We start from the raw sequence: 144,179 nt of genomic DNA, 5'->3' as shown, positions 1-144,179 counted from the left end.
CAGAAAGTTGTCCTAAGACATTGATGGTTGAAGCATCTCTCTTTCGCCTGCCTAGGTGTTTGAAACACTTTTCCTTAACCAGTTTGTTGTATATTGGCACATCCTTGATGGCTTGGAGAAGTGGTATTTTCACACACAACTGCTTGAGCTCTCCCAGAAGCTCATCCTCCTCTGGGTTGGGTTGTGTGGTGGCTGTTAGTCTCTCAGGAAAGGGTGGAATAGCCTTTGGTTCACTTTCCTGTTTGTCTTCCTCGTCCTCTGGGGGAGGAGGTTGGCGATCCGGAAGAGTCTTTCCAGATCGAATATTGATCTCCTAGATCTCCACAGCATAGATAGGGCATGATGTTTCCCGAGTGTATACCTGCTGGGCCTGTCTATTGTTGGGGTTCAGGTTCGGTTGAGCAAGCATTTGAGGTTGCCTTGGAGGAGCAGGAGGTAATGGTTGAGGTTGAACCAGTGGTGGAGGCAAAATGGCGGGAGGAGTGTTGTACTGGGGCCTCCACCCCAACTGAGGTGCATTCCATTGAGGCTGTTGTTGGGCATGTGAGTGATATGAATGAGTAGTGGGCTGAGTAGGGTACTGAGGTGGATAAGACCATGGAGGAGGCATAGACCAGGAAGGATGAGCAGGGGAACCCCAGGAAGGCATAGGAGTCGATTGGTTGGGGCGGTAATAGGCTTGGGGTGCCCCTTGCATCCCCTGCTGGTAAGGTCTAGGTCCTTGTGGCCTCCTTTGGTTGAGGAAATAGAGAGGTTCAGTGGGGGCTTCTGTCCCTTGGTACATGGCTTTGAGCCCAGGTAAGGTTGGACATTGATTTGTGGGATGGTCCTCCTCACAAACGAAGCACACTTCAACCGAATGCAATGGGCATTCGTTCTTAGGGTTTCTCCTTGTACATCTAGGGCAGAAGATAGCCAAGGCCCTCTCAGCTTCTTCCTTCTTCTGCTGGATCCTGAATGTGTCAAGTTGCATGGAAATGGTCTGTCTCACCTCACTCTTAAGATCTTCTAATTGATTTGCAAACTCATGCTTGGAGAAGGGAATACCAGCTGAGAGAAGGTTTCCTCTACCTCATTTCCGGGCTGCCCTAGAGTGGTTTCTAAACATAGTTTTGATGTCCTCATAAGGCAGTTGGTAAATATCTCCCCCAGCTAACATGTGAAGGGTATCTAAGAGGTCTTCAGGGACTCCTCGGAGCAGGACCAACTTGAGGGATTCAGGGTCAAGTGTGCACCTGGCCCGTTTATAGCTAAGTTGGAACCTCTCCTCATAATCCTCTAAGGACTCATCATTTCCCATGGTCATCCGAAAGATTTCTCCCTTGGTTTCCTTGGACCTACAGTAGTCCCGATACTTGGTATTGAAAGCTTGCTGCATCTGAGCCCAAGTGGTGATACTATTCCCAGGTAAGCCCATGAACCAGCGTAATGCTTCATCCTTAAGAGTTGAAGGGAAGAGTTTCAGCTTCTGCTCATCTTCAGTATATTCATAGGTTCGACAAAGGACAACAAACTCAAACAGGAAGGTATCAGGATCTTCAGTAGTCAGTCCATGGAAGTGACGTAGAGCGGAGGGACTAATGTTTTTCATTTTCATGTCTCCATTGGTTTCTCGGATGGGGAAGGCACCTTCTATTCTCTCATCTTCTCCTCTATTGTCAGCCATAGCTTCAGATGGGATGGTCTCTAATTATTCTTCTGCTATAGGATCTTCGTATATCTCGGGAGGTTCACCTATAGGTTCTTTTGGATCACTGTCACCGAAGAAGAGAGAAGGGTGACTCAGTGATGTGGTGGGGGTGTTGGGTAAGAATTTGCCTGTTTTATCTCGATTCCTACGAGGCATGAAATGGAAAGACTTTTTTTTTATTGCTTTTGTTTTTTTCTTTGGTACCTGCAAAACTGAAACAGATTGATCTACAACTAACTATCTTGCTGAAATAAAAATGCAGAATTGAAATGAAAGCAGGAAAGAACTAATCTACTTTGCTCAAATGGAATTGCAGGAATGGAAATGCTAGTCTATGCTTGCAGAATTGAAATGCTAATCTATGCTTGCAAAATTGAAATTGCGGAATTGAAATGCTAATCTATGAAAGCAGGAAATGTCTATGCTACCTTTGCAGAATGGAAATGAAATAAACTACTTGGCAGAAGGCGAGAGTAGGAAAATAGAAGAAAAGCAACAATTACTAATACTCTGACGCTTCACCGGCAACGGCGCCAAAAAGATGGTGGGCTCCAGTATTGTAGCAATAATGCTACAACTCCTGGAGCTTCCTTCTCTAATTTTATCAACCCGGTAGTTCGTAACAAACTTGGAAGCGACGGTGCTGTATGCACAAGTACTAGCTCTTGTCGCAGCTGTCACTTGGTCAGCTGGCACAAGTCCACTAGGGCTCAAGCCAACTTCTATATGTTCTCAGAAGAAGCTTTTTAAGTGATGAACGAAAGCTATCTCAAAGGAAATTAACCTACTTTGCAAGAATGAACTGAAAGCCAACAAAGCATGGAAACCCTAGTAAACCCTAATCTGACCAGCTTAATCCTTATGATGCAATGGTGGGAATGCAACTTATAAAAATGATGCCATTACTTCTAGCGAGATGAGATGCATGAGTTTAAACTACTTTCATCTGAAGAGAACATGTTTTTTGATTTTTTCTCAAGTGGTTGGAGTTATTGTGACTATGCTCCTTACTGGGTCTTGACTGTGCAGGGGTAGTTCAAGGGGAGGAAGGCTTGGAAAAGGTCAGGAGGACTCTGAGAGGTTCCAGGGGATCCCTAACATCATTCCACAGAAGCTCACAACGTTCAGGTGCCTGGCAACCGTGTTTGCAAACTTCTACAGGATGTCTGCAGGGGATCCTACAGGAAACTCGGGATTTCTACAGGAAGTCTGCTATCTTCTATAGGATGTTCTGCAGTCGGAGTTTTGGGTGATGGAGGAGTGAATGAGCTGTATGGGTGGATAGGTAGGACGAGAGGGGAGCTTGTGATGGCCTATGGACAAAGAGATGACATGGATAAGGGGTGTGTCAAGCTGGTTGGTCGATAGAAGGGTAGAGGCAAATGGAAGGCCGAAAAGATAAAACAACGTGGATAACAGAAGAGATGGTGGAAAAATGATCTAACTGGGAGGTAAGGAGATAGCTTAGGCACGGCTGAGAAGGATAAGGATGTGATAGAGTGGTGTTGCGCAGTGTAAATGGAACAAATCACCTCTGTCTTGCACAAAACCGAGAATTCATCAACCTATTTTAACTGTTGTATTAAAAAACCAAAGAACAGCGATGTGAGGTAAGAGAGAAATCGTGCATGGTGCTGAAACAAGGAGTTATTGCTCAAGATCTAAATGCATGGACACTTCTACCAATGGAAATATGACTTTAAAGCTTGCATGAACATGTAAGACTGCGCTTTTTGGTGGTTGGCACGGCCTACACTCCCAATCTCTAAACAGAGGTGGAAGTGAGTGTACGATCAACCTTTTCTTGGAACTCTGATGATTTCTAATCCTCCTATTCGAATCTAAACTGCTAAAAGCATTTTATCCATAAGACTAACCTACTCAATCACATCAAGAAATTCAAATCAGCAGACTGTGTTTTCCAAATGCATGTCAAGGCAAAGAAACGAAATGCTGAAAGGAAAGACAAGTAACAATACAAAGAAAGGAGGCCTATTGCTCTCAGGTTGGGCCCAAACCTGAGAGCTATAGCTCCTCTAAGAACTCAGAATTGAACTCAAATCTGCCTGCCTTTTATTAAAAGATCATAATCACAAGTCTAACAACATGCCAAAAATGGCTTACAAAGAGCAAAACAGAGCTATAGCTTGTGATTCAAAATCTGCAACAAAGGTTCAAAAGTCTCCATCGAAGGCTACAGCCTCAATATTTATACATTATGAGGGCCAAGTTGGCCTCCTAGATTAGTGGGGCTTGGATGTCCAACTAAAGGTAAACTGCTGTTCCTATAGAATCCGTTGGCTGCCTTCTAGCTCAGTGGTGATAGCTGTTGGAGCTCAGAGTTGGGGTGGAGATCACGAGGAAGGTCATTCAAGGCTGTGGACAACCTTCCTATAAACCCGCAATGCCACCTTGGTTGTCTCCTTGCCTCCATCTGAGTGGTCTTTGCTCCATTTAATGTCAAAAAACCTGAAATAAACGTGTATTAGCCACATAGGCATAATGACTGCCCTCCTTCCTACAAATAACATGAATATACTAAGAAATGATGCATAAGTGATAAAAAATGAAGGGTTGAGCAAGGTAAGTAGGCCAAATGAGCCCAAAATGTTACCAAAATTTGGGGCTCATCAGCTATCAGGTGGATGGAATGATGGTTCATATACGAGATCAAGTGAAAGACTCGACTGGGATTTTACGAGATCTAATCAAAGACTCGACTTAGAACTTGGGACCTTGTTTCATTTTTTAATGAGCTTAACACAAGACAAGGAACTCTGCTCAGAGACCCTTGTTTCATTTTTTAACGAGGTTGACACAAGACGAGGAAATGTCCTCATACCCTTTGTTTTATTTTTTAATGAGGTTGACACAAGACCAAGAACTATCCTCATGGACCTGTTTCATTTTTTAACGAGGTTGACATAGTAAAATAACTATCCTCATATCCTTGGTTTCATTTTTTAACGAGGTAGACACGAGACAAGGAACTATCCTCATGGGAGTTGTTTCATTTTTTAATGCGGTTGACACAGTAAAAGAACTATCCTCATGGAAGTTGTTCCATTTTTTAATGAGGTTGACACAGTAAAAGAACTATCCTCATATCCTTGGTTTCATTTTTTAATGAGGTTGACACAAGACAAGGAACTATCCTCATGCCCTTGGTTTCATTTTTTAATGAGGTTGACACAAGACAAGGAACTATCCTCATATTCCTCATTTCATTTTTTAACGAGGTTGACACAAGACAAGGAACTATCCTCATCGAGTTGTTTCATTTTTCAATGAGGTTGACACAGCAAAAGAACTATCCTCATGGACCTATTTCATTTTTTAACAAGGTTGACATAGTAAAAGAACTATCCTCATATTCCTTGTTTCATTTTTTAACGAGGTTGACACAAGACAAGGAACTATCCTCATGGGAACTGTTTCATTTTTTAATGAGATTGACACAGTAAAAGAACTATCCTCATATTCCTTTATCACAACTCGTAAGAGGTCATGAAGGAGAGATATGGTTCCAATGCCCCTAGTACATGATGTACAACATCATTGAATTGATCGTCAGTTGATGTAGGTATGGAACGGGTTACCACATAATTGACCCATGGCGGGGATGATACCATTGGTACAAATGGACCATTTAGGGAAGATGGTTGACTGGAAGCCATATTTGGACCGGGAAATGAAAGCTGGTCAACAGTGACAATTCTACCTTCATGCGGGAAACAAGAGTGTTGAAACAATAGCTCTGATGTCATAAACATAGTCACACCCAAGAAGTAAATTGTAATCTAAAGGGCCTGGGACTATCATCACATTCAGATAAATGATTTTTCCTCCCAAAGTAATAGGTAACTGAGGGAGGATCCCTAATGGTTGATTGGTTCTTATGTTAAAAGCCAACTGATTTTGGGTAATAGGCATAAGCGACAGTGAACCGAGCACTTTCCAAGAAGTTGAGGAAAGGATACTCATAGATGCACCTTCATCTATAATAGTGCTAGATACAATCATATTACAAACCTGTACTATGATCTGGAAAGGCACATAAGAAAGAAGATGGAATCCTGCCAGTCGATTCCAATCAAAGGAAGTGACTAGACTACTTAAAGGCAACACCGCAAGAACGTTAAGGTATAATTAACCCCTCGAGTTAAGAGGGCAGGAGGATTTTCCGCCTGTCTTGATGGAACAGGAAGGTTGCCCCCAAGCTCAATGGAATTTGAATAAACAAAAAGAACCTGAGTGGTATCATACTCAATCTCTTCAGGAAAGGTACGATTAACTGAAGGTGAAGTCGGGTCAACTATTACCTCAACCTGTTGATTTGGGTCGGGTATAGACTCATAGGATTCACTTTCAAAGAGAGTGGGTTTGACTGACAGTTGATTTGAGTCAATAAATTCATCAACTAGTGAAGGATTAAGGGAAAGTTTCCTATAACCATATGGAAGTTGTTGCGGTGAAGTAGGATGGTTATCCAACACTTTTTTGGCTTCATCTAGATAGGGACAAACGTGAATGGGGTGATTTCCTTCACATAACCTATAGGGAAACTTACCTTTACCCTTCTTTCCACAAACTTTACTACCACTGGCACTAGTTGATGTTGTATCACCAACATGAACTCCAGAAGTTGATGACACAGGACGATGTGAACGAGAAGACCATTCTTCTAAAATCTGTGGAATATCAGGACAATTTCGAAGAAGATGGTCTCCCATGCAAAGTTTGCATGGATATCGAACTTTGTGAGGCTTGATGGATGGTTTCTCATCAGATGTTGCATTCAAAGAAATTGTTGCTTGGTTGCCCCTCTACTAAATTTGCTTCTTCTTCCCTTTATTCTTCTTCTTAGCCACCTACTCACTAGTACCAATACTTTCACCAGGTGAAGTGGAAGAAGGGGAGGAAGAAACAACCGAGGACAAAGGCAAAGTGTCAACTTTAGGATCAACTGGAGGTTGATTTTTTCTAGTTGGAGGAGTACTCGATTGTAGAGAAATCACAACATTTTGAACCAAGGAGGTTGAAAACAACCATACTGGCAAGCCAATGGTAAATCCCATAAGGGACAATGTAGCCATATAAGGAGCACCAATATTTCTGAAAGGAGGAAAAGGAATAGGATTCCCATCAAAAGGAATTTCTTGATCTGTGGACACTGGATTTGTTGCCATATGTTTCAACCTAAGATCAACTAAGGAGTGAGCATGGAGGATGTTATCTTTGGTCAATTAATTTTATTTTAATCAAAGTAACATAACAAAACAAAAGAGGGATAATCTAGGCAAAAGGGTTACCAAGCAACTGTCAAATGCAGAATACCTCCTGGCAAACTAGGAAGTATAGGTAGGCAATCTCCCCGAATGTCGTGTTAGGTGTATCACAGCGTACAAGGTAGCCGACTCAATTACCTAAGGATGGATAGCAACCTAGTGTTGTTCTCCCATATATACCCGAAAGTATGTGGAGGCCCAATCCGTATAAGCACTATCTAATGCAAAATGGCACAGTGAGAGCATTCCCATATACTTTGCATACTGTAACACTGCCCTATATACCCGAAGGTACGTGGATGAGCTACGATATACTCACGTATGTGGAATGAGGTATCACACTCGAGATGTATTGTAGATAAGTTAGCGATAGCTGCTTTGTTTTATGACACCAAAACACCTCTCTAGCCTAGACATCTAAATGTTTTTCATTAAGTGGCAATGCTCCATTAGATAAATTCAAATAAATTTTAAGTTGAACTTCTTTATAATTTGCCTTTCAAGGTTCACCACGTGATGTGTGTTTGCAATTCCTAAAATGCAACTAATATGATAAGCATTATTTTCATTCAATTTAGCAATGAAAACCTTAGCTAGTAGGGATAGAGCAATGAGATCTTTGACAAAGAGCAAAGAGCACATCTAATGAAATTTCCCTAACTATTCCTTTCAAACATTCACAAACTACAATATGAACGATGAAAGTTTTTCTTTTCAAATCCCTTAATGTTATGATGAACAAAATGGAAATATGCACATACAATCAATCAATCTTTAATAAGAATGAAGACTTTGATGACAGTTCTGTTTCGAAGGAAAAAAAGACTTTACGACACTTTATTTCGAACAAATATTAATCAACTATATTATTGCTTTGATTATGGATTGATAATGACAAAGAAAACATTTAGGAAACATTAATCAACCAAGTCAAAGTAGGGCTAACAAAGGAGATAAAAAACTTGTTTTCTAAGACATAACATTCATTGATCAATCAGCAAACAAACAAATAGAGAAAAGTTGGCACAAAACACTTTCCAAAGGTGGGAAACTGATCCTAGGAGGATCAACACAGCCTAGAGTGGGAGAGAGTGCACTTCAGAGCACTGTCCCTAAGCCAGGAGTGCTCTGCAACGCAATGTGTCCCTCACAAGCCTGCGCTGGTGATGAGCCCCAAATTTGGTAACATTTTGGGCTCATTTGGCCTAACTACCCTTGTTCAATCCTTCATTTTTCATAACTTATGCATTATTTTTTAGTATGTTTATGTCATTTGTACGAATAAGGGTAGTCACTATTCCTAGGTGGCTAACACGTGCTCATTTCAAGATTTTTTGACACATGTTGGAGCAAACCGAGCAGACATGGGCTAGGAGACAGCCAAGCTTGGGTTGAGGATTCATAGGAGGGTTTTCTATGGCATTAAATAGCCTCCCTCGGGATCTTCACCCCCAACTCCGAGCTCCAAAGGCCACCAACACAGGATCTAGAAGGAAACCAAACAGATTTCTTGGAAGGAGCTGTTCACTCATAGTTTGGGCAGCCAAGTCCCATAGATTTAGGAGGCTAGCTAGGGCCTCGTAGTGTATAAATGTTAAGGCCTCAGCCTTCGAAAAGGACTTTTGAAAAACTCTTGCATATTCTGCACTACGTGCTGCTAGCTCTGTTTTGTTCTTTTGTAGCCATTATTGGCATAACTCTTGACTTATGATTATTTTTTGATAATGGGAAGCAGTCAGATTTGATATCAGCTCTGAGTTTTTTTATAGGAGCCATAGCTCTCGGGGTTGGGCCCAACCTGAGAGCCTAGGGCCTCCTTATTTGTATTGTTATCTTTCCTTTCAGCACTGTGATTTTTCTTTTATGCATTTGAAACGAAGTTTGTTGAGCTAGATTTAGTTGCGTTGGTTAAGTAGGTCATTGTTGAGGAATAGAATTGCTTCAGATGTGTAGAATAGATTGATAAGATAAGAATTGATAAAAGCTCCAGAAAAGGGTTGCCTGCACTCTCAGTTTCACCTCTCCCTTATTGGATCAGGGGCTGGAATTGTGGAACCAGTGCTACTCAACAAAAACACTAGTTTGCTTGACCATGCAATCTTTGGTGTAATGTTTCATTTGTAGAAGTTAGTCATGCGTTCAGACCTTTTTAGATGTTTCTTTGATCAAGTGTTGTACATGGTTCTCTTTGGAAATAAAGCTGCTGTTCATTTGTTTCATTGACAGTTCGGATAGACTAGCTAGGATTTTGATTGTATGCAGGATTTGGTTGATTCAGTTAAGTACACACCGTGCAGGGCACATCCATCTTTCTCTCATCCACCTAAGCTTCGTCCAGGCCATCTGCTCCATCTCCTAGTTAGCTTTCTCATCTCACAACTACTCTTCTGTCCACGTAACCCTACCTGCTTACTCTTCCATTGCCTTAGCTTTCCTTAAGTCAGGTTAGCTTTCCACATCCTCTCATCACTTCATCCATCAGTCACTGGGTCCTCTCAGACCCCTACCCTAACTCCCTATCCACTCATGCACCCTCTTTCACTCACCCATCCTCCAAAATCCAATGTTAGAACATGCTGTAGAAATTTCTGAACATCCTGTAGAAATCCCTGAAACATCCTGTAGAACCCCTGCAGACTTCCTGTAGAAGCTCACAAGTGAGGTTGCTGGATAGCCAAACTTGGTGAAATTCTCTAGAAGGGCGTTAGGGACACCTTAGACCTTATCTGCACCTTCCCAACCTTCTCCAAGCATTTCCCTCTCTTGATCCACCCCTACACAGTGAAAAGCCAGTCAAAAGCACATGTATGATAATTCTGATAACTTAATAATCAAAAATACAAAAATATGTGTTCTTCAGACAGAGATAGCATAGACATGTGCATTTTACCTTTGTAGAAGTAATGGCATCTGTTTCAATAGTTTGCATCTTCTCCTTTGCATCAATAGGACTAGCTGGTAGAATTAGGGTTTGCTAGGGTTTATGTTACTCTTTGGTCTTCAGTTTCTTTCTGCAAGTAGATCAGCTTCCTTTGAGTTAGCTTCCATCCATCAGGTACAAAGCTTCTTCTAAGAGCTCATAGAAGTTGGCTTAAGCCCCTAGCGGACTTGTGCCAGCTAACCAAGTGACAGCTGCGGCAAGAGCTAGTACTTGTGCATACAGCACCGTCGCTTCCAAGTTTGTTACGAACTATCGGGTTGATAAGAGTAAAGAAGGGAGTCCCAGGAGTTGCAGCATTATTGCTGCAATACTGGAGCCCACCATCTTTTTGGCGCCGTTGCCGGGGAAGCGTCAGAGTATTGGTGATTGTTGCTTTTCTTCTATCTTCCTACACTCGCCTTCTACTAAATAGTTTATTTCATTTCCATTCTGCAATTTCATTTCCGCAAAAGTAAAATAGATATTTCCTGCTTTCATAGATTAGCATTTTAATTCTGCAATTTCAATTCTGCAAGCGTAGATTAGCAATCTCAATTCTACAAGCGTAGACTAGCAATTTCAATTCTGCAAGCGTAGACTAGCAATTTCAATTCTGCAAGCGTAGACTAGCATTTCGTCCCTGCAATTTCATTTGAGCAACGTAGCTTATTTCTTTCCTGTTTTCATTTCAATTCCGCATCTTCATTTCAGCAAGATAGCTAGTTGCAGTTCAATCTACTTTAGTTTTGCAGGTACAAGCAGAAAAAACAAAAAGCAATCAAAGCCTTTCCATTTCATGCCTTGTAGGAACAGAGATAAAACCGGTAAATTCTTACCCAACACCCCCACCACTTCACTGAGTCACCCTTCTCTCTTCTTTGGTGACAGTGATCCAAAAGAACCTATAGGCGAGCCTCCTGAGATATACGAAGATCCTATACTAGACGAAGAGTTAGAAACCACTCCACCTGAAGCCATGGCTGAAGATGGAAGAGAAGATGAGAGAATAGAAGGTGCCTTTCCCATCCGAGAGACCAATGGAGACATGAAAATGAAAAACATAAGCCCCTCCGCTTTAGCTCACTTCCATGGATTGACTACTGAAGACCCTGATACCTTCTTGTTTGAGTTTCTTGTCCTTTGTCGAACCTATGACTATACAGAAGATGAGCAAAAACTGAAACTCTTTCCCTCTACCCTCAAGGATGCAGCGTTACGTTGGTTCATGGGATTACCTGGAAACAGTATCACCACTTGTGCTCAGATGCAGCAAGCTTTCAATACCAAATATCGGGACTACTGTAGGTCTAAGGAAGCCAAGGGAGAGATCTTTCGGATGACCATGGGAAATGATGAGTCTTTAGAAGATTATGAGGAAAGATTCCAACTGAGCTATAAACGGGCCAGGTGCACACTCAACCTTGAATATCTCAAGTTGGTCCTACTTCAAGGAGTCCCTAAAGACCTTCTAGATACCCTTCACATGCTAGCTGGAGGAGACATCTACCAACTACCTTACGAGGATATAAAGATTGTGTTTAGAAACCACTCTAGGGTAGCCCGGAAAAGAGGTAGGGGAAACACCCTTTCAGCTAGTGCTACTTTCTCCAAGCATGAGTTTGTTAATCAGCTGGAGGACCTCAAAAGTGAGGTAAGACAGACCATTGCCATGCAACTTGATACATTCCAGATCCAGCAAAATAAAGAGGAAGCTGAGAGGGCATTGGCCATCTTCTGTCCTAGGTGTACAAGGAAGCACCCTAAGAACAAGTGTCCCTTACACTCGGTAGAGGTATGTCTTCGTTTGTGAGGAGGACCACCCCACGAACCAATGCCCAACCTTACCTGGGTTTAAGGCCATGTACCAAGGAACTGAGGCACCCACTGAACCTCTCTACTTCCTCAACCAAAGAAGGCCGCATGGACCTAGACCTTACCAGCAGGGGATGCAAGGGACATCCCAAGCCTATTATAGCCCCAACCAATCTGCTCTTATGCCTTCTTGGGGGCCCCCTGCTCATCCTCCCTGGTCTATGCATCCTCCATGGTCTTACCCACCTCAATACCATACTCAACCCACTACTCATTCATTTCACTCACATGTCCAGCCACAGCCTCAGTGGAATGCACCTCAACCGGGGTGGAGGCCCCAGTACAACACTCCTCCCGCCATTTTGCCTCCACCACCAGCTCAACCACAACCATTACCTCCTGCTCCTCCAAGACAACCCCAAATTCCTCCTCAACCGAACCTGAATCCCAACAACCGACAGGCCCAGCAGGTATATACCGGGGAAACAACCTGCCCTACCTATGCTGTGGAGATCTAGGAGATCAACCTGCGATCCGGGAAGACTCTTCCAGATCGCCAACCTCCTCCCCTAGAGGACGAGGAAGATAAACAGGAAAGTGACCCCAAGACCACTCCACCCTTTCCTGAGAGACTAACAGTAACCACACAACCCGACCCAGAGGAGAATGAGCTTCTGGGAGAACTCAAACAGTTGTGTGTGAGAATACCACTTCTCCAAGCCATCAAAGATGTACCGATATACAACAAACTGGTTAAGGAAAAGTGTTTCAGGCACCCAGGCAGGCGAAAAAGAGATGCCTCCACCATCAATGTCGTAGGACAACTGTCTGATCTTATGTTGGGGCAAGTAATCTGTCCAAAGTACTTGGATCCTGGGAGTCCTGTAGTTGATGTCCACATAAATGGCACCATCATACCCCACACTTTGATTGATTTAGGGGCTGCCATTAATGTGATGACCAGGGATACCATGCTCAAACTCAACCTTCAGGGTTCCTTAAGGAAGACCTCGATGGTCCTGTAGTTGGCAGATCGCTCCACCGTGACTCCCGAAGGGATTGTGGAGGATGTCTTGGTCTCTGTTGACTCTTGGGAGTATCCTGTAGATTTCCTGGTTCTTCAGCCAAAGGCAAAGCTTACTGGATACCCCCTTATTTTTGGAAGACCTTGGTTAGCCACTACGGATGCTTACATAAGTTACTGAGCAGGAAACATGACCATCAAAAATGGTCCTATGTCCAAGCAGCTAGTCCTATACCCTCCTGCCCAACCTCTATTAGGGCATGACCTACCACTTTGGTTGGAAGAAGGAGAAGAGGATGAGGTGTACTCTGCACCCTTGTGCACCTTAGAAACCACCAGGGGAGGTCCTCAAACTGAGGATGATTTGATTGAGACCTTGATTCAGAATCCGCCTCCCAGTGCATTGTCCTTAGAGAAACTGGTGGAAGATACTCAAGCCAGCACCTTAGTGGACCTTTGTGTGACCGATCCACTCTCTCCCAGAGTCAAAAATATGGAGTTTGGCCCCGAGAGAACGTTAAAGATCAGCTCCTCCCTATCTCCTTCCCAGGAAAAGGAGTTGTATAGTCTGTTGGCTAGTCATCTAGATGCTTTCACTTGGAGCTATAAGGAGATGAAAGGAGTCCACCCTTCGATCTGTACCCATCACATCTACATCAAAGAAGATTGTAAATCGGTCAGGCAACCTCAGAGGAGAATGAATCCAGCCCTTAAGGACATTGTCAAAGAAGAACTACAAAAATTGTTGGATGCAAGATTCATCTACCCCATCTCGGATAGCGAGTGGGTGTCCCCTCTGGTGTTGGTACCCAAGAAAAATGGAAAGTGGAGAATCTGTGTGGACTACCGAGAACTGAACAAAGCCACCAAGAAAGACCACTTTCCTCTGCCTTTCATAGATCAAGTGCTGGATGGACTGGCAGGGAAGAAGTTTTTCTCTTTCCTAGATGGGTTCAGCGGGTATAACCAGATCCAAATCAGCTCGGAAGACCAAGATAAGACCACCTTCACTTGTCGTTGGGGTACCTTTGCTTACCGAGTCCTTCCCTTTGGGCTATGCAATGCTCCTGCCACTTTCCAAAGAGCAGTATTGAGCATATTTTCTGAGCTGGTCCATGATTCGGTGGAAATCTATATGGATGACTTCACTCCCTATGGGTCCAACTTCCAAGAAGCATTTTCCAATCTGGGAAAATTCCTAACCAAGTGCATTGAGATGAACCTGTCCCTTAGTCCTGAAAAATGTGAATTCTTAATGACTGAAGGGACCGTGCTAGGACATACCATTTCTCGCCAAGGATTGCAGGTGGATCCTAATAAAATTGCTCTCATCAAGAAGGTTCCACCTCCTCAGAAAGTAAGAGATGTTCGGAGTTTCCTAGGCTTAGCAGGATATTATAGAAGATTTATTAAAGACTTCAGTAAGCTAGCCTCGCCACTGTTTGGCCTCTTAGCAAAAGATGTTGAGTTCAAATGGACGGACGACTGCCAAAGGGCTCTGAATGAATTAAAGGATAAGTTGGTGTCCGCCCTGATATTAAGAGGTCCAAACTGGGCCCTACCTTTCCACATCCACACTGATGCCTCGAACAAAGCCATAGGGGCAGCCTTAGGACAGGTTGAACAAAAACTCCCATATGCCATATACTTTGTCAGCAAAAACTTATCCAAGGCAGAACTGAACTATACTGTAACTGAGAAAGAGTTCTTGGCCATGGTCCATGCCCTGAACAAGTTCCGACACTACATCAATGGCTATCAAACATTTGTACATACTGATCATGCTGCAATTAGATATTTAATGAATAAACCAGATGTGAATGCTTGTATTGTTAGATGGTTACTTCTGTTGCAGCAGTTTGATTTGACTATCGTTGACAAACCAGGTAAAGAAAATGTTGTTGCTGACTTCTTGTCTAGACTGGATTTGCCTGCAGGAAGATGGAACAGTAGACGACCAGATGCCAGATGAACATCTGTTTGCTATCTCAGTACTCTCCCCATGGTTTGCTGATATAGCAAACTATTTGGTATCAGCATAATTCCCTTCGCATCTATCTTTCAAAGAGAAAAGCATAATTGTAAGAAAGAGTGCCTCATTCACTTGGATCGGGGGAAACTAGTTCAAACTTGGCCCCGATCAGATCTTAAGGCGTTGTGTAAGGGAGGAGGAAGTCTTTGACATCCTCCTAACCTGTCATGACGGGCCTTGTGGAGGACATTTTGCAGCCAAGAGGACTGCCTTCAAAATTCTACAGGCAGGCTACTATTGGCCCATGCTTCATCAAGATGTCAAGAGATATATCAGCCAATGTGACCGATGCCAAAGGATGGGGAAGCCAACCCCAAGGGACGAAATGCCTCTCCAATCTCAAGTGACTCTTGAACCAGTTGAGAAGTGGGGCATGGATTTTGTGGGTCCTATCAATCCTCCTTCAAGGCAAAGGTCTTACATCATTGTGTGCACAGACTATCTGACAAAGTGGGCGGAAACCAAGGCAATCAGAGTAGCGACAGAAGAGAAGGTGGCTGAGTTTTTAAGAGAAAACATCTTCTACAAATTTGGCTGCCCAAGAGAGCTAGTCACCGATCAAGGAAGCCAGTTCACCTCCAACTTAATTGAAGATTTGCTTGCTCATCACAAGATCAAGCATAGGACTTCCACCCCCTATCATCCTCAAGCAAATGGGCAGGTGGAAGTCACCAATAGAGCATTAGAAGGGATTTTGACTAAGGTGGTGAGCAGCAGTAGAAAGGATTGGGCAGATCGCCTGGTTGAGGCCACCTAGGCTTACAACACCACTTGGAAGACCACAACCGGTTTCACACCTTATGAACTGGTCTATGGGAAGAGAGCTTTGTTGTCAATTGAGTTCGAGTACAACACATTGAGGATGGCAGCTCAGCTGGACCTAGATCTCAGCCATGCCCAACAAGAAAGGTTATTGCAGCTGAATGGGCTAGATTAACACTAAATGCAGGCCCTTCTCCACTCAGAAGTGGTTCAACTTCAGAGGAAGATATGGCATGACCAGCACCTCAATGACAAGCAATTCCAACCGGGAGATTGGGCGCTGCTGTATGATTCCAGACACAAGGATTTCAAGGGGAAGCTGAGGACAATATGGCTAGGACCATATGCAGTGGAGAAGTGTAATGATAATGGGTACGTTCTTATCCGGACCATCGATGAGGAAGCCATCCCCATGCTCGTCAATGGGCATCGACTGAAGATCTACAGGAAACCTCTTTCGAGGCAAGAGTTCATCAAAACTGTGGAAAAATCAGTGTTGGTCATAGAGAAGGGTTCTTCCTCTGTTTTGGGCATACCCTGAGCATTCAAAAAAAAAAATCATAATAAAAAGATCCTTGGGTGAAAACCTTTCTGAGGCTCCCAAGGTAGATGGTAGGGGTGAAAACCTCATTGAGGCACCCCTGTTGTCTCTCTAAAAAAATCGGAATAAAAACAAAAAGACCCTTGGGTGAAAACCTCTCTGACGCACCCAAGGCAGATAGTAGGGGTGAAAACCTCATTGAGGCGCCCCTGCTGTCTCCTCAAAAAAAAAAAAAAGAAAGAGAAAAGAAAAAAAACAAGGAAAAGAAAAAAGAAAAAAGGAGGCAGAAACAGAAAAACAGGCTCAAGCTCTGGAAATTAATGTAGGTTGCAGGTATTCCATGCAGGAAAGGAGGCCTCTCAACTCAAGGACAAGGGTCCCTACCATGCTACCACGTGACCTCGCCAGCACTCCCTCCAGAAACACTCATCTCTTCCAAGGTTTGGGCAAGATGTGGTCATAGTTCAGCCTCCTACAAGAAGTTTTGTATTTCTATAGGAAACTTCCTGTAGAATCTTGGGACGGGCCAGGACCGACTGTGTAGAAGAATTTGAAGCCCGAAGTCCAATAAGGAGGCATGCAACCAATGTTTTTCTCCATCACCCACTGCTGTCGCCTCCTTCCACCACCATTGCTGCCATACGATCGAAATACCTGCATAGTCAAACCAGAACGTTGGAGTGTTAGAAGAAATCATTTTCAAATGAAAAATAAAGCATGCAGAGGCCACTGCGATACCTGTCAAGGCAATTCGAGGACCCTGCAAACGTGAACGTGACTCCACCGTTTCGGCATGCACCCGAGGAGGAGAAATAGCTACAGGATGTCCTACAGGAATCTTGTAGCAGTTGATCCGGCTAGAGCACACGCCATGAAGATACCTGAAACTCATGAGCCGGCGCATGCACCATCCACAGCCAGGCAACCGGTCTCATAACCAGCAGCAGTCAGTGAAAAGGAGCTCCCGTGCCTGTGCACGAAGCGGCAGCAAGCAGATCCGTCACCCTCGTCCTGAAGCATGAGAAAAATAACGTCACGACTGCACAGGTAAGTGCCTCACCCTGTTTCATCAAATTACATGAACAATGCTCTAAAATGTGTGTAAATATGAAAATGAATGGGTTGAGCAAGTCGGGTAGCCATTCAACTGGCCACCACAACCAGACCGACGGCCTCGTCCGATCCAAAAAGCTTTGGGTGTGTCGATGAGACAGGAAATGGACACATGGGAAGAGTCCAGTCGGAGAGAAGCGGCAATCTAACAGGAGTGGCAACGGTAGATATGCAGGGAATGATTCGGCGGTCAGTCAGACATGCATCGGAATGATCACAGGTGACGTCGGCCAACGGGCCGATAGGGACAGCTCATCCCCACGCCATGAGTTCCGCAGAGATTCAAATCTACTGGCTAGATCGCGTATGGCGCACTACACTCATTTATTCCCAACCGCTTTGCAGCTGAGTACACATCTGCAATTTCCTGAAGGTTGATACTCCGAGTTCTCGGCCTATTCAAATGTCCTGTTGTTGCATAGAAGGCCTAGAACCACTGAAGCGCTCCCCAGAACCCGTGCACGACTTCTACAGGAAGCTCAACGTTATGGAGGAAATTAAATTGTTCACGTCAAAGGTGGCAATTCTGGAACGAGGTAAGCCTGAACATAGTCCTCCCATGCAATTGGTTCGAAAGGTGGTGAAGTCGACATATCAAAGGGGTAGAAAACCGTAAATTACAGTCTGTGCATGAATTTGCAAGTGTCTTCTTATTTCTGCATGAGAATTGTCGTCGTAGTGTGTATGCGGGATTTTCTACAGGGTTTGGTTCATAATTGAGCCACTGTCAAGGCTCACCTGTAGACAGTCATGAATTTATAAACTGTGTGCATGATAGAGGCATAACTCTGCGCTCTGTCTAAGGAAATCCCAAAGATCCATCTTTTTATACGCGCCAGCCAGCTCAGGCCAACACAGCAAGCTTTTACCATGCTGGGTGGGTTCATCAGGAAAGAGCCTACAGACTCAAAGAAGCTACGGGAAACCCCTGAGGTGGTAGACCTGTTTTCTCGTGCACGGTGGATGTCATTCTGTGACAAGCTTCAAGGTCACGATGACGAGGTTGCAGAAGAATTCCTGCGATCCTTGCAGCCAAAGTCCAAAACGTTGGCTGTTGTCAACTTCAGAGGTTTGACCCTCAGACTCACCCCACAGTTCATTAGCAGGGTCACTGATCTACCGATGGGGGTACCTTGGGATAAGGAGGAGAGAAAACTGGGCCAGAAGGCTAAGAAGGAATTCTTTTTGCTGGAGGAGCAATTCTCAGAAGACAAGAATGGAGTGCGAAGAACCAGCCTACAGCCGTTCTAGAGTGAGGTCGGCCTCCAAATTATGAAGTATATCACGTGCGAGGGGCGATTCAGCATCATGTATGGATACCATTTTCGGCTACTCACAGAACTTAGGCACCAAATGGACCTACCCTCAGAGAAAAAGTTGAGCATCCCTTACTTCCTCCTACAGTCCATGACTGAGTGTGCCACTAAATTGAGAGAGGGGACGCCAGATCAGATAGCCCATCATGGGCTCATTAAGCTCCTCGTGGAAGATGCACTTCACACGTATACCGTCCCTCTCTCCTGGGAAACCTTCCGAAATTTGACTAAGGATGATGACATCCGAGTGTTGGCTGAGGAGCTCACCTCCTCCAGTAGCGAGGAGAAGGAACCAATTCAAACAGAGAAGAAAGAGAAAGGCCAAGAAACCATGGCCAAAGCACCAAAGAAAGAGCACAAGGGAAAACAAGAGGAAAAACAAGCTGCCAAAACAGAGGGTGACAAAACCACATTAACCCCTAGGGAGAAACGACTACAGAGCAGGGTGGAAAGGACTGAAAAAGTCCATGTCAGTGAGGGCACCTCTAAGGCAGCCTCAGCAAAATTGAAAGAAAAAGCACCCTCAGCCAAGCAGGCTAAAACGATGCCATCTGTTTCTATAGGAAAATTGAAAACGGCTTCTACAGGAAGCCAGAAATCAGCCACTACAGGGCTTTCTACAGGAAGTCCTGAGAAAAGAACACAGAAGGAGAAGATGGCCGAAATTCTTGCTCGGGAGGCAGCAGCTGTGCTGGCCACCCTAAGTACCTCTCCCAAGCCAAAGGAGAAACGCAAAAGGGAGACTCCTCTATATTTCAAAGCGAGGAGAAGTGTAAGAATTAAAACCGGCAGGCCCCAACCTCCATCTAAAGACCCAATTACCATCGAAGACACCCCTACCTCGCCAAAGGAGAAGTCCCCCTCCAAAGTATCAGTCACTTATGAGTAGGGGAGCCCCAAGACAAGTACTTGGAGGGAGAGAATGGAAAGGTCAGCTTCAAAAACCCCTCTACAGGATGCTGAAGCAGTTCTACAGGAAACATTACCCAGGCTCAAGGAGACCGAAAGAATGGAGGGGGAGGCAGCTACATCACCACAAAGGGAAGAAGAGGTAGAACAAATTATGGAGCCTAGCCCCCAGCTCAGCTTGAGCTCTTATTATAACTTTTTGGAGGCTGGGAAAATTATTCCACAAAAATTCAGAGTGCCGCTTTTCTTTGCGCTGGAGGAAGAACGAGTGAGGACCCACACATGGATGAGGATAGCTAAATCCAAAGGAGTAGCAGATATAGGTCGCTTGGAGGAAAAACTCAAGGAGGCTAGAAGGGAATTAGCTATGGCCAAACACGTGGGAAACTGCCAGCGAGTATTTCTACGGGAAGAGAATGAGAAGCTCAAACTGCAGCTACAGGAACAGAGGAAAGAAAGGGGCACAACATCAGAGGACACTATAGCAGAACCTCAAGGCAAAGAAGGAATGCAAGCTGGTCCTGAGGAACTAAACCAGCATCTACAGGAAAGGGAATTACAAGCAAACATAGAGATACAAGCTCTCAAATAGCAGTTGCAAGAAAAAGAAGCACAATTGGCCTGCATGGCCAGTTGGGCTATGGGTGCTATACAATGTAGGCAGCCGGCCAAATCTTATGGCCTATACCTACGGGACCAGTGGATATAATTCCAGATTAATTCATTATCGCAGAGGGGTATCTCCCAGATCCAAAACCCCCAGCATTTCACAGATTTATGCAACAACAGCTCCTCAGCTATCAGAGTTCTACCTTCATAATTTGGCCCTTCCCAATGTAACTTCATGGGATCCCAACACAGTTGTGGGAGATATGTAGCTAATGGCATTTACCTCATGGTTAAACCACGAAGAAAAGAGAGCGACAGAGGTCAATGATGTTATGAACCGGGAGTTACATGAACCACTGTTAATCAGAGCAGAGCCAGGGGACCCCACTGCATTGATATCTGCCCACCAACACCTAACAACCAACCCTCAGGCTTTACTAAAATACATGGATCAGCAGGCTCAGGCTATAGCACATTTCGAGGATATGGAGCGACTATTAGGACAATTGTGTTCATGCTTGCACCCGGAGGTGGAACGCATTGTCCCATAGCCTCAAAATCAAGGAGTACCACACTCCAACTAGAATGAGGGAGGGCCTAGTACGGGTACATCTCTACAAGAAGTCCATGCAGAACCTCCAGGCCAGCTGGATCGGCCTCAAGCTAAGCCCACCTTTACTTTTGGGATTGGTAGAAGGCAGCACAGAAAAAGAAGAGTGTAAGCAATGGGAGGAGGTGGAAAGGAAGGCCGGGTTCCATGACAGTGAGGAGGATACTACTTCAGAAGCCTGGGATGTGAGAGTGGCAGTTAAAGCAATGAAGGACGAGGAGATGGATTAGTTGCTCAGGGATGAGCAATCATTTTAGCAGGGGGGTGATGATGAGACCCAAATTTGGTAACTTTTTTGGCTCATTTGGCCTAACTACCCTTGTTCAATCCTTCATTTTTCATAACTTATGCATTATTTTTTAGTATGTTTATGTCATTTGTACGAATAAGGGTAGTCACTATTCCTAGGTGGCTAACACGTGCTCATTTCAGGATTTTTTGACACATGTTGGAGCAAAACCGAGCAGACATGGGCTAGGAGACAGCCAAGCTTGGGTTGAGGATTCGTAGGAGGGTTGTCTATGGCATTAAATAGCCTCCCTCGGGATCTTCACCCCCAACTCCGAGCTCCAAAGGCCACCAACACCAGATCTAGAAGGCAGCCAAATAGATTTCTTGGAAGGAGCTGTTCACTCACAGTTTGGGCAGCCAAGTCCCATAGATTTAGGAGGCTAGCTAGGGCCTCGTAGTGTATAAATGTTAAGGCCTCAGCCTTTGAAAAGGACTTTGAAAAACTCTTGCATATATGCACTACGTGCTGCTAGCTCTGTTTTGTTCTTTTGTAGCCATTATTGGCATAACTCTTGACTTATGATTATTTTTTGATAATGGGAAGCAGTCAGATTTGATATCAGCTCTGAGTTTTTTTATAGGAGCCATAGCTCTCGGGGTTGGGCCCAATCTGAGAGCCTAGGGCCTCCTTATTTGTATTGTTATCTTTCCTTTCAGCACTGTGATTTTTCTTTTATGCATTTGAAACGAAGTTTGTTGAGCTAGATTTAGTTGCGTTGGTTAAGTAGGTCATTATTGAGGAATAGAATTGCTTCAGATGTGTAGAATAGATTGATAAGATAAGAATTGATAAAAGCTCCAGAAAAGGGTTGCCTGCACTCTCAGTTTCACCTCTCCCTTATTGGATTAGGGGCTGGAATTGTGGAACCAACGCTACTCAACAAAAACACAAGTTTGCTTGACCATGCAATCTTTGGTGTAAAGTTTCATTTGTAGAAGTTAGTCATGCGTTCAGACCTTTTTAGATGTTTCTTTGATCAAGTGCTGTACATGGTTCTCTTTGGAAATAAAGCTTCTATTCATTTGTTTCGTTGACAGTTCGGATAGACTAGCTAGGATTTTGATTGTATGCAGGATTTGGTTGATTCAGTTAAGTACACACCGTGCAGGGCACATCCATCTTTCTCTCATCCACCTAAGCTTCGTCCAGGCCAGCTGCTCCATCTCCTAGTTAGCTTTCTCATCTCACAACTACTCTTCTGTCCACGTAACCCTACCTGCTTGCTCTTCCATTGCCTTAGCCTTCCTTAAGTCAGGTTAGCTTTCCACATCCTCTCATCACTTCATCCATCAGTCACTGGGTCCTCTCAGACCCCTACCCTACCTCCCTACCCACTCATGCATCCTCTTTCACTCACCCATCCTCCAAAATCCAAGGTTAGAACATCCTGTAGAAATTTCTGAACATCCTGTAGAAATCCCTGAAACATCCTGTAGAACCCCTGCAGACTTCCTGTAGAAGCTCACAAGTGAGGTTGCTGGATAGCCAAACTTGGTGAAATTCTCTGGAAGGGTGTTAGGGACACCTTAGACCTTCTCTGCACCTTCCCAACCTTCTCCAAGCATTTCCCTCTCTTGATCCACCCCTGCACAGTGAAAAGCCAGTCAAAAGCACATGTATGATAATTCTGATAACTTAATCAAAAATACAAAAAGATGTGTTCTTCAGACAGAGATAGCATAGGCATGTGCATTTTACCTTTGTAGAAGTAATGGCATCTTTTTCAATAGTTTGCATCTTCTCCTTTGCATCAGTAGGACTAGCTGGTAGAATTAGGGTTTGCTAGGGTTTATGTTACTCTTTGGTCTTCAGTTTCTTTCTGCAAGTAGATCAGCTTCCTTTGAGTTAGCTTCCATCCATCAGGTACAAAGCTTCTTCTAAGAGCTCATAGAAGTTGGCTGAAGCCCCTAGCGGACTTGTGCCAGCTGACCAAGTGACAGCTGTGGCAAGAGCTAGTACTTGTGCATACAGCACCTTCGCTTCCAAGTTTGTTACGAACTACCAGGTTGATAAGAGTAAAGAAGGGAGTCCCAGGAGTTGTAGCATTATTGCTGCAATACTGGAGCCCACCAGCTGGTAATAGTAAGCCATTTCAAGAGGCAATTTGACATAGTTTTGACCAATTTTTCAATGTAAATAGCTGAATTACAATCTATGAATACAAATAAGGTCTACAAGGATGTCTTAGGGGGTGGAAAAGCTACTAGAAAAGAGGATCTTCCCTAGCTGAGTCACCAATTTGTTTTGGAGAATTTGCTATCTACGGATAAATACTAATTCCCTAGATAAGTAGCTATATCTAAAACAATAGTTTAAAGTGTTTTAGACTTTTCCTATAAGCAATAGATAATATGAGAGGATAAGAAGACCTACTTGGATTACCGCTTTCCTCTCATCTCCCTTGTATCGATCCTATCACTCCTTCCCGTACTCAATACGCTTGAGAAGTACCCTGTAAGCACAACAAAAAACAAAGAACCGATCAAAGCACATAATCTATTGATTATAAGTGAAGGGAATCAGATATAATTCACACATATATGCATTATGAAACAATACAAACATATGGGAAAAAGGTTCAAACACTTTATTAGATAGAAGAAGGAATTACAACCGTTGGTATATGATTCAAAGCCATTCCTCCAGCTTGGATCCCATCCACATCAAATCAAAAGCATGACAAACTTGTAGCATTACAATACTTGCTTCAAAGCCAAATCTCATAGCAGTATTATCTCCTTACATTTCAACATAATCTAGCCCTTGATCACTTAGACGAGTGGTCAATTTATAGGAAGATGAAGGAGGTCTTGTCATAAATGGTGGCATTGAATGGCCTTCCATACTTAGAATTAGTTCCATGGAGGAATGGATGAGAGGATAGGATGCACCTTAACTCATTCCTCATCCATTTTTGAGCTCATAGGAGTTGATAAGTGAGGGAACCTTCTAGATGACTCCAAAAGATAAGAATATTCCCCAAACCTTATGTGAATTTCGCTCATTCTCGCCCAACACAGGTGAAAGGAAGCCTAAGTGCTCTGTAGAGCACCCTGGTAGTGGACTCAACTGCTCTGCAGCACACCTTTACAAGGGCTTACCTGTGCTGGTCCCTCTAGAGGCTATTTCAGGATTTCTTCAAGTCATGAAACTGTCTGGGAAGGATGCATTCAAAGGGGTGACTTGTTTACGGCATGAAGCAACTAAAATTAGGGTTTGATGAGCCCTAAAACATTGATCTAGATGTTGGGAATTGCTGTGCCCAAATGGATCTGTAACAACTGCCCTCTAAAGCATGAAGTCGGAAAAATGCCAATGTCGAATGAAATGCTTTGTGATGTGATGAGGAGGTATTAAAGTGGAAGGTGACCTGCATCAATTACAATACATATATCATGATATTTGATTTTACATGAATTGGTGAGGGATGGCATACCCATGCTCAGCTTATAAACTTTCATTACATGTACATAAACAGTCGTCTACAGACATAGACCCATGATCAAAATGACCATCAATGTAAATCCATTGTACATATGATTTAGTACTCCTAAAACTGCAGCCCAGATGGATGAAACTAGATTCGGGATCTTCTATCTCATTCAATTGTTCACTCAAGTATGAGTCTAACCATGTGAATATGTGATCTGAAGTCAAACATGGGAAGACACCATCTGATTACCAACCAATGATGTAAGCTGTTAACAAATGCGAGAGAAATCACCGATAATGATAATGATCCTCAAGGTACTGCAGTACATTCTTCATGGTGTGAATGGATGATTTGATGTCGAACACCATACAAAGTCTTTCAGTCGAAGGCCATTGATGTATGCCTATCACCGGAAGTGAGAAACCTGCCATTGATGCATGCAAGCCTCAAGGTACTGAAAGGGTGTTTCTAAGTCAACTTCTTGGATAATGTGCTGATGTCGACAAGAAGCAACTCGTCGCAGGAGGGCCTTGACGTATCCCACATCAACGACAGGAAATGAGTGTAGTGATTTTAGATATGGAATTTGACTAACGACACAAGGTTCAGGAATGGCAGTCATGAAAATGAAGGTTTGTGATATTGCAAAGGATGGATTTTGACTGAATGACTTCTCTTGAACATGTCAGCGACACTGGAATGAATTGGTAGCATTGAACCAAACAAAGTGATGGATGGTATGATAGACCAACGGTGTGATAACCATCAAGCTAATAACCCAACTCAAATAGTCATGGTGATGGAGTGAAAGTATCATGTTCAAGAGCGACCTGCTACCATAAAGTGGTTTTCCCCTTTTTCCCATTTTCCCCAATCATTGCTGACTAGTACCTCTTTATTTTTATCAAGCTTTAGGAGGATAACATATGCTTGTTGTATAATTTCACCCTTTAGGTGAATCCATCACTATTTGATGTTTTAACGAGTCTAGCGAAGGTGAAACTCGATCTTGTCTAGATGGACAAGTTTGTCGCTATTTGATGTTTTAACGAGTTTAACAACAAAGATAAATCAATCATTTTCATGTTTAGAGAGTTTGAAAATGAACAAAAAGAAAACTCCACAAGTTCTTTTTCATAAATTAATCTCTCAACCTCAAAAAGGAGTAAAATAATACAAGAGAGATGTCGTTTCCAATCTGTTAACGAGCTAGAAAAGACAAGCGCTTGGCAATATTTTCATGTTTAAAGAGTCTGAAATGAGCTTAAAGAGGACTCCACTTTGAGGAACGAGTGGTGTCTAGGGTAGCAAATAGTTCTGGTGATGTTGGAACTTCTCAAAACATGTTGATTTATGTGAAGAGGCTAGCTAATAAGACCACTCATTGCAATTGTTCCTCAAAAAGGGTAAAACAACCAAGTGAAAGCATATGATCGGCCAAAGGGATGGTGGCGATGGGATTAAAACAACCAAGGCTCATCTGATGAAAGAGATTGATAGAATGGCAATCATGAGGGTGAAATGGAGATGGGTTCATTTTTATGCAAGCTTGAACCATAGGGAACTATGCTTGGATTCAGTTTCATATTTACCCAAGCTTAAAACAAAAAGCTATGCTTGGATTTAGTTTTATTTTTACACAAGCTTAAAACGAAGAAATATGCTTCAGATTGGTTCACATGCCCCGAGCATGGTGAAAGGGAGAGTCTCCTGTAACCAGATGGAAGTCGCTGCGGTGAAGCAGGATAGTTATCCAATACCTTTTTGGCTTCGTCTAGATAGGGAAAAAGGTGAATGGGGTGATTCCCTTCACATAACCTATATGGAAACTTAACTTTACCACTAGATGCATGCCCCCCAAGTTTTATTACATTCACCTAAGTAGACTACTCATGGCTATCAGGTGGATGGAATGAAGGTTCATATATGAGATCAAGTGAAATACTCGACTGGGATTTTACGAGATCTAATCAAAGACTCAACTTGGAACTTGGGACCTTGTTTCATTTTTTAATGAGATTAACACAAGACAAGGAACTCTGCTCAGAGACCCTTGTTTCATTTTTTAACGAGGTTGACACAAGATGAGGAACTATCCTCGTACACTTTGTTTTATTTTTTAATGAGGTTGACACAAGACTAGGAACTGTACTCATGGACCTGTTTCATTTTTTAACAAGGTTGACATAGTAAAATAACTATACTCATATCCTTGGTTTCATTTTTTAACGAGGTTGACACAAGACAAGGAACTATCGTCATGGAGCTGTTTGTTTTTTAAATGAGGTTGACACAGTAAAAGAACTATCCTCATGAAAGCTGTTTCATTTTTTAATGAGGTTGACACAGTAAAAGAACTATCCTCATATCCTTGGTTTCATTTTTTAACAAGGTTGACACAAGACAAGGAACTATCCTCATGCCCTTGGTTTCATTTTTAACGAGGTTGACACAAGACAAGGAACTATCCTCATATTCCTTGCTTCATTTTTTAACGAGGTTGACACAATAAAAGAACTACCCTCATATCCTTGTTTTCATTTTTTAATGAGGTTGGCACAGTAAAATAACTATCCTCATGGACCTGTTTCATTTTTTAACGAAGTTGACACAGTAAAAGAACTATCCTCATATTCCTTGTTTCATTTTTTAACGAGGTCGACACAAGACAAGGAACTATCCTCATGGGAGTTGTTTCATTTTTTAATGAGGTTGACACAGTAAAAGAACTATCCTAATATTCCTTTATCACAACTCGTAATAGGTCATGAAGGAGAAATCTGGTTCCAATGCCCCTAGTACATGATGTACAACATCAATGAATTCATCATCAGTTGATGTAGGTATGGAATGGGTTGCCACATAATTGACCTGTGGCGGGGATGATACCATTGGTACAAATGGACCATTTAGGGAAGATGGTTGACTAGAAGCCGTATTTGGACCGGGAAATGGAAGTTGGTCAACAGTGAAAATTCTTCCTTCATGCAGGAAACAAATCACTCGAAAGAGTGTTGAAACAATAGCTCCGATGTCATAAACATAGTCACACCCAAGAAGTAAATTGTAATCTAAAGGGCCTGGGACTACCATCACATTTAGATAAATGGTTTTTCCTCCCAGAGTAATAGATAACTGAGGGAGGATCCCTAATGGTTGACTGGTTCTTCTGTTAAAAGCCAATAGATTCTAGGTAACAGGCATAAGCGGCAGTGAACTGAGTGGTTGCCAAGCAGTTGAGGAAAGGATACTCATATATGCACCTTCATATATAATAGTTCCAGATACAATAATATTACAAAATTGTATTATGATCTGGAAAGGCACATAATAAGGAAGACGGAATCCTTCCAGTCGATTCCAATCAAAGGAAGTGACTAGACAACTTGGAGGGGGTACTGTAAGAACGGGAGAATTAACCCCTTGAGTTACGAGGGTGGGAGGATTTTTCTCCTGTCTTGATGGAATATGAGGGTTGCCCCCAAGCTCATTAGAATCTGAAGAAACAAAAATAACTTGAATGGTATCATACTCACTCTCTTCAAGAAAGGTACAATTAACTGAAGGTGAAATCGGGTCAACTATTACCTCGAACTGTTAATTTGGGTTGGGTATAGACTCATAGGATTCACTTTCAGAGGGAGTGGGTTTGACTGACAACTGATCTGAGGTAGTCAATTCATCAACCAGTGAAGGATTAAGGGAGAGTCTCTTGTAACTACATGGAAGTCGTTTTAGTGAAGTAGGATGGTTATCCAACACTTTTTTGGCTTCATCGAGATAGGGACAAAGGTGAATGGGGTGATTTCCTTCACATAACCTACAGGGAAACTTAACTTTACCCTTGTTTCCATAAACTTTACTACCACTAGTTAATGGGGTGTCAACAGCATGATCTCTAGAAGTTGATGACACGGGACGATGTGAACGAGAAGACCATTCTTCTAAGATCTGTGGAATATCAGGACAATTTCGAAGAATATGGTCTCCTGCACAAAGTTTGCATGGATGTCTAACTTTGTGAGGCTTGATTGACTTTTCTCATTAGATGTTGCATTCAAAGCAATTGTTGCTTGGTTTCCCCTCTACTGAATTTTCTTCTTATTCTTCTTCTTCCCTTTCTTCTTCTTCTTAGTGTTATAGCTCCAAATCTCACTCTTATGGTTTGTGATGCTGTACTCATGGCCTAGGGCAACCCCTCCTTCCAGACCTGGTCCTAAAATTTAAAAAACAGTGTTTTATCCCTTATACGCGACATTGCCCTGAGACAAATGTGTGTATACGTGGGTCTGTGTATATCCAACCCGCGTATATGTATTAAAACACTTAAAAAAATATAAAATTCCTTATTTTCGGGCGGAGATCGCGGGTTTTACCTGCTGATCACCTGTTAGTGCCCGTGGCCCAACTATTCCCAACCAAATCCCAACTAAAAAACTACTTTGGGAGAGGTATAAAAAGACCTCAAAGGGAAGGCCTAAAGGAGGAGAGAAGAGAGAGAAAGGTTATTATGCTGAGATTTTTCCCCTGACCAGGTCTGAAGTCCCTTGTGCCTTCTGCACTTCCCCCATTTGTCCAGGAAACCTTTGTTTCCTTGTGTGTTGATGTTCATCCACCATTTATGACATCATGGAGAGAGTCATGGAAGGAGTTTGTTAAAGGCTTGAGGCTGGAACGGATCCGGAAGGAAGCTTTTCTTGGAGCCTGCTGAAGGTGATTCAGGTGAAAATATTCCTTTTTATGTACTTTATTTGTCTATAATAAAAGAAACACATGTCTTGGTTCCCGAAATGAATCTTCTTTATGTTAATGATAGTCATGTTTAGAATTCATATGTAAATGGTTGTTTGGATTTCATAACTAACTACCTTTATTTATAACATGAAGATGGTTTCTTTATAAGGTTTTGTCCATATACTGTTGTGTTCTTTGAATTGGTTGTTTTGCAGGACAAAAGAGAAGAAGGGAACTCCAAGAAGGGTTTGGACCCTAAAGGCCTTCTCAAACGTAGGACCTAAGGTATGTCCCCTTTACAATAGAATTTGCTTATAATAGCATAATCGCTGAGTGAATGTGTGCTTCTTTGAATAGACAACTTTTAGTCTGCTAGGGTTTCAACCCAAAAAGCCCTAGGGAAACATTTCCCTCCATCAGAATTGGCGACTCCACTGGGGACAACACTTTTGTTGTTCCTAGTTTGGGTGTTTTTCAAGCCAATCAGGGCTCAGCTACCTGTTTGTTTGTTGTTGCTGTCTGGTCTGTTTTTGAACTTTAAGTTTTGCTAATTTCTTCAGTTTGTTTTTTATTTTTCTTGAAACCTTTTATATACGCTGTTTTTCTTAGTTACAGAGGCGTATGTATGCATGTTGCTTTAAGTGAACCTGCGTATACGCAGGTTTCCTTAGTTACAGTAATGTATACACGCATTCTGTACATAAGTACAGTCGTGTATATCTTGCAATTTTCAAGATTTGTAAATCATTTTGTCTCTGAAGGTCTGTCTAGTAGTTTGAGTCAGTCTGAAACAGTCATTTTCCAGTACCAGTTATTTGTTTTACAATGAGCATCTTGTTCCGAATTCTCTCTGAGTATAAGAAGTATTTGTCTTGTTTTTTGTTGATTGCAAGCGTCATCGTTTTTGCTAAAGCACACAAGATTTCTTGCTAGGAATCTTGGCTTCTCTGATTCATCAGGGTAAGAAGATTGATCTCAATCTTTGTGTTAACCTTGATTTTGGTGACTTTTTGTTTGCTTGACAAAACCGCTTTTTGTGACCATCCACTTCTTTGTTTCATGAAAAGTTGTTGATTGACACTTTCTTGGAATTTGTCTTTTTGATCTTTTTGGTTTTCATTGCCAAAGCTTTCATTGTTGCTTTTGATTGTTAAGAGCACTTTTAAACACATTTATTTTTGTTGAGTTTTCATCCGTTGTGTGGTGTCAACTTGCAAAAGTGTTTGATTGCCTATTCTTCAATCACAAGTTTCAGTGTTGTTGAGAGCATTTTTTGAAAAGACTCTTTTGTTGTTGCTTTTGAAGAAAATCTTTTGAAAAACTTAGTTTTGCTTTCTTGAACTTGGTTTTCATTTGGTTTCCTTTTAGTGAGTGAAAGTGCTTTATGTTTGTCTTAGAACTTGTTTTTAGTGTTTAGATGAAATGAATAGTAGCATCTCATATTCCATCTAGACATTTTAAGTAGCAAGATAAAGATTGATAAGCAAGCAACTTTCATTTTTTGTTTTTAGAGTAGTTTTAAAATCTTGCGTCCGCATATATTTGTTGCATTAGGATAGATTTGCATACCTTTTTAGGCATACATAGAGTTGTTAACTTTTTTGAGTGTGAAGCGTGAATTAACGAAAAGAAAAGAAAAATTTGTTTTATTAGGAGTTCCTCTGAACCCTATAGAAATTGCTCTTCATCGAAAAAAGAAAAAGTGCATGTGCATGTAGTTAAGTTTTTATTAATTTTTTTTGTGTCAAAAAGCACCACTAGTTTCACTTCCGTTACCTTGTGACTTAAAGAACAACCTATTTTAAAATCAAGCGCTAACTAAAATTCACTAGAACTTTTTGTTTTAGTCAGTTACACTAACAAGTTTAGGATTTTAGGGCCTTGGATTAGGCGAGTGGAGAGTTAACTCTCCAAGGCCATATAAACGTCAAATGTAGGAGTCTGAATAACGAGAGAAAATCCAATAGCGTTAGGAAGACTAGGAAAGCTCCGGATCTGGGAGTTAAGCATGAGGGTCTGTGAAGACAGGGAACAGAGATACCCCCTCTCCTACTTGTCCGAACTTACCTCACGACTGTTCCGCCTGGATTCTGCGACGAGTTGGTATCCATAGTTGCTACTCCTAGGGATCTACACAGGTGGCTGCGGAGGGGAATCCCGTGGCACCTGAGGTTGACGTTGCATCACTCTCGACAGTACTATTGGAGGGCACCCTTGCGAAGCTTGGGGGCTTGCACCGATGCAGGCTGTTGTTAGGAGGTCAGTGTAACTTCCTCTGATACCTTCGCTGATACGACTAGGCCCTCATCATCCCAGACTATCTTCGGAAGGCCCCTTAATTTCACTTTCTTGTATTTTGGTATCCGGTCTTAATCACTCGGAGTGGAAATACTTGGAAGTTGTTTGACTGGCTGTATCTTTAGGGACTTTATAGTATGTGCTCTGTGCTCTTAGTTGGCCTAGCTTTCAATTTTTTGAGTCTTTAGTTAGATCATAACAGAAAATTCAAAGTGGCTGACCGATCTCCCAGACGGTCTCAAAGACTTCGTGGTCTTTCACCACCAAGTTTAGAGCCTTCTCCTAGAAGGCGCAGAGGTAATACTACCGGTGGGTTCCATCCCACGGCGGTTGACATATCGGGGATTGATCCTCCTCTCGGGGGCATTAGTGTTCAAGCAAGGCCTGGCACTTCTGAACAAGAGAGGGATACTCCAATCCTTTCTTGAGTTCTCTTTCAAGTGGAGAATAACATAGAGGTAGAAGAACTCTCAGAGTCATTAGCGGCTCCAAATTCTCCACTACCATCTAGTCATCCAGACGTATTACAATACGTTGGGACTCCAATGCATAGACTGTCAAGTCCAGGTTACGCTACGCGCTTACCATCGATGACCACTACTGGAAGCATGGCTTCTACAAGTGCTACGACTATGCAAACTCCAACATCGGTGCAAGGAGGAGGAACGATTTCCATCTCCTCTGCTTCCTTGTTTGGATCTTTTGCTAGCACATCTTTAGTTGGGTCTACCTCCATTCCGTCCACGAGTGGAAATGCCCAAACCAATGCTTTTGGTACTAGATTCTTCCCATTTGGCACCCACTCACAGGGTGTTCCATCGGTTCCGTTTAGTGCCGCTACGTCCATGATCGGCAGATCGGCTTCATTCCAGGGTTTTCCTTTCGGAAGTGGTCATATACCACATTCCAATCTGACAATAGGATCCATGCCTTTTTCTTCTGTAGGACAAAGCAGCAATCCTTTCCAAGGTTGGAATAACCCTGGGGTTAGTGGCGCGGGAACTAGGAATCCGTTTATCGGCCAACAAGGGAATAGGCCATACTCCACGGTTAGTTCGTTTCAAAGTATTCCTCCCCTAGCTTCGGCTTGGAATCCTTATTAGGGGTTATCAACCCCTTATAATCCTTTAGGAGGAAACTTTGTTGGTTATGGAGGTTTTGCGGCCAGAGTTGGTCAAACTCCGAATTTTGCTGGATCACAAGGCTTGCCTTTTGGTTCAGCCGGTTCTATGGGTTACTTCGGGCAGCCTGGTGCCTCCCAAAATCCAGGAAAATCTTTTCAGCACTTTGGGAGTTTTGCCCAGTCTGGGTGGAATCCCCAAGGTCCTCCTAGGCTTCCGTTTCTGGCAACGTTGAACTTGCCAGATCTCACTAAGTTAACAAATGACCCAATCAAATACAATCTGGCCTGGCCTCTGGTCCCAACCAAACTCCCTTCGGACATTCCAAAATTCGAAGGGAAGAGCGGTGAAGACCCAGGTGACCATGTAACCACATTCCATTTGTGGTGCTCATCTAATTCCCTTATCGATGACTCGATTAGGTTGAGACTCTTTCAGTGCACCTTGACTGGTAATGCGGCCAAATGGTATATAGAGTTGCCAGGGGGCAGCGTTACATCTTTCGCTAACTTAGCCAATATTTTCTTAAATCATTTCCAGTTGCCTGTCCATTATGATGCCGAAACTGAACTTCTGGCCACTTTTCGTTAGGATAAGGCAACTCACATTTCTGACCATATTCAGGAATGGAGACGGAGAAAGAGGCTCATTAAAGCCGAAATCCCTCCGGAGTACTGTCTCGAGTGGTTTTTGAAATCTTTACAACCCGAGATCTCCAAGGATGTCTCCATGTCTAGGGTCTATTCTGAGGAGAAAGCCATTTTTAGGGCCCAACAATTAGAATTGATCTACTCTCAGTCTGGGATCCTACAAAATACTTGCCAGATGCTCCTAGGTCTAAGGTTGACGTAGCTAAGTTGAAGCCAGGTCCGCACGCAGATGGTATCGTTGGGTCAGTAGACACAACTACCGTGAAATTGTTGAATCAATTGCAACAGTTGTCCTTACAAATTGCTTCTAACAACCAAGTCACATCGTCTAATCCCTCAGCTTCCCAAACTTCTTCAATTAATGCCGTCCAATCTGATAACCCCAAAGGAAATCAAAATTCCAATGGGAAAAAGAAAGGACGAGGTAAGAAAAAGAACCAGGATGGGAAGCCTAATGCAAATAAATACGGCAACAACGCTGGTGGTGGTAGAAATGAGTCGAGAAAGAAAGTCAAGTTTCCATGCAAGTTATGCAGTGGAGACCATTTAACTCATCTCTGCCCCAAGATTCAAGACGCTCAGCGCTTGTTAGGGCAACAAGGGACTTCTAGTTCTCAAGCTATCTTAACCAACCCATTTCCCCAAGGGCAGCAACTTCTTGCTGGCACGAGTTCAAATCCTGGTACCTCCGCAGGGGGCAACCAGTAAGGGGACAAGTCATCAAACGTTTTCATGATGGGTTCTCACGCTAATGTGACCACACGGTCATGCGATTATGGTGAAGGTGAAACTTCCAAGGGTAAATCAGTTCCTGAAACTAACAACCCACTTCATATTGAGCGACCTTCTGTTGAGACTATACCTCGAGTACCGAAAGGTTCTGCAAAACGTGCGACTATCAACCCTAATATTAGGGCAGCCTAGAATTACTCCATTGTCAAGGATCTGGCTCAGAGTCCATGTGTTATGTCCGCTTTAGAGGTTCTTCAGTCGTGTCCTACTCAACGAAGTGCCTTGCTATCGGCAATGGGGGCAGTGAATCCAAGTAATTCTTTAGCTTTCACTTTTGATATGAATAATGTCAAAAAGAGACTTCCTCATCACATGGCTTTCCAGATAAAGTCTACCTACTAGAAAATGAATATTTTTTGGATGGTTATAGATGAGGGAGCTTCCACATGTGTCATGTCTATGTCATGCTGGAAGGCCATTGGATCACCGTCGGTTATTCCTTCACCCACCCTATTGATAGCATTTGATGGTCATTCTCATAGGCCATACGGGATTATCTCGGCCTTTCCTATATGTGTTGGAGGAAAGGTCGTTAATATTGAAGTAGAGGTCATAGATGCTAACCTAGACTATAATCATCTCTTAGGAAGGAACTGGGTATACGAAATGGATGCTGTTGTTTCGACTCTATTTCGTGTCATTTGCTTTCCTCATGAGGGGAAAATCGTTAAGGTTGATCAATTGGAGTATTGTCCAGTCGATCCTCAAGCAAGCTCTGACTCTACTATTCTTTTAGTGGGTAACCCCTGTCCACCTACTGAGAGTCTAGGAGTCGGGATGTACTCTTCATTGATGGGTACGTTTAATCTTCCCCCTCCTATAGCTGGGATAGATACAATTTCATCCTCCAAGGACCCTTTACGGAGAGACCCTTTACGGAGAGAGTTTGTTCAAACTCCTTATTCTTTGAAACCTGGAACCTTAGCTTCATCTGCGACCACATCAGGTGACGACAAGGTGGGTGGAATAGAATCTCTTATATCTGCAGTAGAGCTTAGATGTGAGTCTATCGATAACTCTGTAGATAACCATTCTACTTCTTCCTCTAGGAAGGAGATAGACGGTGATGTGGCTCATTTTCAGACCCTCGATTCCACCTCTGCATTGGATTGCTCGGATATTGTTTTTCCGTCGGATGAAGCGATATTCGAAGAAATGACGGTTGTAGATCGACCTTTGGAAGATTTACATCGTTGGTCACACTTTCATTCCCCTGTGCATGAAGTCGAATCTCGGTCCTCCAGTTCGACTAGTGATGTTTGTACGGTCCCTTTGGCTCCAACACATTCATTTGCCGAAGGGAGTATATTGATTGGTTCGATTGTCATACCTATAAACATCCCTAGGAGTAAGTTGGCGGAGCCTCCTGACGGGCTTCACCCAAAGAAGTACTTTGCTTAGTTTTGGCCAGGAAATGGCTTCTTTGTACTTTATGTATATTTGTACATATATCGTCAAGAGTTTTCTGATATCAGCACTTTTTGGTCTATTGTGGTAGGTGTTGATGGATGATTTGGTCTATTTGGGGTTCGCTGATGGTGCTAGTCGGCACACTCGGAATCTCGCTTCTGCAGCTTGGGTACTCTATTATCCAACTGGTCAATTGATGGCATCAAGAGGCGTGTGTATCGGTCCCGCTTCAAACAATATGGCCGAGTATACTTCCGTTATTAATTTATTATCCAAGGCAATCTCTCATGGGATCGACTCGTTGGTAGTATATCTTGATTCTCAATTGATAGTGTCTCAATTAAATAACATTTATCGGGTACGGGATCCATCTTTATATCGCCAGTATTTAAGGGTGAGGTTGTTGCAAAGATCATTTACTTATATTAATTATTTGCATATTCCAAGATCTCATAATTGGTTAGCTGATTCTATCGCTAATCAGGCATTAGATTGGCACATCAATCATTCATCATAATAAAATCAAGCATCAAAAAGTCAAACTGTATATATATATATATATATATATATATATATATATATATATATATCATAAAGCATCTCGAGTGTACATATGTGTGTCCAAAAATATACAAAATTTGGGACTCAAATGCCCATAATCATGTCCGGCATATCTAATGCCTCGGCTCAGGATGAGCGTCTAAGTATGTAACTATCGCATTGGCCACACGCCGAAAAGTGCGAACCCAGTCACGTGGCATGCCAACCACATGACGCTGCATATCCTCAGGAAGGTCCTCTATGGCGGCCATCGGGACTCGGCAGCTCAGCCTCGCCAAGTGTCGCTGGACGTTGTTTAGAGTCCGTTCTGTATCCGCAGCCGCCTCTTCGGCTCCTCGGCCGCACCGTCCATGCCGTGGGAACCCATCTGGTCGTACCGGCCCAATGTCTGGAACATGATCATCATATCAGTCATTTGAATCTCATCAAAAATATTTTTCAAAATGCATCATTATATTTGAAAAATCTAAAAAAAATCATAAAATCAAAAAATTCTTACCAATCTCGCCCCATGCTACGTTCGGTGGTAACACTAGATCAGGATCTCCTCGGAAATCCAGCCCAGCATAGGGGTAGTCATCCACGGCGATGATCTGTTGATCCCACCAGGTGAAGAAATCATCGTCGAAGGCAGTCCTTGGGACCTCCCCACCCCCCAGACGTTTCATCAGATCGGCCCACTGGCCCATGCATGGATCGCGTGGGGTGCTGATGGAAACTACTACCCTGGGGCGGAGTGCGGGAACCTTCTCGAAAAAGAAAGTACACAGGATAGTCCCATATCCAAAGTTCTTGGTCTGTCCCCTCTTGATAGAAGTGAGCTGGCTCTTCATGTTGGCCAGGAGAGGAGTACACCAGTCGAACACAATAGTGAGACAGTCAACTACCACGCTCATGATGACCCATGATGCCTGATGCAGAGAGGATGATCCGTTCACTCGAGCTATGGTGAACAAGATTATCCTAAGGGACAAACTCACCACATGTGTGATGGAAATCTGGCTCCCAACCTTCTTGGGATGTCTCGGGCAGTATATCTGTACATAGTCCTCTATCGTGAGGCTACCCTGTGTCTTGCCCCGAGAATGTACTACCTCTCCCCTTTGGGAAAGGCCCGTGATAAAATAGATATCCTCCACTTCTACCCTGAGCGACATCTGATCGATCATAAAGGATTCCTCCTCGACGTCCCAATAATCAATGAGCATCTCAAGCAGACGCGTGTTCACTTTCATATTTGGCAGTTTGAAAAATTTAAGCAAACCGCATACCCGTAGGGCATCTAATGCTTCAGGACTGTTCATAACTTCATTATCTATCATTGCGTGCTCTCTTTCACGCCACGTGATAGGCATCCTGAGAAAAAATCGATTTAAAACTGTTAGTTTTTGTTTAAAAATGGTTCGCGGCGTATATGCGGGTCCCTGTGAACACAGTCGTGTATAGGGCCCGCGTGTACGCGGGTTCAATATTACCAACCCGCGTATATGCCGCGAGGAAATTTTTGACAAAAGTTCAACGGTGAAACATCAATCAATAATCTTAAAACCTGTCACAATCAATTACAAGCTAAGTATAAGAGTTACCTGGAGGTCTTTGATGAATTTGAACGGTTGAATCTGGCTATGGGAAGTTTGCTCCTTTTGCTCCAAATCCTTTGCTCTCAAACTCAAATGGTAAAAATGGTGAGTCCAAAATGCTTTTTATAAGTTTTGAAAATGTAAAATTTTTTCAAAATTTTATTTTGTTTGGCCTCATGTGACTTTTAACTTGGGAGCTTGGAATGTCGAGAATGGTTTGTTTTTCAGGACATTTTGGACGTTTTTCAGTTTCGAGATGGCTCCATGACTATTGACCCGTCATGGCAGGTATCGTTTTCTTACTAGCATATAGGTTAGGGACACCATTTTTCCGTTGCATTATGCATACTAGCCTCCATTTGCTGATACATCTGCCATAGGGTCGATCCCATCATGTTATGGTTCGTAAGCCATCTTCACTCGCCGATTCTTTAAATCATGACACAATGGTAGAGCCATCCTTTACATGGGCATCATAGTTAGCACCTCACTGACATTTGTTGCCCATGCTGCTCCATTGAGTAGGCACAGGAGTCCTCTGTAGTCCTGCCATGACTTATGCATTGAAGACTCATTCCTCTTAGCTTCTCCGCTTTGTTCTAGCCTTATACCCTAGAGGCTCCTTTGTGTTGAGTTGTACTACTGCATTGCATGTTGACCACTTGCACCTTTTGGCCTAGATCCGGCTTCACTTGGACTCGTGTTTAAGCCAACTTTTGACCATGACGACTGCAAAATCAATCTTGCATACCTTTGACTTCTGCAGCTTGACACACCTTGACCCGTGGAAGGAACACACCTTTGAGTGTCACTGACCAGTTTTCACCTCCCTACATTGAGCATAGGAATGTTCCATTCCCAAGAACTAGATCATCTGTTTCACCAACACTCGTTCTTTCCACTGTAGCATAGCATTCTTTTATTCTTTTTCTAGCTTAACAGAAAAAGACAAAAAAACTAAATATTCCAAAAAGAGCGGGAACGGGACAGTATTTCCATTTATTGTTGGCAGCTAGAGTTAGTCGTGTCACCTTTGAACAAAGCACTCAAAACAAAGTCTCCTCCGCATGGGTGGGATTTAATTTGACTTAGGTATGCCATAACCTTGTTATTGAGTCAGTTCTCCCCCGATTGGTTATCTCTTCCAATCATATGGAGGGTTCGTTTGTGCCTCCTGCATGGCGAACTTATACAGAGTCATCATATGCTGCCACATAGTCACATTGAGTAGTGCTTTTGTTCAAGGGAAGTTAGCCTAAGTCGGCCTCTCTGCGGTGTCTCTTGACTCATTTTTTAGTCGGCCATCCCTGGTTGTCAGTGTCCTGTCTATCATCACATCAGCTATATTGGTCCTTTACTCGTGCTGGTTTGAGAAGGTCCCCATTGACTTCTCGCTGGCAGGTCTTGTCCTTATCGACGACGACACCTTGCTCTGAGGATAGGCCTAGAGCTGCACCTTGGCCCTATTTTCATTATTGATAGGTCACCTTGTGCTCAGCATCGATCAGTATTATGGGTCTTTGACTGAGTGGTTTCCCTTGTGTTCGACATCAGCTTACATTATCACACATTGGGATTCGTGCAGTACCTTGGTTTCCATTTGACCCTATTGGTGGATACCTCGCCTCTGTGTTAGCTTTCATTATTGGTTGGTTCATAGGGTTTCTGTCGTGCGCTAGCCACATCTTGTGTATGCTGGAAACGTACTTTGGTTGGGTTACTACATCTTTTTCGTCCGATTCCTTCCACATTATTGGCCTACGGGTTACACTCGCGCTAGATTGATGAAGGATGCCTTAATGCCTTCCTTCTAGCAGATCTTTCCCTATCGACTCCGACTCAATGCTCTGGGGCAAAGATCTAGAGTCCATTTGGTAGTACCTTGGGGTTTTCAGTCATTAGTGGCAGATCCTTCGCTATCGAGAGTGGGAAACCATAATTGTCTCCTGATCGATAGATTCTTATAGGTGTTCGACTCCAGTTCATCTATTCACACTTGTTAGATTGTATTGGGTACCTTGATGCTCATTATCATTATCGGTGAGTAGTCTCGCGTTTGTTAACGGTATACATCAATGACCGGTAATCAAACGATTTCTCACATAGTCGACTTCAGATCATTTATTCCCATGGTGTAGAAATGTACCACAGCGGTAGGTGAAGACCTCAGGTTGTATCAGCATTCATTGGTTCACTTGACAGTTGCTCCTGTTGCTGCTAGTTGATACCACTCCACTTTATATGTTGCAGTCAGTCATGGGGACATTCTATATGCTGGCACCTGAGTTTGCAGTGTAGTACTGTCCTATTCCATCATGTTCAGTTGGTACCTTTTGGGATCAGTCTTTGATATCAGTGATCCGTTGCATCTTTCAGCATCATTGACAGTCTTATATGTGATATTCAGACATGTACTTGTTCATTATGATCAGATGATCCATTATGTATCTTTCAGTCATTTATACTTGTATACTTAGTGGATCTCTTGTACTTGATATGCAGACATGCTTTACCTTTTACGAGCATGGGTATGCTCGCCTCAGACAGTGTTTCTTTCTGATCTCCTTTGGTGGCTTGGCAGGCTGAATTCTGGTGAAGTCCTCCTCGGTTTTTGACAGACTTCCTTTCCATGTACTCGCATAATATATTTCGGCCATCATGTACCCCTTCTGACCTCATATATTAGGGGGCATCTATTATAGCTCCAAATCTCACTCTTATGGTTTTTGATGCTGTACTCATGGCCTAGGGCAACCCCTCCTTCCAGACCTAGTCCTAAAATTTAAAAAACAGTGTTTTATCCCTTATACGTGACATTGCCCTGAGTTAAATGCATGTATACGCGGGTCTGTGTATATCCAACCCGTGTATATGCATTAAAACACTTAAAAAAATACAAAATTCCTTATTTTCGGGCGGAGATCGCAGGTTTTACCTGCTGATCACCTGTTAGTGCCCGTGGCCCAACTGTTCCCAACCAACTCCCAACTAAAAACTACTTTGGGAGAGGTATAAAAAGACCTCAAAGGGAAGGCCTAAAGGAGGAGAGAAGAGAGAGAAAGGTTATTATGCTGAGATTTTTCCCCTGACCAGGTCTGAAGTCCCTTGTGCCTTCTGCACTTCCCCCATTTGTCTAGGAAACCTTTGTTTCCTTGTGTGTTGATGTTCATCCACCATTTATGACATCATGGAGAGAGTCATGGAAGGAGTTTGTTAAAGGCTTGAGGCTGGAACGGATCCGGAAGGAAGCTTTTCTTGGAGCCTGCTGAAGGTGATTCAGGTGAAAATATTTCTTTTTATGTACTTTATTTGCCTATAATAAAAGAAACACATGTCTTGGTTCCCGAAATGAATCTTCTTTATGTTAATGATAGTCATGTTTAGAATTCATATGTAAATGGTTGTTTGGATTTCATAACTAACTACCTTTATTTATAACATGAAGATGGTTTCTTTATAAGGTTTTTTCCATATACTACTGTGTTCTTTGAATTGGTTGTTTGGCAGGACAAAAGAGAAGAAGGGAACTCCAAGAAGGTTTTGGACCCTAAAGGCCTTCTCAAACGTAGGACCTAAGGTACATCCCCTTTACAATAGTATTTGCTTATAATAGCATAATGGCTGAGTGAATGTGTGCTTCTTTGAATAGACAACTTTCAGTCTGCTAGGGTTTCAACCCAAAAATCCCTAGGGGAACATTTCCCTCCATCACTTAGCCACCTAGTTACTAGTACCAATACTTTCACCAGGTGAAGAGGAAGAAGGGGAGGAAGAAATAACTGAGGAAGAAGGAAACGGGTCAACTTTAGGATCAACTGGAGGTTGATTTTGTTTAGTTGGAGGAGTACTCGATTGTAGAGAAATCACGACATTTTGAACCAAGGAGGTTGAAAACAACCATACTGGAAAGCCAATGGTAAATCCCAAAAGGGACAATGTAGCCATATAAGGAGGACCAACATTTTCGAAAGGAGGAAAAGGACTAGGATTCCAATCATAAGGAATTCCTTGATCTGTGGAATCCAGATTTATCACCATATGTTTCAACCTAAGATCAACTAAGGACCGAGTGTGGAGGATGTTATCGACAGTCAATTTATTTTATTTTATTCAAAGTAACATAACAAAACAAAAGAGGGATAATCTAGGCAAAAGGTTTACCAAGCAACTGTGAACTGCAGAATACCTCCTGGCGAACCAAGAAGTACGGGCAGGCAATCTCCCCGAATGTTGTGTTCGGTGTATCATAGTGTACAAGGCAGCTGATTCGATTACCTAAGGATGGATAGCAACCTAGTGTTTTCCTCCTATATATACCTGAAAGTATGTGGATGCCCAATCCATATAAGTGTTGTCTAATGAAAAACCGCACAGTGAGAGCATTCCCATATACTTTACGTACTGTAATGTTGCCCTATATACCCAAAGGTATGTGGATGAGCTATGATATACTCACATACATGGAATGAGGTATCACACTCGGGATGTATTGCAGACAAGTTAGTGACAACTGCTTTTTTTTACGACACCGGAACACATCTCTAGCCTAGACCTCTAAATGTTTTTCATTAAGTGACAATGCTCCATTAGAGAAATTCATATAAATTTTAAGTTGATATTCTTTATAATTTTCCTTTCAAGGTTCACCACATGATGTATGTTTCCAATTCCTAAAATGCAACTAATATGATAAGCATTATTTTCATTCAATTTAATAATGAAAACCTTAGCTAGTAGGGATAGAGCACTCAGATCTTTGACAAAGAGCAAAGAGCACATCTAATGCAAGTTCCTTAGCTATTCCTTTCAAGCATTCACAAACTACAATATGAACGATGTAAGTTTTTCTTTTCAAATCCCTAAGTGTTATGATGAACAAAAAGGAAATATGCACATACAATCAATCAAGTTTCGAAGGAAAAGAAGTCTTTACGACACTTTCTTTCGAACAAAGATTAATCAACTATATTCTAATTTTAATTATGGATTGATAATGACAAAGAAAACATTTAAGAAACATTAATCAACCAAGTCAAAGTAGGGATGGAAAAGGAGATAAAAAACTTGTTTTCTGAGACATAACATTTATTGATCAATCAACAAACAAACAAACAGAGAAATTTGGCACAAAACACTTTCCAAAGGTGGGAAACTAATCCTAGGAGGATCAGCACAGCCCAGAGTGGGAGACAGTGTGCTTCAGAGCACTATCCCTAAGCCAGGGGTGCTCTGCAATGCACTGTGTCCCTCACAAGCCTGCGCTGGTGACAGTAAGCCATTTCAAAAGGCAATTTGACATAGTTTTGACCAATTTTTCAATGTAAAGAGTTGAATTACAATCTATGAACAAAAATAAGGTCTACAAGGATGTCTTAGGAGGTGGATAAGCTACTAGAAGAGAGGATCTTCCCCAGCAGAGTTGCCAATTTGTTTTGGAGAATTTGGTATCTACGGATAAATACTAATTCCCTAGATAAGTAGTTGTATCTAGAACAATAGTTTAAAGTGTTTTAGACTTTTCCTATAAGAAATAGATAAGATGAGAAGATAAGAAGACCTACTTGGAGTACCTCTTTCCTCTCATCTCCCTTGTATCGATCCTGTCACTCCTTCTCGTACTTAATACACTTGAGAAGTACCCTGTAAACACAATAGAAAACAAAGAACCAATCAAAGCACATGATCTATTGAATATAAGTGAAAGGAATCAGATACAATTCACACATATAAGGATTATTTAACAATAAAAACATATGGGAAAAAGGTTCAAACACTTTATTAGATAGAGGAATGAATTACAACCATTGGTGTCTGATTCAAAGCCATTCCTCCAGCTTGGATCCCATCCACATCACATCAAAAGCATGACAAACTTGTAGCATTACAACACTTGCTTCAAAGCCAAATATCATAGCACTATTATCTCCTTATAATTCAACATAATCTAGCCCCTGATCACTTAGATGAGTGGTAAATTTATAGGAATATGAAGGAGGTTTTGTCGTAAATGGTGGCATTGAATGGCCTTCCATACTTAGAATTAGTTCCATGGAGGAAGGGATGAGAGGATAGGATGCACCTTAACTCATTCCTCATCCATTTTCTAGCTCTTAGGAGTTGATAAGTGAGGGAACCTTCTAGATGACTCCAAAAGATAAGAATATTCCCAAAACCCTATGTGAATTTTGCTCATTCTCGCCCAGCGCAGGTGAAAGGAAGCCTAACTGCTCTGCAGAGCATCCTGGCAGTGGACTCAACTGCTCTGCAGTGCACCCTTACAAGGGCTTACCTATGCTGGTCCCTCTAAAGGCTATTTCTGGATGTCTTCAAGTCATGAAACTTTCTGGTAAGGAGGCATTCAAAGGGTTGACTTGTTTAGGGCATGAAGCAACTGAAATTAGGGTTTGATGAGCCCTAAAACACTGATCTAGATGTTGGCAATTGATGTGTCCAAATGGATCTGTAACAAGGTATCTTTAATATCATCAAAGGAAGCTTGCGCAAGCTGATCCCAATGGAAGGGTATCCCCTTTTTCAAAAGACATGTAAAACCTTTAGCCATTTCAGTGTAATTGGGAATGAACCTCCTCAGAAATTTAGCCTTCCCTTGGAGTCTTTGTAACTGTAAAAGATTTGAAGGTGTAGGCAAATCAAGAATTGCCTAAGCCTTTAGTGGATCAAGTCAAATTCCGTTTCTAGACACTACGAATCTAATCAATCGATGAGAAACAACGTAAAACACACATTTGTGTGGATTGAGTCGTATCTTGTAGTGTCGGCACCGTAAAAATATTGCTCTCAAATGTTGCGGGTTATCAGTCTTCTTTTGTGAATGACCAGGTAAATCGTCAAGGTAAGGTTGAACAATTTGCTTGATGTCATGGAAGGCATAGTTCATTGCCCTCTAGAATGTGGCCCTTGCATTTTTCAAACCGAAAGGGAGTTTCCTGTAAGCGAATGAGCCCCATGGAGAAATAAAATTTGTTTTGGATTGGTCCTATGGGCGGATATTGATTTGATTGTAACTGGAAAAACCATCCATAAATGAGAAAATTTCGCATCAGTCACATTCATCAATTATCTGGTTTATAAAAGGAGTAGGATAATTGTCTTTTGGACAGGCCTGATTTACATCCCTATAATCGACGCACACTCGAATTTCCCCTTGTTTTTTCATGACAGGAACAATGTTGGAAACCCAGTCAGTAAGAGGCATAGGGTAAATGAAACTAGCATGCAAAAGCTTTTCAACTTGTGCTTTAATGGCAGTGGTTTTCTTTGGATGAATGGTCAAAGATGCTGTCATACTAGTTTGACATCAAGATACATTTTGATTTCATGTTCAACAATACCAGAGTCTATACCAGGATCTCCTCGTATGACCATGCAAATATATCTCGAAATTCACGAAGAGAGTATGGTAATTATCAAGTTCTGATGGAGAACAATATTTGCTGACATGAATGTTTTCTACAACATTAGGTTTGGTTGAAATATTAGTAGAAATTGTTTCTTCAATATTTGACAGGTTTCGTTGGGAATCTACTGTATCTATGAAAACAAAATTCAAAAGGAAATCAACAACTGAAAGGTGGTTAAGTTCATTTGAATAATCTTCAATGTCATCTGGAAGATGGGAACGATGATGATAATCTTCCCAAGGTTCTTCTCCTATCATCATTTATTGGACGATTCCTTCATCTGTAGAAAATATATGTGAAAAAGGATCTGAAGAAGTACCATATTCTAACGAACAGTCTACCCATACAATTGGTGAAAGTGGATTTGGGTTTGCCGCACAAGCCAAAAAAATTGATTTCTATGCAAGCTCAATTAGGCTTAGCGGCGTAACTTCAATATTACTATCAACTTTAGAATTGTTGGTAATCCTCCTTAAATCAGATGAGGTGGAGGAAATCATGTTGCAAGTCTCTACTCTTGCCACTTCCGCCAAATCAGATGGTGACGATAGCATAAAAGTACCCATTAGGGAAGGATCTTTAAAGAGACCTACACCAACATTTTGAAGTGATAGTGGGGGTTCGTGTACCAACAGAATGCTTCCAGTAGCCTGAGAACTAGATGCAAAGAAGGCAAGCTGATCGATAATTGTGATTCCACCTTTATGAGGGAATGCAATCGTACAAAAGTACGTGGAAACCATAGCAGCCATAGCATATACCCATGGCCTTCCCAGTAAAATGTTGTAGTCAAGGGGTCCATCAACTACCTTAACTTCAACAGTAATTGTTTTTCCCCCTACCTCAGGCGTATATGTTCATCTGTCAAAAGCTTTTAACATTGTTGGTGATCGTGACAATAGCAGTGGACCAAGTGTTTTCTAGCAGCTCATTGACATGATGCAAGTAGACTCCCACTCATAAATAATAGTTCGGTGAACATTTTTATTGACAACCTTTACTTGAATTAGGAAAGCTAATTTTTCCAGTAACTATGATGTATATCCCACATGGTTAAAAACCACAAGATTGGAATCCGTAGGGTCTATTCCACCAATTGCTGACAACAAAGCCTGCTTTTGGGAGGGACAGTTTTGTAACACCTCGATTGTCGACATAGCAGAAGGTGATTGAACAAGGTATTCTACTATGTTATAATTCTGATCTGCTTGAGCTCGAGGGTTAAATGTCGATTTATGCACAACTCCCTTTGGTGGTTTTATTGCCAATTTTGGTACAATAGGCAGTGGAATATTTTTAGATGAGGTTGAAGTCAAAGGATTAGGTTGATCAATGGCCTGATTATTCAATGATGATGGTGGATTTCCATAATCTTTATTTCGTGTCGACACCAACACTTCATTTTGAGGCTTTGTAATGGACATCATAAGTACTTGGGATGTGGAAGCATGGTTTGTCGCAACCAAATGTGTCTCCGGGTTTGGAAATGGATCAGTCAACACTGCAGATGTGTTAGAAGTCTTTAAAAGCTTAGAGACTTCCGAGTGGTGTGGACAATCTCTTGTAAAATTCTCATCATTACAGATTAGACATGGATAACGAGGTTTCCTTTCCGAAGTAGAGGAATCAGATGATTTCTCTTGAGGGGGATTATCTTGTTTCTTCTTATTTTTCCCCTTCTTCTTGCCTCCTGGTTGCTTTTGATTCTTGCCTTTGTCAGATGACACGGAATTGACTTCGAAAGCAAGAGTGTTTTCTGATGCATTGGAAGTTTGATTGGAAATGGCAAGTGTTTGACCAAATGGTCTACCTGCCATTTGCGTGCTCGAAGAACCAATCACACTGTCACCGGCATGAGAGTCCTTACTCGATTGTGGAGGAGGAGGAATAGTGAAAGCTAGTCGGGGTGCATTCAGAATCTTGTCGTAGAGTGTGTTGGATTGTGTATAAATCAAATCCAAATATTGGGCACAAGCAATTACTTGCTCTTCTGTGACAACTCCACCTTTCGCCACATCCTCGGTGATTGATGGTAGTAAGGATTTTATAAACCACTAAGACAAAAGCTGATCAGGAACATAAGTCTTAACCATTTGATGATGACAACGCCACTCATGAATATGATCTAATATATGAGTAGCAGTAGTCTGTTTAAAGTTGGTTAGGAGTTCCGTTCCAATATGGTATCTGATAGGTAATTGGAAGTGGGTCAAAACTATGGTGGCTAGAGTCGTAAATGTTGGCATTATGACTCAGATTTGACATAGGTGTTGTCCTTGATGGCAACTCACTCAGATGACAGATCACAGTTTAGCAGGTTAATAGCTCAGAGTTACATATAAAAATTCACAGAATGAGGAAAGAGAAGTATACGCAGGTTCACATTGACAAAGTAGCATATACACGCAAGTTAACAGACCAAAAGGTGCGTATAACGTACACATGCAGTTTCACAAAAGGAAAGGCGCGTACATGTTGGAAATCTAAGTTTTGGTCCATGGTATTTGGTCCATGGTATTCTGATCCATGGTATTGTTCCTAAGTATCTGGTCCAAAGTATTGATCCCAGGTATTTGGTCCAAGGTATTGGTCTTAAGTGGTTTTGGACCATTGTATTGAGAAAGGCCTAACACTATATAACAAGAAGAAGATCATTAGGCCAAGTGTACTCTCAAGCATTGAATATCTAATGATGAGCAAGATCTAGTGTATAGGCTGTTAGGTTATGGTGCATAGCTGGATCTGAACCAAGGATGAACCTTAGCACTTGATGAAGGATAAGATCTAATGATGGGTCAAGACCTTAAGGCTTGAAGTGAAGTATCTTTATGTGGTTTGATCATTTATCTGAATAACTGGTGCATGTTGTATGATGATCTGGGTATAACTGAAGTTTGAAATTATTGTAATGTTTTAAATCATCATTTATAGATCTGTACGCAGGTTCACTTTAGAAAATGCACATATACACACTAGTTCTACATATCAAAACAACGTATACATCTTAAATTTGATTTACAGATTTGTAGCAGGTTAGCCTTGAGAAAAGTGTGTATGCACACAGGTTCGACACAAGGAAGTAGCGTATAACTTGTAAAATATGTTTTAGCTACTTCTGTTTGTTGTTGCAGTATTCTGGGTTCTAGCTTGGGTTCTGGTTACTGTATTCTGATTACAGCATTCTGAAAGATCAAATTGAAAGGTAGTCAAAGTGGTTGATTGGTTCAGTTGTGAAAAGGATATTGGTTGAGGCAGATATATTTGATGATTGAATGATGGATCCAGTCTAAAAATTTATGAAACATGGTCTCTGGAATAAAAGAGAAGGTTGTAGCCTTCTGTAGGCCGGCACCTACGTACTAGTAATCATATCAGCTAGTACAAGAGCTAAGGGGGTTGTAGCTCCCTTCCAGGAGAAGTTGGAGAATGAGAGAAGGTTGTAGTCTTCTGCAGGTAGAAGCCTGTGTACTGGTATAAGTCTGCACCAGTACAAAAATTGTAAAAAGAAGTTTCTTATTATTAAAAGAAGATAGAGACAATTGTAGCAGGTGGTTTTCACCCACATTGGGTTTCCACCTTATATCTTATGTTCATGCGTGTGATTGTCTGTTCTATTTTACTGCACCTGGTTACTATTTATATGGTTCTAATGCATTGATTAAAGATCAACATATGATGAACTAACTGAATCTTAAGTTTGTAGTATATACGCTAGTTGCTTTAATCACAGTTGTGTATATAGGTGTGTTCCACTAACTGAAGTAGCGTATATAAATCTGATTATGGAAATGAAAAATTATTGACTTGCTAATACTGATTCACCCCCACTCTTAGTATTATTTCCAACAATTGGTATCAGAGTAGGTCCTTCAGAAGAAGCTTGATCGCTTGAAGGAAGATCCATCATCATGAGTAATCAAGAAAGAGAGGGATCCATCAGACCTCTAATATTTGATGGAAGCAACTTCGTTTATTGGAAGGTAAGAACCACAACCTATCTTCAATCTCTTGGAACAGATGTCTGGGAAATTGTGGAAGGAAGATATACATTTCCATCAACAATTTCTACAGATATGGTAGGTAAAAAGCAATATGAAACCAATGCCAAGGTTGTCAATACATTATTGGGAAGTCTATCACAATCAGAATTTGTCAAAGTTATGCAGCTCAAATCCACCAAAGAAATATGGGACAAAATCATTTTAAGCTATGAAGGAGACACTCAGGTAAAATGTGCAAAACTACAAAACTCTCAGAATTCAATATGAAACTCTCGAAAAGCACAATGATGAAAGTATAGCTAGTTACTTCTTATGTATAGATGAGATTGTTAATTGCATGAAGAATTTGGGTGAAGAGATAAAAGAAGTTACTTTAGTTGAAAAGGTTTTAAGATCCTTGTCTGCTAAGTTTGAATCAAACGTATCTTCCATAGAAGAAAAGCAAGATATTCATACTATTACTATGACACAGATGCACGAGATCTTAACTGCTTTCGAGATGAGAAAATGAGGTCCATCAGATATGAGAGAAGTTGCATTTAAAGCTTCAGGAAAAGAAGAACTTAATAAATCAAGACATATTTCAGAAGGAGAAGAAGAAGCAAACTTTTTCAAGAACCTCCAATGGGGTTCCGGAAGATTTAGAGGTGAACTACCCTTCAAATTTTTTGCTTGTGGAAGAGTCAGTCATTATGCTGCCAAATGTCCTCATAAAGATAAGGCTAATAAAGTTATTGAATCTGCAAAATGGAACATAAAACAAAATGTAATTAAAAAGAGCTACTATACTCATGAAGATAGCAATGGTTTATCAAATAGTGATGAAGATGAAAATAGCAGTTATTATAGACTTTTGATGGCTTATGAAGATGATGTTTTTTTAGATGCTTTAGATGAAGATGACCTTTATGAAGAAATCTCTAAACTCAAAATCTTTTTAGAAGAAAAGAGTATGATTATAGATACCTTGACATTCCAACTTGCTGAAATAGAAAAACACAATGAAAAGCTAGAATGTGAAATTGTGGGTCTAAGAAAGGATATTGAGAAAAAAAAGCTCTTAATCTTAGATTTGCTAAAGGATCAGATACCTTAAATGAAATTATCAAAGCACAGTGCTCTCCTCTGATAAATATAGGTCTTGGATACTCTGAAGAAACATCTCAATCACAGAAGCCATCAACCTCCACTAAAAGCTATCATGATGCAACAAAGAGCAACGAACAATTCAACAATCATCAGCAAAGGCATAAAGCAGATAACCAGGTGAATTAGGCTCAATTTACTTCAAGAATGAACAGAGGCCACAATCAACCTTAGGTTAACCACACTCAATTTGCTTCAAGGAATAACAATCAACAAGTCAGTAGAAGGAACTTCAACTACAATCATCAGGTCAGTAGATTCAATAATAGCAGGAACTTCTTTAATGGTCAATGTTTCTCATGTCATAATTTTGGACACAAAGTTTCTCATTGTGTTGCTTACAAAACTATCATGACTAGAGAAGCACAAAATCAAATAAATGTGACAGGGATCAAGAAAAGTTCCTATAATAGCTTTTCTCTTCTTGAAAATGAAATGGAATGCTCAATCTATAACAACTTTGGCCATGAAGAATCTGAATGCAGGAGTAAATTTCGGCAAATAGCTCAAAAGGAGCAAACTCCATTAAATCCCAAAATATGGAGAAAGAAAGAATCGTAAACAGAAAGATGTGGTATAGCCCTGTATGCAGAAGGACAAGAAAAATAGTGGTACATCGATAGTGGATGCTCAAAACACATGACAGGTGATAAGAAAAACTACACTCATATAATGCCTTAGAAAAGGAAAAGAGTGTCTCATTTGGAAATGACACTCCCGCTGTCATAAAAGGTAAAGGCTCTGTTTTCTTGAAAGAAAAAGTTAAAGCTGGGAATGTTATGTATGTTGATGGCTTAAAGCACAATCTGTTGAGTGTGAGTCAAATGTGTGATCAAGGAAATGAAGTAGTATTTCAATCAAATGGATGTGTTGTTTGTGAGCTTGATACAAGAGAAACTGTGATTAAAGGGACAAGAACTCCAAACAACCTATACATACTCAATGGAGGACAAAAAAAGTGCTATCTAAGAAAAAATGATGAACACTAGCTATGGCACAGAAGATTGGGGAATCTAAGCTTCTCTCAAATAAGAAAAGCATGTAGATTCCAGGTTGTTCGTGATCTTCCTGACATCATCATTCCAGAAAATACAACATGCAAAACATGTCAATTTGGTAAGCAAACTAGAGAAAATTTCCATGAAAAGGAAGGATTAGCTAGTAAGCCTCTTGAACTTGTTCACGCTGATTTATGTGGACCATTAAGGAAAAAGTCACATCATGGAGAAGAATACTTTATATTGTTCATTGATGATTTTTCTAGAATGTGTTGTATAGGACTTCTAAAGCATAAAGATGAAGCATTTGAAAAATTCAATGCCTTCAAAGCTTTGGTCGAAAATGAATCAGATCGCAAAATCAAATGCCTCATATTTGATCAAGGAGGGGAATTTACCTCGGATGAATTGTTTGACTTTTGTGAAGAACATAGAATAAAAAGGCAATTCTACATCGCAAGGACTCCTTAGCAAAATGGAGTGGTAGAAAGGATGAACAGAATTGTTCAACAAATGGCTCATGCTATGCTAGATGACTCTGGAACACCTGCAACCTTCTGGGGTGAAGGTACATTCGCTGCCGTAACTATTATCAACAAAGCAAATGTTTGGGTAAACAACACTCAAACTCCACATGAACTCTGGTATGGTAAGACTCCTACTGTAAAATACTTCAAAGTTTTTGGAAAAAATGTTACATCAAAAGAACTGATGAAAAACTTGGTAAGTTTGAAGCCAAATAAGATGAAGGTATTCTCCTTGGTTACTCTTCCTAAAGTAAAGGATATAAATGTTATAATAAAAGACTTGGGAAAATCATTGAAAGTATTGATGTTGTGGTTGATGAAGCATGCAAAAATCCAAAAAAAATAAAAACCGAAGATTATGAAGAAGATGAGGATTATCCTCCCACATCAAATTAGAATAATTTTGAAGAAGAAACCAATGAAGCACTAGAAGAAGAGAAAATGGTAGAAGAAAAGACTTCGTCCAGGTATGTTCAGAAAAATCATCCAGAAGCTCAAATCTTGGGAGAAAAAGGGGCAGGTGTGCAGATTAGAAGAACCATTGCAGAAGCTTCAAGCTATCTAGCATTACTATCTTCCACTGAACCTCAAAATGTAAATGAAGCATGCAGAGATGAATGTTGGGTCAAGGCGATGAATGAAAAACTTGAGCAAATTGAAAAGAACAATACTTGGGAACTAGTTCCTAGACCTCATGATAAGAATATCATAGGAACTAAATGGATATTCAAAAACAAGCTGAATGAAAATGGACAAGTTATTAGAAACAAGGCCATACTTGTTTGTAAAGGATATGCTCAACAAGAAGGTATAGACTTTGAAGAAACTTTTGCACCTGTTGCTAGACTTGAAGCCATCAGAATGTTCCTTGCTCTTTCTAGTTTTCAGAAATTCAAAGTAGACCAAATGGATGTAAAATCTGTCTTTCTTAATGGAGACTTAGAAGAAGAAGTCTATATTGAGCAACCAGACAGATTCATTCTTGGAAATGATTAAAAACTTGTATGCAGACTCAAAAAATCTCTCTATGGTCTAAAACAAGCTCCAAGGGCCTGGTATTACCATCTTGACAAATATCTCCATCAACAAGGTTTTTCAAAGGGATCAGCTAATGGCAATTTATACACAAAGATTGACAATAATAAATTGCTAATACTTGTTCTATATGTTGATGATATCATTTTTGGTAGTAATGAAGAAGCCATGAGTCGAAATTTTGCTTCAGTAATGCAGAAAGAATTTAGAATGTCCCTGCTTGGTGAGCTTACATATTTTCTTGGTCTACAAGTTCAACAAAACAAAGATGGTATTTTTCTGTCACAAACCAAATATCTCAAATAGATCCTGAAAAAAGTATGAAATGGAAGATTCTAAACCAGTATGTACTCCAATGGTAACAAGATGCAGTCTCAGCTCAAATGATGAATCAACAGCAGTGCATCAACCAACTTACAGATCCATGATTGGCAACTTTCTTTATCTAACAAGTACCCGACTAGACATCATGCATGCAGTGGGAATAGTTGGAAGATTCCAAGCAAATCCAAAGGAATCACACATTCAGGCAGTCAAAAGGATATTCAAATATCTTCAAGGAACACAGAATTTTGGTTTATGGTATCCTAGAGATAAAGATCTTACACTTCATGCATATACAGATGCAAATTGGGCAGGAAGCATTGATGATAGAAAAAGCACTAGTGGTGGTGCATTCTATATGGGTTCCAGATTAGTGTCTTGGTTCAACAAGAAACAAAGATCAGTTACATTATCTACAACTAAAGCAAAATATGTGGCTGTTACATCTTGTTGCACACAACTCCTTTGGATGATGCAAACATTGCAAGACATTCAAATCACATGTACTCCACCCATCTCCATTCTTTGTGATAATACAAGTGCCATCAGTATTTCAAAGAATCCAATCATGCATTCCAAGACCAAGCACATACCCATCAAATATCTTTTTCTATGTGAACAAGTGCTTGAACAAAAGGTAAAATTGGAGTATATTCCCTTCAAAGAATATGTTGCTGATATATTCACCAAACCACTACCTAGAGAGACATTTGAATATCTCAGACAGAAGCTGGGAGTAGTTGATGCATCATCTTGCTGTTAAATCCTATCTATGTTAGAGAAAGGAGGTTATACGCGAGTTTCATGAAGCGTAATCGCATACATACATTGGTTTCTGTGGATACAGTCGCGTATATGTTGGTTTGAAGAAAAGCAGTGGGCCAGACTCAGGAAGAAAGGGGTCTGATATGGTTCAGTTCAGGGGGAGCATATGCTTCTAATAATGCATTGTTGGCATTATCTTAGAAGATCTTGGTACTGATTCACACAGTTGTTTTTTCAGGTGGAACAGGTTCAGGGGGAGAACATGGTTGCTGGTTGATAGATGCTGCTGATGACTATCATGGTCCTGCTTAAAGATATTTTGTCTCTGTTACATATATGTCATGTATATCTTTTAATGTAAAGGTCATGAAATGACCTAAGTTGTTACCCCACTATGCATGGGATGGATGATGTAATGTTTTCTTGTTTTGACTTGTATAAACAATTAGTATATCCCCACTTGGTTGGGTGGATGAGTCAAACTTGGTATATCCCCACTTGGTTGGGAGATGGATGTATGTATGAGTCTTTGGTGATAGGAAGGTCATTGGTGATGTGTGTATAGAGTCATGTTATTTTTTTTGCAGACCTTGCTTATGCTTAGGGGGAGCATGGACTCGACCATAAGAGCTCAATCATCACACTTTAGCATATCAGAGAATTTAGCATGTACCCAGGGGGAACATGACCCTTTTCCCCTAACGACAAAGGGGGAGAGTGATTTGGGGTTGCCACCAAGTCTAAAGGGGGATATTGTTGGCATTATGACTCAGATTTGACATAGGTGTTGTCCTTGATGGCAACTCACTCAGACGATAGATCATAGTTTAGCAAGTTAACAGCTCAGAGTTACAGATCAGACTTCATAGAATGAGGAAAGAGAAGTATACACAGGTTCACCTTGACAAAGTAGCGTATACACGTGGGTTAATAGACCAAAAGGTGCATATAACGTACACACACAGTTTCACAGAAGGAAAGGCGTGTACATGTTGGAAATCTAAGTTTTGGTCTGTGGTATTTGGTCCATGGTATTTTGATCCATGGTATTGTTCCTAAGTATCTAGTCCAAAGTATTGATCCCAGGTATTTGGTCCAATGTATTGGTCTTAAGTGGTTTTGGACCATGGTATTGATAAAGGCCTAACACTATATAAGGAGAAGAAGATCATTAGGCCAAGTGTACTCCCAAGCATTGAATATTTGATGATAAGCAAGATCTAGTGTACAGGTGATTGGGTTATGGTGCATAGCTGGATCTGAACCAAGGACGAACCTTAGCACTTGATGAAGGATAAGATCTAATGATGGGTCAAGACCTTAAGGCTTGAAGTGAAGTATCTTTATGTGGTTTGATCATTTATTTGAATAACTGGCACATGTTGTATGATGATCTGGGAATAACTGAAGTATGGAATTATTGTAATGTTTTAAATCATCATTTACATATCTGTATGTAGGTTCACTTTAGAAAAGGCATGTATACACTCTAGTTCTACATATCAAAATAGTGTCTACATCTTAAATTTGATTTGCAGATCTGTACGTAGGTTAGCCTTGAGAAAAGTGTGTATGCACGTAGGTTCGACACAGGGAAGTAGCATATACCTTGTAAAATATGTTTTAGCTGCTTCTATTTGCTGTTGCAGTATTCTGGGTTTTGGCTTGGGTTCTAGTTACTATATTCTGGTTACAACATTCTGAAAGATCAGATTGAAGGGTAGTCAAAGTGGTTGATTGGTTCAGTTGTGAAAAGGAGATTGGTTGATGTAGATATATTTGATGATTGAATGATGGATCTAGTCTGAAAATTTATGAAACATGGTCCCTGGAAGAAAAGAGAAGGTTGTAGCCTTCTGTAGGCTGACACCTATGTACTAGTAAACATATCAGCTAGTACAAGAGCTAAGGGGGTTGTAGCTCCCTTCTAGGAGAAGCTGGAGAATGAGAGAAGGTTGTAGCCTTCTGCTGGTAGAAGCTTGCGTATTGGTATAAGTCTGCACCAGTACAAAAATTGTAAAATGAAGTTTCTTATTATTAAAAGAAGATAGAGACGATTGCAGCAGGTGGTTTTGACCCACATTGGGTTTCCACCTTATATCTTGTGTTCATGTGTGTGATTGTATGTTTTGTTTTACTGCACCTGGTTATTGTTTATATGGTTCTGATGCACTGATTAAAAATCAACATATGATGAATTAACTGAATCTTAAGTTTGAAGTATATACGCTAGTTGCTTTAATCACAGTTGTGTATACATGCGTGTTCCACTAACTGAAGTAGCATATATAAATCTGATTATGGAAACGAAAAATTAATGACTTGCTAATACTGATTCACCCCCCCTCTCAGTATTATTTCCAATAGTAAAGTTGTCGAAAGAAGCTCATGGTAACTTAATGTACCACCTCGCAGCCAGACCAGTAAGCATTATTTGGAAAAGACAGAGTCTAACTGAGTCATCATTTGAAGAGTTTAGTGAACACCATAAATGAAAAGTCATGACATGATTTGATGGGTCTTCTCCAGGATTTCCATTGAATTTCAGAATGTTAGAAGGTAACTTATGCGGAATTACTAGCCACCAAGGTGCATATAAAATTGGATCATTAGTGAGCCAGTTCAAATCTGGTAATTCAAGAGTTGCTAAAAACGGAAATTTTCGATTCAAGTCAGGTAGAGCATACCCAAGATATGATGCAATTGCTTGAGCAATAGGTCTTTTCATACCAGCATAGGGCATCTGTATCTCGTAACCTTGATAAGGTGGTTGTTGAACAAATCTGGTATAAGGTGGTTGTTGATAACTAGGTTGAATCTACGGTTGTCCATAACCAGCAAAGCCTTGTTGACCAGAACCTTGGTAAGCTTGATATTGTCCAAACCCAGGTTGAGCTTGTTGGGTAGGTCCAAATTGGGGTTGGAATTGCTGGAATTGAGGTTGTTGATATTGGGGCTTCCACGGTTGTTGAATCAACTGTTGTTGTTGTTGGTACAACTATTGTTGATTCAACAGTTGTTGTTGCCCAACAATGTAGGGTTGACCAGGTTGTGAAAAAATATACCAGTGTAAGCTTGAGTCAATCTAGATAAAGGTACACTAACCTAAGGTTGTTAGACCCCGGACACAAGCGGTTGTTGTACAATGGCCTGAGAAACTTGGACTTCCTGACCCGATACTTGTGGTTGTGAGGTAGAAGGACCAGTTTATATAGGTTGAGATACAACCGTTTGAACTTGTGACTGCGGTACAATGGTAACAACAGGTGTAGTTGAAATAGCTGACACAGTTTGCATTGGTTGTGTTGGATACAAAAGCCTTGGTTGAACTGGCATTGTTGGTTGCCATTGACAGACTTGCATTCTAGGTTGACCTGAATACGACAACATAAACCCATATGATGGTCCTTCAGAATATGGAGGATAAGGTGAATAAGTATATTGTTCTCCATATGGTGGCAATCCAGTATGTAATGGATACATAGGTCATTGTTGACTAAATTGCCCAGTTTGATATTGATATGCAGTATCAAACTCTTGAGTTCCCATAAATGAAGAACCAAGTAAAATTATGGTTGAGGACATGGGTGATGACCATGGTGTAGAAGCAACCCCTAAGTGGGTTCTAGATAAATATTGGTAACCAACTGGGATGGACGATTCACCATATAGATGTGACTTAGGAGTAGTAAAAAACATCGAATAGGTTGTGACAGAAGATTCTGCCATAGCTGCATCAGATGATATAGTTTGGGATCTTGACAGTTGTTCACCCATAGTTATCTGACCCAATAGATGTCCTAAAGAATCAACAAGTACTTGAAAAGAAGCAGGATCAAAAGGAGCAGTAAAATGAGGAGTATAAGGGTAAAGATAAAGCTCGGTTCCAAAATGGAATGGAGTTCCTGGTGTAGTATCTTCTTCAAATTCTTCCTTAACAGCAATTAAACCAGGTGGAAGAACTTCACCGTTAGGTCTGTAATAGATTTATGGTGTTGGTAAAGTGGAAGTTTCAGTAGTTACTGATGTCTGAGGGTTCACTGGTTGATTGTCTTCTGGTAAAGTAACAACTTCTAAATGTTCAAATTCGAAGTTCATATGTTCTAGTAAAGGAACAACAGTTTTAGGGAGAGGTTCCTGAACAACTTCAGGTTCAGAAGTAACTTATGTTTGAATTGTGATAGGTTCTGGATTAACTTCTGGTTGAATTGATTCAAGTTCAAAATTAATTTCTTGTTGAACAACTTCAAGTTGAGGATCAAATTTTTTTTGAACAACTTTGGTTACTGTTTTACTAGTATCAATTATAGTGTCCTCAGGGAATTGTGAAACTTCTTCTTCAATAACAGATGTACCAGAAATAGTTGGAGCAACTGGAGTCTCAGTACTTACCGAAATGGATGATTCTGGTAATTTAGATGAAGAACCAAGAGTTCTTTATGTACTTGACTCAATTAAACGAGACCGCTTTGACTAAATAGGTGTAGCTTTAGATGGCAGAGGCAGTTTTCTCACCACTCTCTGCGAATGATGAGGTAAGGGTTGATGTTCCTCTAAGATTGCTGATTAATTTTAATACAAAAAAGAAATAAACAAAAAGGGGTAAACTAGGCAAAAGGTTTACCAAGCAACTGTGAACTACAGAATAGCTCCTGGCGAACCAAGAAGTACGGGCAGGAAATATCCCCAAATGTTGTGTTCGGTGTATCACAGTGTACAAGGCGGCCAACTAGGTTACCTAAGGATGGATAGCAACCTAGTTTTGTCCTCCCATATATACCCGAAAGTATGTGGAGGCCCAATCCGTATAAGCGTTGTCTAATGAAAAATAACGCAATGAGAGCATTCCCATATACTTTACGTACTGTAACACCGCCTTATATACCCAAAGGTATGTGGACGAGCTACGATATACTCATGTACATGGAATGAGGTATCACACTGGGGATGTATTGCAGAAAACTGCTTTGTTTTACAATGCTAGAACACATCTCTAGCCTAGAACCACTAAATGTTTTTTGTTAGGTGACAATGCTCCAGTAGGTAAATTGATGTTACTTTTAAGTTGATCTTTCTTAGGAATTTACCTTTCAAGTTCACCATGTGATGTATTCTGAAATTCCTAGGAATGCAACTATTATGATAAGAATTCTTTCCATTCAATTTAACAATGACAATCTTAGCTAATAGGGATAGAGCAATCAGATGTCTTTCGATCAAAGAGAAAAGAGCACAATCTAATGCAATTTCCCTATACTATTCCTATGAGCACACACAAACTTTTCAATGCAAAATGCATGTATTTCTTTTCAATTTCCTTAATGTGAATATGAACAAAAGGTGACTAATTCACATACAATCAATCAATATTTAACAAGAATGAATACTTTACGACAGTTCTGTTTCAAAGGAAAAGAAGACTTTTACGACACTTTCTTCCAAACAAAGATTAATCGACTATAATCTAACTTTGACTATGGATCGATAATGAAAAAGAAAACATTTAAGAAAAATTAATCAACCAAGTCAAAGTAGGGCTAGCAAAGGAGATAAAACCTTGTTTTCTGATACATGACATTCATTGATCAATCAACAAGCAATCAAACAGAGGAAATTTGGCAAAAAACTCAATCGAAAGGTGGGAAACTGACCCTAGGAGGATCAGCGCAGCCCTGAATGGGAGAAATGGTACTTTAGAGCACTATCGCTAAGCCAATTGTGCTCTACAGTGCACTATGTCTCTTACAGGCCTGCACTGGTGACAATGAGCCATTTCAAGAGGCAATTTGACATAGTTTTTGACCAAAATTCAATGCAAAAGAGCTGAAATACAATCAATGAACACAAGTAGGGTCTACAAGAGTGTCCTAGGAGGTGGATAGGCCACTAGGAAAGATGATTTTTCCCCAGTGGAGTGGCCAATTTGTTTTGGAGAATTTGGTATCTACGGATAAATACTATTTCCCTAGATAAGTAGCCATATCTAGAACAACAGTTTAAAGCACTTTAGCCTTTTCCTATAAGCAATAGATAAGACAAAGAATATGAGAAGACCTACTTGTAGTTCCACTTTCCTCTTGTCTCCTTTGTATCAATCCTTGTCGCTCCTTCCCGTACTTAACACGCTTGAGAAGTACCTGTAAACATTAATAGAAGACAAAGAACCGATCATAGCAAAAGATCTATTGAATACAAGTAAATGGAATCAAATACATTCACACATATAAGCATCATATAACAAGATAAGCATATGGGAAAAAGTTTCAAATACTTTATTGAATAGAAGAAGGAATTACAACCATTAAGTCTAATTCGAAGTCACTCCTCGAGCTCGGATCCCATCCACATCACATCAAAAGCATGAAAAACTTGTAGCATAACAATACTTGTCTCAAATTCAATTCTCATAGCAACATTATCTCCTTACAATTCAACATAGTCTAGCCCCTGATCACTTAGATGAGTGTTCAATTTATAGGAAGATGAAGGAGTTTATGTCATAAATGGGGGTATTGAATGGCCTTCCATACCTAGAATTAGTTCCATGGAGGAAGGGATGAGAGGATAGGATTCATCTTAACTCATTCCTCATCCATTTTCGAGCTCATAGGAGTTGATAAGTGAGCGAAACTTCTAGATGACTCCAAGAGATAAGAATATTCCCCAAACCCTATGTGAATTTCGCTCAATCTCACCCAGCGCAGGTGAAAGAGGGCCTAAGTGCTCTACAAAGCACCTTGGCATGGACTCAACTACTCTGCAGTGCACCCTTACATGGGCCTACTTACGCTGGTCCCTTTAGAGGTCATTTTAGGATGTCTTCAAGTCATGAAACTGTCTGGGAAGGAGGCATTCAAAAGGGTGACTTGTTTAGGGCATGTAGCAACTAAAATTAGGGTTTTATGAGCCCTAAAAAACTGATCTGGATGATGGGAGTGATGTGCCCAAATGGATCTATAACAGACACACATAACCAAGAAGGATCCATCCAACATCCAAAGGAATAGTCTACAAATATGTGATAGTCATTACAACCAATAAACAAGAAATATATCTAATATCCAGTGGAATAGTCCACAAGGATGTGATAGTACTAGTAACCATTATAACACATTATCAATATGATAAGTACTAAAATAACTGAAATAGTTCAACTACTTTATCACAGATGAAAGAAAAGATGAATTAAAAACATCCACAGATTATTCTTACAAATATTCATAATCCATGCATGAAGAACACACTGGCCATGAGTCTTTCTATATTAAGTAAAAGTTTCAAGACACATGTCTACAATGAACACCACTAGCCCCAATAGTGGAGTGTTGGAGCCACTCCTTACTCCCCAAAAATACTAGCTTGTCTCTCTAATGTATTGCAGGAGAGCCAAGGTGAAAAGTCCTTTACTCATACAATGAGGGTGTATATATAACCAATGAGGTAATGCTTCACCTTCCTTGTGACTCTTTGACTACCGTCGTTATTTTTTGACTTCCGATGACTTTTCAACTTTACATGACTCCATATTTTGAATGTGTCCTTTGGAATTCCACTTTACAATACATTTTGAATAAGTAATTACATAATCCACAATAAATATGTGGTTGATGATGACTCGTTACATGACATGACATGACACTGTTGACATGGAGTACATGATGAAATGGCAATGTAAATCCATTATATATGCTACTCCTTGGTATATATCATCTTGAGGATGCTCTTCTATCCACCTCCTTATGGATTAGAGATAAGGAGTATTCAATGGTATCAAACCTTGAGTTTTGGTTGCAAACTGGTGTCCCTTTACTTTCGCTTAATTGATTGACTTGCATAATCAACTACACAGGTGTATTTTAACATGTTTCTTTTCTCCATCTCCTTCTTCATCATCCTGTAATGGTATGATATAGTGCCATCATCTGGAATTCACTCGTGACGAGACGACATTAGTCTGATAAACCCCTATCTTAAGATGGTACATGTTGATCCACTGACTGAACCAGAACTGGGTTATAGGCTGAAGGAGAGGCTCAGTGACTGTGAAATTTCATAGCTCAGGTAGTTAGGGGTGAAGCTTGATCCTTGAGAATGTGCAATGTGAATTTCAGGTTGTATTGAGGAAGGAAACTACGCAATATGGGAGGCCAGTGTGATAGGCAGAGGGGATGGGAATTAGTTCAACCTATTGTGCAGTTCTAGGAGGCAGAGGAGGTTGTGTAGATACACAATTGTGCAGCTCAGGAGATTAAGGGATGAGGGTTGGATTGCACAATTTTGGGGGCCATGATGGAGGTTTGGATTGTGCAATTTTGGGGGCCAAGGTCCAGGCTTGAGCACTGGAATAGCGTAAAGTGTAGTCTTGGGAGGAAGGAACTATGCATTTTACAGTGTCAAGGGACAATGTTACAACTTGAGGGTTAGAACTATGCAATGCGTAGTTTGGGAAGGCCGGATGAAGCTAAGTTGCTGGGAAATTTTTGAAATTTGGCTAAATGTGGGGTCAGTGAACTGATGTGATCAGTGACATGGCTTGATTGTGACCACATATTTATAGCACTTGAAGAAAAAATAACATAGATCACCCATGACACATGAACCACATATTTCCCTCGGTGCGACAACTTTGTGATGACTTAGGATAAGTGTGACACCAAAGATACACTTTGCGACAAACATGATGACACTTGTGCGATAGTGATTAAGAATTTTGGAATGAGTGCGAAAAATGTTTACATGGTTAGACAAACTCATTCACACAAATATAACCCCTTAAGACCACCAAAAAAAGATTATATAAATCATGCGATTCCTAACATGTGAAAAGACGACAATTTTCCTTTTTTGCAAAAGGGACTAAACACTCAAAGAAAACATATGGAATGGATTTTAATGCTTGCGACGACAATATACAAGACCAAGGTAGGCTCTGAAATTCATTGCAATACAAAAAACATTAGGGTCTTGTAGCAGCGAAAGCACTTTTGCATGTTAACAGTGTGGTGTGCCCCATCTATTAACGGATAGGAGCCCCATATGTCCACATGCTATGATAAATTTTTTGATGGTGTTGGAAATTCATCAACTAAGGGGGTCTCCCTGATGTGAAGTCCCAATTAGACCTCATGCCATTTGGAATAGGAGCCCCATTCAGGGCATCAGGCGGGTTACCATGTATTGTTGTAGATTTTCCTTGGCTACAAAGTTCAGCACAAGAGAGTAATACAAAAGCATCTTCGGATCAGCAAGTGAGTGTGACTTATTGTTGAGATAGGGTTCCTAAGGTCAAGTTTTGTTAGTCTAATCGAATTTTGGTTAAGAATTTTGAAAATAATTTGAAGTCTCCACGAAATGTGGAAGTGGAGCATCTTGCTGCACACAACTACTTTGGATGATGCAAACCTTGCAAGACATTCAGATCACATACACTCCACCCATATCCATTCTATGTGATAATACAAGTGCCATGAGTATTTCAAAGAATCCAGTCATGCACTCCAAGACCAAGCACATACCCATCAAATACCATTTTCTATGTGAACAAGTGCTTGAACAGAAGGTCAAATTGGAGTATGTTCCCTCCAAAGAAAAGGTTGTTGATATATTCACTAAACCACTACCCAGAGAGACATTTGAATATCTCAGACAAAAGATGGGATTAGTTGTTGCATCATCCTGCTTTTAAATCCAACTTTTTCAAAAAAAGGTTATTATACGTGTGTTTCATGAAGTAGAGTCGCATACACACGTGGGTTTCTATGGGTAAAGAAGCATATATGTGTTTTAGACTAGAAAAATAGCGGGGCGGGATCTGATATGGGTGCTTTGACTGATATTGATGATTAATGTCTATATGCTATGTTCATTAATTTTATCTAACTGACAAAGATGCCTTGATCATTGACCTGTTAACAATGCACAGGTAGCACAGGTTCAGGGGGAGCATTAGCCTTCACGTACATTCAGCATTGTTGGCATTATGGTTGCTGAGTCCAGCTATGGCTTCAGATATTTATACCATTTGTTACTCAAGTCATGTAAAAGTCTAGGAAGTGATATGAGTCCTCTTGGACAAATGATGTAATTTGTATCCCCACTTTACATGGGATGGATGATGTAATATTTCTTGTTTTTGTCATGTATAAACAATTGGTATATCCCCACTTGGTTGGGTGGATGAGTCAAATTTGGTATATCCCCACTCGGTTGGGAGATGGATGTATGTATGAGTCATTGGTGATAGGAAGGTCATCCTCACATAGTTGAGTTATAGAGTCATGTTATTCTTTTAGAAAATATTTTTTTGCAGACTCTGCTTGTACTCAGGAAGAGCATGGACGGTTTCAGTGCATCTCAACATGTACAAAAGGGAAGCTCAATCAGAGATTTCAGCATGTACTCAGGGGGAGCATGACCAGCATAATGTATGTCAAAGGGAGAAATTATCTTGGTCCACCCTTTGCCCTTGATGTCAAAGGGGGAGAGTGACTTAGTGTTGTTGTTGCCATCAAGTCCAAAGGGGGGGATTGTTGGCATGATGATACAGGTGTTGTCCATGATGGCAACTCACTCAGATGAAAGATCACGGTGCAGCATGTCAACAATAGATCAGACTACAAAGAATGAAGAAAGATAGGTATACACAGGTTCACCTTGACCAAGCTGCGTATACACGTAGGTTCACTGAACACAAGCAGCATATACATACACATGCAATTTCATAGAAGGAAAAGAGCGTATATGTTGGAAAACTAAGTTTTTGGTCTGACGTATTTGGTCCAAGGTATTTTGATCCATGGTATTGGTCCAAGGTATTTGGTCCGAGGTATTGAGCCTAGGTATTTGGTCCAAGGTATTGGTTCTAAGTGGTTTTGATCCATGGTATTCAGAAAGGCCTAAAACTATATAAGGAGGAAAAGATCATTAGTCCAAGGTGTGCAAGTATCGAATATCTGATGAAGTGTGAGATATAGTATGTAGGTTATTGGCTTATGGTGCTTTGCTTGATCTGAACCAAGGATGAACCTTAGCGATTGATGTGGGATAAGATATAATGATGGATCAGGATCTTAAGGCTTGAAATGAATTATCATTATATGGTTTGATCATGTATAGTCTAGATCTGAATACTGACGCATGTGTTATTCTGTAAATGTTATGATCTGGGTATAACTGAAGTCTGGAATAGCTATAAAATTATGAATTAATATTTACATATGTGTACGTTGGTTGGATTTGATAAAAGCATGTATACACACTGGTTCGACACATGGAAGTATCGTATACCTTATGAAGTATGTTTCAGTTGTTTTTTTTTTTGTTGTTGTAGAGCTCTAGGTTCTGCTTTGGGTTCTAGTGATTGTTTTCTGGTGACTATATTCTGGTGACAGTGTTCTAAATGATCAGATTCAGGTTATGATGACTAAGTTTCAGTGATTGGTTGATGAAAATGTACTTGATGATTGTATTGCAGTTATGATGTTGTTGATGGGTCCAATATGAAAATTGAATGAAACGTGGCCTTCAGATTGTGGTGTTGTGATCCAGGAGTATCCTGTCTGAAAATTCATGAAACGTGGTCCCTGGTAGAACAGTGGAGTTTTCTGTAGGCTGGAACCTACATAGTAGTAAACATATTGGCTAGTACAAGAGCTAGGGGGTTGTAGCTCCCTTCCAGTAGTAGCTGGAGAATGTGAGAAGGTTGTAGCCTTCTGTAGGTGGGTGCCTACATACTGGTATGATTCTGCACTAGTACAATATTGTAAACAAATTTTCTTATTATTAAAAGAAGACAGAGATGACAGCAGCAGGTGATTTTGACCCACATTGGGTTTCCACCTTATATCTTGGTGTTCATGTGTGATGCTTTATTCTGCTTTTACTGCACTGTCTAATAAATCTCTGGTATATTGGTTAAAGTTCAATGCATGATAACTGTCTAAATCAAAATTTCTGTGCATATACACTGGTTGCTTTAAGTACAGTCACGTGTACATGCTAGTTCACTTAGTTGAAGTAGCGTATATAAATCTGTTTGGGAAATTAAATTATTGATCTAATAATACTGATTCATCCCCCTCTCAGTATTATTTCCAACAGCAATATTTCAGTGAGCTCAGCCACAAAGTAGAGAAATCAGCTAAGTGACTCGAGGGTAAGTCACCATATTTGTGTTGGGGGCCGATTAGGATAAGATCCCTAGGGTCAAGTTTTGTTAGTATAATCAAATTTTGGTTAAGAATTTTGTAAAGAATGTGAAGTCTCCACAAAATGTGGAAGCGAAGCATGCAGCTAAGTAAGAGTCAAAATGGGCTTTAACCCCATGTATGGGTGAGTGATAGGATGGTTTTAAGATTCACCCATAGGCCACGAACCATGGTATTGTAACAGAAAGGCTATAAATATTTGAGTCATAGCAAGTCTAGAGAGATAACTTTTGGTGAAGAACAAGTGTAAGGGGAAGTGCTAAGGTAGGAAAGCTCTATTTTCTATACTTAGGCGAAAGGGGAAGGCTCATGTAGCTGAGTGCGTGGAGACCTTAACAAGTCCACAGCTGAATGCGCAGGCCCCTACAGCTGGGTGCGCAGGGTATAAGAGTTTGTAAGTTGAATGTTGAGTCTAATAAAGACTGTTTGGGACCGAATCTATTGAATATGTGCCTTGTTCTTATTTCATTTTAAGTTCATGCATTGTTGGTTAATGATCTATTTTCTATGAAATAAAATGCATTTTCTGCGCGAATCTGTGAGATCCTTAATATCTATGCATGAAATAAGTAAAGAGATGTTTTCACAAAGATAGAAACTAGACCTTTTATGATAACTATTCAGATGAATAGATCTACGCAAAGGGAGATCTAGGGTTGCCAGTGATCGTGATTAAGTGAAAGTAGTATATACACATATTTTTTGTATGATACATGCGATTGTTTCAAGGGTTGGTTTGCCCTGAGATTCAAATGTCTCGCTCACACAAACTGGGTCCTCTCCACTATTTGGCACATTGACCAGGCACCAGTCCTCCTTCGAAGGTGGATGCCGATGTTTGATCCTGAACAGGAGAGAGTGGAGGCTGGACCTATCTAGGTGCGTCTTCTGAGCCTTCCCTGTCACTTCTAGATAGAGCAGATTTTCAGGCAGATTGGGGATGCTATGGGTTCTTACCTTACCTATGATGACACTTTTCTATCGACTGAAAGAATGGCTTATGCCAGGATTTTAGTGCACCTTGACCTCTCAGAAGGGCTACCTAAGTACATTAACATTCAATGGAGGAATGCTACGAGGAGGTAGATGCTGGACTATGAAGGGATACCCTTCAGATGTAGGCGCTGCCACAAGGTGGGGCACCTATTCAAAGACTGCCCACTAAATAGGTGGAACAGAAGGAAGGTGGCAAGACATCCTACACAGGATTCACAGGAGTAGGAGGCTCAGTCGCATGAAGACCCTGCAAGGGAGGAACAACCTTGGGATTCTAAAGACATGCATAGGAATGCCACTCCACGTTCTTGAGGAACAACTACTCTCTCGAGCCCTGGTTTGAGGCCATCGGAACCAACACAGAGCACCCCAAAGAAGCGTGGTAGACCACCTCATCGTCCTCCGCCTCCAGTTCCAGTTCAGGCCATGGCAGCCTCAGGTGACTCCAACACTTCGGGTATGAATTCCATACACTTGACCCCCTCTCAATGCTTTTCTAATATTAATATTAATTCAATATCTGGGTTGTCATTGGGATCGGGTACTGTTAATACATTGGAGGCCCCTGTACAAAGTTTATGTGACATTTCTCCCCCTCACACCTCCTTCCCCCCACTCCCCCCACCCTTTTGTGTACCCCTCCTCCGGTGCCCTCAGCCTTCTTGACTGCTCCCTCTGAACCTAGATACAATACGCGTTCTCAAATGAAGAATTCGGTATAGGATCATGTTGGACTTGACATCTTCTATCTCCCCCCCCTAGGGCTTCCTGCGGATGTCCCTTTGGTGTTAAACATGCACAAGCACAAGCGGATGATGATATTGCTTTGGGCAAACAATCCACCATTCTTGGGGTTCTTAGAGCTAGAACAGCTCCCTCCGAACCCCCTCCATGAATATTTTATCCTTCAATTGCAGAGGGCTAGCTAGGCCCGATAAAAAACTAGCTCTTCATCGATTAATCTCTGCCGACTCGCTGGATATTATTTTCCTACAAGAGACTTTAGGCTCTACTGATGATATTACTCGCACTCTTGAGCACTCTCTTCCAGGATGGAAATTTTGGGGTTTGGATGCCCAAGGTCGATCTAGAGGGCTTGCTTTGGGCATCAATACTTGTTCTATCAAGTCACTTAACAGCTGGGGCGGGGTTGGATATTTAGGGGTTGATGTTCACACAGCTGAGCTGGGTATGCCATTCAAAATAATCAATATTTATGGCCCTTGCCAAAATCAACCTGAATTTTGGGACCATCTTCTGAGATTGGATCTATTTTCGGCTAATAATTTGATAGTCGGACGAGACCTCAACTTTTCAATTGGACATGCTAAATCCTGGGGACAGTGCGCACAAAGGGACTCCCTCTCCGACTACTTCTCGTCCATTTTTGAATTTCACCACCTGATCGATATACCCACTGCAAAGATTCAAGCCACTTGGAGGAACAATAGAGTGGGTGATAACGGTATAGCCAGAAGACTGGACAGGTTTTTAGTCAAAGAACAGGTTATGGATCTAGGATTCAACATCAGGTAATGGGTTGGCATGGGTGGGCTCTCAGACTATCTACCTATATATATGGATATGGAAAATGGGAGAGCCAGGCCGAAGGGTCCATTTAAGTTCAGTTCAACCTGGCTCAAGGAAGTTTTGTACATCAACATGGTGACTGACTTATGGAAAGCAAACCCTCCAAGGGTGAGGGGTGATGTAACAGAAGGATTTATCCATAACCTCACAGAGCTCAATAAGATGTCCAAAATTTGGGCTCACCAAAAAATATTACAGGATGATCAATCTCTGAGACAGATTGAACTTGAGTTGGCTAATTTTGAAAATGAGCTGGGTGGTTTATATAGCTCAGAGGAGCATAAGAGTAAAATCACATCCCTCTACTCGACCCGTGGAAAAATCCTCAAAGAGAGGGAAGAAAAATGGAGACTAAGAAGTAGGGCTATCTAGATTCGGGAGGGGGATTCTAATACAAAGTTTTATCAAAAGTTTTATAATGGGAGGAAAGCAATAAACACCATCTGGCACATGTAGGATGATCAGGGAAGGATAGCAAACACTTTCCCTCAGCTAGCTTCTCTGGCCAACTCTCATTTTAAAAAATCCTACAATGACCCTAGGGAGGCTAACTTGGTTGAAATTATCAGAGTTGCTCAACTCTTCCCTAGGTTTGTGGAGCAAGAATATGAAGAAGACTTGATGCAAGAGATAACTTTAGAGGAGTTGGAGGTCACTTTGAAATGGTTTAACAAGGACAAAAGCCTAGGACCTAATGGATGGTCCATCGAATTCTATTTGGCTTTTTTTATTTGATTGGTTCAGATCTACTTCGTGTTATTGAGGAGTCAAGAGCTTTGGGTCATTTGGAAGCAGCCATAACCTCCACTTTTATTTCTCTCAAACCGAAGTCAGATAATCCGACCTCTTTTGATGAATTTTGTCCCATCTCGCTTTGTAACTTACAAAGACTATAGCCAATATTATAGCAAACATATTGAAGCCAATCTTATCTAAGCACATCCTGCCGGAACAATTTGCTTTCCTACAAGATAGGCAAATCCATGAGGCGATTGGGACAACACAGGAAGTATTACACACTCTCCACATAAAAAAAAGGAAAAGGTATGATCATGAAAGTTGATTTATCTAAAGCTTTTGACAGAGTGAATTGGTTATACTTGCAAATTCTTTTAACTCACCTTGGATTCCCTTTCAATTTTATTAAATGGATTATGGGATGCGTCACTAACATCCCATTTAGTGTCCTGGTCAATGGGAGTGCATCTCCATTCTTTTCTTCGGCTCGAGGATTGCAACAGGGGTGTCCCCTCTCACCACTCTTGTTTCTTCTGATCATGGAAGGGCTCAGTCAGATAATAAAAGAAGAACACAGGAGAGGAAGACTCAAGGGTATAAAGATAATGGAAGATTGCACGCTCACCCACCTACTGTTTGTGGATGATGTGCTGGTTTTTCTCAATGGAAGCATTGGGGATCTGACTTCCATCAGAGATATATTTTCTTTGTTTTAGAAAGCCACGAGGATGATTATTTATGATGGAAAATCTACTTTGATGGCCATTGCCTGCTCACAGCATGAAATTCATTATTCTCTCCACCGATTTCACTTTGCACAGATTGATTTGGAGGAGGGATTAAAATACTAATACAAGTTAAATCCCATAGGATGCAAAATAGCGGATTGGACTTGGCTCATTGCCAAGTTGGAAAAGAGACTCAGCATATGGTACCTCAGATTTTTATCTCGGGCTGGCCGACTCACACTCATCAAGAGTGTCCTGGAAGCAACCCCATTCTATTGGATTTCCCTAGCTTGGATTCCTCGAGGCATTTTGGCGAGGATACAAACACTCTACTGTAGATTCTTATGGAGGGGTAGTCAACCGAGAAGAATCTTTGCATGGGCCAAATGGGATGCCCTCACCCTTCCATAAAAATGGGGAGGCTGGGGACTCAAAAAGCTTGATGATTTTTCCTCAGCCCTGGCAGTGAAGCTAGGATGGCAGTTGGTCACTTCAGAGAGTTTGTGGACAAGAGTGGCTTACTCAAAATACATTGCCCCTTTACAAATTTTGGATTGGATCAGGAGACTAGTTAGACTCAATGTTGGTATATCGATCATTTGGAAGGCTGTCCTGAAAGTGTTGGATCCCATCTGAACAGGCATTACTTGGAGAATCCATTCGAGGAGCAGGGTGCGCATCGGAATTGACCCGTGGATCGTGTAGGAATTTACGGGGTAAGTTCCTCAGATAGAACACCAAAGGACACCGCTCACACACAGATCACAGATCAATACACCAGTATTTTGACGTGGTTAAAACCCTCAAAGAGGGAAATAGTCCACGGCCTGAGCCAACGCAGCCACTTCAGGCAATTTATTAATAAAAGAATGAAAATTTACATATGCTTCTCTCATAGACAGATTACCCTACAAATGACCCTCCATGCTCTTTAAATAGAGATCATGGACCAATCGGGTGTTAAGCCACAGATCAAGTGTCAGTAATACCGAGGAGAGAATGAACCATCGGATCACTACATATCGTGACCGTCGGATTGTAAGTTACAAAATGTACATAGTAAAGAAACACACTTTACCTAACTCTATACCTAACTCTATACTAGACCAAGTTGTACTTAACTATTTCCTATGTGTCGGAATATCCTAACATCCCCCCTTAAGAACAACTTGGGATAGGATTGAAGGATTTACAAATATGACACAATAGGAGAAGAAAGGAGGCACTAGAGCCTATCCCCCCTTATTGACAACTTCCTGAACTCCAACCATAAATTGAAGTTTAGTGAACTTCGCCTCTGTGAGAGCCTTTGTAAAGATGTTTACAACTTGATCATCTGTTGAACAATATTGCACTTCAAGAACATGGTCGTGAATGAGCTTTCTGATGAGGTGCATGTGAAGTTCAATGTGTTTGCTGCGCTGATGTTGGACTCGATCTTTGCATAGCTGAATGGCACTTTGATTATCACACCAAAGTGTAGTCGGATGCTGCTGCTGAAAGCCAAACTCTAACAGGATGTGACGAAGCCACAAGGCTTCCTTACTAGCTTCTATGGCACCACGATATTCTACTTCTGCTGAAGAAAGAGAAATGGCACCTTGTTTCTTGCAAGCCCATGTAATAGGTCCTGAACCAAGAGTGAACACATAACCTGCAGTAGACTTCCGATCATCAGGGTCACTAGCCCAATCGGAATCAGTGAAACCAACCAATAGAGGAGATGCTTCGGCACTATAATGAATCCCAAACTGAACTGTACCTCGAACATAACGAAGTATTCTTTTAGCTGCTTTCCAATGACTTTCACGTGGGTTTTACATAAACCGAGCAGCAAGGCCAACAACGAAGGAAAGGTCAGGATGAGTATGGGTTAGATACAAACGTTTTCCTACAAGTTGATGGTATAAGGTAGCATCAACTTCAGGAGAAGTACAAGTGACTGAAAGTTTGACTCTAGACTGAAAGGGAGAAGGGGCTGGCTTACAGTCTTCCATGTGAAAGTGGCGTAGAATATCACAGGCATACTTGGACTGAGAAAGGGAAATACCTTCCTTGGATTGCAAGACTTGAAGACCGAGAAAATAATGTAAGTGTCCTAAGTCTGTCATTTCAAACTTCCTTTTAAGGCTAGACTTCACATGGTTTATAAGGTTGGGATCACTACCAGTCAGGATAATATCATCAACATAAAGAACAAGAATGATAAGAGACTCGCCCACTTTCTTGGTGTAGACAGTATTGTCAGAATGACACCTAGAGAAGCCAGATTCTAAAAGAAAGTTATCCATTTTGGCATACCAAGCTCGAGGAGCTTGCTTGAGACCATAAAGGGATTTCTTAAGTCGACATACAAGGCTAAAGTCTGTTTGTATAATGCCAATAGGTTGTTCCATATAGATTTCTTCATGCAAGTCCCCATGTAAGAAGGCGGATTTAACATCCATCTGATGGACTTCCCATTTGAAAGAGGCAGCAAGGGAAAGAACAAGGCGTATAGAGTTCATTTTGGCAATAGGGGAGAAGGTTTCAGTATATTCAATGCCTTCAACTTGTGAAAAACCCTTAGCAACAAGACGAGCTTTATGTTTATCAACTTTCCCATCTGGTCCATACTTGGTTCTGTAAACCCATTTGCATCTAACAAGTTTTCATCCCTTTGGTAGAGGAACAAGATCCCATGTATCATTTGCCAATAATGAATGATATTCTTCATTCATAGCTGCTTCCCAATCTGGATGGCCTAAAGCTTCTGCAAAGGTGTCAGGATCATAATTCACTGAAGCTTGAGCCAGTAAAGAAGAGGCTCTCTCGAACTGAGAACGTGTACGTCGCTGATCTGTAGGATCACCGGCAAGATCACCTGTTGCATCCCGAGTAGCACGGACCCATTTTGGAAGCTAAGGAGCTGAAGGAGGATCCTGAGAAGGTGGGGGAGGATTTTCATCCTCGCTTTCATCATCTGAAGAAGAAATATTTTCAAAAGTAGAAGAGATAGGAAGAGGTGGCACATCCGTTGAACTAGGCTCGCAGGCCGATATATTTTCATCAAACTTTACATCTCTTCTAATGATAAAATTTTTGGACTTAAGTGGAATAAGTCTATATCCTTTTACATCTTCAGAATATCCAACAAAAATACATTTTTCACTCTTTGGTTCTAAAGCTTTATGTTTCTCATCTGGAATATGGGCCCATGCTTCACTTCTAAAAACACGAAAGTGACTTACATCTGGTTTGTTTGAGCTCCATGCTTCTTCTAGAGTGATATTCTTTAAAACCTTAGTAGGAGTGCGATTTATTATGTAATTTGCACAGTTAATTGCTTCTGCACAATAATTAAGACTAAGTCCTTTAGATTAAAGCATACAATTAGCCATTTCCTTTAAGGTGCGATTCTTCCTTTCAGCTACACCATTTTGTTGTGGAGTATATGGAATAGTATGTTGCATTTGAATTCCATTCTCAGTGTAAAAGTTGATGAATGTGTTTTTAACATATTCTCCGCCATTATCAGATCTTAGCTTAAGAATTTGATGTCCAGATTGTTTTTCAACAAAGGCCTTAAAGGCCAAGAACATGTTAAATACTTCACTCTTGAGTTTTAAGAAGTATACCCAAGTGCGTTTGGAGAAATCATCAATGAAAGTTAAGAAATACTTGTAGCCAGAGAATGAAGCAACTGGAAGTGGACCACATAAATCACTATGCACGAGCTGTAAAGGGGCTGAGGCGTACCAAGAGGCACGTTTTTCAAAACTGTCCCGATGATGTTTTCCGAGTACACATCCGGAACAAACACCATCTCTGCAAGATACCATTGGAAGACCTGTCACCATATTTTCTTTACATAGATTCTGAAGAGAGCGATAGTTTAAGTGACCAAATCGCTCATGCCAAAGTTTGCTCACTTCATCATTATGAGCAACAAATACCGAGGGAAGATTTGATGACCCAAAGTTATGAAACTTATACAACCTTGTAGAATCATCAGCAATGCCAGTAGCTAAAATCTGTCTAGGATCTCTTAGGTCCTTAATTACAACATCGTGAGGTGAAAATTCAACGATTTTACCTTCACCTGAATGGGTTATCTGATATACAAATAGAAGGTTGCAGGATAAGGTTGGAACACATAATACATCATTAAACTGACCATTGTCTAGATGAACAATTCCAGTCCCTACAACACTAAGAGATCTATCATCACCAACATATATATTTTTGGTGTTACAATCATTTAAAGAAGAAAACATGGCTTTGTTTTTGGCCATATGATAAGAAGCTCTAGAATCAATGAGCCACTCATGAGAATGAGAAGAAGAAGATACATTTAGTGCATAGCCAAACCGAGATGCTTGACAACCACATGCAAAAAGTGCCATTCAAGATGAAGTTGAAGTTAAAGATTGCTCCAAACAGATGTTATGATTCTTCATTGCTACTTCCAAGGCTTACATCTTCTTAAAGCATTTGGATTCTAAGTGGCCATCTCGATTACAAAAGTTGCAATGTCTATCAGTCTTCTTCCCTTTGTTTTTATTTGTCTTATCATTTTGTTGAAATGATTTTTCATTTTGAGGCTGAAATTGCTTAGGACCCTTGTTTGGTTTAGGACCATTCTTTTTAGGATACAACTTCTTAGGATTCTTTGGATTTAATTGCTGCTGGGTGGCTAACGCTTTCTTAGAAGAGTTTCCAAGATGAAGAAGACCAAGGTGTAAGAGTTTTTCTTGTTCTCTTATTAAAGAATCACAAAAGGAATCAAAGGAAGGGGACTTGTAGGTTTGTCCTTGAGAAATGAAGGCTTCTCTTGTAGAATGGAAGGTGGAAACAAACACAGAATAGGCTGGTCCCAACTTAGTAAGAATGGAGTAGATAAGGCTACTATCTTCTTTCTTAACCTTAACACCTTCCAAGAGAAGTCTAAGGGTCTTGAACTTAGACAAAAAATCTTCAATGCAAGAAAAATTATTGGGGTCCAATGTAAGCAATTCATTTTCAAGTTGATGGGCTTTAAGTTCATTTTTAATTCCAAAGACTTTAGTAATTTGTTGCAGTGTTTCATTAGGAGTATCAAGTTCTGCAATATGGAATCTAAGATCTGGAGAAATAGACATCCCTATCAACCCACGTGCTTGGTCTTGCCTATTTTCCCATTTAGCTACCTTATCTTCATCTTTCGGTTTGGTCTCTTGGCCTGTGGCTATTCTGTAAAGACCTTTACTTCTAAGTAAATCCACAATGTAGGACCACCATTGGAAGTAGTTAGTGCTATCAAGAATGACTTGGCATGGACTTTCCATTTTTAATAGAAACCAAAGCTGTAGATGCTGAAACTAAGTGTACCAATGAAAAGATATCGAAAAATTAGGCCGTTTAAAAAAAAAATGGTTCTGAAAATGGCTTCCGGATGAAGAAGTTATGGCTTTTTGAAAAAAAATGTGCGGAAATGAAAAAATCCGCCCCCACAAAATGGAGACTTGAACCCAAGACCTCTACTCTCATAAATTAGCTTTGCACCAAGTGAGCTATACAAAAAGTTTGAGAGAGAGAGGGGGGGGGGGGGGGGGGGTTGATGCTTTGGGTTGCATGCTTGCTTTGAGAAAGCTCTTTTTCCCTACAAAACAAAAAACACAAAACCCAACATGGACATACAAAAAAAACGAACCTTGTCGCTCGAAGTTAGCTTTAGCCAGAAACTAAATATTTTCAAAAACGAACCTTGTGGCTCGAAGTTAGCTTTAGCAGGAAACTAAATATTTTCCTCAATGTTTCTGATTTTCCGAGATCACAGTAAGGCGCAGCGGAAAAGAGCATACGCATGAGAAAAATCCTTCCTTTCTATTTCTCATTTGCCCAGATCGCACAGAGTCGCAGGGCAAAGAGCATACGCAGAAATGAAAGGTATAGATATGGTAGTAAAAAAAAGCTAAATAAACCGAAACCGAAATAAACAGAGAGAAAATAACTGTAAACTACAAATAAACACTATATACCTCTAGATCTTAAAAATGACGCAGCTAGGGCTACCGGAAACCTTTTCGTGTGAAACGAAAGGGGTTCCTCACTGGAACAGATGCTCCCAACACAACAGAGCAGTCCTCTCGGCCCGAAAGCAGTCAGAAATAGTAGATCTAGGAAACGACAGTCGGATGCAGTTCTACCGGCTTCAGATTTGGATCACCAACGGACGCGGCCCTCAAATAGCTCTAATACCATGTAGGAATTTACAGGGTAAGTTCCTCAGACAGAACACCAAAGGACACCGCTCACAAACAGATCACAAATCAATACACCAGTATTTTGACGTGGTTAAAACCCTCAAAGAGGGAAACAGTCCACAGCCTGAGCCAACGCGACCACTTTAGGCAATTTATTAATAAAAGAATGAAAATTTACATATGCTTCTCTCATAGACGGATTACCCTACAAATGACCCTCCATGCTCTTTAAATAGAGATCATGGACCAATCGGGTGTTAAGCCATGGATCAAGTGTCGGTAATACCGAGGAGAGAATGAACCGTCGGATCACTACATATCTGACTGTCGGATTGTAAGTTACAAAATGTACATAGTAAAGAAACACACTTTACCTAACTCTATACCTAACTCTATACTAGACCAAGTTGTACTTAACTATTTCCTATGTGTCGGAATATCCTAACAAATCGGATGTGCGAACATGCATAGATTACCTCCAGAACTTCTTCTGCACCTAGGAGAGCAAAATGTTACACACCTTGCTCATATAGCAGATGAGGCAAACTCCTCTCTCCTCCACCAAGCTTGGAAATTAGACCTACAGCTCAACATTCCTCCTCTATGGCAGTAGCTTTGGAAGGACTATATACACGCTCTCTCGGAGGCTCATATTCACATCATAGATGGAGATGATGAGATCATCTGGGCTTTGGCAAAATCAGGGAGATATACTCCAAAGGAAGGATACTTAGTTCTGGCAGAGCCGCGGAAGCCCCAGATCCTTCATACCTGGTGGAAACACCTCTGCAAGCTGAAGGCACCTCCCAGATCCAGATTATTAATGTGGTGCATTCTGAGAAATAAAATCCCCACAGGGGATAACCTCATGAAGCATTCCTACCATGGTCCTCACTGGTGTTATCTTTGCAACATTAATGGTGAATCTGCTTCTCACCTATTCTTGAATTTCCATGAAGCTCGTAAGTTATGGAATCTTGTGACAGTAGCTGTCCCTACATCTTGTAACTGGTAGGTGGACTCTCGAAGCTTGAAACCTTTGGTACTCCTCAGTCACGCCCCTAAAAATAAGGAATCTCCCCTTGCTATTTTGCTGGGCTATCTGGATAGCTCGCAATCTTTTAATCTTTCAGAATAACCCCGCAGGTGGACTATCATTGCCACCAAGATTAAAGCAGATTATGATCTCATCCCTGATGACATGCCCCCCCTCGCACAAGGAACATCAGAGAGGAATAGTTTGACCCCCATATGCCCTAGGCATATTTTGATGGGGCTGCACAAGAAGAAGGTTGTGGGGGTGCTATCCTTAACATAGCAAGAGGCACTCATTCAGCCTAATAATGGGATTAAGGAGGGGAACTAATAACTTTGTAGAACTTTCAGCAACTTTACATATTATCCATTTTGCATTGGAGAATAATTGCCATGCTTTACAATTGTTTGGGGACTCTAAAATTGTTTGCGACTGGCTGAATAAAAGTTCTTTTTGCTGGTCTTTATCATTGAGACACATTCTAGATGAAGCACTAAGATTGATATCCAGTTTTGACTATTTTTCATGTAATCACATCTACAGGGAGTGGAACTCAAATGCTGACCGTCTTTCCAAAGAAGGCATGATCCGAGAGCCGATCATCTGGTTGATTCGTGAATAGAATGAAGGAGTGCATTACCAGTACTATCATATGCCATTTATGGACATTATGGACTAATTTCTAGAATATGATTTCATATTTTTGTACATATTTCTTTTTGCTGTTACTGATCTGATATGCAGCCATTTATATGAATGGCACAAAACTTGGGTTTGAATATTATCTCCCTGCGTGGAATAAGATAATATAAATCTATTTTGAACTGTTGTTAGATTTTGGATACTTTACACAGACTTTGATTGGGCTATTACCTCCCTGTGTGGATACAGGTATTTATCTATGATGCCTCTTCGGAAGATGATATCTATTGATAGAATTATCGGAATATGAATATGCATCTACAAAATGTAATTTCTTTTTCTTAATGAAATTACGATTTTTTCCATGGGAGAAAAGATACACACGATCGAAAACCTTTGCGAAGGCCTGAAGGCCCATTGGATAGAGTTGCAGTAGTGGATAGAGGGATGGAATAGATTTGCCCAAAGGTAGATCTGAGCCATAAGGCTTTAGAATACACATCACATGATTTCTGGATGCAGAAACCTGGTTCTAGCATCCCCCAATACTACTTCGGGTGAGACTGCAACCTGTGCTCTGCAGGTTTTTGCTGAAAGGGCCAACAGTTAGGTTTTTATTGGTTGGCACGAATAAATCTAAACCTAGGTTAGGCCCCCTCAAGCCAAGACTTATGAAATGTTCAGCTGTGGAAAGTATCAAAGTCCTTCTACCGAAAGGGGAGAGAGAAGTGGGCCCTTTAAAGGAAAGTAATAGTACTAATCTAGAAAAGGCACATGCATACATACTTAAGAATGAATCATTGACCAACCAACAAAATAGTTCACAAGGAAGCAATGATTGTTAAAGAAAATAAAACAAACCTTCAACAAGATAAGTACCAAAGCCACCAAAATAGTTCAATTTCCTTAGTATAGATGAAAACAACATACATCATGAGCATTCAAAGAATAGTCTTACAATATTCATAAAAAATGCATGAAAGTGTGTTGGCTCAACGAGCTTGTGAATTAAGTAAAAGTTCCAAGATACCTCAAGAAAATGAACACCACTAGCCCCAATAGTTGAGCATTAGAGGAGGCACTTGCTCCTCCAAAACAACTATCTTTTTCTCCAATTCCTAGTTGGAGGGATCCAAGGTGAAAATGTGTTTGCATGTACAATGAGGGTGTATATATAACAAATGGGATGATCCTTCACCTCCCTTATGAATCTTGGACTACCCTCTTGATTGTTTGACTTCTCATGACTTTTTGACTTCCTACATGAATCTTCACATTACATAGATGATTCTTGGAATTCCACTTCACATTACATTTTCCAATATAGAATTACATAATTATGAATGATGTGGTACATGATGGATCATGACACGACACAACATGACACTAATTGCATGGCCTGCATGATGACATGGAAATGTCAAGTCATGTTTTGTTATTACTTTCTTTATGTCTTCTTGAAAATATGGTGCATTTTCTTCTTCTTCCTCCTCCTTATGACTTGAAGATAAGGAGTCTTCAATGTGGTCTTGATCTTCCATCTTTTTTTATAGTTCAGTGTTCCTTCATCTTCTTACCTGATGAACATCTTATCTCCTCATCTTCTTAGGTGTATTCTAGCATGTTCTCCTTCTCCATCTCCTTCTTCATCATATTTCCATAGCATGATAGAGTACATGCATCTGCAGTCCACTCATGATAAGACGACATTAGTCCGATAAACCCCTAGTCTAAGATGGTACATATTGATCCACTGGATGAGTCGTAATTGGATTTCATCCTGAAGGAGAGGCTTAGTGACTACACAATTGCGCAACTTATGAGGTCAGGGGTGAAGCTTGAGCCTTGATATTGCACAAGGTGCAGTTTAGGCTAGACAAAGGAAGGAAACTTCCAGTCTAAGAGGTTAGTGTGACAGGCTGAGGTGATGGGCATTGGTTCAACCTATTGTGCAACTATGGGAGGTAGAGGAGGTTGGGGAACTATGTAATTTCTCAATTGAGGGGCTCAAGGGCTAAGCTTGAGCTCAAAAATTGCGTAATTCAAAGTTAAGGCCAAGCTGGAGGGCTGGATTGCTCAATTCTGGGAGTTAGGATCTAGGCTTAAGCACTAGAACTGCACAATGTTGAGTCCTAAGAGGAAGGAGCTATGCATTGCATAGTTTCAAGGGACAAGGTTGCAACTTGAGGGTTGGAATTGTGGGATGTGTAGTTTGGGAAGACTGGATTAAGCTAAATTTTTGGGAAATTTATGAAATTTAGCTAAGTGTGGGGTCAATGAACTGATGTGATTAGTGACATGAATTGACTATGACCACACACTTAGAGCACTTAATGACACAACAACATAGATCACCCATGACACATGACCACACATTTCCCTCAATGCGACAACTTTATGATGACTTAGGACAAGTGCGACACCAAAGATACACTTTGTGACGACCGTAACGACACTTGTGTGAGTTTACATGGTCAAAAAAACTCATTTATACAAATATAACCCCGTCAGACTACCAAAAACATCTTATATACATTGTGCGACAACTAACATGCGAAAATACGACATTTTTCCTTTTTGAAAAAGGGACAAAACACTCAAAGAAAACAAATGGAATGGATTTCAACGCTTGTGATGATAAGATACATGGTCAATGTAGGCTCTGAAATTTGGCACAAGCTAAATTTTTTTAGGGTTTTGAAGGAGCAACAACACTTGGTGTCAGGTGACACACTAGTATAATTTCAACTTCTTTGTCTCGATTAACTCTTTTTTGTAGGGTCTCGGTTCTTCAGAGAGTATTGATTCATCATGAAGATCACTTTGGCTTCCCACTTACCCTATGAATAAACATGGTCCCCTTTGTGCCTTTCTCAGTTGAACAAAAGCATAAGATTCAATAATATCACAATGTTTTGAATTGGAAAGGGTAGTGAAGTTCATGAGCTTTAGATTTTTAGAGTATAATTTTTCATCTCTGGTGTTTCTTCGATGCTAACAAGCCTAGATAGTACCCCAGTGGAGTCACTATAGAAGCACAAACATTTCTTTGCTACCAACGGGCCTAGATAGTAACCCGGCGGAGTTTCTTGCTTCACCTCTCTGCATAGGAAGCCTTTCTCTTATTTCACCTTTATTTATATATTTAAAAGGACTGTGCATTGGCACTTATTCATTTTGTGGGGGGAAGAGGGATCTCGACTTATTGAGAGCAGGAGAGGTTGTTCCTTTAGAGAAGCATATAGAAACCTATGATTTAGGTTGGCTCATTCGTATTTTTCCCCTTTTCCTCATCTACTAATCAGATAAGCGTGAAAACACCGAAACATAACTTGAACCAAGTGTGACAGAGGGTTTCCAGAATAGACATAGGTATCATGGTTTCACCAAAACCCTCCTTACGGACGGATCTTATTTCCTGTCAGAACTTCATCGACAAAAAAATGTGACTCAAAAAAAAGAAGGGGGATGCAAGTTAGCCAAATGTTGTGGTTTCACAAGACTCTTTTTAATTCAGCCACACACAATGAATCCAGAAAACACGTTCACATGACCCTTATTTACACAAATGAAAACACAAAGAGAAGACCAAACAAACAAACAAGCAAGGAAATAAAACAGGTACATAGGGTAGGGAACAACCCGATATCATCATCAAAAATATTGTTTTAAGTCTTGGCCATTAACACGAAGAGTGTTAATCTTCCCTTCTGGTGATTACATACGAAATGTGTGTTTGCCAAGATTTTCATGAATAGTGAATGGTCCAATCCATAGGGACTGGAACTTAGTGTGTTTCGTTTGTTCTCGTGGGCATTGTCTTCACTTAAGAGCAAATGTGACTATTCTGATAACATGTCCCACCATGAACATTTCTAGTGCCATAAATGTTGACGGTTTGTACCCACCAACATTCAAGGGGTATCCCTAATATGTGGTCTCAATTAGACCTCACATTGTTTGGCATGGGAGCCCCATCCATAATATGCCCCTATTTTCGGTTTGTTAAATATTTTCCTTGTCTCTAACTGTCATCAAGAGATAGGAATGCAAATGTTCCTTTGAAAAGAAAGCGAGTGTGCCTGGTGGTTGCTCGGTTATAAGTGTGTCAAGTTTCTTCTAGTGCGGAGGGAGAAAAGAAAATGAGCCTCTAAGAGAGAGGTAATAGTACCACCCTAGTAGAGACACATGTAACCAAGAAGGATCTTTCTAACATCCAGTGAAATAGTCCAGAAATATGTGATGGTAATTACAACCAATCAACAAGAAAGATCTGCCTAATATCCAACGGCATAGTCCACAAGGATGTGACAACAATAGTAACCATTACAACACATTCTCAATATGATAAGAACTAAATAACCGAAATATTTCAACTACTTTAGCACAGATGAATGCAAACATGAATTACAAACATCCACAAAATAGTCTCACAAATATTCATAATCCATGCATGAAGATTGTGTCAGAAATGAGGATTTTGATATTAAGTAAAATTTCTAAGACACATGTCTACAATGAACACCACTATCTCTAATAGTGGAGCATTGGAGCCACTCCTTTCTCCCCAAAAGAACTAGATTGTCTCTCTATTTCCTTGCAGGAGGAGGCAAGGTGAAAAGTCATTTTCTCATACAATGAGAGTGTATATATAACTAATGAGGTGTTGCTTCACCTTCCTTGTGACTCTTTGACTACCCTCATGATTGTTTGACTTCCTATGACTTTTTAACTTTACATGACTCTTCATATTCTGAATGTGTCCTTTCGAATTCCACTTTACAATACATTTTGTATAAGTAATTACATAATTGACAATAATTTTGTCATAGATGATGACTCATGACATGGGACTACTGACATGGAATGCATGATGACATGGAAATGTCAAGCTATTCTTGTTTCTGATCCTTAGTATATGTCCTCTTGATGATTCTGTTTTATCCACCTCCTTATGGCTTGGAGGTAAGGAGTCTTCAATGGTATCAAATATTGAGTTTTGCTCGAGAACTGGTGCCCCTTTTATTTTTCTTGAATGATCAACTTGCATAATTAGCCACACATGTGTCTTTCATCATGTTTACCTTCTCCATCCCCTTCTTCATCATCCTGTCATGGTATGATAGAGTACCGCATTTGCAATTCACTCATGATGAGACAACATCAGTCCGATAAACCCCTAATCTAGAACCAGGTTGCAGGCTAAAGAAGAGGCTCAATGACTATCCAATTGTGCATCATGGGTAGTTAGGGGTGAAGCTTGAACCTTGATACTGTGCAATGTGTAGTTCGCATTAGACTGAGGAAGGAAATTGTGCAATCTGGGAGGTAAGTGTGACAGGGTGAGTGGATAGGCACTAGTTCAGCTTATTACGCAGTTTCATAAGGAAAAGGAGGATGGGTAACTACACAATTATGAACCTCAGGAGCTCAAGGGTTGAGCTTGAGATCAGAGAATCCGCAATGCACAGTTAAGGCCAGGTTGGAGGGCTAGATTGCACAATTCTGGGGGGGCAAGGTCTGGGCTTGAACATTAGAACTGTAGAGTGCACAACACTAGGAGGCAGGAACTACTCATTACATAGTTTCAAGGGATAAGGTCATAGCTTGAGGGTTGGAACTACACATTGCGCAGTTTGGGAAGGCCAGATGAAGCTAAGTTGTTGGGAAATTTTCGAAATTTGGCTAAGTGTGGGATCAGTGAACTGATGTGAACAGTGAAATGACTTGACTGTGATCACACACTTATAAAACTTAATGAAAAAACAACATAGATCATCCAGGACATGTAAACAACATGCTTATCTTAGATCAACAAATTTGCAATGACTTTACGACAAGTGTGACACTAAAGATACACTTTGCGACGACCATGACAACACTTATGCGACAGTGCTTAAATATTTGGGGATGAGTGCAACGAATGTTTACATGGTTAGATCAATTAATTCACACAAATATAACCCCTTGAAACCACCAAAACAAGCTTATATACATTGTGCGACAGCTAACATGCGAAAGATGACAATTTGTCTTTCTTGCAAAAGGGACCAAAACACTTGGAAAAAAATAAATGGAATGTATTTCAATGTTTGTGAAAATACTATACAAGACCAAAGCAGGCTCCTAGATTTTGTGCAGGCCAAAATTTTGGAGGGATTTTTAGCAGCGACAACAATTGGCGACGCATTGGTAGAATCCTATCTTCTTTGATTTGGGTGACTCTTTTCAGTAGGGTCTTAGTTCTTCAGGGAGTGTTGATTCATCGTGCAGATCACTTTGGATTCCCCAATTATGTTATGAATAAATATGGTCCCCTTTGTGCCTTTCTCAATTTAACACAAGCATAAGATTCAACAATATACCAATGTTTCAAATTGGAAAGGGTAGTGAAGTTCATGAGCTTTAGATTTTTAGAGTATAGCTTTTCATCTTTGGTGTTGCTCCACTACCAGTAGGAATGGACAGTACCCTGAAGGAGTCACTACAACAACACAAACATTACTTTGCTGCCTGTGAACCTAGACAGTACCCCAACAGAGTTTCTTGCTTCACCTCTCTGCACAGGAATCATTTCTCTTATTTTTCCTTTATTTATATATTTAAAAGGAATGTGCATTGTAACTTATTCATTTTGTGGGAAAAAGAGGGATCTGACTTATTAAGAGAAGGAGAGGTTGTTCCTTTAGAGAAGCATATAGAGACCTCTAATTTTATTTTTCTCACTTATACCTTTTCCCCTTTTCCTCATCTACTAATTAGATAAGTGTGAAAACACCGAAACATAAGAACCAAGTGTTGCATAAGTTTTCTAGAAAAGACACGAGGATCATGGCTTGACCAAAACTCTCCTTACGAACAGATCATATTTTTCGTTGGAACTTCATCGACCAAAATATGTGACCCAAAACAAACTTAGGAGGATGAACGTTAGCCAAATTTTGTGGTGTCACAAGACTCTTTTCAATTCAGCCACATGCAAAGAAGTCAAAAAACATGTTCACACGTGATGCTTATTTACACAAAAGAAAAAAAAAGACCAACAAACAAACGAACAAGAAAAGAAACTATGTACATAAGCTAGGGCACAACCCCAAATCGTCATCGAAAATAATGTTTTAATTCTTGGCCATTAACAGGAAGAGAGTCAATCCTCCCATATAGTGATTTGATACGATATGTGTGTTGGCAAATCTTTTCATGTATGGTGAATGGTATGATACAAATGGATTGGAACTTAGTATGTTTTCCTTTGTCTTCATGGGCATTGTCCCACTTCAAGGCTAATTCACCCACACTGAATTCATTCTTCTTGACAGAATTCTTTTCGAACCACCTCTTGATATAACTCTGGTGAAGTGAAATTTTATTTTTTATTTTTTCCTTTCTTCTTGAAGCTTGTGAAAGGCCCCTATCCTACGCTAAACCAATAAGCATGGCTTGCCCTAGAATTCTTATGAAATTTAAAGCATAGGCAAGAATATTTTCAGGGGTAGGGCTTCTTTTCCATATTCCAGGAAGTAAGGAGACATGTTCAAAGAAGGTGGTGTGACTCGGTTAGCCCATAAAGCATTCACCAAAGCAGAGTGCCAGTTCCCTTGTTCAGAGAAAATGATCTTCTTGATAATTTGAATGAGATTTTTGTTTGTAGACTCAGCAATACCATTTCCATGTAGATAGTAGTTAGATGAATGTTTCAATATTGTTCCATTTTCCAATGCAAAATCATATAATTTTAACGATGAAAAATACATTGCATTGTCAAAAACAAGTGAAGTCGGAATGTTGAACATAGAGATGATGTTTTGTTTAAGGAAGTTGATGAATTCTTGATCATTCGCTTGTTTGAGTGGATCTGCTCCTATCCACCATGTGAAATAATTCGTAACTGTGAGATTGTAGTGATGCTTCTTTTATGAGTGTAGAAAAATCTCACCAATAACATCTAGGCCCCATTGTTTAAATGGTTCTTCAACTGCAATAGGTTGCAATGGGGAAGTTGACTTATTTCCTCTTCTAACACACTTTTGACAGACCGAACACACTATTCTATTGTGGAGATCATGCAGTACATTCCATGAGTCATTCGCTTCCAAGAATCTGAGAAAAACTATGCTATAGTGCTTCCTGGAAAGCACCCCATGCACCAAATGATAAGATAATTCTTTGAGTTTTAGCTCCCTCTTCTATCATGCAGATAAGTGAGAGGGTAAGGTGTCATGCTCAAGATACTGGCACACATTTGTGTACCAATAGTTTGTGATGGTAGTGAGGGAAGCTCGCTCAACATTATAGATTTTGATTTCATGCCCCCAACCAGAGGGATCTTCTTCTTTTGCATCTATTAATTCTGTTCCTAGCTAACATAGAACATGGCCCTTAATTATATGAACTTTCTTGAATTCTAAGTCATACTCATGTAAACCAGTCATCCAGTTTTCTCTTCTCTCACCTAGCTCTTGGTGAACAAATAGTGATTTGATTGTCCACATAGTACTAAATCCACATAGTATTAGAATTGGAGCCACAACTTTCTCCCCAATAGTACTAACTCTATCTCTCTAATGCCTTTTGGGAGAAGTCAAGGTGAAAATTCCTCTATTTGTATAATGAGGGTGTATATATAACAAATGAGGTGACCATTCACCTCCCTTGTGACTCTTGGACTACCCTCATGATTGTTTGACTTCTCCATGACTCTTTGAATTTTCACATTACATGAATGACTCTTGGACTTCCACTTTACATTACATTTTCCAATATATACTTTACATAATCCACAAATGATGTGGCACATGATGAATCAGGACATGTCATGACACTCATGACATGGATTGCATGATGACATGGCAATGTCAAACCACTCTTTTTTGTTACTTTGTCTTCAATAGGAGATGTGAAATGCTTCATCTTCATGAGAGATATACTTTTTTCTTCATATCCACCCTTCAAAGGGTTGTGAATCAAATGGAGTCTTCATGCGGTCTTGATATTTGATTTCCTATTGTAATCTAGTGTTCCTTTTTCTTCTCACCTGATTATCATCTCATTCCTTTATCCTCATATGTGTTTCCTAGCATGGTACCCTTCTCATTTTCCTCCCTTATCCTCCTGTCATGATAAAATAGAGTACTTGCAACTAGAAACCATTCATGATAAGCTGACATCAATATGAAAACCCCATAACCAAACATATTTCATGAACTCACCTATTAGGGTTGGAACTAGTGATTGATTGTGACTTGCTAAGGGATTGTGTAGCTCCAAAGGCCAAGATCTAGGACTGAGGCTTGAGACTACGCAATGCACAGTTCAGGATGTACAGGTTCAATAGATTGCATAGTTGAGGAGCTTAAGAGTTCAAGGCTAGGGCTTGAGGTTTGAATATGATCACTGCACAGTTCTGGGAGGACATAGGCCAAAGAATTATGCAGTTGAGGGACTTAAGGACTCAGTCTGGAAGCTTGAGCCTTGATACTATATAATATGCAATTTTGGAGGCCTAGACAGAGGAACTACGCAGTTGAGGGACTTGAGGACTCAGGTTGGAGGCCTGATTCTTGAGTTTTCCCACTACGCAGTGCTGGGAGTCGGGGAGGCCAGGTTATTACACAATTTCATAGTTTAGGAGCCGATGGCTGAGGCTTGAGGACTAAAACTATGCAATGCATAGTTCATGCCTAGTTGGAGGGAATGATTACATAGTTTTGGAGGTCAAGGTCCAGGCTTGAGCACTGAGACTGTGCAGTGCGCAGTCCTGGGAGGTAGGAACTACACATTGTGCAGTTTCAAGAGTCATGGTTACAACTTGAGGGATGAGACTACACAATGCATAGTTCAGGAGGGTCAGATGAGGCTAACTTGTTTGGTTGGAAGTTTTTCTGAATTTGGCTAAGTGTGGGATTGATGAAGCTAATGTGAATAGTGATAGGACTTGTCTATGATTGCACACTTAGAAAACTTGACGACACAACATATATCATCTAGAACACATGAACAATGAACTTCCCTCAGTGCGACAACTTTGCGATGACAAGTGCGACACCAAAGATACACTTTGTGATGAGCGTGACAACACTTATGCGATAGTGGTTAACACTTTTGAAATGAGTGTGATACATGTTTACATGGTGGGTACAACTCATTAATGCAAATATTACCCCTTGAAACAAACCAAAACTAGCTTTCATGCATTGTGTGACATTCCACATGAAGAAAGATAGTGTTTATTATATAAAGAGAAAAGCGTGAACAACACTTACTATATGTGAATGACAGTGGAAGCTACACATACTATAGTTAAGATAATATGAAAATGGCTCTAATTATAATGAATGCAAGAAAAAAAGATAGTTGTAAGCATGAAAACGACACTTGCAAATATGAAAGTGTGCAAAAGGAAACAATTGAATAAACTCACCGAAAAAGAAGTATGATCGCAAACAAAGTGAGGAATTGTCAATGACATGCACACTGGCTGCTGACATGAGTTGAACATTGCATAGGCATAGACGTAATGTATTGTACCATTCTTTTTCAAGCTTTTGTGAAGGAATTATTTCATGAATGCATTATGAACTTAAGCATGTGTGAGAAAGTGACTTCAACACTTATGATCCAAAAGAAATCTTAAAGACTTAACAAAGCATCGGTCGACCAAGAAGCGACTATGGAATGACCAATCACAAGCTCCACACTAGGCCCTAAAATTCAAGTATTGGTAAAATTTTGGAGGGTGTTTTCTGCAGCAACAACACTTGGTGACACACTAGTATAACTCCAACTTCTCTGGCAAGGTTGATTCTTTTGTGGAGGGCCTATTTCTTCACAGAATGTTGATTCATTGTGCAGATCACTTTGATCTCCCCAATTACCCCATGAACAAGCATAGTCCCCTTTGTCCCTTCTCGGTTGAACACAAACATAAGATAAAAAATATCCCAATGTTTCGAATTAGAGAAGAGTAGTATAATTCATGAGCTTTATACTTTCTAAGTATTGTTTTTCATCTTTGGTGTTACTCCATTGGTAGCAGGCCTGGAAATTACCCCGATAGAGTTACTAAAGGAACACAAACATTGCTCCACTACTAGCGAGCCTAGACAGTACCCTAGCAAAGTTGCTTGCTTCACCTCTCTACGCATGAAGCCTTTCTCTTCTTTCCCCTTTATTTATGTATTTTATATATGATCATGCATAGGCACTTATTTATTTCATGGGTAGAAGAGGGATCCTAACTTATTGAGAATAGAAGATGTTGTTCCTTCAGAGAAGCATATAAAGACCTCTGATTTTGGTTTGCTCATTTATATTTTTCCACTTCTTCTTCTCTACTTAATTGGATAAGAATGGAAAACACCAAACCATAAAGAACCGAGTTAAGGCATAAGGTTTCTAGAATAGACATAGATATCATGGTTCGACACAAAGCTTTCCTTACGCAAGGATCATATTTTATGTCAAAACATCATTGACCAAATGGTGTAACCAAGGTGAAGAAGGATTGAAATTTAGCCAAATGTTGTGGTGTCACAAAGCCCTTTTTTATTTGGCCACATTGTCTTTCGAGCCAAAATGGGACACCCTTCATGCAATGTCTTATTTAAAAAACATAAAAGAAAAGACATGATAGAACAAGAAAGAAAAACCGAAAGATAAGAAAAAGGAATCTAAACCAAAACATGATGCAAGACAAAACTATGAAAACATAAGAAAGACTAAGGAGAAAAGGTGCAGAATGATTGCGAGGGAGGGAAAACTAGAATGAAACTAGTCCTACGCCTAACCTAAATAGCTAGAAGGTTGTGGTCACATATAATGAAATTTCTAATGAAGCCAACATAGTTGTTCCCAACCTGCAATCACAAAGACATGATCGATTAAAACTAATATAAAGTAATGTGCAAGAGAAAAGATAAGATCTTGAAGAACTTGCACAACAAAAATAAGGTCTTTCCTATGGGCAGAAAGATGTGTCACAACCACTACTTCTAACTAGTTCACATTCTTAACTTTTTGACGGAAACCATAATCAAATAAACCTCAAAAAATTCTTGTGAATGCACCTTCTTTTATGTCATCCTATTTAGAAAGCATGAGAAAAGTTCAAAACCTATTATTTTCAATGGAGCTTGCCAAGTAATATTGCTCCAACCATTCGGAAATTGGGTCACAAAATTCGAAACAATCCTTTTGAAAACCCTAAAAACTTTGAAACAATGAATATTTAATTAAAATCACAGGATTAGGATGAGAATTGCATGAGGGAAAATAGATCTGATCATATTCAGTAGGCCCACCAAGAGAGTGAGGACCTGACATAACCATCAACAAAGGTTGAAGTGCCTCAACTGCTCAACAAGTATTTGAATAGTGAGATGTTGGACCATGAAGATCAAAGGGCTTAAAAAAACTACCATTAGATATACTGGTGGGAAAATGATAAAATGAATGAGAGTTAATTTCATGATCAGATGGATCATTTTTGGCAAGAGATTCTCGGTTAGAAAATGACAAGGATAGATTCATTTAAACATCTTCACAAATGATTTGATTTAGAATAATCTTCTTCACATGATGAATGTAACAAAATATTTCTTCATAGCTAGTAACGCACTGCACTGGAATCGTAATCATTTAAAGTAGTGAAAAGGAATACTAGTACATCAAACACATGAGACCAGTCAGAATATGGTGAATGAAAAAAAAATTGATTCACACAATGGCTCATTCATCCATACACACTCAAAATGATTTTAGGTATGATGAAGAACAAGATTCGTGATATGATATTCACAAGAAAAACTAGATGCATCTTATCATGAAATAAATCTGATAGATATGATTCCTATAGCCAAAGATGATCTTTGAGGTGATCAACTTCACAATTCCATGACTTTATGAGAGAGATATACATTCCAAACCTGATTTTGATGAAAGATATTTTCATGAAAATGAATCAACTAAAGAAGATTCTTGAATCAGATCAGAAGTAAAATCTTGAAAATTTGAAAAATTATACCTGAAGTACCAAACATCTTTCAGAAGGAAATTTGCATCAAGTGAAACCATGCAAAGAGAAGGATTGTGTGAGAGAAACCAGATCTAAATTACTTCAAGGGGCTTACTAGAGTCATGAAATCCTGGCATGACCATGAACAAAATTTAAGGTGCCTCGGCTCGCTGACAAATCTCAGAACTTTTTAATACTAAAGATTGAACCAGATTTTGCATGGTGTGAGGACAACTGCTACCACTGATTTCACTAAGACCACTTCTCACTAGATGGAAACCATCTTTGTCACTAATTTGATAGTATTTTTCAACTTCAACAATCAGAATACTCAAGTTGAAAAGTTCTTGAAATATCACCACTCCAAATTACCTTGGTCCACAATGGTTTGGTCAATGCGAGGTAATTTCTGAACCCATAAATATTTTCTCGCAGTCTCATTTTTTAGTATAAAGTTGATTGAGTAACATATTTTCGATTATTTGAGCACAATAATGGTTCGTTTTGCAGGTCAGATTTCATTAGTTATTTTATTTCATGGATTGTTCCATGGATATCTCTTAAGGAGTTATCATTTGGGGAAAAGAACCTTACCCCAACCCCCATAATGAAAATAGTCTACCATGGTCCAAATTTCACTGGTAATTTATTTTTTGAGCACTAAGTTGGTTGAATTTCCTTTTTGGTTCCATGTTCATAGTTCTTCAGTGATTCTTTAATTTACTTATTTAATGTTGGGTCACAAGGGTTACACCTACCTTCCTAAATAGTACTTACAAGTGAAAACATATAAACCTTAAACCATTTCTTTGCTAGAGTTATTTTTTTAGCATGAGCTCTTCTAATATGATTCTTGTTTTGGAAAAATGCATGCTAAGTTTTTCAAATCTTGTGAGTGAGCATTAGGCTTCGAATGACCATTTTTCATTTTCTTCCCTACGGTTCTTCCAAGATTTAATAAAAACCCTATATATTTTATATGTCTCCGAGGTACTTAAGGAACCAAAACTAAAATATGGAATAGGTATTTAAGATTGAATATCATGATGCTTCTCTGGTTTAGATTCATTGTAGGAGTTATGTTAACAGATTTGGTTTATGACCACTCGACCTGTGGCCCATGGGCTTCCATAGTGTAGAAATCCTCTCTATTTTATCTCTCCCTATCCACTCTTAGTTACTTTCTTATCTATGGAACAAAAAAATCACTTGAATATAATGGAACATGTTTTCTTCTTAGTGTTCTGGTTATAACACAACCTGATAGCTTACTAGTGGTTAGGTTTGACCCCTTCAACTCTTAACTAGGATTACAATAATGAATTTTATAGAGTCTTCTTCATAATTGTCATATGGATAACTCATTTTCCATTAGTAATGGGGGAAATAAGTGAAAAGGATTACTAGTACATCAAACACATGAGACCAGTCAAAATACGATGAATGAAAAAGAAGTTGATTCAAACAATGGCTCATTCATTCATACACACTCAAAATGATTTTAGGTGCAATGAAGAACAAGATTCATGATACAATATTCACAAGAAAAACTAGATGCATCTTATCATGAAATAAATCTAATAGATATGATTCCTTCAGCCGAAGATGATCTTTGAGGTGATCAACTTCACAGTTCCATGACTTTATGAGAGATATACATTCCAAACTTGAGTTTGATGCAAGATATTTTCATGAAAATGAATCAACTAAAGAAGATTCTTGAACCAGATCAGAAGTAAAATATTGTAATTTTGAAAAGTTATACCTGAAATACCAAACGTCTTTCAAAAGGAAATTTGCATCAAGTGAAACCATGCAAAGAGAAGGATTGTGTGAGAGAAACCAGATCTGACTTACTTCGAGGGGCTTACCAAAGTTGTGAAATCCTGGCATGACCATCAACGGAAGTTGACGTGCCTCGGCTCGCTGACAAATTTCAGAACTTTTGAATATTGAAGATCGAACTAGATTGTGCATGGTGTGAGGATAACTTCTACCACTGATTTCACTAAGACCACTTCTCACTAGATGGAAACCATCTTTGCCACTAATGTGACCATATTTTTCAACTTCAACAACCATATTACTCAAGTTGAAATATTCTTTAAATATCACCGCTCCAAATTACCTTGGTCCACAATGGTTTGGTCAATGCTAGGTAATTTTTGAACCCATAAATATTTTATCACAGTCTCGTTTTTTAGTATTAAGTTGATTGAGTAATCTCTTTTCCATTATCTGAGCACAATAATGGTTTGTTTTGCAAGTCCAATTTCATTAGTTATTTTATTGCATGGATTGTTCCATGGATATCTCTTGAGGAGTTATCATTTTGGGAAAAGAACCTTACCCCAACCCCCATAATGAAAATAGTCTACCATGGTCCAAATTTGACTAGTAATTTGTTTTTTTGGGCACTAAGTTGGTTGACATTCCTTTGTGGTTCCATGTTCATAGTTCTTTAGTGATTCTTTAATTTACTTATTTAATGCAAGGTCACAAGGGTTACCCCCACCTTCCCAGATAGTACTTACAGGTGAAAACATATAAACCTTCAACCATTTCTCTGCTAGAGTTATTTTTTTGGCATGAGCTCTTCTAATAGGATTCTTGTTTTGGAAAAATGCATGTTAAGTTTTTCAAATATTGTCAGCGAGGGTTAGGATTTGAATGACAGTTTTTCATTTTCTTCCCTATGGTTCTTCCAATATTTAATAAAAACCCTATATATTTTATATGTCTCCCTAGGTACTTAAGGATCCAAAACCGAAATATGGAATAGGTCTTTAAGATTGAATATCATGGTGTTTCTCTGGTTTAGATTCATTGTAGGAGTCATGTTAACAAATTTGGTTTATGGCCACTCAGCCTTGAATCACTCGTAAGGGTTATGTTGTTGCACTCAGGCTAATCTTGATTGTCCAATGTATTTTGAACTAATTGTTAAATTTTTACAAAGGCGTGTGTTGGATATGCTCTTATTGTAAATTGGGTTTCTTTTGTTTTATTGTCTAAAAGGAGTTGGTTAGTTTTATTTACAACCATTAGCCATTTGTGTAACTATCTGATGTAGATTTTAAGAGGAATATATCTATATAAGGAAATATTTTGTTTTCCCCAATTATACGCTTGTATTTTATTTAACTTTGGGTATTTGGCTAAATTGCATTTACAACAAATGTATTACTTGTCAAAATGTTGCTTAGAACAGATATGACTCTTGGTAAAAATGTTTATCGAACTCTGCATGTGTTTTTTGTAAACCTCTAAAAACATGATCTCCTCCACCATTGAGATGTATACAACTCAACTTTTATGAGGCTTCCAATGGAAATATTGGACACTCAAGGACATGAGGTGCTTTTAGAGAATATCCTCAGAGTCTTTAGAGGAACCCTGAGAACAAATGCCAATAATTCATCAGAAATGGAAACTCTTGAAAATGTCTTGTTTTCCATATTGTAAAAATAACCCAAGTATATGAAAAACTTATAACTCCCTAGTTATAATAAATTCCCTTAAATGATTACTAAATAAAACACCAATGCACAGGTTGACCCATCACTGGAGACTTTCCTAAAGTCTGGAAGAAATACACAAGTGGATGGCTCTCGTACCTAGGATCATCCCATTGCATGTTAAACATAAAGAAAATAACTTGGCAGATAATATGGCCAATCAAGGGGTTATAATGAGAAATCAAGTTCGTGACATCTATTATCAACAAAGATGGCATGGAGGAAGACTCCCTAAAGGAGGATTATTGCACCATGAACACTTTGGATGGAAATACCCTGCATCACGTGTAGGGGAGGAAAGGTTAGAAAAGGATTAACACTTTTCCTCTCAGTAGATAACTAGAGCTCTTGGACTTTGATGTTGGAGCATGGGAGGGATGAGTTTCCCCTTCAATCCATTGATTATCCTTTTATTAACTCTGTATCTTGAATAAATGATAGCTCTATTCAATCAAATTTATAAATCTGATTTCACCATGACTTCAGAGGGAACCCATAAAATGGAGTGGTAATCAAAGTTGGGTTTTCATTTGCATGCCTTAGTTTTTATTCTTGTGCTTCTACTTACTTTATTAAATCTTGTGAATGAGGTTAATTGTTGGTCTGAATTTTGTGACAATTCCTCCCGTTACCTCACCCATCTATGGTTGCATAGTGTCTCTAAGGGTGACGAGGTTCAGGCTACGCACTGTTTCCTAATAATTTACTATCTAGGAAGAAGATTTCTTATATTCCATAGGAGGTATAGTAAGCATAAGGAAGCAAGGTTCTTGGATGCAAAGGAAATCGATCATTCTCTAGATCAATTTCCAGGCATGGGGGAATCAAACCAGCCTGAGTAGGGGTTGAGGTTGAAACATTGGAGCATAAAGTTTTGGAGAAAAGGGGAAGCACCTCTTCTAAGGATAAAAACATAGAAACTATCAATTAGATACCTGATATTGGACTTTATAGAAGCCATGACACAACGTTTACAACAAATAGATGGGCATTGACAAACCAAATTCATTGGGGCTCAGATCACTGATGAATAGGGCACCGGCCAGAGGGCCATTCTTGAGAAGTTGATCTTCTTGGATAAAAGTATTAAGAGGATTTATGATCACAAAATTTTTGAGTGTATTTATCCTAAATATTTATTTGAGTACTAGGGGTCTTACACTAGTATTTATACAATGACATATTGATAACAATATTTTTTTCATGTTTCAATTTCTCTGTAGATTTTCCTATTATTTCTGAGTTTTTAACACACACACACATAAACACATATCTATAAACATATGTTAGCCTATATGAAATAACGTGAAACTACCAAAAACACATATGCATTTCCATCATATCCCTGTTTTCTACAAAATAATAGAAGATAAGTAAATGTCATGTTGATCAGTAGAGTAGGATAAATCAAGTAAATGCCAAATTGATAAGTAGAGAAATATAAATCAAGTAAATTTCATTTTGATGAGTAGAATGGGATAAATCAAGTAACTGTCATGTTGATGAGTAAAGTGGTATGTTCTCATAGACCCATTTCATTTAAAATGGGTGGTAAAAAGAAAGAATGGATTAGAAAATGCAAGTAGAATGATGCATCGATGAAAAATAATAACTCTAAGCTTCAAGAACTGGAACACGATAAAGATTTCATAGGCATCAATGAAAAATAATAACTAGAAGCTTCAAGAATTGGCACAAGATAAAGATGTCATAGCACCATGTATAAGATGGAAGTACTGACAAGCACAAACCCAGATTGATTGCAAATGACTTTTTGCAGGAGGACGAAATATATTATAAATAAAATTTTGGTCATTACAACAAAGAAGATTATTGAAAGAATGGTCTGGTATTATCTATTGTTGTTCAGTTTGATTGGAAGGTATATCATTCAGATGTTAAAATCAACGTCGAAAAACTTGACATCAACAAAAAAATTGGGAAAGAAATCAACTTGAGAAATTAGAGAAATTGGGAATAAAAAATTGGCACAACTGGAAAATCATAAATTCAAACGTGAAAAACTTGGAAAACTAGAAACCTCTGCTAACAAAAAAAATCCAAAAAAGGAGAAAACAGGTATTTTTGTGAAACTGATCAGAATTGCATCTCTCAATTGAATTATAGCCAAAGAGAAAACTACTTTTTCAAGAAAGAGAGAATAACATATGTTTTGTGGAGTTGATAAAATCATTTTACGACTTGAAGGAGGCTTCTATAGCACAACATAAGATTGATGAGCATATATTAACTTTATAATCCTCAATAAAATAATAGATTTTTATCAATGGGAAATAAATGACCAAAAATATAGGCCAATAGGACGAGAAAGTAAATTTGGTGATACCAATATGCAATGGTGGCCTAGGCTAACCAAAAATCAGAATAATAATAAGTAGAAAATAAGATGTATTCTCAAAGAGAGTTTAAGTGGAGAAATGAAACAACATTATCATACATTTATATCCTTAATTCACTTGAATGAATCCATGTTTTTATTTGATCTCTATATCTATGCAACTTCTTGATCTCCTTCTTCAGATCTTCTTCAAATTTCTCCTTTTTATTAGCGTATCATACAACCACCATCAATTGCACAGACCATAGTTTGAGTTCAAACTGTATAAGCTATAGCATAATGATTCAAATAAAATCATATTTACTCTACATTTTATGAGAATAAAAGGTAAGGGGACCAAGCCATGAAGGTACCTTATTCCAAATACTGTCAAAGACATCAATGCCCTCTTGAACCCTTTTCAAAACCCTATCAAAATGTCCCTGGAGTTTGTGATTGGTGCCCATTTGACTTCTTATCATCCCCTGCATAATCCTTGATGGTATCAAACATCCAATCCTATTTATAAATATCCCCGTCAAATCCATTGAGAATGAGAGAATATCCTCTTCCCTATTTGGATTTGTTGCAGTTACCTAACATTTCAAGACCCTCTAAACTTATTCTTTGAATCTGAGAATTAGAAATCTAGAGTGTTTTCATAATCCAAGTATCAAAGCCTTTGATCAAGAGACATATATATTCAACCCCTGTACAGTTTGTGTTGCTTGGAAATGGGTTCCCTAGATCTTAGTCATTTATGGTCATCAATGGATTCTTGTGAAGAGATGATAGTTGTTTATGGTCGATTTCCATTTTTGTAGTGTTGTGGTGGGATGACATGGAGTATTATGATGCAAATAGATCACTATTAAACTATTTAGCCTCTTCACCTTTATAATAATATCGTTTGAGTTGACGTTTATTTAATATTGAAGTGGGATCATGAATATGAATGGGGTTTTTTTAATGGACATAATTCATCTCACTTGCAATGAATAACATTTTTCGGTGCAATTATGATGCCTTAGAAATCATACGTCACAATGAGGACACATGAAAAATATTTCATCATAATTGCGACGAACATGGGCACCAAAACTAAAAAAATGACAATTTTCTTTACCTTTGCAACAATATGGGCCATACTATCGGACTATGTCATCGAAATTTATTGTTATATGTAGTAGTGTTTTCGATTTGCTTCCCATACACTGGTAAGATTACTATTTTGTTAGGATTTGAAAGTTTATTTTTACCATCAAGTATTTCCTTCATTCACTCTCTCAGCAAGGTTCTTGGTCAACATCCAATATATGTGCAAGGAGGTAGTTTATACCAATCAAGTGATTACTTTCCAAATGTATCTAGTGTAACAATTAAATATTACTTACTTTGGCACCAACAGTACCTTTCATTAAGAAATTTACGGCAAAGAGATAAATTATTACTGAGATTTATTGAGATTTACCGAGAGGAATAATAAAATAACTAGCAACAATACACATAAATATTATACACATAATATTTATCCAGGAAAACCCCAAATCCGGGGAAAAACCCAACCCAATGAGATTTCATTAGCATTGGCCAAAACCCTGGCCAATCCGGCCAAGTGAGCCTTCATCGCTCACCTCCAGGCCTACATTACAATGAAGTATTCCCAGCCTTTTATAGGCTCCATTACATGCAATACCACGGACCATAATACCATGGGTACACTATACCATGTGCCCAAAACCACTACTATTTAACCAGGTCAACCTTGACTCAAACCCCGAGTCAATTTTACCTAACACATTTTAGCCCTTTATGATACCTCTCCCCTCCCTAGACAACCTATACTAGATGGTTAACATAATACATCTTTATGAATATCAATCTTATAAATTATGTATCGAAATAATTTTTTGTGGAAATTAACAAAGGGTCTCGCAACTTGTTGTACCTTTGAGATAATAGTAGGTTAGCTACCAATGCCAGAGCATCTAAAATAATTGTTTTGGGGTTTTTGGTTTTAGTTTTGGAAGACCAATGAATGAAGACAGATGTAGAATTGAAATACTTAATCCTTTGGATAATATTAATATCTCAGCAAAGGGCTGCTATAAAGCTTTACACAATGATATAGATCAAATAGTGGTGAGAAGAAGATAGAAAATAATATGATTATCACAGTTTCTAGACTGTAAAACAGAACAATCATAAATAGGAAAACCTTCTAAACTACGTTCCAAAGATTCAAGGCAGTATACTTAAGCTTACAAAAGATGCTGATGATTTATTGATTAGAGGGGATTAGCTAAACAGACAGTTCATTAATCCATTCTCTTAATAGATGATCACTTCAGGAGCTTATAGGAATAAATTGAGACACAATTATTCCTACCTAGATATCTCTATAAGTCATAAGCATATGAAGAAAAACATAATGATTGATAACTGGAAAAACTTACAAGATAACACAAACTGTGTAAAACCAAATTCAGAATCCTCTGCTTTGTATTAAGGTTCTAGAAAAATTAAGTACATCAAGTGTCTACAAAAGCTTCCTTCAAAGGTGCAACCAGGTTCAAAGTAGAATGAACAGTCAAGACTTTACAAGCAATGAATAATGAACCTCGAACATTGAACCCATAACAACTCGAGAAGAGAGTTATTTATACAATAATGAAACTAAGAAAATATCCTAAAACTGATTAAGATTTATTCTAGGAAAGGAAAAGATCTTCATGCAAGAAGATAGGGGCAGCTATTTAACTGTTTCTTGTTGTCCCTTTTATTCAGGTTGTGTTGGCTTTGTTGTTTGATATTTTTCCCCTTAAGCTACTTGATTTTTTGTATCCTTTACACTGGTTAATTCCTTCATTTTATCTTTCATCTGATTCTCCTTAAACTCTGTGAATATCCTTTGACCTTGTTGAGTAACCTTTACTGTGTTCCTTTTTACCTTTACTGTGCATTCAGGCTTTTTTAACTATGTTTTTCAATAGTGAGATCTTCGTATTTGTCTTCAAACTATATGTAGGCTTTTTCTTTGTAAGCTTGGAACAGGAGTTTTTACCTGCAAAACACAGAAATTTTTAAGAAATCATAGGTGACAAAGAAGGACATCAATGGCTTTATTGAGCTTGAAAGGATATTGGAAGGAGTCCAAAGAGTATCGGAAGGTAAAACAATGACTTTATTTGGTCGCAGAGGCTTATGGAGGGTTTACTATGAAAGCAAGCGAAATAAAGGAAAAATAGTGATTTTGCGTTTAAACGGAAAAACGGCTTTTTTTTTAAATATGAGGCAAAGTGAATAGTGGTCATTTTGTCGTTATGTGGGAGGTGGTTTTGGTTTTCATCGCACCGCTTTATGAGGCGTGGGCGGTTTTGGGAGGGGTCACCCGATACAATTTGAGCTTGACACGTAGCAAGGGGAGGTCAGTGGAATACCACTTTTCGGGAAGGTAATGCTTGCACAGAGAGCCAACCCATAATCACTTAGAGTCGTGGATTTGAATGTATTGCATCGGACGGTGGTGGAGTGAAAGAGCAGTGCGAAGGGGCCCAACGGTTAATAATGGCGGTATGTGCTTTATTATGAGTTAAAGACTGAGATTAGCGGTTAAATGGAGGTTTAGGTTAATTCTTTGTTTAATTCATAAAAACCTTTTTAACAAAGAAAACTTTCATAAAACATGGTATGGTGAATTTGAAATAATATGAACTCTAGTGGATAAATGCTATCGGGTCTGGGTTCATCACATATCGTAATTGTAGTTTAGTGGGGGAAGACCCATCACAAAGGAATGTGATAGGGGCCGGACGCAATGTGAAAATAAAACATGGATAATACTGTGTCGGTTCCGGGCTCCCATCGCATATTGGAGATCGCAATGGCGGAGGGTTATTGCTTTAGCCAGGACTTGTGATGGGGGTGGATGCGAAATGGGTATGAATTATGATATATATCTGCGTCGTGTTTGGGCCCATCGCACATCGCATATCGCAATGTGAGGAGAGTGGATGCATGTTGAAAGGCTTGCGATCCGCCAATGCGATGTTTTATGAAATACATAGTTTTATTATAAAACTTATGGTTTTGGGTATTTTATTAAAGGGAGTTAATATATACGGGAAAGGGAACTTTTAGGGGTTTAATACTTAAAGTTAGAGTTAATATGAAATATGAGTGGAAAGGGGGAAATACACTAAGTATGATGCTTTTTAATAAGTTATTTGCTTTCACATATATATATCAATACTTAGGCTAAACAACTTTTTGTCAGTTTTTGGGTAAAAGGGGATTTAGCATAGGGTTTTCACTTTTCCTAGGCAAAAAGGATTTTAACCTTAAGAAAAGGGGTTTTTTATGGAAAATGAATGAAGATGAAATGTATGAAGGTGGGAGGGGAAATTAGTAAACATAGGGATGAATGGGGATGAGGGAAGTAATTAATTGATCTTGTATACCTTCATTTGCTTTGTGTGGTTGCCTCATGGACATAGAAACATATAGTAAAACATGATAAATGTACATGTTTTCCAATCAGTTATCATACTTTTGCAACCTTTCTCTACTTACCCTTTGCTTATCCTATCATTTTTTCTTCACTTAATGGGTTCATTTAAGCTAGCAAACCCTTTTCCTTTCTTCTTATTTAAAAAAAAAAACTATCTAATTCTAACCTTATAACATCCAAGTGCTCAGATTAAACTGATGAACACCTTATTATTCTCTACCTAACTACTGATCTGCCAAGATTAAATAGTTTGTACAGATCTTTATTCTCTAACTATAACATCAAATTTAAAGCATGAAGCAGTCAAGCTTAAACAGTTTGACTGTCATGGGTTGTGGCATTTATGACAAGATGCACACAACCATTATTTTGCAGAAAAAATAGTAGTGGCATTTAGACTTGCTCACTTTCAGAGTTTATTTGTTTTCTTCTCTTTCTAACCTAACATTTTCTTTGATATGGACATCATCATCAAGATATTTTCAAAAATATTTTATTCACTATTATTATGTCCATATCCTAACTTAATGTTTTTTCAATATATATATAGATATATATATCTATATATATATATATATATATATATATATATATATATATATATATATATATATATATATATATATATATATTTGAATATTTTATTCTATCTTATCAAAACCAAAAAAAGATATAACACAACTATTAACAGAAAACCATCATGTAGATAATCCTATACTTTTCAGGGTGATTTCATATACAACACCCTGCCTTCTCTCTTAAACATACCTATCTGATGTTTTATAATTGTTTAATAATATAAGAATTGTTACTTTACTTCATTTACACATGTATATGTCTCCTTATTTGTCTACACATATACTTCCTTATTGTTACAAATCATAAACTTCTCTCTCTACTTACTACCTAATAGTCGTGAGATATGGTTTACAAATTAACATAAGATAATAATTAAGTCTTCCAAAGAGTTGTTTTTCTCTCCTTGGCTCCCAAAATATTAGTTCTTGTAGGTAAGGGTACCCCAACAATAATTCAATTAGTATTTTAATAACTTAACTTGCATAATAAAATTTATTTCAATTTTCTCATGCTAGGGTTCTTTCACTTCTCTTTGCCTTGGCTCTATAACATCAAGAAATTATTTTCTTCCTCATATGGTAAGAAGCTTGTAATATGTTACTTTTAGCTATAGTCAAGTTCATAGACCACAATATTGTAACCTATGAGTCTAACACCACTTATAACATACCTCTCCAAAAAAAAAAAAAATTAAACCTTTGTAAACTTTCAATTTCTTAATTATAAAGGTAAATTAATAATTATTACAAAGTTACATGCAGTCCTCATTGTCTCGTTATTTTTACTTAGTGCAAAGATAAAAATATAGATTACTATTATTAAAAATTCTTATTATAAGTTCTCATTAACTCCCTTGTTTGTTTCATTATTGATGGGGTCCTTATGCATTTACATGACTTGTTTTCATTATACTCCTACTTACTTGTAGATACATGTGGGGTTCCTCCCTCAATGTGAACCTATGGTTGTCTTTGGTGATATTTTAAATAACCCTCTCACCTTATTAATTCCTAGCATCAATGTCCAAGGTGTTTAATGTTTTTGGTTTTATATATTAATATTTCTACCTCACATATTTCCCATTGGATCCAATAACCAAGGACTCCATATACGTTAATCACATCAACGCAAAGATGTTGACACACCTCTTTCAAATACTCTAGACTTGCGAGTTGTTTAGAACTCCATATTGGGATTGATTCCACCTTGGAAAACAATGATACAAACCCTGATTGATAATCATGGTTTCTAGGGTTCTGATTTATAGTGTAAGTGCGGCATTGCGGATAAGGGAGTAACCACCTCCCTTTCCACAATGCCACTCTATCTCATGTGGACCTTTTCACTTGTGAGAGCGAGCTCTACAACGGGAAATATCACCGCTCCAAATTACCTTGGTCCTCAATGGTTTGGTCAATGCCAGGTAATTTCTGAACCCATAAATATTTTCTCACAATCTCATTTTTTAGTATAAAGTTGATTGAGTAACCTCATTTCCATTATCTCAGCACAATAATGGTTTGTTTTGCAGGTCAGATTCCATTAGTTATTTTATTGCATGGACTGTTCCATGTATATCTCTTGAGGAGTTATCATTTGGGGAAAAGAACCTTATCCCAACCCCCATAATGAAAATAGTCTACCATGGTCCAAATTTAATTGGTAATTTGTTTTTTTGGGCACTAAGTTGGTTGAATTTCCTTTTTGATTCCATGCTCACAGTTCTTCAGTGATTTTTTAATTTACTTGTTTAATGTAGGGTCACAAGGGTGTTGACGGTGCTAAACCTACCAACATGTCAAGGGGATCTCCCCAATAAGAATTCTCAATTAGACCTCAGAATATTTGTTGTAAGAGTCCAAGCAGTGGGTCGTAAATCAATGCCTTCACCGTGATGTCATACAGAGGCAAGTAAGATAACTCTGTCAGTAGCAAGGGTGTGACTGCTATAGTGAGTCAAAGAAGGTGTATGGGAGGTTCTAACACATGGGGGGTTGAGATGAGTGCACCCCTTGACAACCTGTAATAGTACTCAACTGGGAAGGGAACACATAAGAGAAGATGTATCACAAGATGGAAAGTAGATTAGATGACAATCCAAAGTGATGGTTAAACCAATAGCACATCTGCAACAAGATTCATATAATTTCATACAAAGAAGTTCATACACAACTACGTAAGTTAAACAACATACATTGCTAAGAAACCAGAACAGTCCAACTACAATAACAACATATGCATGAAAATGTGTTGGCTCTTATTATATAAAGAAGTGTAAGTCCCAATCATACAATACATCCATGTAAATCTGTTAGCCCCAATAGTGGAACGTTACAGCCACATATGCATGCTCCTCCAAAGAGATGAACTAGCTCTGTGCAGTGGAGAAGCCAAGGCACGTTACAATACTATCCAAGCTTTCTCCAAGATAGTCTTATCAGAAGCTTGGCTGACCAAAAGCCTATACAATGAGTTATGAGGGACTATTTATAGCAAAGGGTGGGGTGGCCCTTGACATTCCCCTTTGTGACTGTTCAACTACCCTCATGACTCTTCACCTACTCTATGATTGTTACATCCACTATTGACACTTGACTTACACTTGACATGACTCAATATTACAATGCACATGTACCCATGTGAACATAATGGCTTGATCAAGACAAACTAGACATCACTCTGACTTAGACAACTTTAGAAGTTCAACTGCTCAACATCTTCATGTTTATCAACAGTAACATATTGATGCCAAGCTCTGTAGTCTCTGATAGTGTTTATGTGTTCCTCGGTGACATCTGTCTAAAGCCTGACCTTTGCCTCCATAGCATCTGGGTACAATGCTCGGGATCCTCTGTTTAACCCGTCTAAAATCATGTGCATCATTATCTTCAATGTGGCTGGACCAATAACATATTTGTGCATGATGTCTGCATTGATAGGAAAGTCTGGGCTGGTGGCGATGCGCATCAACTCATCGAGGTACGAGTCAAGCTCTAGTTGGACCTGCTTCTTTGTCTTTGCTTGGTTAATAGTCCTGATTGATGGGATCGCATGCATGCACACCAAAACATCCATACTCTTGAATACTTGTGCATGGGAGGCATGTATGCTAGTGATGAACTGCGAGAGCTCTTCATAATTCTGGGTCTAACTCCGAATACGTGCCTTCATCTTGACCTCATTGACCCTCATCATCTTAGGAAAGTGAAGTCGGGCTCCCTTGTACTTCATCGTCCGTGTTTTCATGTCATCAACAACAACATGCACGTTTGTCAATATGAATGCTCTTCTAGCACATCGTTGTTGCCATCCATTGAGATGGACGATTGCCTTGTGCACAGTACCAAACTTGGAGTACAATTCTCACATAACTGTGTTAAGGGACAATACTTCATCTAGGATTTCCTTCTTCAGTTCATCTCCAGCAGACATTGTCACCAAGTCTCCTCCTTGCATTGTCGTTTGTAGTTCCTTTGTCATTCGCTCATTCTAAGCTATTAAGAAGCGAACACTTGAGCTAGTGGCTTCAGCATACACTTTGGTTTCATTGGCCAAGGCAACTGGATGTTTTCGCACATCAGCCATGATCACTCATTCTTCAACTTGTGTGGGATATGTTTGATCCTCCAGAGTTGACACACTACGAGACTGAACAACTCTATGTTGGGATTCATCAAACAAGATGTTGTGGATCTCTTCTTCCAGCTAATCACCAAGGATCTCAGTGCCTCCTTGGTCATCCGAGACTTTCTCATCATCTAGATGCATTGAAGTAGGTGAGTTGACCTCTTTGTGGTGAGGCATGAGGTCGGTGTCCTATTCCAACTCCTGTTGCTCCATGTCTACATCCAGTTGTTGAAGTTCTTGTTCTATCTCATGAGAAAATTCTTGCCCTTGTGATGGTTCACCCTATTCACCTGATGCTAGCTGTTCAGATGAATCAACTACTTTTACAGGTGTTGCTTCATCTGTGTGCACATGTTGCGCCCCTGTTTTATCTACTGTTGCTGCGCTTCCCTCTCTTGTTTGTGCAACTCCTTTTCCTTTCAGAATTTCTCTCTCAACTCATGCAACTCCTTCTCTGCTTCTTACATTCTCTTCTTATCCTTCTGCCTTCGCACGATTCACTTGTCACATTGTTTCTTCTTTGCCTCTATAGCCATAGTTTCTTTCTCTACAAGTGGATATGCTCGAAACTTGCAGCTTTTATCCTCCTCCATGCAATTGACAATATTCCCCTTCCCTTTGCCGCACACTGGTATGCTTGGCTCTGCTGCCACTGCTGCTACTACTGGTGCTCTCCATGATGCTGCTTCACACTTCTTTTCTAACCATTCCTCAGTGAATTCGACTGGTTCATTAGGCCTGGAGAAACTATAGAAATATCTCCATGGGTCCTCCTCGGCCCAATGAAATGCCATGTAGATCCAGTTGAACTGAACTCTCGTGCAATGATCCTTCACAATGCAATGTGGGTCATACGGATTGTAGCTTCGGAGGTCGAACAGGTACTTCTTCATCAATTTTTCTTTGACATCCGCTTGCTTGATACTCTGAATCTCATATAACCCAATCCGCAACGGAAGAGTGGGCCAAGGTGCCTTCTTCTCCAGATGCAGTATAGCTATCAATCCTACTGAGATGTGATATGCTACTTCCTACATGACAAGTACATCCAAGGAAAACTTTGGCAGAACATGCGAAGGCTTCTCCACACTGAACATTCGGATGAAAGTACTGAACGGTGAGGCATACCAATCTACAATTCTTATCAATGCCTCCATTACTTCCTTTGACATGCAAGGTGGATCCTGTTCAAATATATTCTTGTACACAGGGGCAAAAAAATGATCGAACATCCGTGTGATTACTCCTTTGAAATTGCATTTAGACAACAACTTGAAATATGTGTTCATAGTAGTCTCTGTCGATGACCATGCCCACTCCAAGCTCGGGAACTCCTGTTGGGCACAGACTGCATCTAAGATGTAGGCAGACATGTAAATATCTGCATGCATACCTCCGGGTGACTTTCGAGCCTTCGTTACTTGCTCCTTCAGCTAATGAGCCAGTATGTCGGACCAATTACATGGTTTTCCTTCTCTAGCCAATTGGTCCAGTGCAACCACCCAACTCTGTGGGAAGGTTTCCATGCCTCCTTGGCCATACAATCTACAAGAAAATAAGATCAAGTATTGATACACCTTCCTCAATATCCTTGTTTTGTAGACCTGGTTGGCTGTCAACCAAAATCGAGCTAGCTCCTTTACCCAATTCTTCAGAATGTCTCTGGAGTTAGTGTTGTTGTTAGGTAAGATGAATGGAGTCTCCATGACAGTCACGGGCTCTGACATCTAATACATCTCATCATAATCTCATTCCTAGAAGGTCGCAAGCTTCGTCCCATTGACACTTCTCAAGTTCATCATCTTGGGGTCAGTGCCAGAGATGATCCAGTGTATCATGTATACGTATGGGAACACGGGATATCTGCATGCAATCCGGTACAAGCCGGACTTGTGAATGTTCACGTATACCTGACGGTCTTCGAGGTGTTCCCAAAAGTGCCTGAAAATGTTTCATTAACCTCTTGCCACTTCAGTTTGATGTCCTTGTCTAGATACAACTTTGTATCTTCATAGATCGACAGACTAGAGGACACTTTCTCAACTGTTACTCCAGTTGCATTTCCATCAGTGTCCTGAGATCCTGTTCTCTTGGAAGTCATTGAGACATATGAACACCTGAAATATCTGGAGACAAGAAACATGCATGGCAAGAAATATGTTAGTGAAATCAAAGCAACTTTGGGGAATGACACAACACATACATGGGAAACTGATGGGAAAGATTGCACAATTTCTTTTGGGAGGTTGGGTGAATAGATTCCATAACTGTGCAAAAGGTAGTATGGCATGTCTAGCAGGCAAGGCTGGTTACTGGATCTACACAATGCGCAATCCAGACTAGCTGCTAGCTGCTGGGATTGCACAATGCGCAATTCCAGCTGGGAGGGACTGTAGGCCCAGGGATTGCATTGCGCAATTTCCTAGGACAACAATCACTGTCCTCCAGAAATTTGCAAAGTAGTCCTGGAGGCCAGTGCTCGGCAGAAATTTTCATTTCTGGAGAGGAATGCAGAGCCTTCCTTCCCCAGATTGCGCAATGCAGTCTCAGCAAAAGCAAAGTTTAGGCCAAGGTTTGCCCAACTCGCCAATGGGAAACTGAAAGAAAATAAGACAGTGAATGCATGGTGACACTAAATGAAAGTAGAAGTGATTGACAATGCATGCAAAACATGAATGAAATATTCAGCAAACAGCTCGACATGCATGTGGATGAAGCAGTTCATCGGTTTGGCGAATGTTCATGCAAAACAGTTTCATGCATGCGATAGCAGTGAGATAGCAATGAAAACTAAAACAAAGCTAGGACAAGCTAGTATACATGTATACGACAACAAGCACTTAAATAAATCAAGCAAACAACACTCACACAAGCAAATACACAAAAAGCGACAAAAATGATGAAAAAGACAAGTTGAGCCCACTTACCCGTGAATAGCTGAGACGGATGTGTCAAAGAGTCCTAGATTTGTTGTGGGATTTCAGAGCTCCAAGATCGATGTGAAAGAGTGAGCTCTGATGCGTTGAACAAATAAGTTTAGGCTCATGATGCGCATGCCACAAATCTAGGAAAAAGCGACACTTGGAGGGAATATTCTGAAACGACCTTTCATGTAACCCCCGGCTACTAAAACTAGCTCCCTGAATCATGGGATGCCTTTTGCATGTTTCCTTTTTATATTCCGTGAAGAAAAAGTCTTGCATGCACGCAAGTCAAGTTTGCTTGGTCTCGGGTGGAACTATTCAACCGAATTGCTCATGCATGGAGTTGCTCAACTACTTGAGAAAAATGTGCATTTATGGCTGGGAGCTAGGCTGACTGCCCAGGTGGTTTGCACAATTTCTGGGCAAAGCAGCTAACTTCTGCCCAGATTTGTGCAAATTCTGGGCTGAGTAGCCCTACTGGGGAAATTCACCCAATTTCTACTAGGAGTGTTGGCTAGCAGAATTGCACAATTTTGGAGCCCAACAAGCTGCCAGACGGGATTGCGCAATTTATGGAGGGAAGGTTGGTTTCCCTCCAGAATTGCATAATTTTCTTGGGGAAGTTGCTCAGCCTACAGCTGGAACAAGTCCGGGTGAATAGCCTATGAGGGGAATGCATCAAATTACATGAAGTCATACATGGTTTCATGCAAAAATAACATATGAACGAAATAAACGAATTATAAGAAACAAGCACCTAACAACAACAAAGCAAAGTAAGAGCAGAAGAAAAAGTGAAAGAAAATCAAGTAAGAAAACAAGTAAGAAAACAAACAAACAAAGCGAGTAAGCAAACAAGCATGCAAGGAAACTGACTGAAAGCAAACACTACTACTACTCCTACACTAACGGTGCATGGGCCTGATCACATGAAGTGATGTTTCCAATGAAGCCACCAATGCATTGGTAGACCCATGTTGGTGAAGTCTTGGTCTGCGAGCAACCCAGTTATGCGAACCAACAGGCAAGAAAGATATAACACTGAAGACAACCACACTTCGTGTTTAACAGTGCCCACAGGACATAAGTGAGTGCAAATGCATGACAAGTAGTCTGTGGACTTAACATGGTGTTGTGTGACACTGCATGCAACTTTGAAGCATAAGCATACTCTTGAATGAGACATGCAAGCAAACGAAAGAAAGAAAAATAACTTGCTTCGTACACGTGTGCTTGCAATGTAAGATTCCTCCAATGCATGAGTGATGGGATCATGCAGTTCGAGTGGAGAAAGTATTATCTATGTGTGATATGGATCTTCAATGCATATAGATGAGTGATGAGGAGCCTTGGGTGATTGAAAAATTTCCTTATCGGAAGTGAGACTAACCCTAAGAGAGAGATGACCTTACATAACCATCAACTTGCGCTGAAGTGCCTCGACAGTATTGGGTGTTTCAACTTCATCATCAGATAAACCATCATAAATCGGTTTCTTCGAAAGAACAACTGTGATAGAGTCATGATTGTTATAAAATACATAAACAAATGGGTCATGACTGCCATGATGAGAAAAATCAATAATTTCATCAGCATCCTCATGATCAGATGATTCAAACAGAGGGGTAGATGAAAATCGAACAAACTCATCCTTTGTGTTTCTAGAAAAGACAGATGAAATATCAAGTGGATTTTCAATGAATAGCTTATCATCTCTTTTGTCGAGTGATGGACCAACATCCGGTGAGTCCTGCGAGTGATCAACAATGGGTGCATCCGTGGATGAAGACACACATGCAAAATCATGGATGGCAGGTTCACCAAATATGTTAGGAAGGATAGGAGGAGGCTCGGACGGAAGGGAATCCTCCTTCGCCGAGTGTTGATGCTCAATCTACCACTCCTACTCTTCATAAATGATAGCGCATGTTGGTTGTGCAACACTAACTCCGTCAATGGGTTGTTCCTCGTTCACAACAAGTGAAGAGTCCAGAATGGACGAACACAAGACAACATCATATGGAGGAACACCCGAGTGTGAAGATGGAGGTTGTAGAATATAATTCATATGAGAACTCGAAGGACTCACAACCAAATCTACACGAAAATTAAGTGAAGTGATGTTGGGAGAATGTGAAAGATGAACAGTTGTGTGAGAATAATCTTCAACCTCACTAGGAAGTGGTGGAGTTGTTGAATGAGAGGAATATGGACAGTCAATCGAGACAGTGGCCGCATCCACATGAGATTGTGCAGCTCCATCAATGAAAAATGTTGAGCGAGGCTTGGTCTCAAGCTTCTTCTTGCTATGGGCAGATTTCTTAAGGCAATACTCAAACCGTTCCCAAAAATAAGGAAATTTCATCTAACTCCTCGGAGCTTGAAACTTCAAGTCACGGAAGCAATGCCAAAATTCAATAATTGATTCATGCGGAGCCTTCCGTTGCTATAACAGTTTCTGGTCAAGATGGTCTAGATTAAATTGATAGAAAGTGTCTTCAATAAGATCACAGAAGTGCTCAAGTGAGTGCACACTGTCAAGTGGTAGGCTGAGCAACCATCTACATGGAGATTCGTGAAGTGTGTGTGCAAGCAACAAGCTGGAATGTTTTTTAGAACATCCATCTTGCTCATGAAGCATGGAAATAAAAGCATGTAAGTACTCAGGCCAAGCCACTTCGCCTTCACCATTATACATGAAAGTGGACAAGAGATCAAAAAACTCCCCCGTGATAAAGACATCTTCAAGATTCGAAAAACATCAAAGTGGAAGAAGAGTGCAAGAATCCATAAAAGGTATGTGAATGTCCAAAACCAAATAACAAGACACATCTTGTCATCTGACCCTCCTTCTAGCGCCATAAATGTTGACATTATTCTTCTTAATTTGAAAACCTCAATCAAATACTCTAACAAACTTTTGAGCTAAATTTTTTTATCTATAAAAAACACTAAGCACGGTTTTGAAAAGAGATAACTAAATTCTTGATTAAAGATTTTCATTTGATATTTAAATTTTATGAAAGCCTTACCCAAATTACAAATAATTTTATTTGATTTTTTACAAATCTTAAACCCCATGTGTAGCAATTACTTTGATCTAGCTTCCACACACTTGTGGCCTATATGAAAATTTGGTGGAGTTAACTCATCATTACCACCATGTTGTCTAACAAAGAGTTAAGTTGTTTACATTTTTAAAATGAAGTGTCAAACTTATATAATTATTATTTTTTTAATGTTTTATTAATCAAGGGTGTTTATGTTATTAGTTTGATTTAACAAAAATATTATTGGATTTTTCTGGATTTTTTTAATCTCCTGATAATAAATGAAACATTGAAATTTATTTGTCTACATATAATTGAAAATTAAACTAACAAAAATGTTGTTGTTTTGTTTGTTTTTAACTCATCACTACCACCATGTTGTCTAAGAGAGAGTTAGGTTGTTTACATTTTTGAAATAAAGTGTCAAACTTATATAATCATTATTTTTTAATGTTTTATTAATCAAGACTGTTTATGTTATTAGTTTGATTTAATAAAAATATTATTGGATTTTTCTGGATTTTTTAATCTCCTAATAATAAATGAAACATTGAAATTTATTTGTCGACATATAGTTGAATATTAAACTAATGATTTGTTTTTTTTTTTTTTTTAAATAAAACAAGTATGTTGATTTTTAATAAATTAATCAATGGAGAATGTTTATGTTTAGGTTGTTTATTTTATTTTTATATAAATATTTTTAAAATTATTTTAATTATTTAGTAATGTAGGAAAGATTAAAAATTATTAATTAATATATAGTTGAAAAATAATACTAGTATAGATATATTTTATTATAGATGTATGAAGCACCTAGATTTGATATTTTAAGTGATTGATAGATCTTTGGTTAAGATGGATATATATATTGTGTAATTTTGCATTGTTTAAATAGCATTTTTGAATACATAAATGGATTCAATGTCTTTTCTTATTGTGTACAATATAGAGTTTAAACTTGTAATTTTAAGTATTTTTTACTAGATTTCAGATAAAATTCACTGAAAATAAAAAAAAATTATAACGTAAATAGTAAAACTATTTGAAATGTTTTAACCATAAGAATTTATTTTTTTCAATTGCTTTATATAAATTTATATATAGTGTTGTTTTTAACCTCCTATACATATATATGAATGACTACTTGAAATGTTTTAATCATAATTTCTTTTCAAATGCTTTATATACTCTATACATAGTTTTATTTTTAACCCCCCCACACATACACACACACATATATATATTATACTTAACTTGAGCATTGAAATATTTGATTTATTACTACATTGTCCACATTAAAATGTCTTTTTTTGTTATTAATGTATTTTTAAATACAATTTCATTATGGGAGGACTGAGGTTTGTTTTTAACCATGTGTGTGTGTGTGTGTGTGTGTCTCTCTCTCTATATATATATTACTTAACATGAGCATTGAAATATTTTATTTATGACCACATTGTCCACATTAAAATGTTTTTTTTTGTTATTAACATATTTTTAAATACAATTCCCTGATGGGAGGGACTCAGTGGTTGGCACAATGGGATGTTATCCCCTCCACCCTTATAAGGCTTTTGTGGAGTTTCAATTCTTGCTAAGTCATAAATTCTGGTTATATCAATGGATATACTCTCGGTGTTATAGTGGCATCCACAAGGTTTGATGTTGGGCAACTCCCAAATATTCACCATGGTAATCATGCATTTTCAAATATTTAAGAATCATATATATGGATTACAATGGATATATTCTTGGTGTTATAGTAGAATTCACTAGGTTTGTTCTTGGGCTTCACCCAAATTACTTCAACGAGTTACGGTTCACCATGGTAATCATGCATATTCAAATATTTTATTCATAACTCACATTAAATTTATATTTATCTTTTTTTTGTTTAAATGCCACATTAATTTCATGTTAAGAATCATTTGAATTACGCAAACTCTCTTACTCCTCTTATTAAAAAGTTATTGATTTTTTTACTTTAAATCTATATTAAACATTTAAAATAATTAAATATCCTCCTCATGTCTTGTCTTGAATTAAAAAGTATGTATTAATGGGATAAGATATATATATATATATATATATATATATATATATATATATATAGAAATATTTTATTTATAATTCACATTAACTGATAGGTGTATATATGTGAACTTTCGCTGGAAGAGGGTAGGTTAACTTTTGTTCTATTAATAGTGGATGGATTTGATGAAGAGCGAATATGCCCAACATATTCTTGGTTTGAGTGTTTAATCCACAGCTGCAAAAAGGGAAAAGAAACCTCAAAACACGTGGCAAGATTTAGTGTGGAAGTGTTGGGAGTTGGGTTAACACATTCTCAAGGTTTGTTCATTAATATATGAAAAAGTTAATATTAATATAATTAATGTATGTTATTATAATGATTTTAATTAAATTTATATTGTTGTTATAACAACACGTTAAATTTAAATCTTACTGTCTTACTATATTTGGCTTCCATGGAGTGGATGAGGAAGGTCGAATAAACAAACGTAGTTCATGAATACACGAAAACTGCCATGTATGTTGTTATAATGATTTTAATTAAATGTATGTTGTTAAAAGAACACGTTAAAGTTAAATGTTACTCTTGTTGGAGAGGTAAATCCCCTCTACGGATAGAGGCGATCCCTACTAGCCCAGCAAGGGTCTAGCAACAATCAAACAATGCTGCTATGCATGCTCCTAATTACAATTAAACAAGAGGTAAAGAGCACCTACTTGGATTCCAGCGCTGTCGCTTGATGAAGAGATGTTGCCTTCGCTCCTTCGCTTTGGCTGGTCACAATCCTCCGCGATCCCCGCGAATAGATACCTGCACACATGAAGAGGAAACAAACGCGAGCGTGAAATCTAGTAAAACCAACCATACATCAGTCAGAAAAGATGTAATTCACATTTAACCATTGCGTAGACAAATGAGAATGGAACAATAATAGCAGTCATCTATTATTAATCAAGACAGAGAAGAGTACAACCAAATGTTCTGACGTCGGTATCCTTCTCAGGAGGGGCCAGTCAGCAAGCGTCTCAAGCATTCACCTTTGGAAATGATTCTCCCAAGACAAGAAACTCTCTCTCACACAAGCAACACAAAACAACCTTCCCTAAGCTATCAATCACTTCCACACTTAGCACACCAAATACCTATAGTAGCAGCAATCTGAGCACTATAAGCTCTACACAATCCAAGCTATTCCAAAACTAGCTGCTCATGGTAATGGTGGAAGTTTATATAGGAGAAGGAGCCTCCTAAAAGGGTGGAAGGATGAGCTTATCCTTGAGGGAAATGGTTACAAAGGGTCGAACAGACATGCCATAGAAGGGAGTCGATACTCACAAAGCCAACAACCAAACCTGGAGTTATCTGGAAGGCTGGCTGTTGGAACAAATTCGCCCAAACAGGATCAGCGCGGATTATGAGGTAACTAACGTGCTGACGTCGCGCCTCAATAATTGGGAAAGTCATGTCAGCGCGACCCAATACAAAGGAGAGATGCGCTGGCTCATAAAATGTGACCAGCGCGGAAAAGTGATGTGCTTCCGCGCTGGCAGCGCACTGAATACACTACGAGCCGCCAGTCAGCGCGAATATTTTAGAAACAGACGCGCTGATGAGGAAAACTTTGGAAAAGTGGGTTTTGGGCCAGTTCAGAAGGCATGAACTTGATTATTGTGAATTCTTGACACAGTAAGGTGACTGACAGGGAGACAGTGACAAATTACTGTGTAACAGATGCCCCCTAAAGCATGAAGACCGAGAGAGTGGGAGGGGTGAAATGCTTTACAACACTTTGCCGAACTGGAACACCACCAGGAAGGACCGAATATCTCTGATAATCAAGTACATGCAGTCTAGGCATGGGCGCAGCCATCCAAAAGACATGCGAAAAGGTCTGTGGAATGGACGCAGCCACCCAGCTAAAGAGACCAGAATAATGATAAGGTATGGTCGCAGCCATCCATGAAGACTCAGGTATGGGCGCAGCCATCCATCAATGAGTCATGTAATGATCATCCACAAAATCGCAACCTGGACCATAACAGACAGGGATCCAGGGTCTTGCGCTCCGTCCCGACCCGAACAAAGTACAAGTTCAAGCATGTGAATACATGAGCTGGAGTCGAACACGCATGAACATCGTCTGATTACCAGTCAATGATGAAAACTGTTAACAGACGCGAGAGGTACCACCAATAATGACAATGGCCCTCAAGGTACTATAGGTACAATCCGCGGCGTGTGAATCAATGAGCTGGTGTCGAACACCCACGGAATCATTCGATCGGAGGCCAATGATGTAAACCTCGCGTCGAACACGAAGAACCTGCCATTAGGGCATGCAGGCTCTAAGGCACCTGAAGGGAGTCTCTAAGTCACCTTCCCGGATAATGAGCTGAAGTCGACAGGAAGTGACCTTGATCGAAGGTGGGCCATAATGATTCCCACATCATCGACACGAGACAGAGGTAAAATGATTTGTGTGAGATAGCAGAGGAGGTTGTATTATTGCAGAGGTCAACTTCTCTTGAACATATTGGCGGCACTATAGCGGATTTGGTAGTATTTGACATCAAATGAGCAAAGGGTATGGTGACGATGGCAATGAGCAGATGAGAGGCCAAATAGGATAACCCAAACCCACGGAGGCCAGCGAAAAACAAGATGAGATGAGCCCACCCGGACACGAAGCAGAGGAGTGCCATGTTCAAGAGAGACATACTGCCGACACGACTATGATTACAGTGCCATTTTCCCCACCATTTCTGGCAGGTACCCCAGTTATTTTTGGATGACAAGCTTGACGGGGATAGCATATGCTTGAAGAGTGTCATTTCGACAATGCCCGATGTCATCAAGTGTTTAACGAGCCTGACAAAGGAAAAACTCAGCGTCTTTTCTTGTTTAGAGAGTCTGAAAAGACAGCGGAAAAGGAGACTCCAAGGGGTCCTTTTTCGTACAGTTGTGTCTCCCGAGCCCGAAAAAGTATAAAACAATGCTTGGAAGAACCGCCCGACCATTACGATCGAGGAGTACTTTTCGTAAATAGTGCTTTCGACCTGAAAAAGTAAAAAAGCGGTCGGAAACACGTCGTTTTAGAGCCGATAACGAGTGCGAAACGACAAACACCCGGCAATCTTTTTAAGTTACACGGTCGGAAAAAGAGCTTAAAATGACCGCCTCTCGTTCCCTTTAACGAGCTGAAAGGAGGCTCGGCCATCTTTTCTTATTTTGTGTCGGAAAAGAGCTCAAAGACGACATTTTTTCAGGACCAAGTGATTTTAGGATCATGATGATTTTCACCGTTTCTGAGGACCTGCACAATAAAAATACCCGCATAAATCCGTTCGACATGTTAAAAACATATGGAAACATGTATAAGACATTGACAGAAGTGCTAAATCCATGGTAAAAGCATGACCAAAAACCCATATTCGTAAAAATTATAGTCAATTAAGCCATTTTTACTATAAATAGAAAGGTAAATAGTCATTTTCACCATTGTTACCAAATTGAGCCTTTGAGAACGTTGTGAAGCTGTGAAGTTGACGGAGCCAATTCTTCCTCGTGCGGACACCATTCGGCGAACGGCTTGCTCCAGGTAGGTTCCTCTTGCCATGCGCCCTTTTTTGAGTCTTTTTGTAAGCATTTTGGCGGTGGGATTGGCCCAATTGGGCAATTTTTTGAGCCATTGGTGCGCTCTCGGTCAGCGCGGGTTTCCCGCTCGGGACCGCGCTGACCGATGAAAATTACACGTACCAGATTTCGGGTCAGCGCGGAAAACCCGTGTTCTTCCGCGCTGACCTGGAGAAAATACAAAGGATCCGCCATTGTCAGCGCGGCTGTTTTAAAAACAGCCGCGCTGGCGCAGTCAAATTTTAATTTTTATAATTTGAACGTGAAATTCTCATTAGCCAGCATTCTAATTGCTTTTAATGCTCATGCAGGACGCAATGGCCTTCCAGTGGCAAGAGAGGGCTCATGATGTTGAGGACATAGCCGCTTTTGCAAGAGCAGATTGCCGAGATGCCATGCGGGCGTGCGGATTCTTAAAATTCTTCCTAACTCCACGCCTGAGAGCTCATCATGACTTACTCGAGTTCCTGATCCAGTCATGGAACCCTATAGACGGCAAATTTACCATCCGCGGTAAAGACATTGAGTTTGACCACATGGACATATATTTCTTGACCGGATTGTCGCGCCGGGGTGCGAGGCCCATTCTGGAGGGGCAGCGGCCCAACGGCGAGACTCTCGACCAACTCATGGCTCGAGTATGTCCAGGGGCGGAGAAATCGCAGAGTGGGAAGGTGTCAATTCCCACGGTGAGAGATATAGTCCTTCGCACCATCCTTTTTATGGTGACCCGGGCAGTGGGATGTTTGGCCAACCACGAGGCCTTGAAGACCCACCTGCTACTAGCTCTTGATTGTCTACAGCCTACAGTGTTTGATTGGGCCACTGCGGTGACCAACAGCATGAAGAGGCAACTCAACAACTGTCGACGCGGAGAGTTGAAACAGTTTGGCTATGGGTCGCTCTTACTCCCACTCATTCTGGAGCGGGTGCCAGTCATGCGGCTGTAGACTATGGCCGTGGATCCTCCTAGAGGTCCCCGGGAGATGAGGGCCACTCGGTGGGCTCACATTATGCCACGCGGAGGTGGTGGCCGGCCAGCTACGTGGGGAGTGATCTTTCGAGAGTGGTTGGAGCAGCAGATCGTTTTCGTTGAGGACTGGCCGTATGCAGGTATGGATTTCCGCAACGATCCTGACATGCCATTGCTCGCGGGAGATCACTGGGATGATGGAGGTATGACACTTGATTTTTCTGAATTTTTTTAATATTTTTTGATTTTAATGCATATGTCTTGATAAATGTCGTTGTGTGCAGATGTGGGACCTGTTAGACCCATCGGCTTAGCCCCAGAGGCACGGAGAGAGGGGCAAGGAGCCGATGTCCTTGCCTTGGTCCCTCCAGGAGTTGATACTTCAGAGACCATAGCCCACAACCTTGAGGGGTTGCTGGAGGGCGTGCCGGACTATCAGGGAGTCGAGGAGGTTCCCATAGAGCACTAGATCCATACAGTGGGGGTGGCACCCAGGGTGCACCGCTTGTTGAGGCGGGTGGCACGAGCAGTTGTGTGCTACAGAGAGCACAACCCAGCACAGTAGTCACCTAGGTTTCTTTTTGATGTTTTGAGAGACATATGTCTCGAATGTATGGAGAAAAGTGACTCTTTATTTTTGACACATACACTTATTTTTGAGCGCCTCAGTGTGCCACACGATATATATACATACCGATTTTTGGATGGATCTTGTTACATATGATGATGTTTTGTTATGCAAATGTTCAGTACAAATGTGATCTTATGTATGGATTTGCAAAACACATGACCCATATATTTTAATGTTTTTAATGCAAGCTTAAAAGCACACACAACACGCATGCAAAATATGCTTGAGAAAATATTTACATATGCTTTACTCTATTATGCTTTCTATGTCTTCTTGTACGATGTCATCTATTTCGCAAATGTCTGTCTAACACATGATTCTCCAATGCATCAGTCAACGTGTTTAATCGTCTCAGAATATGTTGATATGTGATATAGTCAAAAAAAATTTCTAACAATCTGACACGTAGATACAACCTTAGGATACGTTGGTCTCTGACGGAATATCGCCCGTTAAGTTGATGAACGACCAGTTGGGAGTCCAGGTTTACCATCATTGCTCGAATGTCGAGATCAACTGCTTCGGCTAGTAGTTCAATTACGGCACTGTATTCAGCAACATTATTAGTGGTACGACCGAGACAGACTCCTTGAAGATCTAGCAACTCTCCGTGAGGATCATAGATCGCCCATGCCGCAAAAGACAAATTGCAGGTACTACGGCAGGCGCCATCAGCGAAACCAACATAAGGTGCACTAGACATCTGCATAAGAAGAAGAAAACACAATAAGAGGCAAACACGCCTTCACACCAAAGCGAAACATGAAATCATGCACACAAAACACACTAAACACGCATATGTACAAACTGAGTGCACGAAGTCATGCATAATATTTCTTCAGATACAGCCCATTGCGGGGCTTGTCAAGAGGATTTCCTTCGTAATCAATCAACTCATATGCGCCCTTTTGTAAAACTCTTTTCACAATGTAGGGACCTAGCCACATGGACTCGAGTTTTCCTGCCCCCAGCTTATCTTTAGCTTGATCGTAGAGCAGTACTAAATCTCCCTCAACGAAGGAACGAGGATGAATGTTCTGGTCAAAGTGAGCTTTGACTCTGTTTTTTTGCGCTTTGATAGCCAGAGAAGCTAAACGACGAGTCTCGTCTAACCGTTCTAGGTACAGAAGCCGTTCCTCCACCGGAGTGGTGTTGGGGAGCAACTCGACAGCTAATTTCAACGAAGGAATCTCGCATTCGACAGGAAGGGTAGCCTCCAGTCCATAAACCAATTGAAATGGAGTGAAACCGGTGGCATCCTTCATAGAAGTCCGGTAGGCCCACAAGGCTGGGAACAACATCAGATGCTAATTAGACTTGTGCGTATTGACGGTGCGTTGAAGCATAGTGATCAAAACTTTGTTCACAGCCTCAACTTGACCATTAGATTGTGGATAGTACGGTGTCGAGCTATCCTGACGCAAGCCTAGTTGGGTCGTTAGTTCCGTCATCATGTGATTACGGAAATGCTTTCCGTGATCCGTGACAATAGCCTGAGGGACTCCGAAATGAGTAATGACATGATTGAATAAAAACTGCGCCGCTGTGTAACCGTCTTCGTTCAATGTAGGCATCGCTTCGGCCCACTTGGTGAAATAATCCACGGCAACGATGATGTACCCATGCCCCCCGGCCAAACGAGGGTTACAGGACGTATAATCGATGCCCCATTTGGCAAATGGACCTACGGTGACAACAGGGTGCAATGGTGCGAGATCAAAAGAAATTAAATCCGAATCTGTCGGGGCTATGCCACCAATCGCTGATAGCAGGGACTTCCTCTGGGAGGGGCAACTCTGGAGGACTTCTAACGCGGACATAGCAGACGGAGCCTGAGCTAAGTCCTCGACAATGCTATAGTGCTGGGCAGCATGAGCATTGGGGTTATAAGATGACTTCCTGAGTACACCTTTGGGAGGGGGTCGGGGGATCGTCTCAGTGCTGGGTCGTTCGATGTGAAGGGGACCAGAACTGGATGGAGGAGCGCTGGAGGGAACCTCCGGCTCTTTCCCGGCTGGAGAGGGATAATATTTCGCTCGAGTTGAAACATGGATGGGGATCGTTCCAGCCATGAATACTTGAGAACCGAACGAGGAAGAGAATTGAGAGGGATCTGCCACCTGATGCATCTGCTGGGAAGGGAAAGGCTCTTTTAGCACAGCAGGAGGCCCCGGAGCACCTTTCAAAAGTCGACTAACCTCGGACCGCCTAGGGCAATCCTTGGTGTAGTGATCCTCCTCGCAGATGAGACAAGGATACTTAGGCTTCCGTTTAGCTCCTTCCTCGGAGGGAGGTTTAGGAGGGTTCTGCTTGGGCTGTCCAGATTTATCTTTGGCTTTCCCTTTCTTTTTCCCTTTCGAGGATTTATCCGCCGTGGTGAACTGGATGGCGTTTACCTCGGAGGTAGTCCTAGAAATTGATTGGCCCTGAGGAGCATTTTCGTTAGAGGTGTTATGTTTCTGCTTCCCAGGGTTCGTGATCGATTTCTTAGATGACGAATTCACAGAACCAATGACTCCATCAACAGAAGGCTTTGGTGGAGCTTTGGGCTGTCCATGCCTCGAGGCGTCTGGCAAATACTCATACAAAGTACCCGACTGAGAATACACTAAGTCAAGGTACTGAGCTCGCGCGATCGCTTGCTCTTCAGTTACACACGCTCCCATTGCGATGTCTTTTGCGATCTTAGGGACAAAGGAAGTCGTGAACCAGTCGGTCAGGAGTTGATCAGGAATCCAGAATTTAATCAAGCGACGACGCCTTCTCCATTCATGTATATGATCAGAGATGTGCGTTGCCGTATCCTGTTTGAGAGACGTGAGGAGATGTGTCCCAGTCTCGTACCGAATGGGTAGCTGAAAGTGAGTCAAGAAGGCCATAGCCAAGAAGTTGAAATCTTGAAACATGCCGCGATTGAGTTCGATGTACCACTTAGCAGCTGAACCAGTGAGAGTCCTCTGAAAGAGGCGAAGTCGGATAGAATCATCCAGCCATGAGTTTGATGAACACCAAAGGTGATAAGTCATTACATGGGCTTGAGGGTCCTCACCGGCTTTGCCATCAAACTTTGGACAGTCACCTGGTATTTTGGTTGGAACCAGTGGCCAATACGGATTATGCAAAATAGGATCATTTGTTAACTTGGACACATCAGGCAGTTCCAACATTGCTAAGAATGGTAACTGCGGGTTAAAGGACATTTGTGGCTGCGGATTCGAGGCGACATTAGGGTTCCACCCAGATGGTGGTTGCCCCCACGAACTTTGTCCGGACGGACCTGGCCCAAAAGGGCCTGGCGCGTAAGAACTTTGTCCCGATGGACCTGGCCCAAAAGGGCCTGGCGCATAGGGAGTTTGTCCGTAGGGGTTCTGTCCGTACGGATTCTGGCCATATGCGGACGACTGTCCCTGTGTCTGCCCCCCAGCTCCCCATGTATTAGCAGCTTGCCCCGCAGGTGCACCATATTGATAATTTTGGTAAGGAGTGACCTGTGGTTGCTGATAATTTTGATAAGGAGCAAACTGATTTTGCCCCTGGGGTTGCTGGTAGCCATATGGTTGCTGGGCCCCATACGGAGCCTGATAGGCAGGCTGCGTTTGGTAAGAAGGTTGATAACCCGTTTGAGTTTGAGGCCCAGGGTAATGTCCTTGAACCGGCTGGGGTTGAACCATCTGTCCCGAAGGTTGACTTGGTTGGACTTGAGATGGACCTGGTTGGCCAGCAGGGTAGATTTGCTGGGTACCAGGTTGTCCATGTGCCACCAAGGATTGTCCTTGCGGAACGGATGACTGAGCCGGCTGGATAGCTGGTTGACGCTGAGGTTGGCCAGCTTGTCCAGATGGGCGATTAGGGCAGACAATAGGTCGACCTTGCTGCATAGAAGGTTGGCCCGTTTGCCCCCCAGGGTGAACAGACTGAGCAGAGGGCTGGGCTTGTTGTGTAGCGGGCTGCCCTCCTTGGTGCATAGGCTGAGCAGAGGGTTGGCCTTGCTGTATAGCAGGTTGCCCCCCTTTCCCAGAAGGATTCATGGATTGAGCAGTGGGTTGACCCTGCTGAACATAGGGTTGCCCACCCTGCCCAGAAAGATGATCGAACTGGGCAGTAGGTTGGCCCTGCTGTAAGTAGGGTTGCCCCCCCTGCACAAGAGGATATCCCTGCTAGACTGCTGGTTGATTTTGAGGATTATAAACTGACCCAGTTTGTCCAGATGGGTACCCTTGCTGGAAACCGGGTTGGCCTTGCTGAACGTAAGGCTGCCCTGGTTGTCCAGTTGGGTAACCTTGCTGAGTACCAGGTTGCCCTGGATATCCAGTAGGTTGACCTTGATATGAATACGGCGGACCTCCAACGGCCGAGGGTTGTCCCTGTGGGCCCCCAGATTGTCCTGGGTGAGGCGGGCCATAAAGTGGTTGCCCTTGAGGGGTTTGCCCATAAGGCGGCTGGCCTTGATTGGGTGGTCCTTGGGGCTGTCCGGGAGGATCCCGGCTCCCATGGAAAACATGAGTAACGGGATCATACGTAACGTTCAACGGTTCTTGGTTCTCTTCGAAAGGACGATGAGGAAGGACCGAAATGCTCTCGAGGTACTCGCCGTTCGCATCATAATAAAAGAGTGGACCATCGTAATCTGGGTCCACAATGGGCTGCCCGTGGGCATCATACGGCCCTGCTCCTGGAATGCCACCAGGAAAGGGCCCAACTTCAGGGTTTACAGATGAGGATGCTGGTACAGCACTGACGACCGGAGTCGAGCGTGCTACACAAACGGTTGGATTGGTGGGAACTGAGGTAACGGGCGTGTTAAGCCCTGACGTAAGGGGTGTACTAAGGGGTCACGAAACAAAGGGCCCGGTGGTGGCAATAAGACTAGGATCCCATATAGTCGTAGAAGTAGTTCTAGCGGCTATCCTGTCCCTCACTGATGAATATCGCTGAGGGAGTGGGGAGGAGGCCGGGATCGGAGTTTCAATATCTGTCACAACAGGTGTTTCACCCGTGCTAGAAGATGTCTCATCCATGGGGGAAGTAGACATCAGAGATGACATACTGAAAGGAGTACGGGGGGTAGTGTCGCTGTCAGGCTCCCAGATAGGATTCCAATCTTCTATGTAATCTTCGTCGCCCGGGGCGCGTACGTTGATAGGCTGGATACTCGGGACAATGGAAGAGTATCGCTTACAACTGGTACCTCTGGAGCAACAGAAGATGGAAAACTTCGATTACTCAGACCGGGAGTTGACGGGTCAGCCAGGATGATAAGACCCCTCAGAAAACCTAAAGCAAACTAATGATAAAAACCCTACTCAAAACTATCGCACACAAGATCTAAAACGGGTGATGTTATCGTGGCCGAATTAATTTTAAGACACAAGAACCAAACTTGACCTTTTCATGTTTCGAGAGTCGAGAAAAGGACAAAAAGATGACTCCAGTCTCCTTCGAATGTTTAATGAGCACGAAGTGACAAGACGCTCACAGGCACCTTTTCATTTAGGGAGTCCAAAAAGGATCAAAAGTGACTGCTCTGGAGACTCTAGGTAAAGGGTTTACCAAGTGACCCATAAAACTGCTTATACACCCCAGCACTCATATGAGAGCCAAGGACTTTCCGTACTGCAGTCAATCTTCCCGAATGCTGTGTTCGGTGCGTTACGGTTCACAAGGCGGTAGACTCGGCTTCCTATGGATAAAGGATAAAAGCCTAGTGGGGTCTCCCTATATACGCGACGGTACGTGGGAGCGCAGTCCGTGTTAGACCACTATCGAGTCACAGAAGGAGGAATCACCCAACCATAATGTGAAACAACAATGACTATGTTTAAAGACGCCGGAACACGTCTCTAACCTAGACCTCTAGATGTTTGCGTTTAGTTCCAATGCATTTTTAGATTTATTTGGTTCATTTTATGGTTAATCTTGAGTTAAGTTTTGATTTCAGGCTCTATCGTATGTTCTCTCACAATTACCTAGATGCAAACTACATGCCAAAGAAAACCATTTTGTTCGATGAATTCTAGCTATGAGAAGGTGAAGAATTTTCAAACAAACAAAATGAAATCAAACAATCAAGCAGCCTAATGCAGCTAAAAGCGAAGAAAGGAAACTTTCCTTTTGAAAATGCGAATCAATGAAATGTTCTTTTCCTTTTCAATTCTCAAAAGCAAAGCTACTAGTTTGATTTTCTTTCAACGACACAAAGCATCTAAATGAATTTGGAGGAACGAGAACACCAAGCCAATCACTTAGTGAAAACACACAAAGTTCCCAAAGAACCCAACAAAGATTTCCAAATTGCAAGGAAAACCAAATTCCGCACGAGCTATGTGATCTAAGCTCGGCACGACAAGCAAGGATTCAAGCAAGGAGGAAGCGAAAACCACTCGGAAACACAACCAAAAACATTTCAACAATCACTGAACAAGAGTATAAACAAATCTGAAGTTGGCTGGTCGAACAAGAAAACAAGATCCCTACGGAAGGCTTGACACACGCACGGCCACTAGATGCCCTAGGGCTAGAGTGCGAAATCAATGGAGAAAAGCAAACACCCGGAGGATAAGAGTCCCAACCAGTCAAATAGAGATTCAACACAATCCAGCAGCTGTAAAAGTGATGGCGGAAATACAAACCAAGCAGCGAAAGCAAAGAGGAAGGTATTTGCAAAATCGAAAAATGAGCAAAACGAAACCCTGTGGAACAAGACTTCGCAAGCGAGCAGCTCAGAGTTCAGATAATGAAAAACAAGTCACAAAGCAAGTGGAGAGAAGAGGGGAAAGCTAAAGAAAGAAGTTCAGGAGGCTAATCTGGGCAAAAATGAATTTTACAGGATCAGCGCGGGTGGCCTTCAGTAACTCGGCGCTGACAGGAGGGGTCCCGTAGCAACTTTGCGACGTCAGCGCGGAAGAACACGGGAAAAGCGCGCTGGCTCAAAAACGAGGTCAGCGCGGGTATTAGGTGTACAGGCACGATGACAGGGAAAACAAAGAAGAAAGGGCGCGACGTCAGCGCGTCTGTTTTGAATTAAAGCGCGCTGAGGGTAAAAACAAGTAAAGCCAAAGCAAAAACTTCCCAAACCAAAGGTAAAGACCTTTTAACAATTAAGACACTTCCCAGATGCACCCAGAAAGTTTATAAGCAGAGAAACAATCCCAGAATCTCGAAAAGAGAGAACAATCAAATTCAAACACAAAAGTGGACTCAAGAGACAAAAAGGCTGATCCCTAGCGGAGTCGCCAAATTGTTGGAGAGGTAAATCCCCTCTACGGATAGAGGCGATCCCTACTAGCCTAGCAAGGGTCTAGCAACAATCAAACAATGCTGCTATGCATGCTCCTAATTACAATTAAACAAGAGGTTAAGAGCACCTACTTGGATTCCAGCGCTATCGCTTGATGAAGAGATGCTGCCTTCGCTCCTTCGCTTTGGCTGGTCACAATCCTCCGCGATCCCCGCGAATAGATACCTGCACACATGAAGAGGAAACAAACGCGAGTGTGAAATCTAGTAAAAGCAACCATACATCAGTCAGAAAAGATGTAATTCACATTTAACCATTGCGTAGACAAATGAGAATGGAACAATAATAGCAGTCATCTATTATTAATCAAGACAGAGAAGAGTACAACCAAATGTTATGACGTCAGTATCCTTCTCAGGAGGGGCCAGTCAGCAAGTGTCTCAAGCATTCACCTTTGGAAATGATTCTCCCAAGACAAGAAACTCTCTCTCACACAAGAAACACAAAACAACCTTCCCTAAGCTATCAATAACTTCCACACTTAGCACACCAAATACCTATAGTAGCAGCAATCTGAGCACTATAAGCTCTACACAATCCAAGCTATTCCAAAACTAGCTGCTCATGGTAATGGTGGAAGTTTATATAGGAGAAGGAGCCTCCTAAAAGGGTGGAAGGATGAGCTTATCCTTGAGGGAAATGGTTACAAAGGGTCGAACAGACATTCCATAGAAGGGAGTCAATACTCACAAAGCCAACAACCAAACCTGGAGTTATCTGGAAGGCTGGTTGTTGGAACAAATTCGCCCAAACAGGATCAGCGCGGATTATGAGGTAACTGACGCGCTGACGTCGCACCTCAATAACTGGGAAAGTCATGTCAGCACGACCCAATACAAAGGAGAGATGCGCTGGCTCATAAAATGCGACCAGCGCGGAAAAGTGATGTGCTTCCGCGCTGGCAGCGCACTGAATACACTACGAGCCACCAGTCAGCGCGGATATTTTAGAAACAGACGCACTGATGAGGAAAACTTTGGAAAAGTGGGTTTTGGGCCAGTTCAGAAGGCATGAACTTGATTATTGTGAATTCTTGACACAGTAAGGTGACTGACAGGGAGACAGTGACAAATTACTGTGTAACAACTCTCTTACTATATTTAGCTTCCATCAACTTAAACAAACTTTTCCCTTATTCAAACCCACAATTTTACTGCACCGGAGTGGAATAAACCGCAATACCTCTGCAAAGCATTCAAGGTACACTCAGCCTTAAACATCAATACCTCTGGAAAATAATTTGAGGTACACTCAGCCTTTAAGTTGACTTAGCATTCCACGAATCAATTTACTATTTTACAACTAAATTATTAAAGATAATTTAGTATGGTAAAAGTTAAAAAAAAAAATAGTTAAGGTTAATGACTACTTCTACCAGTGTTTGCTGGTTATTGTTTGTAAAAGTGGACGCTAAAACACCTGGGGTGAGTGGGGGTGGATTGGAAAACAATTACCATCGTCCTGGATTCTGAGACCACTTGCATGCTTGTAGAGTTTCATATTTTATGGAAGCTTGGGTTGTTGGAATAGAATTGTGAATTGTGTGGGTGGAGTGTGCTTCCAAAACTTGGCATTGAAGATGAATCCCACAGTTGCACAGGAATACTATAGTGGTCATCTGTCTTCAAACGAGTAAGAAGAATGAACGATATTTTGTATTCAAAGTATGAATTCACATGTTAACCTAGCTATTTAGAGCATGAGTTGTTAATCTGAATTAACTTTTTATTATTATTATTATATGTGTGTGTGTGTGAACGAACTTACTCTGGTCTGTTATTGAAATTACTAAAAATCATTTAAGTTTGTTGTAGCACAGAGGGGTAAATGTAAATTCCATGTGACAGTGAAACCATAAGGGAGGGCGTAAAAATGGAAACTGCTACAAAGATGCAGTAAATAAGCTATTATGACTGTTGTTGACTTTCTTTGTATAAGTTGGGTAATTATATTCGTAGCAAGTGGAAATAAATTGTATTAAGTTATTGTTGTGTAAAGAATAAATTTTGTTCTAGCTATTAGAGGTTCAATCATCTAAAGAAAAATAATAAAAGATGATAGGTCTATACCTTAGAAACGTGGGTTAGTTCTCTGGCCTATCCTGGTAGTGACCTAGCCAGAAGGCACTCCTTAGGTCTATAATAATAATATGAAAAATTATTTAAATTTTAAAGGAAAGGTTTAAGCAATAGTATTCTCTACTTTAAAGGAACAAGCATGTATTTAAAAAAATAAGCATACACATTAAAGAAACAACTATGAAACCCTTGGAAAATCTAATATAGAGCAAATGCATAACTAAAATCTTAAGTTCAAGTCTATTTTAGTGTGCCTAGTGCAGATAAATTTAGTATCTGGAATTCCGAAGGTATTATTAATTAGCCTGAAGTATTATTAATTATAGTTTTTCTATTAATATATAAGTTAAGTTGAATCATACAATTTGGTAATTTATAGAATACCAAAACAGAAGTAAACACAGAATGGAAATTTTCTTTCTAAAAGGTAAAAAATTAGGAGTTGTCTTTAGTGCGACTTTTTGGAGATTCCGTTGACGGAATCCGGCGGAAAAAATTGAGGTTAAATCTTGATTTGTATTATTTAAAATGGTTTTTTAACAGCATATTTGGATTCAGCACCCTGAAAAACCCCTGGGATGCTTGATTGTGCAGAAATTAGCTATCAAACTTGCGATTTCAATAAATTGCTGCCGGATTTTGACCGGAAAAACCCACCGCAAAAGCTTCCAAAAAGTCTCTTTAAAGACAACTCCAAAAAATTGTTCTGTTATTCAAAGCTATGGGGTAAAATAAGCAAAATAAGAGTCAACTACTCTTAGTAATTTCATCAATAAACCACCATTGCCTAAAAATTACATCAGCAAATCTTAGTAAGTCTAAATATTTATGAGATAAATCCAAAATGTTTTAGAATCCCTTGAGAGGGATGACAGTAATTTTGTATCTAATTTTGGTCACAAATTACTGAAGCAAATGGTTTCATTCTTTCCACAAAATCTTAGACATGTAAATTCACTAGCAAACCATTTAATCCAAATACACGAAAGTTTAGCATGTAAGCCAAACTTAAAGAATAGTTGGCAAAAAATAAATTACACAGTAGCAGTAAACCTCTCTAATTTAAAAACCTCCCAAGAGTGGAGGGTATAATAGCGAAAAGAGAGAAATTTAGGCCTTTCCATAGTCGTTCTTTTCCTCTGAAACAAAACAATGTGAAGTGAACGCAACATACTCTGTAGAATCAAACAAGCAACAAAGAAATTCAGATGGAGGAAAGTTGCATACTCTCTAGAATCAAGCAAGCAATAGAGAAATTTAGATGGAGGAAAGTTGTGGCCAGTTCCTTCAAAACCCTCAAAGCTAGGGTGCTAGAAAACTCTGTATCCAAAGGAAATAGTCCATAGTAAATAACTCTCATAAAACCCTCTCCGCAACTAGCTAATCATCCATAGCAAATAATTGTGGTAAAACCCTCTCTGAACTTAGCTAATCCATAGCAAATAACTATGGTAAAACCCTCTCTGAACCTAGCAGTAGGCCCGAAAGAACAATCATAAAATTACACCCTCTCTGAACCTAGCAGCAGGCAACAATCATAAAATTACAGTCAGTGAATCTTAGTAAGTCGAAATATTATCAGATAAATAAAAAACGTTTTAGAAACCCTTGAGAGGGATGAGAGTCCTTTTGTATCTAATTATAGTCACAAAAAAAACAAAACAAAGGGTTTCATTCTTTCCACAAAATCTTATACATGTAAATTCACCGACAAACCATTTAATCCAAATCCACGAAAGTTTCATGGAAAATTGTAAGCCAAACTTAAAGTACAGTTTGTGGAAAATAAATTACACAGTAGTAGTAAACCTCTCCAATTTAAAAACCTTCGTAGAGTGGACATATAACAGCGAAAAGCCGAGAAATTTAGGCCTTTCCGTAGCCGTTCTTTTCCTCTGAAACAGAACAGTGTGAAGTGAATGCAGTATGGGTCTATAGAATCAAACAAGCAACATAGAAATTCAAATGGAGGAAGGTCGTGGCCAGTTCCTTCAAAACCCTCAAACCTAGGGTGCTTGAAAATTACCAAAGGCAAGAGGTCATTTTGGAAAAACAAGCACCCCAGTTAATTGAGTAAAGTTCTAATAGTCCCAAAACTGGGTAAATATAGGATTAAATGGCGGTAGCCGTTCTTTTCCTCTCAAACAGAACAATGTGAAGTGAATGTAGTATGGGTCTATAGAATCAAACAAGCAACAGAGAAATTCAGATGGAAGAAGATCGTGGCCAGCTCCTTCAAAACCCTTAAAGCTAGGGTGCTAGAAACTTACCAAAGGCAAGAGGTCATTTTGGAAAAACAAGCATCCCAGTTAATTGAGTAAAGTTCTAACAGTCCCAAAACTGGGTAAATATAGGATTAGATGGCGGGTTAGTTCGAGAAGCTCTTTGTTTCCTGCTGTTAAACCTATAGGTAGATAACCTGTCTAAAGTGTGTATTTTGAACAGTTAAATTTCGGAACAGAACTAGGAGAAAACAAAGAAAGAAGTTTACAATAATCTGAACCTTAATAAAAATGCAACTATTGAACCCTTGATTTAGTTAATGGATTTTCTTCAAAAGGAAGATTTATTTACTAGTAACTAAGGAACAATTAAGCTAAGAAAAATATATATAACCTACATCTCGGAATTTATCAGAATTTATCAACCAAAGAATCTTTTAAATAGATATCCTTTTCTTCATAAACCTACTCGACATGGTTGAAATGAGGCAGGAATAATCTACTGTAATGCCATAATACTAGAACAATTAAATAACAGGTAACATCTTAAGTTAAGAAGAGTAAAACAAAATAGTTACAACCCTGTATCAGGACAATAGCAATAGTGAATTTAATATTCATAAATAGAGGAATGACATGTCCAACATGCAAAGATTGTAGGTTTTAACCCCGTACAGAAATTATCTACATACGAATTCTAAAACACAGAAAATAAACAATGCGAGAGCATAACACATAAAACACATATACATAGAGATTTTCCCTTGGATCCCAAAACCGAGACTACCAACTTGATTTTTCATTATGTTCCTTTCAATGTTACAATACATATTTATACATGCTGAAGCATCCAATACCATGGAACGAAAACCATCACATCCAAAACCATGTACGAAAATCATGCACAAAACCATAGGTAGGTCTACCCAATCTAATATAGGGTTAAAAAACAAAATTTTCCAGGGCGCTATCTCGGACCCCATAGAGTGGGGTTACCTACACCCCTCAAACCCCTTGTGACCCCCCCCCGCTACGCAATCGGTGCAACAAAGGGGGGGGGGCTCCGCCCTACTTCTAACCCCCTAGTTAACTATGTGGGCTAGTCATGGAAAGAATATAACACAACCCAACATTCTCCCACTTATTGTTTTCTTTCCATAGGGGGCCACAAGAGAGTTTAGTCATTTATCCAGCCCTGCAACGCCCATTGTTTCTCTACACCAAGAGAACTTCTCAGAGCTCACAAATTTTGTTAATGCATCTGCAATATTCTTCAAATTGTCCACCTTTACCATCAACATCTTTTTGTCTTCTATCATATCCCTCACAAAGTGATACTGAACATCAATGTGTTTTGTCTTTGAATGATATGCAGAGTTTTTTGCCAAGAAAATTGCACTTTGGTTGTCACAGTCTATCCTTATAGCTCCCTATACTAACCCCATACTTGAACACAATCTTTGCAACCAAATTGCTTCCTTGCTTTTTTGAGTGGCTGCCATGTATTCTACCTCTGTAGTTGATAGTGCCACTACAGATTGTTTCTTACTCATCCAACTGACTACACCTCCAAATAGGTTAAACAAATACCCACTTGTAGATCTTCTCTGATCTAGATCTCCAGCGCAGTCTGCATCAAAAAAGCCATGAATATCCAACACTCTGTCTAATCCTAGTCTTCCTTGGTAGCACAAACCATAATCACTAGTGCCACGCAAATACCTGAAAACCCGCTTCACTATTGGCCAGTGTTCCTTCCCTAATTTTGACATAAACCTGCTCAATACTCCCACTGCATGTGCAATGTTTGGTCTAGTACAGACCATTTCATACATCAGGCTACCGACTGCACTTGCATATGGAACACGGGACATGTCCTCTTCTTCTTCTTGTGTCTTTGGACATTGTTCAACAGATAACCTCACACCTACAGGAATAGGAACCTTCACCGGTTTACTATCATGCATATTAAACCTCTGTAGTATTGTCTCAACATACTTCCTCTGGTTTAACCAGAGCTTCCTCTTTTCCTGATCTCTTTTAATTTCCATGCCCAAAATATAGTTTGCAGCACCAAGATCTTTCATGTCGAATTTGGAGGACAATTGGGTATTCAAATCCTGGATAATTTCTTTGTCATTTCCAATTAGCAACATATCATCCACATACAAGACCAGATAAATAACATGGTCACCAATTAATTTAAAATACACATAGTGATCTTCTTTGCTTCTAGTGAAGCCAAGTCCCCGTATAAATGTATCAAATTTCTGATACCACATCCTTGGTGACTGTTTTAACCCATACAGAGACTTCTTTAACTTGCATACCAGTTCTTTCTTACCCTTCACTACAAAACCTTTAGGTTACTTCATGTAGATCTCCTCTTCTAAATCCCCGTGAAGAAATGTTGTCTTCACATCCATTTGTTCTACCTCAAAATCAAAAGCAGCAACAACAGATAGAAGTAATCTAATAGAAGTTACCTTGGCAACAGGAGAAAAAAATATCACCAAAATCATTTCCTGGCACCTGGGAATAACCTTTTGCTACCAACCAAGCTTTGTATTTCTCCACCTTTCCTTCTGCATTTGTCTTCTTCTTGAACACCCATTTGCTGCCAATGGGTTTCCTTCCAGCCGGCAACTCCACCAGATCTCATGCCTCATTTTTGTGCAAACATGTCATTTCATCAACCATGGCCTCTTTCCAGAGTTTGTCATTCTCTGAATCTATTTCTTCCTTCACACTTATTGGATCATTATCAATAATAAATAAAACAAAATTTGAACAGAAAGCAAATGGACTATACCTTTATGGCTGCCTTCTTTCTCGAACTAATCTTCTCACACCCGAAGTTTGTGGCTCTTCATCTTCTAATTCCTCCTCTACTGTAGAGTATGAATCTTCCTCCTTAAGCTTAAACTCTATCTTCTCAGGTCCTTTGGTTGGACTTCATGTTTAATGACATATTTCACCTCTCTGAACACCACATCTCGGTTGTACAAAACCTTCCTTGTCACTGGGTTCCAAAGCTTATAACCCTTTAAACCATCCTTATACCGAATAAAGATGCAATTTTCAGATTTACTATCCAACTTTGTTCTTTTCTCCTTTGGAACATGTACATATATCAATGTAAACATTGAAACGGGAATTGATACTATTATCCGTTTCGTAGAGATAGCAAAAAAGTGACCTGATTTTGAAAAGGGGTGATGCAGAACACACATGTTTTTTTAGAGCATAGTTTTTGGCACTTTAATTTTTTTTTATGTACATTACATTTTAGAATGGTAGTGATTTTCATGCTGATTTGAAAAAGTGGGTATTTTGCATCAGACCCTTTTTTTAAAAGAACTATTTTTTGGCTTTAAATTTTCTAATGTATAAAATGTAAATAATTATTTTGTAAATTTGATAATTTTTGAAGTGGTCGTTTTCTTCATATTTTCTTGTTTTTTATTTTAATTTTAATTTTTTTGTAGTGAGGTTTTTATTGTTTTGCATTTTTAAATTAGAAGGTCGATATTTTGAATTTTCGATATTCTACATATTTATACATCCTTAATTAATTTTTCAATCCACATGAAATAATTGTTTCTAAAAAACAATATTTTTTAACAATGGACATAAAAATAACCATTTTTAACATAAATATAACTAAAAAACTACATGTTTTGATAAATTTTTGCTAGAATTGACATGTCAAAATCACAATTTTTATATGAAAATTTTAACTAAAAATAGTTAAATAATAGTTTTTTTATGAATTTCATGTCAAAAAAATAATAATAATCAATTTTTTTTTCAAAAAATAATGATTAACTTAAAAATCAATGTGAAAATCACATATTACAAATATTGAACGCATAACAACCCTAATTGAGTGTTTATTCTTCTCATAAAATGTCAAAGTCAAAACATTGCAAAGCTTGATTTCCAAGCATAACTTAAATTTAATCAACAATGTCACGTAATCCAAACTCTTCGTCCTCTAGAGTTTCATCATTGTCTTCTTTCACAATATTTTATGTTTCCTTTGCTCATTTTCCTCTTCTAATGGATCTTTGATGTCTGTGAATCTCCCATTGTATGTCTTTCCAAACATTCCATGTAATGGTGGTTGGGGTTCCTTTGCTTTTTTTGTTACACGTGATTCACTAAAGTCCCCTTTCTTCAACCCAATTTCTTGTATTGCATCTGGAAGAAATTGAAGAGCATTAATTCTTTGCTGAATGAAATTGCACTGTACTAGATATTTTTCAATTGCAATGCAATTTCTTCCTTTTTGAAGGAAACATGCTAGTTTTGTACCTAATTATCAAGCACAAAAGAAATAATGAACTAAATTAATACGATGACATATTAATTAAAAAATAACATATTGAAATTCAATTCCATATAATAAAACTTACCTGAGCCAGAAAATAAATCCAGAACCCAATCTCCTTTATTTGAACATATGTCTATAAGATAGTTAATCAATAATTGTGGTTTTTGATAAATGTTAACTATCTCTCCTTTTGCTTCTTTGTCTTCATATGTTAGTTTTCTCACAATAGCATCATAAGTCAGTATTTGGCTATGACTCTTTCCGTCTACCCGATTAAAAATCATAGACATATGGCTATCATCTTTTGCCCAACTATCAATATGAATGAACTCACAATCATTTATAAATTGTTGATCTTCATTGTTAAGAAGATTTGACTTTTTCCTGTAACATGAAATAGTAAAAGTTCAATTAACTTGTACATAAACAAATTTTTCAACATTAATGAAATATACATTTTAAACGTCTTACCATGTAAGCTGCATCCTTGAATTTGTTTTCCCCTTGAAGCTTGACAATATCATTGCCAATTGTGTGTCTGAATGAAATGTCACAAATCTCCATAATGGTGATGACGTGACTTCTACAAATCCTGCAACCACTTTACTAAGAGCTTGATAAGTATAAGGGTCACAATCATAGTCAATGTTTGGAATATTGAAACCATGGGAAATATCTGCAATGACTAGGGCATAATCCCTTTTAGGTATGAGTCTAGCAATGTCTTCACAGTCGCCTTGTATTACTTGATATTGAATAGTGTCTAGCCCATTCCAAATGAAATGATTAAGAGTTGGATCAAGTTGAACATTCTTAATACATTGTTTCCTCAGTGTTTCGATCTTTATTTTTTCAATAAAGGTTTTGAAACTATTTGGCGCTCCATTATCATCCTTCCTCATCTTTTATAAAATAAACAAATATATGTGTAAATTATAAATTAAAAATAGTACACAGGTGAATAAAAATGAATATATAAATCAAGATACATTTTTAAATGCAAGATAAAAAGCTTTTAATGTTGATGTAGAAATTGAATCTGGATAGTTGCGTACAACATCATCCCAACTATCTTCATTCAACAATCTAACCATTTGTTCTTGAATTTTCATGTAAACTTTGTGATTGCATAGATAAAGTAACAAAAATTTAATATAATGATATGTATAACAAATATTACCAAGAACAACATGTTTTATTTAAAATATAATTATAATCTAGAAATAAATAAAAATAATTCAACAAACTTACTTTTGAAATTCTTCAGATATTTCCTCCAATGATAATTCCTCTGACCTCACACGAGATAATATTGTTTTGAAAATTTTTTCATCTTTCACTCCTTGCATCGCCCTCCAAGCTGTGATAGTCATATCGTCTGGAAGCTGCTTCATTTCAGGCGCTGATTTACTGTTGCTACATATCAATGGCTTAGACTTTTTGACCCTCTGGTTTTTAATGGCAATGTCTTCCCACATGCTAAAAATCTTATCAATCAACTTCCAAACATCTCTAGTTCTAAATGCCAATTGGAAAATGTTATCAACACCTCTGAATAAATCACTATTTTTGTTGCCTTTTCCACCTTTTGAATTGGTTTTCTCTTCAATTTGATAGCCTATTTCCAAACAACATTCATTTTGGAAATCTGCCGTAACATTTATCCTATCCCCACCACATTTTTCTTCAAATTCACTATGAATAAATCTAACCCTTTGGATGAAAGTCATAGACATCTTATATTCATTATCTGAATTATGATCCCATGCCACTAAATTTGCTTCTGTATCTGATAAACCAGCGTAAATGATACATTTCATTGTTTCAAAACATGGGTTATTATGATATTCCTCCATCAATTGTCTTTGAGCTTCTACAAAATGGTTCCCCCCAAGCACATAATAATTGTATTCAAAACATTTTAACTTATCGAATGCTTCTTTGTTGGGAACTTGAAGTGGATCAACAAGAAGCACATAACTAACCACATGAGCATATGGATTGTACCTCATCAATGTCTTCAAGTTGTGAACATGCAGATGATGTGGTTTTCTAACTTAATATTGACATTTTCCTTCACTTGCCTTATAGGTTTGCCTGACATTAAGCTGAAATGTATGACCACCATCAATTAAGTTTCTCTTTGTCAAATTCTCTCGAATGGCATTTTATTTTGTTTTGATAATGTCATCCTCTAAATCAGCTCCTGGTGTAATGATTTCTCTGCTTTCTTTTGAAGTTTCACTAAGTCCTTGACTACTGGTAATGACTGCATCAAAATCTTCAATTTTACTTTTCTTCGTCATGACATTCCCAACAGATTTATTCTTGGGCATTGTTACTTTTGGTGTTTTACGGCTCTTCTCAGTTCCAATGTCATATTTAGTAATGGCAACATATGCTTCACTGTTAGTTTTAACTTCATCATCCTCAAAAGTAACTTGTTTACCCTTGTTAGATTTATCCACCAGAGGCCTTTTTTCTGATTCTTTGGATGTAGTTTTGTAGCATCATCAATTACTACATTTTTCTTGTTTTCCATATCTTCTTCTGACACTGAGTAAAAACTGCTGACAACTTTCATGATATCATGCTCTATGCAATGAATGCCTCCCAACCTAATTGAACAACTTTCAACAAAATTCTGCCAAACAAAATATCATATGCCAATAAAAAATAGAGTTAAAAAAATATAGCAAGACACTTTCAAGAACACAAAATACAAATATAAATAACAATACTTATGATGTTTTGTGTTATCTCACTTACGATTTGTTTACACAACTTTGTAGATACCTCTCTCATGTCACACAATGAATATGATAGTTGGTATTTAATCCTTTCATGTGATTTGGGAGCTTTTGTAAGTATGTAAACAACTTCATTGTCGGGTACCAAACACATATCTATGACTCTTCCCATCACCTCAAAAATTCCATTATCATACAGTATATCAATATATAGATATATATTCACATTTGTGCTTTCTCTTTCTTTCACATACCAGATTCTTGATGGAAATTTCACCTCTTTTGAATTCTTCTAGTCTGAAATCATCTTCTTATCACTTGAGGCACTTGAAATATTTGTAGCCATGAGCTCAGGTGGAGTTCGTTCACCAATGTTTCTTGAAGATGCACCTTTAAGAGTCTTTGGTTTAGAAAGATTCACAGAAATTTTCTTTGACACCATTTTCCTAAAAAATAGAAACACATAAATCAGTAAATAACAAAAACATATTAACTTAAATTAACAACGAAAATATATCATAAATTTTTTATTTGTATAATCAGAATCGCCCAACCACCCCTAACAGGCGGACGGGCGGGTTGGCGTCGGGCGGGTCGGTGGGCAGGTGGGAGGTCGGGTGAGGGATGGCGGGGCGAGGTGGGTAGCCGAGCGGGTGAGGGCAGGTAGGGTCGGCAGGCTGGCCAGGTGGGTGTGGGCGAGAGGGGTGCGCGGGTGTGGGCGGGCAGGCGGTGGGTGGGGGTAAGCATGCGGGGGGGTCCAGGCGGGGTGGGTTGGCCCCCAACCTCCCCATCCTCACCCGCACCTGGCCCCCTTGACGCGCCAACCTCCTAATCCCCACCCGCACCCAGCCCCCTTCCACCCCCACACACCCATGCCGACCCTCTTCCCTCACACCCATTCACCTCTCCCCCACCCCTATCACCCCCCCTCACACACTCCCTCACCTCCTCACTCAAACCCACCTCTCCCCCACCCCTCTCGCCCCCCCACCTACCCGACCCCTCCCACACCCCCTCACACACTAGGCACTCCCGTGCACCCTCGCCCACCCGACATCCCCACACAGCCCCACCCACGGCCTTCCCCTCCCTTGCCACCCTTCCACCCGCCCTCACCCTCCCTTGCCCTCCCCTTCTGTGCCTGCCCCCTCACTCGCCCCCTCACCCGCACGCCTCCTCGCCCACGCCCACCAACGCTGGCCCCCTCACCTGCACGCCCTGCACCCACCCTTCTACCCACCCACGCCCTCCCCCTCACCCGCACGCACCCTCCCCCCTCCCCACCCTCCACCCCCTCACCTGCCCTCCCCCATCCACGTTCGCCCCGCCCACGCCAACCCTACACTCACCCACCCTCCCCGCCCCCCCGACCATGCTCGCCCTCCCCCGGCACCCCCACCTGCCCCCTTCGCCCACCCTGCATGCCACGCCCTCCTCACCCATCCTCGCCCACGCCCATGCCCACGACCGTCCCACCCCCTCACACGCCGGCCCGACCTCGCCCACGCCCAAGCCCGCCGCACCCCCTCACCCAGCCCCTCACTCCCCCACTCGCCCTCACCCATGCCTGCTCCACCCCCTCACCCACCCGCCCGACCTCACCCATGCCCACACTCACCCCACCCCCTCACTCGGCCCCTCACCCGACCTCCCGGCCGGTGCCACCCCGGCAGCCTGCCCCCTCGGCTGCCGGTCAGGCGATTCCGAGAATCGTCGGGCCACTGGTCAGCCGGGGGCCCGAGCCGCTGGGGTGGCACTGACCGACGCCTAGGCAAGGATGGGGTGTGGGCGAGGAGGGCGGGGAGGGAGAGGGTGCAGGGGGGACGGTGGGTGTGGGGGAGGGGGAGGGGAAGGGTGGGTGAGGGGGAGGGCGCAGGGGGGAGGGTAGGGCATGGACGGGCAGGGAGAGAGGGAGGGCGGGGCGTGGGTGGGAAGGGAGAGGGAGCATGTGCGGGGAGGGGAGTGGGGAGTGTGTGGGTGAGGGGGAGGGCGCCTGGGGGAGGCTGGGTAAGGGGGAGGGAGGGCGTGAGGGGGAGGGGTGAGGGGCAAGGTGTGCGGGTGAGGGGGTGGGGAGAGTGGGTTAGGGGGAGGGTACGTGGGTGGGAAGGGCGTGTGGAGGGGAGCTGAGGGGGAGGGCGTGCGGGTCAGGTGGTGGGGAGAGCGTGGGTGGGGAGGGTGCATGAGGGGGAGGGGGCGTGGATGGGGGGGTCGATGTAGGGTGCGGTGGGGTAGGTGTGGGGGGATGAGGGTGAGGGGGAGGGCGAGTGGGTGTGGGTGAGGGGATAGGGGTGGCGTGGACGCATGGAGGTGGAAGGGGGGCAGGTGCGGGTGAGGATGGGAGGGTTGGAGAATCATGTGGAGATGTGGGGGTGAGGGGTCTGGGGGGTTGGTGGTAGGGGATGAGGGTGGCATTGAAGGGGCGGAAAGTGGAGGGGGGGCTAAGGGGGCAAGGGCGCGGGGTGTGGGTGAAGGGGTGAGGGTGTTGGGAGGGGGGGTGCGAGGTAGGGGGCGAGTCGGGCTACAGCGCCCACCCCGGCAGCTCGCCTGCCCGCCGTGGGGGTTGGACGATTCTCATAATCACCCAACCCCTGTGACAGGCGAGCGAGCCACCGGGCCGCCCCCATACCCCCTACCGCCCCCACGCCCTCACACCCCGTCCGCTCGCCCGACCTCCCCGCCCACCCTGCGACACCACGACGGCCCACCCACGACTATTGGGTGATTGAGTTTGATCGGGCCCACCATGCTCATGATGAACGTAATTGTTATTTTGGCTCAGAAAAATTATTAATTTAATAAAAAAGAAAAAAAAAATCTTTTTTATTAAACTAATTTAATATGAAAATTTTCAAGGAAAAAAAGTTAACTTACCTTTCAATTGTGAGAATTCTTCATTGAATACGTTGTTGATAGCAATGTAGCTGCTCCACAAATTCACGAGTCTTTCAACAATTTTCAGAAAACCTGGATGTGATGTAAGTAATAGTGATAATGAAATTTAATATATAAGTGAAATTACGGAGATGTTTTACCCTATGGTTAATGTGGGATAATTTGTTTTAAAATATTATAAAGCGAATTTTGTATAATTGTTTTACAATGGATTGAATGTGGGATTAATTTGTTTTAGAATATAATATAAATTTAAAAAGAAAAATTCAATTCTTTAGTAAATATTATATACTTTAACTATTAAAATAATTAATGTAGAAGTTGTAGTTTACAATTTTAATTTTAATGATTTATTTCATAAAAAAAATTAGTTTACATTTTTCAATAAATTGTAGAATAAAATAATGAAGGTAAATAAATCTAACAAACTTTTTGGAGGGAAATATTTTCACGAAACTTTTTGGAGGGAAAATTTCATTCTTTAAGCTATATAATATCTTTAGGAGACTCTCCATTTGTATCATTCAACATCTTCTATTTGAAAGGGATGGATTGTTCTGATAGTGAAGTTTCAATTTATACACCATCAACATTTTCATCGCGTAACAACTCTATTCATATTGATGAATATAGCGGGAATTCTTCCACTATGAATAGAAAGCCAATTCTTCCACTTAGTCCTGATTCTAAGGACTATGAGAGCAACACTGATGAAAGAGGGGATGGATAATTTCAAATAAATAAAGAGTCACAGATTCCACTTAGTCCTACTTCTAAGGACTATGAAAGCAGCGGTGATGAAGAGCATGATGGTGAAGTTCAAAAGAATGGAGTGTCACGATGTCCACTTAGTCCTAATTCTGAGGACTATGAGAGCAACAGTTTTGAAGATCATGATGGTGAAGTTCGAAAGAATGGAATGTCACGGTGTCCACTTAGTCCTAATTCTGAGGACTACAAGAGCAGCAGTTTTGAAGAGCATGATGGCAAATTTCAAAAGAATAGAGTGTCACGGTGTCCACTTAGTCCTAATTCTAAGGACTATGAGAGCAGCAGTGATGAAGAGCGTGATAACGAATTTCAAAAGAATGGAGTGTCAAAGTGTCCACTTAGTCCTAATTCTAAGGACTATGAGAGCAGTAGTAATGAAGAGCATGATGATGAATTTCAAAAGTATGGAGTGTCATGGTGTCTAGTTAGTCATAATTCTAAGGACTATGAGAGTAGCAGTGATGAAGAGCGAGATGATGAATTTCAAAAGATTGGAGTGTCACGATGTCCACTTAGTCCTAATTCTAAGGACTATGGGAGCAATAGTTATGAAAAGAGTGACGATGAATTTCAAAAGAATGGAGTGTCACAGTGTTCTCTTAGTCCTAATTCTAAGGACTATGAGAGCAACAGTGATGAAGGACAAGATGATGCACTTAGTCCTAATTCTAATGAGTATAAAGGTAGCAGTGACAAAGGATAGGATGTAGCATCTTCAATAAGTAAACAGTCACATTTTTGACGTAGTCCTAATTATATGGACTATGAGAGTAGAACTGACAATGCACATGAGGAAGAATATCCATTAAACATCGAGTCAAATTTTACATTCAGTCCAAATTCTAAGGACTACGACAGTAGCACTGAAGAAGGGGAAGATGAAGAATATCCTCCAAGTCAATATTTGAAAAGCAGAGCTGATCATAGTGTGGATTACATTCCTCTTAATGATGATGAAAATCCTTATACAAATGATGATCCAATGATGGAGATGTTGCCAAGAAATATTGTATCGAGGAGTAGGAGCAAACCTTTTCATATCAATGCAAGTTGTTCTAGTTATACAAGGGGTAGAGCAGAATATCTGACGAGAAGAAGTTCTATCAGCACTCTCATTTCAGTTGAATGTTGCCGAAAAAATTGCTTGAAACATATGGATTTCAAATTTGCATTAGAAAGCAGGAAGAGATATTTGTCAATGAATAAAAGCATGCAAAATTCATATTTAGTTGGGTGCATGCAATCTACATTGTCAAGTTATGATTTTCATATTGGGACTTTATTTATCTGTAGAAAAGCTTTCAAAATGTTTCATTCAATTGGGAATTTTCGTCTCCCAAGAATTCAAGAAAATTTGGAAAAGGATCCCACATTTTATTCAGAAGTACGTCATAAAAGACAGTTTGGGCCATTATCAAATACTGCAATGTCATGGATGAAAGATTTCTTTTCAAAGCATGGAGAGTGTATGCCAAATAGAGAGACAATACATATTCTAGATAATTTTTCAAGACGAGAAATCTACAACTTATACAAATAATATGCAAAAGGCACTGAGGGACATGGCTGGTTTATTACATATCAATATTTTGTGAAAGTATGGAAGAAAGAATTAAATAATGTCCGTATTCCTAAGAAGACAAGGATGGGGATTTGCAGTACATGTGCTTCTCTTAAATAAAAAAGGGACAAATGTGAAGGGTCAGAAAGAGGTAAGCATTCATAACTTTAACTTTTAAAATTGTATAGTCATCAACCATGAAAACATATTTCTTAACGAATTTCTTTTATGTTGTGTAGATTTAATTGTCAAAGAACTTCAGGATCATCGCGAACAACAAACAAACGAAAGGAAGAAGTTGTACAAGCATCGAAAGAAGTGTTATGATAATCCAAATAAATATTTGGGTTTGATAGTTAATGGTATGGACCAAAAGAAAACACTTTTACCACATTTTGTTCGCACACCAAAAATTTACAGGAGGAAAATTTTATTCAATTTCACTTGGTCGGTTGTATGGTCTTCAATGGGAAAACGTTGCCAAGGGTGTACTTCACAGCTCCAAATATTCATAATGATGCAAATTTGACCATAACCATAATTCATTATGTGATTTATCATTGGTCTGGTAATCTTCCTGAAGTTTTGTATCTACAATTGGATAACACTTGCCGTGAAAACAAAAATCAGGTTGTTTTTGGATATCTAAACATGCTTGTTGAATTGAGAATTTTTCAATAGGTAAAGGTTGCTTTCCTTCTTGTTGGGCACACTCATGACCATATTGATCAGATGTTCAGTTGTTTTTCAGTCATATTGAGGAGGAAGCAAGTTGGGAGCTTGCCATCACTAATTGAATGTCTTAAGAAATCATACATGCTAAAGCCTACTTTTTATGTGTTGGAAGAAACTGTTGACATGCGAAGGTTTATTTTGGGATCATATGGTGAGGGGAAATGCATTGAACAACTTAATGACATTAGCTTCCAACATCAATTTCGTATCAAAAAAATTGATGGGAAAACACTAATATGGGGCAAGACGTATTCAACTACTGCAGAATGGGCACCATCATCAGGTTTGCAATTTTTGAAGTTCATTCCAGATCATCCAATATTTGCATCAAAAATATTGTTATTACAATCAGTTAGTGAAGTTCAGAATGCACGCAGACAAAATAGAGATATAAATTATTTTGATTGCCTGGAAGAAATTAAAAAATGTATTAGATATACATATGAGTACTTTGACATTGCTGATTCAGTTTGGTGGGAGTCATTTTTCAATAATCAAAGTGATATCATTTCAACAACAACAAATGAAGATATACCTTTGAAAAATCCATTTATTTGGCCACAAAATGTGTCGAATGAACATGAGGAAATAAACATTGTTGAACAACAACAATCTCAATGTATTATTAATTCTTCACAGGCAGAGGAAAGAGAGATGTATATTGGTTCCAGAAAATCTTGTGCACAATGTCAAGCCATGGAAGACCTTTACAGGGGTTCAGTACAGGATACTAAGGAGGGTTGCATGATTGCAGTGCTAGCATATGGAGATCCCAATGGCTATCCATTCTAGGTTGCTAAAGTTATAAAGGTCTTTACAAAAAATGAGGA

The sequence above is a fragment of the Pinus tabuliformis genome, chromosome X (genome assembly GCF_031772625.1).
Source record: "Pinus tabuliformis cultivar Carrire ecotype Pingquan chromosome X, CPIR1, whole genome shotgun sequence".
Lineage (NCBI taxonomy): Eukaryota > Viridiplantae > Streptophyta > Pinopsida > Pinales > Pinaceae > Pinus > Pinus tabuliformis.
The sequence above is the reverse complement of the archived record's forward strand: the minus strand, read 5'-3'. Positions refer to the sequence as shown.